The sequence below is a fragment of the Silurus meridionalis genome, chromosome 12 (assembly GCF_014805685.1).
Source record: "Silurus meridionalis isolate SWU-2019-XX chromosome 12, ASM1480568v1, whole genome shotgun sequence".
Lineage (NCBI taxonomy): Eukaryota > Metazoa > Chordata > Actinopteri > Siluriformes > Siluridae > Silurus > Silurus meridionalis.
In genome coordinates this window covers 16,808,026-16,946,104 of record NC_060895.1, presented here as the reverse complement: position 1 = coordinate 16,946,104, position 138,079 = coordinate 16,808,026, and the positions used below count along the sequence as shown (strand labels likewise).

General features: G+C 37.4%; 5 protein-coding genes and 1 long non-coding RNA gene across 8 annotated transcripts; 2 read left to right on the top strand and 4 right to left on the bottom strand.

The window, feature by feature from the left end:
- Positions 1–22,266: 22,266 nt before the first annotated feature.
- Positions 22,267–54,769, bottom strand: crppa (CDP-L-ribitol pyrophosphorylase A). Its single transcript, XM_046862969.1, has 10 exons — positions 53,688–54,769; positions 50,602–50,878; positions 48,186–48,335; positions 43,730–43,828; positions 43,549–43,594; positions 42,544–42,641; positions 39,525–39,599; positions 39,284–39,376; positions 37,076–37,207; positions 22,267–22,756 (listed from the first exon to the last, which is right to left on the bottom strand). The coding sequence occupies exons 1-10, from the start codon at positions 53,831–53,833 to the stop codon at positions 22,652–22,654; spliced, it is 1,221 nt and encodes a 406-aa protein (XP_046718925.1). The 5' UTR covers positions 53,834–54,769; the 3' UTR covers positions 22,267–22,651.
- A 252-nt stretch (positions 54,770–55,021) lies between these two features.
- sostdc1a (sclerostin domain containing 1a) lies at positions 55,022–58,463 on the bottom strand. Its single transcript, XM_046862181.1, has 2 exons — positions 57,948–58,463; positions 55,022–56,036 (listed from the first exon to the last, which is right to left on the bottom strand). Exons 1-2 carry the CDS (start codon positions 58,153–58,155, stop codon positions 55,603–55,605), a joined length of 642 nt encoding a protein of 213 aa, XP_046718137.1. The 5' UTR covers positions 58,156–58,463; the 3' UTR covers positions 55,022–55,602.
- Positions 58,464–67,256: 8,793 nt separating this feature from the next.
- Positions 67,257–74,789, bottom strand: ankmy2a (ankyrin repeat and MYND domain containing 2a). Its single transcript, XM_046863684.1, has 10 exons — positions 74,599–74,789; positions 74,105–74,169; positions 73,078–73,216; positions 72,870–72,968; positions 71,487–71,647; positions 71,090–71,304; positions 70,497–70,632; positions 70,121–70,249; positions 69,178–69,307; positions 67,257–68,998 (listed from the first exon to the last, which is right to left on the bottom strand). Exons 1-10 carry the CDS (start codon positions 74,663–74,665, stop codon positions 68,859–68,861), a joined length of 1,281 nt encoding a protein of 426 aa, XP_046719640.1. The 5' UTR covers positions 74,666–74,789; the 3' UTR covers positions 67,257–68,858.
- An 883-nt stretch (positions 74,790–75,672) lies between these two features.
- tspan13a (tetraspanin 13a) lies at positions 75,673–79,359 on the top strand. The gene is made up of 6 exons (XM_046862505.1): positions 75,673–75,806; positions 76,370–76,537; positions 76,700–76,780; positions 76,878–76,991; positions 77,817–77,927; positions 78,224–79,359. The coding sequence occupies exons 1-6, from the start codon at positions 75,744–75,746 to the stop codon at positions 78,296–78,298; spliced, it is 612 nt and encodes a 203-aa protein (XP_046718461.1). The 5' UTR covers positions 75,673–75,743; the 3' UTR covers positions 78,299–79,359.
- A 1,441-nt stretch (positions 79,360–80,800) lies between these two features.
- bag6 (BCL2 associated athanogene 6) lies at positions 80,801–92,175 on the bottom strand. The gene is given in 27 exon segments (XM_046862506.1): positions 80,801–81,302; positions 81,484–81,630; positions 81,825–81,932; positions 82,028–82,195; positions 82,309–82,356; positions 82,656–82,790; positions 82,892–83,016; positions 83,637–83,739; positions 83,844–83,897; positions 83,988–84,157; positions 84,460–84,742; positions 84,937–85,304; positions 85,402–85,486; positions 85,624–85,784; positions 85,909–86,058; positions 86,200–86,259; positions 86,387–86,500; positions 86,503–86,605; positions 86,762–86,965; positions 87,773–87,902; positions 88,176–88,357; positions 88,542–88,664; positions 88,753–88,824; positions 88,996–89,225; positions 90,097–90,214; positions 91,475–91,585; positions 91,986–92,175. Coding segments are annotated over 26 exon segments (3,621 nt in total). The 5' UTR covers positions 91,559–91,585; positions 91,986–92,175; the 3' UTR covers positions 80,801–81,206.
- A 110-nt stretch (positions 92,176–92,285) lies between these two features.
- Positions 92,286–129,881, top strand: LOC124394363. 3 transcript variants are annotated; one of them, XR_006927482.1, is made up of 3 exons: positions 92,286–92,423; positions 92,655–92,726; positions 129,759–129,881. It is a non-coding gene; the product is annotated as an uncharacterized LOC124394363 (long non-coding RNA). The 3 variants fall into 3 exon arrangements; XR_006927481.1 differs by lacking the exon at positions 129,759–129,881 and adding an exon at positions 114,871–115,395; XR_006927480.1 differs by lacking the exon at positions 129,759–129,881 and adding an exon at positions 94,385–94,566.
- The last annotated feature ends 8,198 nt before the right edge of the window (positions 129,882–138,079 follow it).

The following is a 138,079-nucleotide window of genomic DNA, read 5'->3' as shown; positions in this document are numbered from 1 at the left end:
GTGTTAAAACAGATTCAGAAATGGATTTACACACTACATTGTACACCACGTGTCAACACTAAACACTAAAATTAAGCAGAACACATTGGATTAAAGACGTTTTTGTTATATTGCTGAACTGGTTATTAATATCTGCTGCATATATAAAATAAATCTACTTATAGTCAGTATCATAAGCATCAGTAAAAGTAAACAAATTAAAATAAAATAAATAAAAGTCGAAATTTTAAGATGTAAAATTTCACATAGATTCCGACAATTCAAACATTTTAATACCATTGGTTAAAAAGGTTTATTTGGAGGTGTTTATTATCAATAAAAAATCAGTTTTATGGGACTGTATGAGATACACAGTGGCATTTTTTCCCATGCATGGCATTCTTTGATTGACTAGAAATTATACATTTTTTAATTAAAATTCACAACTAAGCTAGCTAGTTACAACAACAAACAAATAAAAGATCGGTTTCCTCACAATTCATCCAGAGAACTTTTTTTCCCAGGATAAATTCATGTGTAATAAGAAAGGCATTCTGTGGGTGTTTAGAAACTCTGACTCAGCTGCAAAAACATATTTTAGTGCTGAATATTATTCAATATGTCTTTCAGAGTCAGGGTCACGGGGTGGGAATACACACTGGATGAGACGGCAGGCCATCACAGGACAATCAGTACACACACACACACACACACACACACACACACACACACACACACGCACACACACACACACTTAACAATCTAAACACTTAACAATTAACAGCTTAGTTCATTCACATCCTGCAAGTTTTATTGGGAGGAAAGAGTACCTGAAAGTAGCCCAGGCACACAGAGTACATGCATAGGGCATCTACACAGACAGAAACCCAAGCTTTGGTTTAAACAGGGAGCTTAGGGGCTACGTAACAGCAGCGCTACTGTACCCGCTGTACCCCAGAGCTCCGAATCCCCTAACCTTCCCCCATTTTATTTCTGAAAGCGCTAAACCCTTAATTAGTAAAATGTGACCATACCCAGCCTCGCTTCATTACCCTTACATAAGTCACATGTGAATAATCGCGTGAAATTTACACGTGGTTGTTTTTACACACTTCACATGTTAGCCCCCCACACCCCCCGCATAGTTAAGTTCTTAATGTGTTTTTTTGCGTTTCACATTTTCTAATTATTTTCACACATGATTTATTTCATTTCAGGAATCATGGATTGAATTAAATGAATCGTGTGTAAAAATCAATGAAGCATCTGTTTTCAGTTTAAAGGTTTTTACTGATTTAAGACAATAAATTACATCTTACTTGCAATTTTTTTTACATGCGCTTTAATTGTTTATGTGATCCTCTTATTTTTTTGGTTATAAAATGATTTTTCTTCTTGTGCAAATTCAGGGCCTGCTGTTCAAACACACAAAATGCGCAAAAATTTCATATGTGAATAATGTTTTAGACACTTGTACCTGTAGTTTTCCACATTTTTACCCATGCGTAGTGCATGTGTGTTGATTTTAACGCAAGGGATTTTCTTCACATTAATCATCTGTTTCAACCAGTTAGATTAACTGTATGTGTTTTCAATTGACCTTTCTCATACTTTACAATACATTTTACATTTTAATTTTTTAAACACAAATTGTGTGAATGTATTTTCCACAAAGTGTTTATTAATTTGTTTGTTCGTTGTTTGTTTATTTATTTATTGATGCCTTCATGTAATTGTTTATTTATCTATTATAATTGATCTATTTTTGTGTTATTACATTAGGTGTGTCCTTTTATATTTTATGTATTATGAATATATATATTATATATTGTAGAATATGATATACTGTATTACAAAAAACATGTTTTCTTCTTCTTCTTCTTCTTCTTCTTATTATTATTATTATTATTATTATTATTATTATTATTATTATTATTGTGTGTGTAATGTACTTTCCATCTATTTTAAAATCTTATCACAATGTTAATATAAGTACATGTGAAAAACGTTTTGAAATGAAAAGCACATGCGAACAATCAAACATCAAACATGACATAATCCATGTGAATGTGATTTTATTCAAGTGGTGTTGATCTGCTTTGGACCAGAAGTGCTGATGATGCGCACACGTATCTATTTATTTATTGATTATTGATGGTAAATATTTTACGCTTCTAAATCAAATGCTGTAATTGGTTATGAGAATATCCTCACATAAATAATAAACACCGTCTGTTCTGATAGCACACACAGTGATGATCGTATTCCTATCCATAGTAATCCTGGTGAGTGGGCTACTACAGCACAGAGACTGAGCCTCTTTTCTGTTCATGAGAACGAGGAAATAAAATGCTGTATTTGGGGAAATGGTTTTAGCAGACGTTAAAGGAGAGAGAAACAGTCCCAGGCTTCAGGAGGGGAGAGAAAAGAAAGGACAAAGATTATCATTCACGTTGCACCCTCACTACAATGCGGCAATGAAAACACAAGCTTGAGGTAAGAACACACGGAATTCTGCTTCATTTCTTTATTAATTATTGTGATTAGGTAGAATAGTGGACACTTCGCGCACACACACACTTTGGTTTATTGTAGTATTGCTCCCTTATGGTATGGCCTTTGTGTTAAATGAATACAGTGTGTGGGCCTGTTCTCATTCAGCATTCAACCTTAATGTTCCCAGCATGCAATGGGATGTGCAACTTGCAGTTTAGGGCACAAAAACGGTGAAAGGAGATCAACACACTTATACGCTGATATCCAATAATCCTGATGTAGTCTGATTTTAATTATAGCCAACTGCTGTTAAGGAGTAAAACAGCGAACTGTAGATTAAACATCAAGGTGTTTAGCAAAATGAGTATCATAGAAATTACATTTTTGCTTTTCTGGAATATTTTGTACTAAAATGACTACGCTTTTATGTGGATCACTGAAACTGTCACACCTAAGTCTGCTGAACTACAGTGAAATGTTAAAAGAAATTGCGTAAAGTTGTGAGAGGGTTTTCTCACATTGTATTAAATTAAATGTATAAAAAAAGCCACTCAGAAAAGCCACCGTATCTTTATATCGATAATAAAAATTCTAATAATTTCACTGCTCAATGTCAAACTCTGTACTATTTATAGCTTACTATTTAGAATATGAAATTATATATATCGCATTTATAATGTAGTATTCTTATGTAAATGATCATTTACAAAAATATACCTCTGAATTCATGCAGTGTGTATATATGTATTTGTTAGCTTTTTTAATTGAGTACATGAGTATGTTGAGAAAATAATCTATATAAGTGATTCTGAAATTTTTTTAATAACGACTGCTGAAAGGGAATTTTTTTGTGATCCTATTTTTTCTGTTTTAATTGTATTTTTTTTATTAAATATGAACATGTCATATATTGTACATTTACTGTATGTGTTAGGTTCTTGCCGAAGTCCGAATGTGTTACAGATGTTGGGATTCGTAGCAGGAGAGAAATCTGCAAAGCGTGTTTTTTCTCATCTATCTCAATGTAGTTGTATATATCTGACATTCTAAGAAGCTGTAATCGTTATATAAAGCTCAGCCGAACTTAGACACAGGACCTGATATTCTCTTTTTTTATCGCTTGATAAAGTTGCATGAAATCTCAATATTTCGTACATTTTACTTTTTTAAATCACTATTAGGGCTTTGTAATTGATTTTGTAATCACATTTACCCCCAACAATGTACTACATATACAATTTAGGTATCTTTGGAAAGAAGACACTTTGGGTTATTCATCACCCAGAGTGGATGTTGCTCAAGAAGATAATAAGCTATAGACACTGAAGTGCTTTGAATAAAAATTTCCTATATTGAACGTTTTTTTTTTCTATTGATTTCTCAGCTGTTCTTCAGCTGTGCTGTCTGAAACTTCGTCCTATAACTATATGTTCGCACTTAACGGAAAGTTGCTAATATTTACGAAGCTGTTGAGGATTTGTGTATGTACATTTGTCATTTCTGTTTGAAGATCAAATGCAACTGCAATCAACTAAAGAATTTATACCAATAAATTAATAATAAAAGATAAATTATATTTATATTTAATAATCAGTTTTTTTCTGTTTCTGTGAAAGTCCATATAACAATAATAAATGAGGAATAGGCATGTGAGATTCAAATATTAAATTCAGTATAAACATATTTGATCAGACTATTTCTATATAAAGAAATGTTGTCTATCTAAATATTTATTTCAGTATGAATCTACATAAATTAAAATTTATACAGATTATACAAATGATATATATATAAGAGTATGTTAAAGTATAATAAAACACCAAATGAAATAAAGTTATTCAGTTTTTGAAGTAATAATATTGTTAGTATACGTTACAGTCTGCAATGGTTAAGTTAAAATATCAAGCACATGTACAGCGAGTGTAAACGTTTTGCAGAATGTGTTGAATTGCTACAACTAGTTTTAAGGAGTCTAAATACAATAATAATAATAATAATAATAATAATAATACCACAGGGAAATTACCTTCTTTATTGAACATATATTTAGAATAAAAATATAACATTACAAATTTATAAAGAATGATCATTGGTAGAAAGTTGAGATTCACTAATTGATGATTAATGAAAGTTAAACTGTAATGAGCATGAGGTTGAGGAAATATTTTAAGCCCAGAATCATCAATAACCATTTGAATGTACCATTATAAAGCCCAACAGTACCAGGCTCAGATATCGGCCCCTGCTGGCATTCAGAAGCTTCATAGTCTAGTTTTATGCTGTCTGTCAAACAGTACAGTTGACTCCAGTGCCCACAGGCAGCCATTACTCATGATACAGTGATACATAATTGCATCACCAGAACCTTTTTTTTTGTTCTCTACCATACTGCTTTAATAAGGCCAATCAATTTGAAAAGTGGAGTCAACATTTTTTATGATTTAATGGCTTCCTTCTCTCTTTTGGTGCCTATAGTCCCTTAGTGTAAGTCCCCTGGATGTCGAGCAAGGGACATTCCTTCCAATAGCAGACTAATGGATTCTCAATGTGGAGGTAGAACTTCATCAGAAAATCCAATCTCAGAACGTCTGTCTTTCTGTAGACACCCTTTTAAACATGTGCTTTATTCATGTGTCTGCCAGATTTGAGCAAAAATAAAATGAAACAGATTCGATATGATATTATTGTGCCTAAAAACTATTAAATTTTCCCTGATAGTTTTATATTTAAAGAGACTGAAATTCATTAAATTACTTTTAAGTAATTATTAGCATCTTCATCTGTCTCTGGAAATGAAGGAAAAGAAGAAACTACCACATAAAATAATTTTTGATAATGCACGAAAGGGCTCGGCTCACGTGCCATTGTTATAATTAGGCAGTATGCACAGACTCCTACTCGTGTGTGTACCATTTCAGGTGTTTAATAAGCAGTTTAATAAATCATGAATAATGAAATAGCAAACAAATCACATTACTTCTTTTTTTTAACACTGCAGGGAAATATGAGAGTCTGGGGATCCAACAATCTTTTTAATGAATCACAGTGGAGAATCAATTAATCAATACTTTGCAACCTTCTACAAGTTTAGAAAATGTAATATCTGCATTTTTTTCAATACAAACACAAAATATTCACATTTCTGGTCATATGCACCACTTATAATATATATAAAACATAATAGAACCTAAAACAGAATGTACATACACCAGAATTTTCTTCTGTACATTTTATAATAAATGTATTTGTTATTAACTAATTAACTAATTAATTATTTCATTTTGGAACCTAAATTTAAGCTACATCAACACTGACCAGGCATTTACAAACGATGAATGAATAAACAATCTTAATGCTTTGCTATTAGTGTATTGTAGGTACACTGACCTCTTGCTTGTGAGAAAATAAAAACCTCCTGTGCATGTGATTATTTTGTTGCATGTCTCCGAGGATCCCATTCCCAATGCACATCCCAATTCCAAGCCAAATTTCATGTGAACCCTTTTGGCATGAGTTCTGAAAAAAAAAAAAATGAAAATGTCCAATTTGCCTATTATATTTTCTTAGAACGCTTTTGTTTCGTTTGCATCCCAGTGTTACTTGTCTTTATAAAACTATAGTCGTAATCTGCAAGTATTATAAGTGTTTGCTTGCATGCCAAATAATTATACAGTCATCATCAGCGCTGCGGTGATGTTAGATTTGGTCAATGTGGAAGAGAACGGATCGGATTACTCTGCATTTAGCTGAGTGAGTGTGCAGATTAGAGCTTGTTTTAAGACTACGCAAGAACCATCTTCAAGAAAGAGCCACATTTGTATATTTTAATATAGTTGCAATTAAATTAGTTCCAGTCACTTGTAATCTGGAATGAACAGTAAAATGCATGTTACTGTGTCTAAATCTGTTTTTACAAAGGTAATATTTGGATGATAGCATCTATAAGATGTAATATACATGTCAACTGATTATAGTGTAATACAGTAGCACTATGTGTGCATCTGGGATGTGAAATACAAATAAGCTCCATCGAATGAAAGTGTAATGGCTTGTGAGCAATGAGCCAAGCTAAAATGGTTAGTTTCACCCTGCGCTATGTCAGTCAAATTTAGATGCAACCCAACAGAACTCGGTGACCCCCACGTTTTTACAGGCTGGGGTCACATAGGCACACACACACACACACACACACACACACACACACACACATTGCTCAAGGGAGTGTTTTACACTGGCTTTTTCCTTCTCTTACAGTGGGAAGCAACACTCTGGAGCATTTCCCTACATGGCTTCACAACAATCCCATCAGGCCCTAATCACGTCTGGACCAGTACAGCAGCTCCATCCTTAGCATTCCTCCATCCACATGCTCAGGGTATGACGCAGCCACAGGACAATAGGAGGATATTGAAATGCGTTGGTGTCTCCACGAAAGTCCCCACAATTGTCTGCCAGCTTTGGTAGAGGGGTGAATACGGAATGCTGGAAAGGTGGAGTGTGCTGGCTTCAGTTGTTCATACAGTGCCTTGCATAAGTATTTACCCCACCCCAGAACTTTTTATATTTTTGTAGTGTTACAACCAGAACATGAAATGGTTTTTAAATAGGATTTAATGTGTCATGAACCTTCACAAATGTTTTGAGGAAAAACTTTTTTAAATGTCCTGCATCAGTCTTCATTCTATGGATTGAACAGCTCAGAAGGGTCACAGTAAAAGGGTGACATGATCCCAATCAACAGGAATCTGCACTAATTATAGCTCTTTATGAACAGTTACACACACTGGTCATTTTGATCATGTATTTGCATAAAAGGAACTCAGTGATTCCCTTGTGTTTTATTCCTTCAGTTGTGCACGAGTTCAGACACACATTACAAACATTTCTGAACGTCTTAGTATTCAGGATCATCACTTACTGGTATCTTGCTAACAACGTGTACTCGAGTTGGCATGGAAGCTATAAATTTCCTGATCAAATCAAATCCATCGGTGTGATGATCCTGAATACTAAGACGTTCAGAAATGTTTGTAAATAGTTATGAGATACCACATTTCACTCAGGTTTTTGTTGATGTTTAATTTGTAATTAAAACATTTGTCTTAAATATAAAGCACAGTATCATTTTTACAGTATGTTAAATTGCAGAAGTGTGTGTGTGAGAGAGAGAGAGAGAGAGAGAGAGAGAGAGAGAGAGAGAGAGAGAGAGAGAGAGAGAGAGAGAGAGAGAGAGAGAGAGAGAGAGTTTGTGTATGAGAGGGAAACTGTCCCAATTCAAATCATTCTACTATACAAAATAATGTACCAGATTTTCATCTTGATTTCCCAAAAGTATCAGTGCGCAGCAGTTATCAGTGATAGTGTAGTGATAAACATACTGTACATTAACAGTCTAATAGCAGAGATAATGTTAACATTATGCTGTACGGACCCTGACCGGTTCAACTGGTGAAAACAAATCACCTTCAATTCCCTTCTGTGCCACTTTTAGATTATTTCCAGGCTCTGTTATAATGCCTATAATTGAGACTAATTGAATCTATTTAACTTTGCTTTTACAATCAAACAGTATCTAAACTGATAGAAACCAGGCTTATTTAAGACTCTGTAATTATTCTCCTGTTATTACAGTTTGAAACAGACTCCTCTGCTTAATAGCTACTCCTTGTAGACTTCTCTAAATGTAATGAGTCATGTTGGTTATATCAATAATCTTTTTGTATTATTATTCAGATTGTCCCTTTAAGAATGTGGTATATAGAGTTAAAAAAAATATTAATGATTCCATGAAAAAGGAGGAAACTGCAACCTTCTATTTTAAGATATTCATAAAATATGTTCAAAATTTAAATTAAAATAAAATGCAACAGTACAGTATAATTTTACAGTATGATAGAATACAGTGTAATTTAAAATATATAGTTCAAAAATGTATATACGAAAGCATTAAAAAAAAACTAAGGGAAAATCTTTAAATAACTAATAGTTCAACAGATGATGTCTAGTGGTTTAATGGTTTTTGGAACAGAAGCAATGGACATATGTCTGCTAACACTGATTGAAAAAGAAAGAAAGAAAGAAAGAAAGAAAGAAAGAAAGAAAGAAAGAAAGAAAGAAAGAAAGAAAGAAAGAAAGAAAGAAAGAAAGAAAGAAAGAAAGAAAGAAAAAAGAATATTTAAAAACAGTGTGGACAAATCCTGCAAAAGGACAACAATCCAAAACATAGAAAACATAATGCAGCATTACAATCATTAAAGATTATATAAAATGCTGCTTGAAACATAAAACAGAACAAATTGGGTTCAGTCAAGTTATAAAAAAATAGTCAAGACTGGATCTCTGATGTTTAATAGGTGGAATTGAATTGAGATTTTAATGAGCTTTGCCAATCCTGAGTCTGCTTTCATGCCTACTAATATATACAAATCTCTGCCATCAGAACTTATGGTGGTTAGAATTAGCATGTTAAATACAGTTGGCATTAGCACTGTTTATTCTGGCTTCAATTTGTTTTCTTGCCAAGTTTTAAGCACAGTGTAATCTTTTGCTGAGGGGAGAATTGTTCACCTGTACCTGAGCAACTACAAATTTATAGGCTAGAAAAGGGATAAAATAAAGGGCAAGTTTTTATGAATGACAAAAGGTGCATGCAAACAACAACTACAGACCATGATGCATTTTTAATGCAATCAGAGACATAAAAAAGACCTCAAGTCCATTCCCACAAATCAAAACAGAGATTTAATGTTTAAAAGTGGTTTAAAATAGCAATAATTTATTAATAGTTAAACAATCAGATAGAGTCTGGTTTCTTTTAACATTTTTTCCTCATACCATCTCAGAGATTTTTTCACTGCAAATATCACCAGTGGCTTGCTCAATTATATAATAAAAAATAAAAATGTTATTGTGCAACAAAAGACTAATTAAAAATATATAGTAAAGAAAGTATAACAAAAATAAAAATAAAGTCAAGATTCAAAAGGACTCTAATGGTATAACTGATGGTGTCCAGTGGTTTGATGGTTTTCTCTGGATTTCTTTTATTGGGATAAATGTATAAAGGATACACTTATGTGGACTGATTTATAGGTTAGATTTGTAATCTATTTAATTGCGTAAAATACATTGGGACAATGTCCATTGGAAAATGTGTTATACAAAAAAAATGTAATTTGAGATCTTTATAAAAGCATCCAAAAGCTTTTATAAAGGAGGTTGTAATCAGGTATAAAGGCAACATCTGACCCTACAAATACTTGCAGAGTAGTTCAATCACAGTCAGAAAGAGAAATGTAATCATTTATATCATCTCAATTAATCATTTGACACTTTTTTGTAACTTGTTGTAATAAACATGTGTGAATTATGCAATACAATACTGCTGTAAAGTGCATTCTTTTGTCTCTTTTTTCCCAGTGCCAAGATTACGCAACCTTTAACACTGAGCTGTTTACAAAATGAAGCACATTTACTAGACAGTTTTTTCATATTCAATTTTATGCACTTTCAAGGTGTTTGCGGACTGTCACATGTTTCCAGGCGTGGATTCATTTACGAATTCTTTCATAATTCCACTTTCGTGACACTAAAGACAGAAAAATGGTGTCAGGTCTGTTACTGTGTAATCAGAGCATTGCTGTGTTTCCTTCCACAATAAATAAACACTTTAAAAGTGAGAATGCGGGATGCTGAGCGTGTGTTTGACTACATATGTATGTGTGTGTTTAAGGTCTGCCAGCACATGAAAGCCTGGAAAACTCCCGATGCCACACTTGTGGTGAGTCGTATAAATAACATTGATCAAACAGCCTTGATGTGTTAGTTTCCTGCTAAATGGGCTGTATCCTTCCTATCCACCATGTTTACCTAAAGACTGATGGACCTTCTCCCTGATTACTACAGCTGAAAAGACCTCGTCGTTCAAATGCAGCACTAATATTCAACAGCTCAGCATCATTCTGATACACAATTCTGCACTGCACAGGCTTACAATGAGGAAAAAAGCAACCAGATCCTTTAATGAAGAATGATGGCAAGTAGGTCCATTTTCAATAAGCTTTCCTTTACTTTTATTGTAGTTCTGATAAAGCTCTGCAGAGCTCCCCAAATCTGTAATTATTCACTCTGTACCATAGTTGAGATAAAGATGAAAAAATGCCCTCCTCACTATCATAAAAGCCTCTGTGACAAAAGCCAAAATGATTGACTTTGACATCATGGAGAGGGATTGCAGTCATTTGAGGTTGAGCGAGAGAAAATGCCTAAGTGTGTACTTTGTTTTATGGCCTGTGCTTTCCTCTCCAAGGGGCCTAAATTTATTTTTGTGTCTCAATCACAGGGCATAAATCACAGCTGTCTCGCACTGTTTTGCCCTCAGTCCTTTCTCTTTCTCCGTCTGTCATTTTTGCTCCATCTCACACAATTATCACTATTCCCGCTCTCGTTTTTCTCTCTCTCTCTCTCTCTCTCTCTCTCTCTCTCTCTCTCTCTCTGCGCATTATCATAGAGCGTAAAAGGGGCCGTCTTCTCCAACCTCACGAGGGTCCTGTTTTCTGTCCTGCGGAAGAATTAGCCCCTCAGACGTTACCACATCCCAGGCTGCGGTGCATACTTTCAAAGCCTATATTTCCCCACTTCACCCAGGCCTTAGGCCTCATGGCCTTCCATACTCAGTCTCTAATTAGATTACCCAGATTCTCTGCTCCACTCTGGGCTCCACTCTGGGCAAGCCTGACCTTCTCAGAGCTGTAATATGGAGCCTTAAAAAAAGAAAATGACTTAAATGGCGGTCAGAAAGGAGTCTGTTACACCCAATAGTGTGCTGACACAACCACTTCTGTAAAGTCTCCAATCCTCACTAGGATTTATGGAGCATGGTGGTTGGTAATGGTAGAGAGAGACAGAGCTTTTATGGCCAGGTCAAGGCCGATTAGGATGCTCAGTTGCTGACAAATGGTAGACAGTAGAATCAAACACTGTGCCAATCGTACAGTTACATTAATGTACTCTAAGAAACAGCACTAGCTCTTTGAACCCAAAGAGACATTATCTTGTCATGACACACAGCAGAATTAACCTCTGGAGTTGATCACATGATATATCAATTCTCCAGTAACAGTGAGCCTGTGCTGACTGCTGATTTAAATTCTTGTTTTTGACTGACTAGAATGGAACCTTTTCCTGTCTCAAAGTTCACCATGCTATGCATTCTAAAATTTCTGCTCACCACGGTTGTGAAGAGTGGTTATTTGAGTTACCGTATCCTTCTGTATCCCATCAACCCCATCATGTTATTAAATGTTTGAATAGACAGTAAAGGTTATGTCATGTACAGTATTTTAATGTTTACCCTATTGCCTTTATCGTGTAGTTGAACCTGTAAGGGGTAAATGATTTTAAACGTCTGAGGTTTTTAATGGAATTTAAAGAGATTTCACAAATGACAAAAAAAACTTATAATGTGCATGTCTTTTAGGTTATTAACTCTGAGGTATGTCATTAGATTTAAAGGTTAAGATTTAGAGGTCGCTAATTCATAAATGTTAAATCGGTCAGAGGGAATTCCTATTTATTTTCTAGAATATCAGCCATTACAAAAGCTCAGGCTACAAGACACAGGATTATATGTATGTGCTTGTATAATTACTTTATCATTTCCAGAGTCATTCACAGGGACCTGTAAGGTGGATGCTGTACACTGTCACATAGCAGAAGGACATGGGTGAATGTGCAACTCCAAATTATTATTTTTTTTTAATCTAAATGTTATTCAAAACATCCAAGGATCATATCGAGCAACACACAGTAAAGACAAAACAAAGAGGGAGACAAAAAATTGAAACAAATTCAACACAAACACTGCACCAAAACCTCACAATGATTTGAGTATTTAGACTGTGCCCTTGAGCAAGGCCCTTACCCCTCTGTGCTCCGGGGGGTGCTGTTTAATGACTGACCCTGTGCTCTGACTCACATATCTGGTATATCCCAGCTTCCTATTATCACTGGGATATGCAAAGAAAGAATTTTACGATGCTGTAATGTACATGTGATGAGTATCAAGTGGCTTACAAATAAAAACTTGTAATTGTTGGGAATTGCAGTGGTATAAGAGGATTAAAACACTTTACAGTTAAAGTTAAATTATCAAATTTATGAACAAATCTTTTCAAACTTACCCCATGATAAACGTTATTTATATATAGAGTGAGACAAACAACTGAGTAGCTGAAACTAAATTTTATTTAATTTCAGCATAATTTATCATTTTGGATTTTTAAATAAAAACAACTTCTTTTTTTCTCATCTTTCTTAAAAAATATACATCTCATCCAGAATGAACCATACTGCTATCTCGCCTGTTCGTGAGTTTAAGATACACAGTGGGCAAAGAGCTGAGCAGCCAGTAATCGATTACTTATGGACACCCTGATGTGAGGCAATGTATATGGAACGAAGCCATAATCCAAATCCTGCATGCTTCACCTAATACAGACGTATATACCCTCAAATTAAAGTTGACAATCTGCACTTTCACATAGACATTTTCAAATCTAGTGGGCTGAAATACCGGCCAAAACAACAAAAAAGGTTATGTGTGCGTTTGTGTGCATGTGTATATGCGTGTGTGTATGCAGATAATATGGCATACCGTGAGTGATGTCTCTGCAGATTCTGCTCGGAGGAAGTGGTGAGTGTGAGTGATTCTCAGTCATAAATCATTCTAGCAGGATAGTGGGAGGCTGCCAAGCACGGAGAAACGGTCATGTTCTGCACAGAGACTATCTCTCATACATGCGGCCTCTCGTTCCACACGCTCCACATTTCAGACAAAAAAAAGAGTGCCACAAAGATTCATTTATGACAATGGATATATGGCAGGATGGAGAGCATGAGGCTGTATTTCCATGCCTATATTTTACACTATGGTATGTCGTTGTTATTAAATAGCTCAATAGGTAGATATAATAAGTGATTTCTTGTACATGCTTTAGATACTGGAGTTTACTTTCAAATGCTGCCACAATGTAAGAAGTAATTCACTACTAATAACAGCTAATAGGAAAACATGTAGCATTTAGAATTAACCACAGCAACTTAATGCTATGTCTATACAGAAGCAACATACTCTACTATAATCATTGATACTTCTAAACCTAAATTCAGGGGAACACATGTTCAATAATACTAGACTACCTGATCATTATTCACACACACATTCACACCTAGGGCAATTTAGTGCAAATTTAGCGTTGTGAATCCCAGGCATGCTGTTATGTGAGAAAGAAAACCACAGAACATGGAAGAAACCCCACACAGACACACAAGTGAACCTCCACACAACAGTGACCTTAAGTTTAAGATAAAAGCCGGGACCCTGAATCTGTAAGCCCTCACTTAAAAGTTAATGATAATATTGTGCATTTAAATAACTTGTGGTGTCAAAGACCGCTTTATTTTTCACTTTAGTTACAATGTGCTTATAAATTCGTTTTTTTACAGGTAGTCCTGCAAAATGCAAATGAATTTAAACAGCTGAAGGTGAAACGCACTGGTGCACATGGAGTAAAAACCTCAGCTGAAGTTCATCTATGGCCTCCTATGCATTTTCCATGGCACAGCATGAACGTCAGAAAATGACCGACATGCAGCTCATGAATAACTATCATGAGCGGTTCAGCGACCGCTTTAGAGCTGTTCTCAATTAGCAGCTATCATACTGAATTTCACCCAAAAAAAAAATAAAAAAATCCTACACAGCTGCGGAATGTGAGAACACAGGACTCAGATTGACTTAACAGGAGTTTGACACATTTCTACTCAGCAGGTGACTGCACTAATATTCAGGATGATTTATGTAAATGTAGCAAGGCTTTGTTTTAAATGTATGTATTTCAAAAGTGCAAGCCATCCCTTTTACACTTGCAGTCAGTTGTTTGAATGCTGGTGTTATTCTATTTAAGTATTGAAACCAATATTGGCAGAAATCATGAACCTTTAGCAGCTCATGAGGCAGGGCTTCTTGGAACTGGCTAATCAATCTCAATCGTGAGCTGTGGCTTCACACCGAGATCCTTTCTCTTCTTTCACCAAGCCTCATCGGTTCCCAGTACCACAGCAAGAAAAGTCTTACTTCACACATGCATGTCACATGGAAATGTGGAACAAATTAAACCCGTGCACACAGAACAACTGACCATTCTGACATCTGAGTCAGTGAGGGACCACAGGCTGCCCGAGAGCATAAGAACGTTCTGGCATTAACATTGAGCAATGAAGATTCTGCTTTTTCCCCCAAGTAAACGCTGGTTAGAGGCTCTGATATAAAACAGAAGGCATTTAAGTGACTTCTGAGACCACATTATAGCCATTAAAATGCTCTCAGTACACCAAACGGTGCGTGGTCTGGGTCTTAAAGCCTGTCTGCTTCTAGTCTCTTTCTATTCTCATGGCTATTCCCACTGGGTAGTCTAAAGGATAAGGGTGTACAAGGGATAAGAGGTGGGGAAGGATAAGAGCTCCTGGCCTCACGCCATCCATAATTACCTCACACTCTGGCTCAGCCGACGGGAAACCCAAAGCCTTAATCAATTAGCAATCAGCAGTTGGCTCAGAAGGACCGAGAGTCCCTGCATGGCCCCAATGTGCAGACACGAGTTTAGGGGCTAGTCCAGAACCCTGCTGTCTTTAGAGCAGTCTAAGTTTAGAAGAAAAAAAAATAGACAACTGTGTGAAGTATCACAGGCTCATGAGGCAATGCACAATTTCTGACACTAAAATTTTAGCCGGGAATAAAAGCACTGCATTTAAAATAAAATTATTAAAAATAATTTATAACAAAATATTTAATGAAAACACAAGAATTCATGATTGTCAAATCAAATCTATGCTCAGACATTAAGATTCAAGGTATTTAACCCAAACTCTAGCTATATATAAATATAAAATATAATACAGCTTTATTGTTTTGGAGTGAGGACAAGTAGTGTCTTTGAACCAAGGTTTGTTCAAACATGATTAAAAATATATGTTGTGTTTATATGCTTCAGCAGCTGAAATATAGAAATTTGTTTTACTATTATGTTAATTTATTGCTAAACCAAAAACTCGGTACTACATTTCTAGGAAGCTAAAAAAAAATGTGTGATGTAGCTCTATGAGAATTTCCCACAGGTTTTATGCCTGTAGCTGTCATTATAATAGCTCTTTTCATCAGAATTGCTTCTGATTTCATAAGAGGATTGGATTAAATTGGACATGTGCACCAGGCGATGAATACCATGTGTATCAGCTGCCGAAAACATTTTTCAATATCAAAAGAGGAAGCATCTGTCTGCAAAATCGCAGGTGTCTGTCAGGATGGGATTAAAATAATCAAGAGCAAAAAAGGATGTAATCTTGACTGTAATTGTCTATAATTGAGGAGGGAGAAAAATAAACACCGTGGTCAATCTGGACCGAAATAAAACCATTGAGCAACACCTGCAAATAATGGAATAAGGCCAGCCTGTCCAAAATTTGCCTTTTTTTCACTATTTCTTTCTTGTATTGGACAGCAAAAAACAATCTGATGCTAAATATGTAAATGCAACAGGTTGCTCACATCAAAAGCACACACAATATTGAGCATTTAAGTTTAATAATCCAGTGGAGGACACTGTGTTAACTTTCTCTCAAAAAGTTGCCTTCATAAGGTTTCTTTTAAAAAAAATGACCATACTGCCCCTAGTGGTGGTAATACTGTAAATCATTTTAAAAAGAATAACTAATGCTCTTCCACAAGAGGTCAGTATTTCATTACTTTCTCATCCTTCCCCTAACGCAGCTTTGAAAGTTTTGAACATATTAGGACACTTGACGTTTCCAGCCGTATCTGGTTCTCTCCAAACTGTTACCACAAAGTTGGAGGTACAGAATTGTATAAGATGTTTTTGCATATGGTAACATTAAATTTTCCCTTTATTTGAACCAGGACACCCAAACCTGTTACAGCATGACAATGCCCCTCTGCACAAATTACAAGATAATGTTGTGCTCATGAATTCTTTTCAACCTCCCCAGGTTTTCTCACACCACCCTACTGTCTCCACTGGCCCCTCCACTGGCTTCCTGTAGTTGCCTGCATTAGATTTAAAACGCTGATGCTCGCCTGCAAAGCCAAAAATGGACAAGCACTCACCCTACCTCTCAGCACTTATTTTACTCCGCACTGCAAAACACTGCCTCCGATCCTCAACCACTGAAAGTCTGCTCCCACCATCTGTCAGGTACAAGGAAAACATGCCTCCAGACTTGTTTCTGTTCTTGCACAGAAAAAAGGTAGAAAGAACCTAAAGAGGCAGTGTAACAAACTTCTACTTGATGCTCAAACAGTTAGTAGGAGTCACTAGCTTTGTCACTGGTCTTCAAACAACATCTAAAGACCTACCTCTTCTTGAAACATGGTTTACATGGGTTAAAGTGGAAGATCTTGTGTGGAAGATCCTCAACTCTACTGAACACCTTTGGGATGAAATGAAACACTGACTGCACCCAAGGCCTCCTGACTGCACCCTACATCAGTACCTGACTTTACAAACAACTTCATGGCTGAATGACCACAAATCCCCACAACCACACTCCAAGAATCTAGTGGAACATCTTGCCGGAAGAGTGGAAGTTAATATTATAATATTCTAATATTTAGAGTCCCGAAAGCCGTTATTCAGCTGGACAGGCTAGCTGCATTTTGTGGCAACAGAAATGCAGCTCTGTACAGTAAGACTCACGGAGGTGAAATGTGTGTTTAAATCAACATAGAATACTGTAAGAACTCTGTCCTCATTTCCACCTATTGCTCACCGCTGGTTAAACTTATGGTTGTGAGATGTATACCTTAAAATCTCAGGACTGTGCTCCATAAATTTCATCAGAATGTGGACTTTGCAACCAGAGGGGAGAACATGCTGTAGGTTGTTTACACAAGCATCCGGGGCCCCACTTTAGCTACTTAGACCACATCTCTGTTATGCTAATTCCAGCACACAGGCGTTCAAGACCAGTTTGGAAGCAGATGAGAACCTGGCCAGCAGGAGCCATCTCTGCTCTTCAGGACTTCTTTGAATGCACTGACTGGGACATGTTTAGAGGGCTGCAACCAGCAACGACTTGGAGTAGTACACATCGTCAGTGACCAGCTACATCAGCAAGTGCACATGATAACGTAAGCATCTCCAACAACATCACCAGAGACTCCAACTAGAAGCCGTGGATGACCGCAAAGGTGTGTGCACTAATAAAGGCTAGAGGCTCCTCCTTCAGAACAGTGAACAAGATGTGGCAGGGCATCTATGTGATCACAAAATACTTTAACTTCAAGACAACTTCACCTGCCTGTTATCGTAGCGCTTAACTCCCCGATGCCCTGAACGATTTCTACACCCGGTTTAAGGTACAGAACAATGTTGTGGCAAGGAAGACCACCCCCTCCTTCCAAATTACCAGGTTCTTTGTCTAACTACAGCTGAAGTGAGGAACCCATCTTGATGAAGTGCTTCGAGAGGCACATTATAAGACACATCAAGACCCAGCTACCACCCTTACTGGACCCCATGCAGTTTCCGTATCACCCTTACCCACCTAGACAGCAAGGACACATACATACAAATTCTGTTCATAGACTTTAGTTCAGCATTCAACATAGTCATCCCTCAGCACCTGATTCAGAAGTTAAGCCTACTGGGCCTGAACATCTCCCTCTGCACCTTGATCCGGACCTCCTGATTGGGAGACCTCAGTTGTGGAGAACTTCACCAGACATGACCAGGTTCTACAGAGGGACTATCGAGAGCATCCTAAACAGCTGCCTTACTGCCTGGTTTGGAAACTACAGCGTCTCGGATCACAAGGCCCTACAGAGGATAGTGAGGACAGCCAAGAAGATCAATGGAGTCACTCTCCTCTATCACGGACATTTACACCACACGTTGCATCCGCAAAGTCAATTGCATCGTGGACGACCCCACACACCCCTCACACACACTTCACCCCCTGCCATCGAGGACGAGGTTACGAAGCATTCGAGCCCTCCAACCAAGCTGTGCAACGTTTTTTTCCCCGCAAGCCATCAGACTCCTTTACACACAGAACTGAACTGGAACTGAAACTCTAACGCACACATTCACTCAACTGTGTGTACACTCACTCGACTGTGTATTACCAAGCTGCTACAAATCTGAACTCAAACATACACTCATAAATCATTTTGATTCACACACATACATGTCTTCAGCACCACCCATTTTATATTATTATTTTATTAGAACTACATAAATGGTCACATGCTGTTTTGCACATCTTCTTGACTGCTACTGTTGCTATTTTGCACAACCTTTTGTGTTTATTATTTTGTATTTATTTATAAGTACACTGTTGTATATAGTTCTCTTTTGCACATTTTACTGTATAACACATTTACTGGCTACTATTCTGTTTTGTATTTGTCCTACACTGTTTTGTCTTGCACTGTTTGCATGGGCATACATTTTATTTAACAGTAAGGGGGGACAATAAATACAAAAATTTCTCATCAGCAATTTTTGAAGGGGACACAAATAATACGGTCAAATTGTACTTATAAAGATATGGTTTAGGTGCAATAAAAAGATCTTATGTCCATTTTCCTTTTCTCTGTCATTTTACGACGAACAGTAAAACGACGACGACATGTCCCCTCCGTCCCCCCGCGATTTACGCCCATGACTGTTTGCACTCAGTTGCACACTTTATCTGGCGAGGACAACTTACTTAAGTTCTTCGCTATGTGTCCTGTTATGTAGCTCTATGTTATTTATGTAGCACCAGGCTTCTGGAGAAATGTTGTCTCATTTCACTGTGTACTCCGTCAACTATACATGGTTAAAAGGACAATAAAAGCTTCTTAACTTCTTGACTTGATAATAAATAAATGGGGACTAAATGTGGAAAGGTGTGTCCACAATCTATTGTCCAGTGTAATTCCAGATCATTGATGAGAAATTATTTTTATAAATATAGCTTATACAAATATTCACTCATTTCCATTTCCATGATAAGTCTTATGTTTGTCTTTTACCTGACAAAGTACACACATTGGGGCCTGAGGTGTGTAATACCAGGCTCCATTTATTCTGTTACATTTGTTAAAGTATAGCAACTCGGAGTAAATTGTACTCGTAATTGTAAGAGTTTTAATGAAGATACTTTTCCCTTTGATTTAACATATTAGTAGATATAATTCTTGGTGGTTAAATCCCAAATGGTGTCATTTTGTTATACCACACCTTTAAAAAGGGTCACATCAATTACATTTAAAATGTTTTTGGCTTCCGCTCTTACATTTTTCTAGATGACCATAAAAATACTGCTGTCTCAACATAAGGATTATGAATGAAGAATCAGAGTCCCTATAAGAGATGATTTATGTATGTATGTATGTGTAAGGAAAACTTGGGCAGATCTTTTTGTAAAAATAAGTTAGATACACTCGATTCTTACTGACATGCATGTGCAAAGGACATACTCGAGACCAAGGCATTATTAAGGACAAAACATTATGAACCAAGAAAACAGAAATGTGTACATATGTGAACAAAATATTAAAAAAAAACCCACAGCAGACAAAAAACTAAACAAAAAAAATATTTCAAAGGGAGTTTTTCTAATAGCAAATGTAGACAAAATATCTAGTGATATCTAATTATTTGTTCCACAAGATTCACACAAGGAGTGTGGTTGTGGAGATTTAATTCAGCCACAAGGGCAATAGTAAAGGTGAACATTCCAAAGGTGTGTAATAGGTTTGAGGACAGAGCTCTATATTATAGTAGGCAGTGATGGACAAAGTACACAAACCATGTTGTTGAGTTAAAGTAGAGATACACTCTGTAAAATATTACTCCAGTAAAAGTGCTCTCTTTAAACCTTAAGCTAAAGTACAAGTGTTTGCCTTCAAATGTACGTACTACGTGAGCCCAAAACCTTCTTTACAACTACTTTCAAAAAATCACATTAATAAAGCTATGGGTGTTGTGGCAAGTAAGAGTCAGAAGTTTCTTCTATCATTTATTCCTCTTAAAATGTTCTGCTTGCTGATGAACTGACGCTGAATTTTATGTTTGTGTTAAGTAGATATTTGACTTTGACATGTAGTGAAGAAATACTTCGGGAAAGTACAGATACGCGAAGAAGCTACTTAAGTACAGTAACACGTTGTTTACTTCCTTACTGTTCACCACTGATTACAGGCCACTCAAAATCTCCCATTCCAACCCCCTGTAAAGCATATCTTCATGGAACTGACTTTGTGCACAGAGGCATTGTCATGCTGGAACACATTTGAGTCTTTAAGTTCAACTGAATGAATTTTAGCACATCTAAAGATATTGTATACAATTGTGTGCTTCCAGCTTTGTGGTAACAGTTTGGGGTAGGACCATTCATAGCTAGAAGAGGCAGGTGTAGCAATACTTTAGTCTATTTAGTGCACATATTTCATTTTTCCCACTAGTATCTAGTGTGAAAATGTTTTGCAGCCAGGCATGAACAGTAAAATATTTTTTAATAACATTGTAGTCTATTTATTATAAATTATCTATTTTAACACAATGCACATCTTGCATGGGACAAGAATACAAAACAAAACTAGATAAAAAAATACCATTTAAAAACATTTTTTTACAAACAATAAATAGTGATTTTTGCATCCAAAATTTTTGCATCCATCTTCATCTCTGCTGCTTGTGCTATATTTATAAATGCATCAAAATAATTCCAGGCTTTTTTAATTATTATTCCTGCAGCATTAAATATAATGTGCCGAACAAGAACACAGGATTTTTCTCTCAATTGTACAATGCATTTGCTTTGATCACACTGTTTTAACAGTTACATTTGATCATGTTCCCCAGACATGTGTTTAATCAAAATGTTGACCAGTACACCTTTAATATTAATAAATAATATAACCCGTTGTTTTACACAGTGAGAGAGAAAGAACCATCACCTCAGTTTACATGATGCTCAATGTTCACAAGTTATCGTTTGTAATGCAAAAATTTCATAAGTAAAGAGTAAAGAAAGGATGTCATGACTAAATGTCACAGGTATTAATTTCTTCTTTTTTTAGGGAATTATGAATATTTTAAATAAAAATGATCAAACAGAAATGTGTACTGCATTATTTGCACATTAATAAATGTAGTGCCATCAAAATGAATTTGCGTTAATTGGTTGATTTTGACAGCCTTAATAGATATTTTATATATATATATATATATATATATATATATAATTACTAATTATACTATTAATCTATAAATGATATTAAATGGCAGATCTGTACTTGGTGACTACTACTCCTGTAAGTGCTAGTGGATTCCTGATGCTACTTTATATTTCCTTTGCACTGAAGTGACACGATCAGTAAACGCATCTGCTAATCATGAGATCATATTAAACTACCTGGTGCAGACCAAAATGCACCTGGAGATGTTTTGGACTTGTGTGAACACAAATGCTTGGGGCAAACTTTGTAATCCCTCTTACTTTACTTCCACTGTTGTTGGGTTTGTTTGGGTTGCCTGGAGAAACATTTCCAGTTGTAACGTGATCCAACATCCACACACATTTCTGTCACAAATATTACACAAAAGTGAAATTTTATCTACATGCAGTACACATAAAGCTGTAAACAATGCATTAATGTAATTCATTTGTAGACTTAAGCTTAAACATCATGAACTGTCCAAAAAAAGACAGTCAAGACACCAGTTTAAACAAACATTTCTTTAATGAAATTTTTTTTTTAATAAAACAGTTTAAACACTGGGTTTTATAATGTATCATGTCTTCACGGTACAGTGGATTTTGTCCTAAAGTAATGCTGTATATTTTTTTTTACTGGGACCAAACACATATGTGGCGAAACAAGTTTGCTCTGGTAGGGACATTTGGATCGTCCCCATGAGATTATATATATTTTTTTATCAAAATGTGCCGAGGTTTCCTTTGGGTCACTGAGGTTAAGGTGGAGGTCGTGTGTAGGTGGCAGCAGGTGGGTGGTAGTATTGTTTCATTGTTTAGATAAAATAACATGTATGTCACTGGAAAATAACACAAATTACAAATAAGTGTGTTTGTGTTTGACCCCAGTGCCTCAGGCTCGTAGTATCTGTCCAGTAAGGACCGGGTTTCTGTCTCTAATAAGGTATTCTGTGATCTCTGTCAGTCTTGCTACAGACCTCTCCCACAGCTCAGGGACCTGAAAAACACACACAAACACACACACACACACACACACACACACACACACACACACACACACACTTATTACAAAAGGTTACACAGGTGTCACAGAAGCCCTTCAGCAAAGGATGAACAGGGTGTAAACAGAGACCACATTTTGCACTTCCATTCAGGAAAAGAAACTCACGAACATAAAAGACACACAAAAAAAAAAACAGCAACAACACACATAACCATAGAGCCACACAAAGCCTGAATGAGTCAGTGGACCCACCCCCATCACTGTGAGAAAACAGTTGAAATGACAGAGAATGTATTTTACTACATAATCTGGACAGGTTCATTGCTGTAACACACATGTTTAGTATTTAGTTTCACTGGCGCCTTTGTCCAAGAGATGTCCGATGCGATATCGGCTCAGAATTCCTGCTGTGATATTACACAGCAACAAATCAGCCATACATCAAAGACACCAAAAATGCTTTATTCTTTCAATCAAGTTCAATGCTTAATCCTTCTCTTATGCTTTCTTCGTGTTTGTGTTTGTCTTTTGCCTTGGTCTTATTTCATGTGACATATGCGTTTTTAATGAGACCTCGTTTCCCTCTTCACATGCTCTGCACCGGCTGCTAATTGGCGACGAATAACGCCAAGCCAGCTCCCAATTTGTCACCTGAATTGCTTTACTGTGTGGAAATGAAATCAAAAACGAAAATGCAGAAATCAAATGGAAATGCCATTTGGATACAACGCTGGGTTTTCCACGTCTCTGTTCGGCTGAACTCAAAGGGAACGTGTACTTTTAAGTCGCTCTCGCTCAGGAATAAAGTAGATCACCCTGCCGTAGTTTATTTTAATGAATTCCACTTGTGTGACGTTGCGTGTGTCTCATGCTGCAAATCCCGCATCTGACACTAATATTTTGATTTCAAAGAACGGCGATGTATTGATTGCAAACAGCACGTAGTAAATCTAATGTTTGAAATATAACAAATAGTTACATTTCCACCATTTATAGTTTGAAAGCATGACATATTCTTAGACAGTCTTCTAGAGCAAAGGATCTACAATCTCAGCCATAGAGCATAGAACAGATGATAAATGTATTAATTATACTACTAGCCAAGTGAAGGCTCTAATGTGTTTCCCAGTCTTATGTTATGTTTTCCTAAATCCTGATTGACTAACTGTAATTAATCACAGGCAACTGCTTTCAAATTTCATTCAAATGCAGCAAGTCTACCAAAGTGTCAATAATATATATACGCTAAATTAAACAAATTAAATATCTCCCTGTAATATTTTGCTGTTCAATCGTTTCATTCAAACTCTTTTCAGAGGACAGCGCTGCCCTGGTTTTTCCTTGATACATAGATCGAAGCCACACTGAAGCTTTAAAAGTAGAAAACCTGTAATCTCCCCATCCCTTTGCAAGTAATTTGCAGACATTGTGCCACATGGCTGCTACCCATACACTGTGGTGCTGAAGTTGTTTAGTCACTCAGTTAACCACATCAGGTTCTCGGATTTGATCTCCACTGTGTCTCAAACTAACAATGGGAACTAAATGAGTAGCAAATGCACCTACAGCAGATTCTCTCCATGACCTAAACGCCATGCCTTGTGACACAGACTTTCCACAGGAGGGTCTGTTTGTGGAGCTTGTACATCATACAGTTCTTCGCATATTGATTAAAGTATTGCTTTCTTTAAGCACGTCAAATTATGAGCCAAAATCGTAAATCTAATCCCAGCATGTCTCATGCAATGCAACACTGTTTAAATTTTATTTTTGGCACTGATATCATAAAAATGTCCAAAAGGTTTCCTGTTTTCTCTTACAATGTAACAGTCACTATATTCTTTTACTTAATTATTTTTAAAAGCATTGGCTTAGAAGCCACCACATCTGTGTGCAGTCAACAGAAAAAAAAAACCCCTTAATACACTGCAAGCCATCTTACCTCCACACAGTCTATATCTGAGAACTGTTTGAAATGTTCAACTCAAGACATTTCCTTACATCAAATATGTATAGAGGAAAATCTGATTTACAGACCATTTTTTTTTTTTAAGAAGGGCATTGCTAATTTCTGTCATATCTGCACAGGGCAATGTTTCCCACCCACCCGCAACTGTTTTTCAGTCCTTTCTATAATATTGCAAAAATTAACCACAGCTAAACACAAAACTGTTCATGTGGTTGGTTTTGTTATTGGGCTGACATCAACACTGACAAAATGAAAATTTTAAAGGAAAAAAAAAGTAAAGAAGTAAATTCATGAAAGCCAGAGTAAGATCACCAAGGGGGATCAAAGATTCAACGCCTGCATAAAGTCCTATATTGAACAGTTTCCACTGAGGAATATTGATGGTGGAATATGAATTATGTATCAAGAGAAAAGGTCAGAGTTAAATACCAATTTCCTGGTTCTGATTCAATGTTGACTTTTTGAATAACGTCACTATATTGCCTTAGTTTCTGTAGTGAATTTGTCAATTATAGGTTCAATAGTAGGGCCAAGGCAATTTGTTAATTAAATGGAAACAAAAAAGTAATATTTTGACTTTTAAAATGACCTGCATTAATATAATTCTGCTCTAAACTTACCAAGCCATCATAGTCAAGTAAAAAGGTACATATTAAAATATAAAAATGCTACTGAGTGAGCCAAAAAATTTCTGTCCTGCCAATATTTTATGTTTAACAACTGCCAAATTAAAGGTGCATGTTTCACATTGATCAAATGATCCAATTTCTGTTATTTACCAGAGAATGACATGGGATCATTAAATCCTTGTCAATGTTATTCTCTGGTAAATAACAAAAATGGGATTTGTACGCTAGGTCTCTCATAAAGCCTTAGTGCATTAGAAAACAAAACTTAAACCCCACAGGAGTGCTAGTGGCGAAAAACACTCCGACCCAGTACTGAGAATTCATTGGCCAATAAATCAGTCAGAGTTGGAAAAGAAGTGATGTGTGAAGCACCCAATACTCTCACGCTTCACTACGTTTCCACTGTGAACTGACAGCAGGCCAGGGGAAGCGGTAAAAACCCAGTTAAACGAGCTCTACTCTGTCTATTGTTATGGCTCACACTTCAAGAAAAAAAGGGAATGCAATATGCATGATCTTAATTCCCCTTAAAATCTCCATATAGCAGAAATAACCTGTCATTTGTAATGAGGGAACTTTTCCACTGATGCCTGGTGTCTTTTCCAGCTTTATATAAAATGAATAAAACATTCCCTCGTGCTCCGAGCAGCTCTTAGCTTGGGCACATGTCCTCATATAGTGCAGGTTGAATCAACTGGGAGTTCAGACTCATAACTTTAGTAAGTGAGCAGAACAAAGTCTTGCAGGAACCAAAATCAAAGCTATAAAAGGTTTAATATCATTTATATTAGTCAGGCTTTAAGGTCAACATTTTGATTCCACTTAAACATGTGATCAAATCTAAATGCTAAAACAGGTGTTCAAAGCAAATGCTTTAAAAAAATGCTTTGGAAAATACCCGTGTTCTTGTTCATGTACATTACATTTACTGCTGGAGGAATAAAATAAAAAAAAGCCTGGAAGATGTTTTTCCAAGTTGTAAAAGCCTGCTGTTAATAAACAGGGTCATTCTAATAAGTTTTCTACCACAGATTCTGGGAGGTGAGGCTTCATGTAAACAATGTATTTACATGTGAGAACTGAAAACACTATTTATAAAGATTATTTCCTTCATTAAATCATTGATCTTCAGTAACCACTTTATCCTAATAAGGGTCACATTGTTTTAAAGTACAGGAATGTATTGACCTCTAATGGGATGGTCAATCTGGCAGAGGCAATTTGCAGAACTCCTGAAAACAATGCACATGACCTGCCCCATTACAAATCTCTGATGTTTACAAGGTCTCGCTGGTGTTTGCAAGATTTTTGCAAACACCAAAAATTGTTGGCCAGTGCCAAAGATCTCCAAAAAAAAAATAAAAAATGGTGGTCACTATTATTATAATTTTTTTAATAAACATGGACCAGAGTTTTTGTTTAAAGTCACAGCTCTACAGTGGAATCAGCGTATGAATTCAATGTACTTCAGTGAAGGCAGCTTCCTTAAAGCGACCTTGCCACAAACATAGGAGTCTAATTCTATCAAGGATCTGTTTAATGTGTGACTGCAAAAGCACTAACAAGATTTACCAGTGAATTTAGTCAGTGGTTACAGTGTTACAGTTGGTGGAACAGCAAAAGCTCAGTTTGCAGATTGAGCTCAGACTAAGTTTGCTAGTCAACCTACGTCCACATCCTCACCCCTATGCTCACGAGCCATGGGTACTGACCAAAATAATCAGGTCATGAAAACAGGTGTGCAGAAAAACATTTCCTCTCTGGGGTTGTTGGGATTAATCTTTGTGGCATGGTGTGGAGTTTGACAGTGAAGGAGAACCATCAGAGCCGAGACCCTGCTCATCCTATTTTAACAGACTTAAAGGTGGGGCACCTTATAAGGATACACACAGATCATTCAAACAGTGTCGGAAATTGTAGTTATTGGCTGACAAAGCCCCCTGCGTAGAATCAGAACCAGATTTCTTAGAAATGCCTGGAGATATCTCAGGGTGGGCTGGAATTTGGTGATAGACAGGGAGGTCCGGACTGAATGAATTAAATATTTAATGCCTGTTCATTTGATCCAGTACCACAGAAATGTGTTATATTTTATTATCACATATTATCATACATATTACAACAGCTGAAACCGTATTCCTTCGCCAATAAACTTGATTCTGATTACATCTCTTTCATGTAAATGTGATTTCTGCAACTGTGTCTGTCAGTCATTGGATTTATATTTGGTAGTTTGATAGAATCTTCGCATTCAACCTTTTTCCCTAATGTCGCTATTTTAATAAACATAACTTCTAAGTTAGAGAACTGATCTACTCTATCTGCTCATGTTTAAAAGGAAGCACTACTCTGATTCTGTGCCACACCTGTAATTCCGAATATATTGTCTCTAAATGCAGTTGAAAAAAAAGTAAGAAAAACTCACACTGGCATTGTTTCAATCAATAATGAAAACACATTGGTGCACATTAGACTAGGTTTTGCTTGAGAAAGGAAAATTTGCTGAAGAAAAACGGATGGTCCTTATGCCAGCCAGACCACACAGTTAGAAGTCATTGCCTCAACTGTCCTTGGAAATTCCAGAGCTGCAATCAACCTTTCCATCAGCAGCAAGCGACCCACCACTGCCTCACACCAGCGCACACTTTGAAGATGGAGCCGTAGCAATTAGGAACCGAACACTGACAATTTGCACCACTCCTCGGCCAGATTCATCATCTTTGTAAGGTCTTAAACTTCACCTTTACTGGAAAAATGGAAAAGAAATATAATAGCAATTGCAGATGGCAGTTCTATGGATGAGCAAAAAAGACACACTGCCTAATAACTTGAGCCCTGGCTGATTCAAATGGCCAAATCACTCATGACTGGATTACAAATGTGTTTAAGCAAAGTTTCCGAAGTACCACAAGAGGGCACCACCTCAAAGGAAGTACAAAAACCGATGACTTGCAAGCAAATTATTATTTAGATGATTACATCCTTTATGCATGTTGAAATCTTTTGTATGCTGTATTTCGGAAACTCAATACTTAAGAACATTTGAGAATGATCAGAAGATGATTCATGATTTCCAAACAAATGTCTTGGGAAATTCCAAGATTGCAAAATTGAATCTGAACTTCACAGGAGTCAGATAATGTTAGTGAATGAAAACACTAGTAAACTGGAGCTCATGAAAGAAAAAAAACGTGTGCCAACTTGAAAGAGACAAGGAAACAGTTGAAAGTCATTCCTTTGCGTGGAAATGCTTGGAATTGGCATTAGCATAATCTTATTTATTGTGAAAATACTAATTAAGCTGTACAGATGATTACAAATGTGCAAGCTTGATCATTCCGAATAGTAAGAGATCTGCAAAAAAAAAAACTCATCGTAAAGCCATATTCCGATTCATACTCCTGAGCTATGTCATGAGAAGGAAAGGGAACACAAAAGACTTAAAAGCAGTCCTGTCGTTGCCTGAGCAGTATTGCGTTTCTTGCTCTGACAGTGCATTTCTTTTCGGGTATTATGATAGCTCTGGGTTCAGACTGACCCCTCTCCATCTCCAGCCTCCATTCAGTGGACAGTAGCTGGAGGGGAAGACCATCACAGAAATCTCCAGCTCTAGAGATTTGATACGGGCCCAAATCCCTGCGTCGTCCTCGGTAAAGTGTGCTCTCATGTGAAGGTGGCTGTTTTCATTATGGATGAGCTCAAATCAGGCGCACAGCAGGGTCACGCACGGTTGCAGGTCATATCTGATGTGTAGGTGAATAGTAAATGGCAATGAATCTTAAATCAAGTTGTTTTGTCAAAAATGTGTTTGATCGATTCCAGCCGCTAGGGAATATATTTTTTGTCATAAAACTGAAACTAGAGCCTTTTGCCATGGAACAAAAAAAAAGCTGCGTTGTCATAGTGATTTTGATTAATCTAACTTCATAAATTATATATTTTTCTATTTTATTTTTAACACCACCTTCCAAGTTAGAATCTAGCCTCGGGACACTGCTTAGAAAACAAAGATTGAATAACTTGTCTCACTCGACACTTTACTCACTTCAATTTGCACATATTTAATTTCCTCCTGCAAAACCTTTTTTCTGCCTTTCTGTAAAAAGGGAAATGTATGGACCTACGCCAAATAACTTATGGGGACCCTGTCATGCCTAATCCCACTCACCTCATAGAGAGGGATCCTGTTTTGTTTGACTGCACATTTCTTCCTTTTGAGTGCTTCTCCTCAATCTTGCCAGCATTTCTATTGAAGCACTGAGCTGCACAATGTTGATTTAAGAGTAGCTCAGATAAACTAAGGTTCAAGATAAAAAACAACAACGATAAAGCAAGTTTCCGCTTTGAGTTTGAAAAGAACTTGGTTATCTATAGAGTTTTTCCCGTCTAACTAAACACGATTCCACAAAGCTCTGTCTGTGCTGTCTGGGTCTATATCCTCTTCTTTCTTCTAAAGAGCACCATATTCATAATCGGACACACGCACTGCACCGAAGCAAAGAAAATACAGGAAGCGTTGGTTGCATTACGAGTGAATGCATTTCTATTTGAACAAGTGAGTGATTACTGTGTTTGTACGTGGCTTGGCGACAGACACACCTGCAAACAATAATGACTACAATGCTCTCTTACATTCGCAGGTCTGAAGGAACGGAGGAAATATGTGTTATGACATCCCCAAGCCCACATAGAAACACAAAACTTCCGCAGCTCAGAATCTCAATGGGCCACGGGCTATAAATATCACATTAGGGGTCAAAAGGGTCACCTATATCATTTCCATAAGTGCCGAAAAGACCATTTCGTACGGTATGGCATGTAACAACAAAACAGGAGCACCCACACCTCTGAAAAGTATACAGTTCATGCTTTTACATGGATGTCAAAACAAGCCTGCAATGCAGACTCAACAACTGGGATGAACAGACAAGCAGAGGTCAGAGGGTAAAAAAGAGGATGTCCGATGGGAATTACTTTCTGTAATGTGCGAGAGTCAAAAACAGAGAGATTTGTTACACGTGGCCAATGTAATTCTTCATACAGGGTGAACTAATAGGCTAAGAACTCATTATGTTAAGAAGCTGTTCAGTAATCGACCACAAAATTAAAAGCAGTATAGTAAAGTCCTCTTTTGGCAAATTAAACTACTAGATATATGGACTACATAAAATACACAAAATCTACAACACAACAGCGCATATTATTATGTGGAAAATAAAATCGACAACTGATTGATGCAAAGTGAAGTTTCTATTGCTACCCTGAAGATTATTGTTCAATTAACAATTATGGTTAATTTTTCTAATATAAAACAGAAATTTGCCAACAATTACAATTTTTTTTGGCAATTGGCAGACAGCCTTAACCAGAGCAACTTACAAATATCTCATCTCAACTGAGTAGTTAAAAGATAAGGGCCTTGTTTAAGGGCCCAGCATGGTGTTGCTGGGATTTGAACTCACAACTTCAGAAGTCCAACATCCAAAACAATATACTTTTTATTTACTTATAGTTGGAGTTACATTTAATTGTATGTAACGTCTGAAAATCATGTTCGTTACAATTATCACTTACATTATAGCAGCTACAGTCATGTGCTCACCATGTTAGTCTTCAGAAGCAGAAGAGTAGTTCAGAAGCAAAGCACCTTGTCGTATTATTGACACTTTGCTGGTAAAGCTTTACTGACTGACTGTTAAAGACTGTTTAACGGTGCCAACACTGTAGACTCCTTCCAAAGATGGTAAATAAACATTTACCAAAGATTCTGTCCATGAAATAACTCCCTATGTAGGTTTTTACTAGAGAACAACTATTTAAACTGCTGTTATAAAAAACTGAGCCATCAAGTGGCATGCACTTGACTTTTTCAATGAGTTTTTTCTGAATGTTTTACTATTCGTTTTTTATCATTAACTTTAATTCAGGGGTCACCAACGTGGTGCCCGCAGGCACCAGGTAGCCCGCAAGGACCACATGAGTAGCCCGCGGGACTTTTCTAAAAAAATAGCTGTTTCCTACTTTGTTAAATCATTGTTGATAATTATTATGAAAAATCATTAACATGATCAGTGTCTTCACATAGATGAATATCATTAATTATTAATAATAACATATAATAAAAGGTAAATTGAGCAAATTTGTTATTTCAGATCAAACTGAAAACTGTGTATCAAACTGGTAGCCCTTCACATTAATCGGTACCCAAGAAGTAGCTCTCAGTTTCCAAAAGGTTGGTGACCCCTGCTTTAATTCATGTATTGCTGTAAAGTTTAATTCACAGTGACTGCAAAAAAGATACCTAATATATGGAGGGTTGTGAATGGTGTGATATGAAGTTTTCTGCAAGAAGTGTCCCATTTCTCTATAACCTGACAAAACTGGAGAGAAAAATGATTATTTTAAACTGTTACATAGCAAGTGATCATAGATAATAACTAACAACTAACTATTACCTGAAAATGAATCTATCATTCTTTAATAAATAAAAAATATATCATATTTGATAAGAGAAATAACATATTTTGGGAGATTATTATATCTCTCTCTTTTTGACTTTATGTGAATCCTGGTGGATTTGCAGACTCTCTCTGCTCTCTCCTGACCTTTTGTCATTTAAGTGTCAGGCAAAAATCCCTTCAGAAGATCTAAATGTACGTGTCACATTGAAATGCTGAAACTCTTAATTCAATGCTGACCAAGTAGTGGACACGCAACCCATCAGACTGGGTGGTCCCTACAAATTCAAACCAAGTGTTCCCTGAATACAGGCTTATGGACCAAACACATCACAATCAGTTCTTTTTACCGATTTACTGTTTACAAATCAATTGGGAGGACCCGGACCTGTCTTCCATAATAACACACCATTTGTTTATCAGAATCTTGTCTCATGTTGAGTCTCAGCACAAGTATTCATGAAAGTTGCTTGATGAGCATCAATGGTTTTTGTGTAATCTGTCAAATCAAAGCTGGGTAAACAGCAGCTCAGTGAGTAACGTTTTTCCCCACAGACTCACATTTGCACATGCCAGTGCACATCTGGAGCTCTGCAGGCATTAAAAAAAAAAAAAAAAAGATCACGCGCAACATGCAGCATGAGTTGCCACGGATTTCTGTGACCTCCTGTGGCTTTTTTTCCTTTAACACCAGGTTAACACATCAGGGAACGGGAGGCTGATTTTGGGACTGTCAGCATGGATATATCAACCTCAAACAGGGCAAACAAGGAGGTTTATCTAGCTTTTCCAACTGATGGAAAACAAATGTTCAACAAGTAGGCACGAATACAAAAGTAGGAATATGCTGGGGAATAAAGGATATCCACTGGGACTTAAACCAAATATTACAGCAAATTTGAAAGTTAGAGGCAATGCTTCATCTGAAACTATAAAGAGAAAAACACAAATTAGCCTGTTGTATGCTTTTGCTTGTTTTCTAAATGAGCCGTTCTTTATTCTTTTAGGTATTTTGTTTCTCTTTTTAAAAGAAAATACAGATTTATATTTAAACCCAAAGCTCACTGGTGGGTCTGGAATACTACACAACACCCCCACTCTTAATTTCATTGTAGTTACTAAATAATTTTTTGTTCAAAACAATAAAATAAAAAAAAAAAAGGAACTTTTAAAAACATGAAAAGTTTTTGATTAAACTGTTTTGGAGAATGGTCACTGTTGGCCAATAACCTGAATTTAGCTTTTTGCTTAGACCTTATTTTTCTCATTTTTCATTTGTTCTGGAAACTTGTTCAATGTAATTTTATTTTATTTGTGTTTATACAGTAGATATCATAGAGCATTTTAGAAATATGTGGATCCAACAGAAGTTATTCTCTTAATTACTGTTTTGATGATGGAGGAAAGCGCTGTGTAAGATTTCTCTCCAAAATCTCCTACGGATATTTACTTCCACTAAGATTTAGATTAAAAAGAACAAAACAAAAAAACAATATGATTTATACCATTTACATTAAATAATTCAGTGATCCATTTAAAAGTTATAATCAGGTATGATTTAATAGGATTGATCAGACAAAAGGAATGAAGGTTAGGTTTAGATCTCAGCTCCTAAAATGCTAAAGAGTTTTGTTTCACTCTCCCATTTCTAGCGATGTTTAATGTGATAAAAAAACCTCTAAATCCAACTCTAATATAGCAGAAACAGTAAATGTTGAACTCAAGGTTCCAGAATGCAATGCTGCTATGTGATACATCTCCAGACTTAGAGCAGAGATTGGGTTTGTCTAGTTAGTGATCTACAAGTTGACATTAGTGACTAGAATGACTAGAACATTGAAGGTTTGGAACCATATATGTTTGAACAGGAAGTTAAATGGAATTGTGGGTAATGTAGGAAAGGGGTTATAAAAGGGAAATATAACAGCATTTTAATTAAATAAAAATCTTTTCTTAATCCATGTTATGATGATAATTATGCACAATGTTCAAGGTGGATTTTCCTTCAATTTGTCACGGTTTTGTAAATATAAAAAAACTTTTTTTTTTATATGTACTGTATGTTGTACTGTAGTTAATATATCTGAAGCATTTGTAAAATGGCCCATAGACTGACATTACAGATGGTGTCTACTTCGGATGTCTTAGAGATGTACATATGTATACAGTAGACTGTGTAAGCATACCCGTGAGAATACACTGGCAAACACAAAATACATCACATTCCTGAGAAAACACCCCACTTTCCAAGTGTCCAATTTCACAACCTGCCACTTACCGGTGAATCAGAAACTCTAAAAGAACGGCATTTTCAAGTCACCCATCCCCCTCTTACCCCCCTTATTCACTCTCTCATTTTTTTTAAAGGACTGGTGGCTAATCTGCTCTCAGGTTCAGGATTCCTCCACTGTGCCCTTTGAGGAGAAGGAGGCAGAGTAAACACCAGAGCTCTCAGTAAGGGGATTAGAGTGCCCATATATCATCGTGACAACCCTTTTCAGCGAGTAAAGAGTCACCAGGACCCTGAGCTATAAGAGCTATAAGGATCTGGTGACGTTTTCTGTCACCACTGGAATCATTGATCAGGTGGAAAAAAAAAAAAGGAATCATCAAACTCTCTGATCAGGTGCTGTGAATTTGTAGCACTGGATGTGCTATCGTGCATTTGTTGGCAGCTCTTTCTTTTTCAGTTGCACGCATGAATGGCTATAGCTTGTGGTCAGTAGATTTTATAGATCTTAAATACATTTACAGAAGGCACTGGCATATCGAGGGTAAATGATTGAAGATAAAGACCAAAAAAAAAAAAGAACAGAAGCCAAAGTATTGAGGGTTAGTATTCTCATTCAAAGCTTTTTTTCTAGTTCCATGACAGTCCTGCGATTTGCTAAACACTACACGCATATTAGTGTAGGCATGAAGTTCTAAAAATATACAGGAATCAAACTTCTGACATAGAAGTTGCCAGCAAACTAAGTCACAGACAAGATTTGTAAATAATTTCTCATGAAACTCAAGCACTTTTATGGTAGACATTCAGCAGTTTTTTTTCCAATATAATTTAGATAAATGCCGAAGCTTAACAGACTCCCAAGTCATGAGAAAATTTCAAGAAAGCAAAAACAGCTAAGTTACCATATTTTCTTTTCAATACTCAGACATGAAATAACACATTTTTAAGCTGTAAATGTCAAGATGCCTTCCAATGTGCTTCTGGAAATCTTTTTGTGCTCTTGCTCTGAACATGACCTGTACTTTTCTTTTTCTTTCTTTTCTTTTTTTGTTTTTTTTCAGGAGCCAGTTTAATTGCCAGCCAGATGTAATAGCATAATTGTAGCTAATATCTGAGGACATGCTTCATATCCACTGCTAAGTCAATATAAAATATTTAAAGGTTGAAACACTGAGGCCAACATACACCATCAATAAATGAAATCATCAAAAAATATCAAACTATTAATGATTTTTCTTCTTTTACCAAACATCAAGTCCAATTATAAAGCGACGATCTATTTATTTATCAATAATCCAGCATGTTTTAAAGCATTTTTACTTGTGGACTTTCAAGCATCTGTATGAACCTTGCTGAGGAAATCATGTTAATGAAGCATGGAAATAATTAAACACTCCATCATTTAGAAAATACAACAAATACCTACCTAGGAAAAATGATAGATGACTAAAGCTTTGAATATATTATACAGAACTAAGAAAATAAAACAAGGAAGCAAGAAAACAATGAGAAAGCTGTCACTAATAAAACGTAAAGATTGCTCAAATATTTCTGGTAAATACTTTTATTAAATGCATATATATGGAACACAGAGGGGCATCTAGCAAACTGGCGAGCATCCTACGTAAACATTCTGGGGGGGGAAAACACTGTAGATTCTTTTGTAGCAGTTCTCAAGAAATATTACTCGACTGTTTCCCTGCATGCCATGTTATACTCCTCATCCTTCTAGTGATCGCTTCGGAGCACGGTTTATAAAACGCAGACACCAGTTTGCAAATAAAAAGTGGCACAAAAAAATACAAACAGGATAGAGAGGCACGAAACTATGATTGAGAAACATCTGGGAATCATCACGCTCATTATTACAGGCCCTGCATGAAGGATTTACACTTCCACGGTTAGCATGCGATGATGAGTGTTCCATCGGGCCGAGCGCACGTCATCTCTGTCCACTCCCTTATTCGAGATCGCAGCTGGATGCAGGAAAATGCGATAGTGCTCCAAAGGAGAGGAACTCGCATTGGGAAGAACATCGCTCAAGACTCCCTTAGACAAATGGAGGGTGGAGGTTTTTTTTTTAAATTACGCCACACCATGACGTCACATGTAGTGAGCGCTCCGTCTTCCACGGCCTTACATCCTGGTCAGCTCGCTTTCCTAACACCTAACTAATCATGAACAGCTCCTTACTGCTTCCAGAGCCAGGGCGAAGTGATACAGCCTTCCCCATACGCAACAGGGCAATCGAATCATACCCAACAAGCATCCTGATAGCATTAGAGCTCATTCTTAAAATGATTTCATGTGCAGGGACTATAAATGTGACACAGAAAGCAGTTCATAGAAGTATTTAACTATGAAGGGGAGTTATGCAGCCTGAAATGAAGCATTCCAGCTGTAAAACTTCAGCTGCCTGAGTTACAGTTATCCAAAAATGATTGCTTTCAAAAAAGCTAATTTCTCTTATACCACAGCAATTTTCCAACTTTATTGTGCATTAAAGAACAACAATATATCACAGAATGCCCACAAAACAATTTGTTCTGGTCATCACTTGTATTACAGCAGCTATAAAAAGTAGTTCCCTCAACAGCCTCTCTAATTTTCTTTTCCCTGGAAATACATGCTACAAAATATGCATCTTGTCGTGTCATCAAAATGTTTGTCATAAAATGTAATGTTACAGCTGTTACAAAGCACTGACAGTGAAGACTTCCTCTGAAAAATTCTCCTCAGAAACTTCAGCAAATCGACGTTTTAACATGTTTTAGTGGACCACACCAAGCATGTGTCTTTGTTCTGTATGTAATACGGAATCTATAATGTGGTAGAATCAATACATTAACATAACCTGAGGTTTACCTTTCAGCCAGCACAAACGCCTTTAAATTCAAGAATCCAAAGCACTGTTTAAATGTCCAACATGAATTATTATTCATGTTTATAATCCAGGGACTATTTTCCTTGTGAATAACTTGAGCACATTTTTAAACAACAAGCAATTCATAAAATTCGGCCTACCTTGGAGTAAATAATCTGCACACAGTAGAGTAAAATATTCCTCTCTTTGGCCTTCATCGAGAGATCCATGATGGGCACTGGTTCATCATTTTTTTGGATATCCCATGCCTCATTTGACAAACATAAATTAACCTACAAACACAGAGCAGATAAGCCTTAAAAGCAGGGTTACGATGCCATGCATATTTAATTTTTCTAGAATAACAAGCACCAAAACCAACATTATTTAAACACACTCAGTATCTCGTGATTGAACAATGCGAAATGGAAAACAACCATGTGTTAATGCGCATTGCCACCAACGCAGAACACAAATACGTGGTTGCTGTGTCTAGACCATAATCCATCTTCCAAGAGAAGCCATTTCAGCATGTACAGCAGTATCCTCCTCCTTTTCAGAAACCCGGGTGCTCGTGTAAACAGCAGAACCACTTCAAAGACGGCAATTAAAATGCTCAGTAAAGTTTCCACTGCACCCATTTGCGAACTAAAAGTGCGCCGTTGACACGGGACTCTGCATACTGGGACTAAACTTCTGTTGTATTTTCCATGGTCTCGCTTCATTGTTCGCCGTGTCTCTTAAAAAATCTGGATTCTCTTCGTAAAACGTCAGATTTTATGAAGGACTAGAAATCATCTGCATTCAATCTTATGAGCAATGAGTAACCGAGAAACCCCGAATGACACTACAGGCAAAGAAATATGGTTGTTTACTAGAGTAGCTTTTTATAACTACCATGAAAATATTTCACATTCATGCCCTTTGGCTTTGCAAAAAAAAAAGTAATCATGTCTAACAGCAATCACTATGCAACAATCCACAAACAATGTTGGATCACCACCCTGACTAAAGCTATTTATCTTCTAGGTGGATTACAGACGAACTAGGATTGCAATTCAAATTAAATATTGAGAAAACAGGATATTACAATCCCACAAGTCACAGTAAAGGGTACAGAAACTTTCCCAGTGTCCTGTCATACATTTCCTCCAGTCAGGGTGTCAAAGGTCAATTGGCTGGTCAAATTGCCAACAGTCATATGACCTATGTCTGAAATGAAACCTTTTAAAAAGCTCTACTCGTGACAAGCAGGTGCGATCCCTGTGCAAATAGACTAAAGAGTTGTTGTACACACACACACACACACACACACACACACACACACACACACACACACACACACACATTCCCTAAACCTTAGATCTACTGGCATTGTGCCTCACAGTCACATTCAAATGGTTGGTGTGTTTTCAAGACACGTTTAACTGGCCTTTCACAAATCACAGCGGGGATTTAATTACGTTTCAAGGAGATGACGTTTCCAAAGATTGAGACAGATTTGTTTTGAGGTAGACGTGCTGGAAAAGGACCAGGCTGCAAACTGGCCAGGGTTTTTTTCCAGCTCCTGTTTCTGCCATCTGGCTACAAAGGTGACAAAAAAATAACTCGAGAAGAAGTTACCCTGACCTCCTGTTCTTCTACATTATGCTTCTGGCAAAAAATCCAACAAACGATCTGGAACATGATTTAAAGCATTGAGAATTCAATTGATGCCATTTGACTTCATTTAATACAATGACACACCATAACTTTAGTACATACACTATGTTGGAAAACATTTTGGGACACCTGACATTTCCAGCCATATGTGGTTCTATTATAACCACAAACTTGGAGACACACCATTGTATAGGATCTCTCTGTAGGTGGTAGCTTTAAATTTTCCTTCAAACCAATGACACTGCCCCTGTGCACAAAGCTAGTTCTAGGAAAATATTGTTTACATGGGTTATAGTGGAAGATCTTGACTGGCCTGTTATAAAACTCTGACCTCAACCCTAATGAACAACTAATGAACCTTACCTTTCATCAGTATCTGACTGTACGAACACCCTTGTGGTTGAATGAGCAAAATCTCCACAAGCACACTTCAAAATCTAGTGGAACATCTTCTCAGACGAGTGAAGGTCATCATAACAGCAAATGGAAAATACATTTTTGAAAGCAGACAATTCTTATGGTCAGGTGTCCACATACTTTTTTCCATATGGTTTAGTTATAAGGAGTTAAATCCAATAATCAAAATACTACACGTCATAATTCTGCATGTATTCATTCTACATTAATAAAATATATAAGGTCTAAATAAATACCTCAAAAAATTCAGCATCTATAAAATACCATCGACTGAGTTTATAGATACTTACACATACAATAACAACAGGATACAAAAGGGCATGTTGTGTCTCCTCAAAAACCGTCACCATCTCCTCAATTTTAGATAAACTTGCACTGCTGGTCTGCAAAAAAATAAAAAATAAATCGATGTATTTATATTAAAATAAGCCCCATTATGATTAATTTACTTAAACAGCAGGTTTAGTTGCTGTATATTAAATATATAATGAAAGTTTGTCTTCCGAACAATACAGTGCAATAATTCAGTACAGCTATCTGGATGAAGTTCCTGGTCTTTCGCAGCAGTTCATTATTTTTCTTTGTGCATGGAATAACATCCACTGCCTGCAAAACACAAAAGGATAAGCATTCCATTAGCATTAACCCTTACCTGGATGTCACAAACACGTGAACACAACACATTTCTTACATTGTATCTCAATAGAAACACACAGAGATTAAATAAATAACTCTAAGTTGTAACGGTGACAAGGAGAAAAAATGTTAGATATGAAATGCTTATGAAAAACACATGTGGACACTTATACACACTTGAAATATAACTAATTACAGTTTGAAGCAGAAAAGCATCTCGATCTGCCCCGTGTGTTTCGATGTTCTGACTTGATCTAAACCATGTTAGACATGCAATCCTCCTTAATTATGGATTGGTCACGGGCTGTTACACCATAGCACTTACACCACAAACATGTGAAGAATGTATGGTAGGAATGCTATTTAACCTTCCCTAGATAATGCATGCATTGAATGTATTGAAGACTTATAAGGATACATTTCTGACTGATTGGTTTCTGACTGAAGGCTGATTACAATAGCATGTTAGGGAAAATATCTGCTAGCTCTGATAAAAAAAAATAAAAAAAATCTTGGATTGTAAATGAATTTAAAAGAATATGCCACTGTTTTATCACTCAATCTCTACCATCTACCACATCTGTACCATATCACAGATGTTCATTGACTATTATTTTGACATACTACACTGTATTTGGAAAAGAAAAGAAGACCCACTGACAGAGAAGCTCACTTAAAATAAAAGTCTAAGAGCAGATGGTAACATTTAAAATAATAATTCTATATAATGTTCATCCAAAAGCAATTTAGCATGCGATGATCTATAAATGGTTTATTAGTAAGAAGTGTCACTGATAAATAATAGAAAGTTGACATCATTGGCAAATTGCTGTAGAATAAAATAAATCAAAAAATTGTTTATATATATAATTAATCGAATACAGTGTGCTAAGAGTTACGTGGCTTTTTCTATCGTGCCACAACAGTCCGTTGTTGATTGTTCTCCTATACTGTACTGGCATATCCTGTCCTGTGTAATTCCTTACATAGCTTGCTAATATGATACTATGACCGCATCTCTTTCCTGTCCTTTATTGCAAAACTCATATTGGCAGAGCAAATTAATCCCAGAGCCAAGCTGCACCACCTGCCCTTGGAGAACCGGATCCTTTCACGGACATCTTGTTCTAAAGAAACACTATCACGTAATGTGGATTAAAATTGCGGCTGGCTTTTAAGAGAAATCCACTTCCTTTTCCACCATTTCCTCCACTGCTTTTATCTGCTTGGAGTCCTGTGGACCACATCAAGGAACCCGGGGACACAGAGGACACGAAACTCCAAACCACCACCTGAGGAGTGACCCGGTTCTGCTGCCAAGCCGTTATTAGACACCAAGATCTGTGCTGTATGCACTGTCACGAAAAGGAGGATGTGCACTTGGTTCTAATGATTTCGAACTTGGGATGATTCCAAAGGAGGATTGACTTTCATATAACTTGAAGGTATGGAGCCATGATGATGATGCCCAGATTTTTCCCTGCCTTGTAAGCATCTGCTGTTAAAGGCAAAGTTAAACAAATCATAACACACTCTTTGCCCAGACCGTGAAACAGGAGAATTGTTTATACTCAGGATGTGAAAATAACCTTGAATTATTTGGTTAATATTATTTGTGTGGCAGCCTGAGAGCACCTCTCCATGAAGATCTGAAAATTACAAGCTTTCCTGAAGTAAAAAATAATCCTCTATCATATCTTATTTGCAAAGCAGTGTTCTAGAATGAATGTATAATCCATTAAGGCAACATTTAGTACATTTGCATCTAATTTCATTATTTACATAATTCTTTCCTGGGCAAACAGTAACCCAAAATAATTACCCTGTCTGAAGAACAAATCATTGGTCAGGAAATGAACAAAAATGAAACAAATGCTCAAATCTTTATAATGAATTAAATGATTGATGAAAAATTCATCTCAATATTTGTTGAACACATGCCCAATGTTCCTATAATTCTTCCCAAAATTGTTGCAACAGTTCATCGACTTTCTGAAACTCAACATTAAAAGCAACAACGTCGACTCTGCTTTCTGTATAAAAAGCTGTCTGCAAGTTTACTCGCGAAAGTTAACAGTTTAAAGAAAATTAAAAAGGGATCCCACCAAAAATTCTCTCATACTTTACCATTTTGGGTTTGGCCCATTTCTTCTGCCCAGGCATGTAGAATACAATAATAATAATAATAATAATAATAAGTACAACCATGCAAACTATGCCCTTTATCTTTATAGCCTCCAGCCACCTTTAAATAAAATCATCTGCTTATCTACATAATGATCTTTGCTGAAAGACTAGTGAAGTTAATAAGCACATTTTTGTTGGATATTGAAGTCCAACTGTCAGAATGACACATGATTTTTCACCACATAACCACGCACTACGGTGGAAAAAAATGCTCAGATTCAATTGCAGGTGAATAGAAGATTACGGAAATACAATCGCTTTGAATGACTGGTGTACATTATGAACAAACAGGGTGGGAAAAAAATGTTTTAATTTCAGGTCGCCTAGAGCAGATGGATTTCGCAGGAAGTCTGTGAAAAGCACAGCTTGTAGTACAATGTTGAGCACCTCGGATGGCTCCAGGATTAAAGCCCAACAAATAGGAGGGGGTGTTGATTGACTAACATGTCAGTGTATCCGTTTCAGGTGATGCAATTACGGCTTTGTGTATACCGGTGTGGATTTGTAGCGAGACTGTGGGAATGAGACCGGAGTTCTGAGCGTGTGTTTTGGGTGTGTGGGTGTTTTGGGGAGGGGGATTCCATGCATTATACATTAGCCTTGGAACATCTGACACACCGAGGCCACCCAGGCAGATGCTACTTTTGCTGAGCAGGGAGATGAGGTCATATAGACATTATGATCAAAATCACTGTACCCTGACGTATTACAAAATCATTCTCATTACCATATGGTGCAATTCCAGGTTTTTCTGGAGCCTGCTGGAAAGCTCGACAGCTTCTGCCATGACTCCTGAGATGAGGCATGCTGACAGCGAGAGAGTCTCTGGAAATGGGGAAATGGCACAAATGTTAAGCTGGAATAATACAAAACAGAAAAGTGCTTCACTCAGAATTGATGCACCTGTGAAAAAGCGAAATTCTACCGAAATATCTATTTCTGTTTTGTTAACCCATTGAACCTTTGCTAATGTTAAATACTTTAATCATTTTATTCAAAAATACCAGTGAATTAACTGCATTGATTGAACTGTATAAAGCAAGCAATCAAGGATTATGCCGCAAATAAACGTTTAGAGGGTCAAGTAATAAAAGCCAGCAAGCATTACTTGTGGTCGAAATACCGCCCACATATCAAAGGGTCAGAGTTTAGTCTGTAGATAATCAGACACAGGATTCGGAAGGACTTAAGCGCCACCGACTATTTCAATCTTTCACTTCAACGCAAACGTAATGTAATCGCATGCAGATTTTATATGCCGTAACGTAATCGTTTTCAATCTTGAAAAAATTCAAATGCAGTCTCAGATCCAACATCATGAAGGCTGACCTGAGAAAGCAGTTAAACTGAGAGCTGAAAGTGAAGCTCTCTGGGGAAGGGTCTTAAAGCATTTTTCTGTTATTTTTCCACTCTAAACCAATTTTGGCATTAAGTTACAAGGCTGCCCTCCAAGCGCAGAGTAATGCCTGGGCAGAAGAGCCAGAGGGGCAGGCTGACAGCATGGAAATTTCCCTTTAAGCATTGATCCAACGCCATCACGTAAATATGCACACAAATCAAACTATCACAGAAAAGTGATAAAACACAGCACCTTCTAAACCTGAGGTCAAACGTGTTACTGACATTTTCCAGAGACATGATTCTGGCTTGCTGAGAAATAAACTACAGTAGTCTAAACACACTGATTTTGGTCATGGCTTGATTGTTGAAGCGATCACAAAAAAACAAATACCTTTAATAATTGACTCTGCTGCAGCCAAATCTCTTTTGTACGTCACCTGAAAAGGAGCAAAACCAATTTACAAAAAAAATAAATAAAAATGAAAAGAATGCGCAAAATCCACTAAACGTTGACCGGCTGAATAAATGTGATGTGCATTAAATTCCAGTAAACTGAAGGCCTCGTCTCTTACTTTCCACAGTGTCGGTGGTCCCTCAATAAGCTTGGCACTGGTGCCGCTGTACTGCAGGGCCAAATGCAGACACTCGGTGCCAAACTCAAAGTCAGACCGCTGCACTGAGAAGAGAGACAAAGCAAGAACAGCTCCATGTGTTTGTGTTTAGGAAATAGTGAAATTATTTACTTATTTACCACGGATGACCGAGAAAGACCCAGAAGAGAAAGAAGGTAAACATGCATTCGGATTAAGAATCTGTTCAAAACAAAATGGAAAACATGGAAGGATAAACTCAAGACCAGAGTTACCACAAACATGTAGCATGCTAAACCATTCTGTGTCAATCACAGAGTTTTGTTTTGCTGCCTTTTGACCACATGTAATGAGATTTTTATTAAAATCAACTCACCCAAAGCCTTTTTCTTTTTCTTTTTTTTTTTAAGGCCAACTGGGACACCAGACAAACTCCTACAAATTTTGTTCACAGCTCTAAGATCACAGATATATCAGGGCTACCTGAGATCTTAAAAAGGCAATATGCAAAGCCATATTTTATCCTTGTCCATGTGTGTGTGTGTGTGTGTGTGTGTGTGTGTGTGTGTGTGTGTGTGTGTGTGTATAGAGAGAAAGAGATCAGTGATCTCACAAAACAGCCACCAGGTCCTGCAGTCATTTAACCCATAGCATTTTGGGCTTCTATAAGTATAACATACTGAGGGTTGGGTGTCTCTTTTGGCTCTATAATGGCTCCATCATTCTCAAAGGATGTCACACAGTGAATACATCATTCAAGCAGAAAGGAGCACTGTAAGGGCTTTGACACATGGCCCTTGGCCACATTTTAAAAATCTGTCACTGACTTTTTTCATTTCAAAGACAAACTGCAGTAACCTTGAGTAGCAAAAGATACAGAAAACTAAGTTTAAAAAAAAGCAAGCCTGGACTACTTCATGTCATGAGCATGAAGATATATAACCTTCAGTTTTAAAAGAAAAAAGCTATACATTCACCTTTCACTGTTGGGGATTAATGTGCAAAAAAAAAACGTCCCAGCAGTGATCATATGTCAGCATTATATCAGCCATGTACATACCTCAATAGCCTGACTATACCTCTTCACTATGTAAGGCATCTTGGGACTTTCATTCTCATTTATGAAGCAATATGACAATCAGTACTCAAGAAAAACCCACTTTCTCCATGCTTCTTATGAACACTATAAAACACATGTATAAAAAAAATCAAATATGTTTCAATTGAAAACCTGGTGACATGACTTGCTCTTTGATGCTGTTTATTCTACAACCTTTGAGAATTTTCTGTACTCTACAGTGCAGATATCTTATTTTTCACACTGTACAGAATTCACAGCAGATTCTTAGCATAGTCATCCAGTGTATAATGTTCCCGACTTACTGTATGCTTACTGTATGCCAGCAGTTGTACTGTACTGACATTATAAGGTACTGAAGAATTATAAAGATTTTATTAACAGTATTTGTTTTTTTCAGTAATGTTTTTTGTGCATTACATTAGTGTATATTAGTGTCAAAGGCGTATAAACCTCACTTTGTTGGACCTACGAACAAAACGGACTTGTTTAACAACTCGTTCATAAGTCTTAGTTCGTAATAATTAAGCAAACACTCCGGTTTCTACAACAATCATCTTACAATACAATGTATTGCAGTGGTTTTACACTAAAAAGCATTGGACACCTACTCCCGCTGGACCCCGGACGCACGGAACAAGATTTAATGGGATTTAAAATACTCATGTGTGTGCGGGTTGCAGGAGAATAAAATAATTCGCGGAACAAACGCAAAATGGTCTAAAAATTTTTTATAAATTACTAAAAACACAAACTTGTGTATCTACTGCAGAATAGTATGGAAGCGCATTGCATTCACAGAGGGAAAAAAAAAAAAATCACAGAAAGGATCTCATAATTATAACAATCTCATAAGTCGACATATCTCATAATTATGAGATCCTGTTCTCATAGTTATGACTCACTATCTCAATTATTAAATATTAAGTTATAATTATGAGATACTAAGTCATAATTATGAGATACTAAGTCATAATTATGAGATAGTAAGTCATAATTATGAGATAGTAAGTCATAATTATGAAATATAAAGTTATAATTATGAAATACTAAGTTATAATTATGAGATACTAAGTCATAATTATGAGATACTAAGTCATAATTATGAAAACAGGATCTCAATTATGAGATACTAAGTCATAATTATGAGATACTGAGTCATAATTATGAGATACTAAGTCATAATTATGAAAACAGGATCTCATAATTATGAGATACTAAGTCATAATTATGAGATACTAAGTCATAATTATGAGATACTAAGTCAGAATTATGATATATTGAGTCATAATTATGAAAAAAAGGATCTCATAATTATGAGATACTAAGTCAGAATTATGATATATTGAGTCATAATTATGAAAAAAAGGATCTCATAATTATGAGATACTAAGTCAGAATTATGAGATACTAAGTCATAATTATGAAAACAGGATCTCATAATTATGAGATACTAAGTCAGAATTATGAGATACTAAGTCATAATTATGAAAACAGGATCTCATAATTATGAGATACTAAGTCAGAATTATGAGATACTAAGTCAGAATTATGAGATACTAAGTCAGAATTATGAGATATTAAGTCATAATTATGAGATCCTTTCTGTGATTTTTTTTTCTCTTTGTGAATGCAATGCACTTGCGTAGAAAATCAACAATAGCAACTAAAATAAAATAAAACGATGTACAGGCACATGGTCGGAAGCGAAATCTCACGTGGTTCATGCGCGGTAACTACGAGTGCTACAGATATTATTTCATTATTTAAGAAACAAACAACACAACAAAACTGAGGCCTTTTTTATATAAAATATCGTTTCAGCTGATGAAAAGTTCCTTGTTCATGTCCATGTTCGTCGTTTGACACAAAAAATCCAACTCAAATAAAACAAAACATTTGTTAATTTTCCATTTCTTTTTCATTCATGTTTAAAAGTGAAGCGAGTGAAACTAAAAAGCAGAAGCGAGAAGAAGCAGTGAGTGCGGGAGCAGGACTGAAAAATCCGCCCCGTGCAGGTTTTTACTTGGAGGCACACAATTGTATAGGATGCATTTAGGTGCAGTAGCATAACATTTTTTTTTCATTTGCACGTAAACCTCTTCCTGCATAACAAAGCTCCTATGCACAAAGCGAGCTCCATGAACAGTTTACATGGGTTGGAGTGGAAGATCTTGAGTCACCTCCTATAGAGATTTGACTTCACCCCTATTAAACACATTTGGGATGAGTTGGAATGCTGACTGCTCTTCAGGCCTCCTCACCCTACACCAGTACCTGATTATTCTAGTGCTGAATTAGCACAAATCTCCACAACTACACTCCAAAGTCTAGTGAAACATCTTCCCAGAAGAATGGTGGTTATTATAACAACAAATGGGAATGTGGAATGGAATGTTTAAAAAAAAAAAAAAAAAAACAACAACAAAAAAAACACATGTGAAACTCATGCTCAGGAGTCCACAAATTTTTGTCCATATAGTGTATTATTTGTCATTACAATAGAAATTTGTTTAAATTGTATATTTTTCTTCTCAATAACATCTCATGTCAATATATTTTTGAGACATAGATGATTGTGGCTTTCACGTATCTCCTGCTTACTGTATATTTTTGTATTTCAGAAGGAAAAAATAATCATGAGAGGAAAATGACCAAACATGGCATCTCAAGACTTTCCTGAAAAATGTGTTATATAAGTAAAATGGCATTGATCTTGTAAACTATAATACAAGCCCTGCATTAAATCAGTAGCTGTGTTATGATGAAATGCTGCAAATGTGCACACTAGAGAAAAAGTAAGGCACCAACAACAGCGTCGTAATTTACATTGTCAATAGGCTGTTCTCCAAAGTGGCCAACTTGACGTCATGTCCAAGCTGAACACAACTCTGACACTCCCATGCTCCAGGATGACGACAGTACAGTGCGTAAAGCCAAATATATGAGCGAATATTTCAACAGGAATGATGAAACACCAGAACACTGACTTTACTGCAAGAAATACTGGACCTAAATCGTAAAGAATACTTGCAAAATTATTTGAAACAGATGGTAAAATATCAGAATGGAGACAGCAAATCGTATCTAAACGTCTGTTGGGTGAAAAAGTGGACTACAATTGCCCTAATCACAGGTTGACACTGAGTAGTCTAGTCTATGATGCCATGTGGACTTTTCATTGGTTTATCCTAGATTTTCTATACAAATATATTTATCAGTAAAATCTATAAATCACACAACAAATGTTTTGTGCCTTATATAATGATAATACGGGTCCCCGTGGTACTTGTGCATTATGGGACAGCTAAAATATCAACAAAAGTTCTAAAATGTGATTTGAGAGAGACGTTTTCTTACCCGCTGGTAGGCCTGATAGATGATATCATACAGAAATCCTTGGGGCATTTCACTGGCCTTGTACTTGGTTCGCTCCAGTGAGTGGTCCAGGAAGCCTTTAGAAGTGGTGGCGATCACCGTGGACACCAAAGGACGGATAGCTCCAGAAGCCTGTTGGAAAAGCAGCACTTCTTTATATTCATTATACAAATACTAACCCATTAAATAAACTCACTAGAAATCGCGATGGCTTCTAAAATATGAAACTGCACTTGAATTACTATTTGCTCCTTTTTACAGGAGATTCTCTTAGGAAGCAGCTTTTGAGGGGCAATTTAGAAATGTACAATTAAAAGTTTAAGCACAAGCACATCGCCTGTCTGTAAATAATGGCACCCCTAAGCCAAAAAGGAAGCACGCTGAGCTCCTTACAGTTCGCCCCATTGTACATGATCACCATTAAGTAGTGGGTAAGTAGTATGTTTTGTGTAATGTAATGCTGTTTAAGCTGGCACAGGCTTTCATGGATGTACTCATTCTGACATTCCTTTATAATCAGGACTAATGAAGAGATAATGAAGGCCATCTGGCAACAGCCTATGGAAAAAAAAAACAGACAACTTAAATCAGACAAGTGACAGCCTTACCAGCACTTCATGCTATAAAGCACACACTCAGCACCTCAGATAGCGTTGTGACCTGCAGTAATTACTCTTCTTTCTGAGATCGTTCTGGTCCGTTCTCGCTCACCTCATAAAAATGACACAACACCGATGGGGCCATGGTTTGTTTCAGAAAGTCAGCCGAAACATTAATCTCAATGTGCGTGTTCATGTATTACTGTTTTGGATTTGAGAGAAACCAGGACCAAAAAGGCCAGCATGCTTTTACCATTTTCGAAATGTTATGCTGTAAACAGGGGTCCATAATATGGCAAAAATAGTTGATCATATTACTTCCAGTTCTCTTCAATCGTTTTGAAGATGTCATCCGAAGTCCAGACATCCATTCCTTACTCAAATACGACAAACTTTTTTTCTTCTTTTACTTCACGTGTGGTCTCTGAATGATTTAGCATAAGACGCAAAAGAACTGAAAAAAAAATCTGAAAAGAAACACTCCATTGCTTTATGACCTAATGACCATCAGCCACATCTGAAGTGTATACGCGATTACCATGGACAATTATTTCGACACACTTCTCTAATCTGAGAAAAAGAACATTAAACAGTTCATAAAACCTGTTTATAATGGAAGCCTGGGGGCAGCTGTTGGGGCAGCCAAAAAACAGTTATGTGAAACGCAGATCGGATGCTTTCATAATTGAATTTTTTTTCATTGGTAAAATAAGTGCAACATAAACACAGTTTTCAGCCTAAAACCACAGGAAAGCTACTCCAGTGTTTGACATTATTTGGGGGTTTGATCCTGATTTTTCTCATTTTAAAAGCCGAATTGTTGATTTTCAATATGTTGTACGGTTATATTGTTAAAAACTGATGAACGATTAGACAAAATTCAAAAACAATTCGTCTCGGGTATAATACTGTTTGACTTTAATACTGATTTTTCTGGATAGCGCTTTTAACTATAATCATCGTCGCAAACCAGCTTTACAGAAATAGAATAAGGATATAAATTTTACATGAATAAATGAGCTCCTATATGTTTTATCCCTTTGATAAGATTCAATGTTAAAATTGCAATTGACTGTGATGTGTAACCATTAGTACAGTGAAGCATTAATGTGATTAGTGTACTGATAAACAGGTGAGTAAGAGAATAGTATATTTGGAGAGTTTAACACCTTTTGAAAGGCAATTTCTGTATATAATTCCATTTATGTATTTATTTATTTATATAAATGTTTTTTTAACATTAACTGACACAACTCAACAAATGCCCCAAGCCTTGTATGTATTGGGGTAATTGCGTATCAACTATAGAGTCATTAGATGGAGATTAAGGTTAATAATGCTGAAGTGAGCACTTCCATTCATAAGAATGAACACTGGTATGAGCTGGTTATATTAAATCTGATTTGCTGTCTACATTCAGTGACCTTATTTAATAGGACACCTGTAAATATGCTCATTTGAGAAATGCTTTTCTGTTCAACATGGCTGATATTCTCTTCTGCCCTTTTATATCAGATATGTACTTCTGCCCACAGAACTGCTGGCAGTCTACGTCTTCTTCTGTTTAATAACTAGGAAAATCCCCATGCACTTTTTATACCAACCATCTCATCCCAACAACCATGCCTGAGATGACTAATGTATAACGTGACCTGATTCTGCATAATCATATGCAAATGATTGGCAGATTGAAAGAGTGCCTGAATACACAGTTGTACAAATGTTCCTATAAAAGTAGCTGAGTAACAGTAGATGAGGTGCCACCTAGTTGAACATTTGTGCATGCTGAATGCTCTGACCCCTTGCTCTTTGGCTGCCAGGGTGATCTTGAGTAGAAAGTCTTCCTCTACGAACGGACGTACGGCATCGTGGATGATGACCACCTTTGGTCTTGGAATCACGGGACCCTCTGCACTTTTGCTGAACAGCTGAAGACCATTGAAGATGGATCTATGTCTCGTGGTTCCCCCTTCAACCACTTTTACCTTTGTATGATGAAACTGTTGTACGATGTGCAGCATCAGGTCATGGCTCTCCTTAGCAACTACAACAACAATGTAGTTGATCCATTGGATTCTGGTAGAAGAGAAGAAGGAAAAATGTCATGTTTAATGCGATTTAAAAACAAAACGCAGTTTCTTCGTGAAACTACTGTACAATGTATAAAAGGCAGCGATAAAGACCAAAAGACAATAGCAAGTACAAACTATATATGCAGACAATAATACCATAAAGTACACAGAAACGAAACATTTTACGATTCAGATAAATAGAAAATATATAGAAGGTTTAGTAGCAGTGCAGAGATGATGATGATATTCACTGTAAAAGGGGGAGGGTTTTAGAGGTATGCATCACCCCCTCCATGTGCTTTTGTTAAGTGCTAAAGATAGATAGATAGATTTTTGTATTCATCCCAATAGGAATTTTTTTAATTACAAAAGAGAGACATGGTACTCAAGTCAGTCACCTGACTTATCTGCCTGTGAGTCTAGAGATTAAGGAGAATCATAAGTACATGTATGTATTGTCATATGTACAGAAATCTGTCATATACATCATACAACAAAATAATCTAAATTATAAAGTGAAAAAAAAAATATGAATCTACAATCTGTGCTAGAAAGAGATCAGCCTCAGCTTTGCGTATTCATACCATTCTATTTTTCTAATAAACATTACTGTGCTGCTGGGCTTTCTTTCAATTCTACCATAAAACATTTGAAAATCAATCAATCAATCTATTTATCTTCTTCTTCTTTCCGCTTCTCCCTTTAGGGGTCGCCACAGCGGATCATCCGTCTCCATACCCCCCTGTCCTCTACATCTGCCTCTTTCAAACCAACGACATGCATGTCTTCCCTCACCACATTCATAAACCTCCTCTTTTGCCTTCCTCTTCTCCTCCTTCCTGGCGGCTCCATCCTCAGCATTCTCCTACTGATATACCCCATGTCCCTCCTCTGCACATGTCCAACCCATCTCAATCTCGCCTCCCTCACCTTGTCTCCGAAATGTCCTACATGCGCTGTCCCTCTAATAAACTAATTTCTTATCCTGTCCATCCCCAACAAAAACCTCAACATCTTCAGCTCTGCTACCTCCAGCTCCACCTTCTGTCTTTTACTCAATGCCACTGTCTCTAATCCATACAACATCTCAGGTCTCACCACAGTCCTATAAACTTTTCCTTTTTCTCTTGCAGATACCCTTCTATCACAAATCACTCCTGCTATCACTCTTCTCCACCCACTCCACCCTGCCTGCACTCTTTTCTTCACTTCTCTAACACACTTCCATTACTTTGCACTGTTGACCCCAGGTACCTGAACTCCTCCACCTTCTCCACCTCTTCTCTCTGCAACCGAACCACTCCACTGCCCTCCCTCTCATTCACACACATGTACTCTGTCTTAATCCTACTGACTTTTATTCCCCTTCCCTCCAGTGCGTACCTCCACTTCTCTAGGTTTTTCTCAACCTGCTCCCTACTCTCACCACAAATCACAATATTATCCGCAAACATCATAGTCCATAGAGACTCCTGTATGACCTCGTCCATCAACCTGTCCATTAACACTGCAAACAGGAAAGGGCTCAGAGCCGAATCTTGATGCAGTTCAACCTCCACCTTGAACCAGTCTGTTGTTCCAACTGCACACTTCACTGCTGTCACACTGTCCTCATACATGTCCTGTACCACCCTCACATACTTCTCTGACACACCAGACTTTCTCATACAATACCACAACTCCTCTCTTGGCACCCTGTCGTATGCTTTTTCTAAATCCACAATATATTTATCTAGCAATCAATAATCAACTCATCTATCTGTCAATCAATCTTTTTGTATCTATTTATGTACAGTACAGACCAAAAGTTTGGACACACCTTCTCATTCAAAGAGTTTTCTTTATTTTCATGACTATGAAAATTGTAGATTCACACTGAAGGCATCAAAACTATGAATTAACACATGTGGAATTATATATGAAATTATATACATAACAAAAAAGTGTGAAACAACTGAAAAATGTCATATTCTAGGTTCTTCAAAGTAGCCACCTTTTGCTTTGATTACTGCTTTGCACACTCTTGGCATTCTCTTGATGAGCTTCAAAAGGTAGTCACCTGAAATGGTCTTCCAACAGTCTTGAAGGAGTTCCCCGAGAGATGCTTGGCACTTGTTGGCCCTTTTGCCTTCACTCTGCGGTCCAGCTCACCCCTAAACCATCTCGATTGGGTTCAGGTCCGGTGACTGTGGAGGCCAGGTCATCTGGCGCAGCACCCCATCACTCTCCTTCTTGGTCAAATAGCCCTTGATGCCTTCAGTGTGACTCTACAATTTTCATAGTCATGAAAATGAAGAAAACTCTTTGAATGAGAAGGTGTGTCCAAACTTTTGGTCTGTACCGTACATATACATCACATTTCTGGCATTCGGCAGATGCCAAAAAGGTGATCTGCTGTAGGATTAAGAGCCTCACTCAGAGGGATGGGATTTGAACTCATGACCTCTCAATCTAAAGTCTAGTGACTTAACAAACAAACAAATAAACAAACAAACAAGCGACCTAACTAAATCATCCACCCACCTATTTATCCATCCATTCATCATCGGGTTGCTAACCCAGATAGTGATTCCTTCTTATGGACCTCTAGACTTTAAAAACTGCATGACCCACAATGCAGCGCGCTTATATCGACTTATAAACACACGCCGGAGCCTTGCGATTTGTAGACACACGCGTTTAGGCTGATTGGATACAACAGCGGTAGTAATTCATCATCATAAATCACCGGTTTCACATTAGGAACGTTCACTGGAGATGTGCAGGTCTTCAGCTTTCTCTGAGAGAGTCTGATCGCGGTGCAGATACTGTACCTTTCAAAGGTTTCGATGGTGAAGCTGATGAGTGGTCTGGTGAGGAAGGTGCAGAACTGCTTGGGGGTCTGAAGTCCTGTCCTCTCCCCGGTGCCAGCAGCCGGGAGAACCACAGCTACCGGGAAATCAACGTCGTCGCGCCCCATACTGCCTTCGCCGTGGTCGGGTTAAAATTTCAGGAAAAGCCCCGGGTCGCCAGGCCGGTGCTCTTTCCTTGCTGCGAGGCTAGTCCGCTAGCTAACAAATACCGCCTGCAATCACGACTCTAAACCCGAAATGATGGTTCAGAAACTAACTTCCAAATACTAAATCCCTTCCTATACTTGTTCACTTTAGAGGGGGTGGAAATAGTGGCTTCTTCAGCCTACATAGTGCACTATAAAGATTATAGGAAGCTATTTGGGATTCAGCCTGCGGTACTTTCGCTTTAGCAGAGTATCTGCACTTACACACATCGGGGAGCAAAACTCCTCAGCATGCCATCTCAGTGAAATATATTATTTGTAAGAATTTCCTGTATTCTTGCTCAAATCCTTGTGTTATATAGAAGAATTTGAGTCAAGTCAAGAAGTCGATCCTGTTTAGACTATATAGGGGCGTGGCTACGTGGGTGGCACAGATTGGCATCTTGCCACCCCAGAAATCCAGGACTCCTGTTAAATTATATAAATAAATGATATTGTAGTGATGAGAATCTTAAAAGCTATGAGGAAGGATCTCAATTTTCATGAACAGCACTACAGTACACCTCAGACATGATGAAACTCTAATGAATGGACATTTGGTGCCACCCAGATGAGAATGGGTTTTGTTCTGAGTCTTGGATCTTCTCAAAGTTTCTTCCTCATACCAGGGAGTTTTTCTTTGCCACATTTTCCACAGGCTCAATTATTAGAGATAAACTTATATGGGATCAATTTATAGGCACTGATTTAGAAATTCATATCTTTTATACTATTTATCTTTGTAAAGAAACTATGTCCATTGCTAAAAGCACTACACAAATAAAATGAATTTGAACTGAAATCTTGTGAAGTATCAGGAATTATTGAGCAACTACGAAGCCAGCATATGAGAAGGATAATGATCAGATGGTGCCCCCCACCCCCTGTTGCCCCTTTCCATAAAGCTGGAAAATAAAATGTGATTTGCCATATTGTGGTCCAGTTTTGTATCAGAGCTGATGAGTCGTGGTGTACACCATACCAATGTCCAACAAGCAAAGTGTGTATAATCATGATATAGGCTATGTACTGTGACATCGTTAATGCATAAATGCTCCTTAAGACATTTGAAGGAAAAGAGAGCAAAAAAACACAGCAAAATGAGACGTATAAAATTTGACCATTTAATACTTTTTATGCCGAAACAGCGAAATCGCCATCGTATGAAATAGTGCAATATAATGCCTGCATAAAATTACAACACGTATATGAAAGATTAGATGAACCACATGAATATATTACATCAACGTATACTTGCTAACAAGAAGTAAATATCTTGCAGTTACATATGAAAATGCTTTGTATTTACACACATTACACACAGGGACTGTATTTATTTACACAGCTGTTCTCAAACATGAGATATTCAGGGTTTTCTGACTTTCAATGCATATTACAGCCAGTGGTACGATATGATTTCTCGCAGAGAGACAGGGTCATGGTCAGGTGATCATTTTAATATAGTGAAATGCCAAACTGACAGTCATTATGGAGTGTATAGGAAGCATGAGCAGTGGTTGTGTGGCACTTTGCTGGAGGCAGAGCTTGAAGCCACTTCATCTGAAATAGGCATCAAACTTTTTTATCCTTATATTCAATGCACACTGCCTCTGAGCTCTTTAGCTCTGTAGTCCTTCTTTCACAGGTAGTCCAAAGTCTTTTTTTTTTTTTTTTACATTACTTTCGGTGCCTCAGGACTCCGACTCGTGCCAGTTCCCTTTCACCTTGCTATTCCGGTGCTTCCTCTTGCTTTTGGGCTTGTGGACCTGCTGGCGTTGCGTGATGCTCTCAGACTTGTTCGCTGATTCGTTGTGCTGTTTCAGGTAACGCTTACACTTGCAGCCAGTCACCACTGTGATCTTGTAGGTCCTGGTGCTGCCATCCTGGCACTGCAGCTGAATACGTTCGGTTCGGGTCTTGTCATTGACACAGCGCCAGTCCTGGCTGCCTCGGCGGCTCCTCGGCTTTTTACCATATCCCGCTATCCAGTTAGGGAGCATCTGGGCAGCGAGGCACTCTCCAGCACACACCAGTTCTTTAATGGGGTTAATGCTGGTGCACTGGCCATCCGAGATGTACTTCGTGGAGCGCAGTTCTCGGCAGCCCATCGGACCTGGATCTGGAACTAAAGAAGGAATTGTTTTAGAGGAAGATTTTGTATGATAAATAAAGTGTCCATTGTAATGCAATACTATGTATCCATATATATGACAACAAGCAGGTCCAAACATATGCTTTTTTATTTAATGTATAGTTAATGACCAACCAGTGATGAGACACAATTCAAAATTGCAAAGGAATCATGCATCATTTTTTTTTAAAGTCTGTACTATACAATTACCCTTTTCACCACATTCCACCTATAGCAGAAGAGGAAATGGTTTAACACAGAGAAGTATGTTGTCTAAAAGTCGAATCCATTGTTGGATCAGCGTTGCTGTCTGATTCTATGAACATTCCTCTACCCTCAAGCTACACAACCTGACAGTGAAACCCAAGCCAAGCTGCTTTCACCACACACACACCTCAGCAACAATGAGCCCCCTTCTCTATGACAGCGTTTGATGAATGGAGACCGGAGAGGCCTTTCTTTCGCTCTGCTTCAGGTAGCAGGGATTCAAGACGCACATGGTGCTGACCGGAGACCGTGTGAGCAACTGAGATGTGGCGCCATTCACACTGCCTGACAGGATTCAGTCAGCAGGTATTGTGCTCTGATTTCTCTCATCTTTGCCAGTCAACACTGTTGCGTGCCAAATGATTGCGTCATCCTTAAACACCTATTCGCTCTGAGAACCTCACTGAGACACTTTATACCTGGCAACATGGACAAACTAAACACTTTAGGACAAATAGATTTTTGTGGTTGGATGTGTGAAGCGTTTTAGCTGGAGATTTATATTTAAGCTTATAATAACTGGTATTATTAACTGATATGGAGCAAATATGTATTACATTTAATTTTTTGAAAGAAACTCCTTCTTTTACTTTACTGTCTGAGAGGGACCTCTATAAACATGTTTTCCTGATTAGATTAATCGATTTTTTTTCTCATTCTATCCTTTTTCTTCCATTTTTTTCCTTCCAACGTTCTTCCCACCTGTATCCATATTTCACAACTGTGCACTCTACAGCAGAGCTTTACAAACTCTGTAACCATCGATGCCTTCCAAAAAATATAATAGAAAACAGTCTTTGGATCCGTTTTGATTTATTAAAATCTCTGCAGAGATTTATTTTATTACCATTATGTAACTGTTCAGACCCACAAACAAATATGGATGATTATATGTATTTATTGGAGCCCTCATAACCCAGTTACACTGCATCACCAATGTGGTTTCCAAAATCATATCATATATAAATGAATCTTGTTTACGTTTTTCTTTCATTGTTGCACTTGTTGAAGTATAAATTGTCACTGTAAAGGTCAAGTTGTACATCATACATTATAGATCTTTTTTTTTTTTTTACTGAGTACCACATGATTGTAAACAGTTTTTCCTAATCAGGGAACCATTTAAATGTAAAATACTTCTAGTGACTTATTCAGTATGGATTTGTTTCTTGAATATTATAGAATCAGCTTTCTATAACTGAAATGCATCTGATAGAAGATATCAGGTCTGAGACTTTGGTGGTAGAAGATATCAGGTCTGAGCTGACTTTGGTGGTAGAAGATATCAGGTCTGAACTGACTTTGGTGCTAAAAGATATCAGGTCTGAACTGACTTTGGTGCTAGAAGATATCAGGTCTGAACTGACTTTGGTGCTAGAAGATATCAGGTCTGAGCTGACTTTGGTGCTAGAAGATATCAGGTCTGAACTGACTTTGGTGCTAGAAGATATCAGGTCTGAGCTGACTTTGGAGCTTAAACCCCTAAATATAAGAACTTTATGTAAGATAGGATTTCTATATACAATAAAACAATACTATATAAAAATTCCAGCCTGAGCATGTTTTACACACTCCGTCCCCAACCACCGTCCTGAAGGGCGCGTAAAGAGCGCACCGACGACACGCGCGCGCACTCACCGGCTCGATCCCGCGCCGCGCTCTCGGACCAGGTGCCTCCGCCACGCGCACGATTCAGGTCCGACTCATCCGCCGGTTCTTCAGCGGGATCCTCCGCCATGCGCGGGTACACAATCTCCGTGGCGTCGTTCTTTATAGCAGCGCTTGTCTTCATCAGAAAGCACACCAAAAACACCAGGCTGCGCGATTCCTCCTTGTGCACGCGCATGGCTCTGGGAGAAGGACTCGGACCAGATGATGATGATGATGATGATGATAAGGACGATGAGGAAGTTGATTAAGGATGACGATGATGATGATGATGATGAGGCTGCAGTCTCGACTCGATTTTAGCGTTTCCTCTTGAGGTCTTGGACTTTATATACGCGGCGGCTCAGGTGAATAACGCTGCGACGTATTGCGCACGTGGCCACGCCCACTTCTCCATGCTTTGAGTTGAATCCAGGCCACGCCCTAAAATCCGAAATACCCGAGAGCGTCTAAACAAAACACCACCACTGGATACCGTGTGCGGTTTGGGACGCGGCTCTAACATCTGGCCTGCTGTGACTTGAGTTATTTGATGTCATTGTTTAAAAAAAAAGAAAAAGAAAAGACAGGTCATTTTTGGAAGCAGAAAATAGTGAAGCAGAATTAAATCACTTCGCATGAACATGATATGCAGCATATCCAGGGGTAATTCTAACTCACTTCCCAAATGGTACTGTATTATTATACCTACTGGGCTAATAAACTACTGAACCCTACTGCTTGTCTCCTGGGTGGCACCCTGAAGGCCTCTTTTGTGTTTTATTGTCATTTTCTTCCCAGGGAAAGTGGATGTAGTGAACAAGTACCTTGTAATTATCAGGATCCAGATGTGCACAGCTAATAGAGTCGTATCCCAGTAGACTTTCAAATGAACTGCAGCTGAAGAATAGGTAAAACCACGACACAAGATGCCGGTAGTGGTAGTTCAGTGGTTAAGGCTCTGGGTTACTGATCAGAAGGTCAGGGGTTCATGCCCTGGTATCGCCAAGGTGCCCCTCTTAGGCCCTTAACCCTCTTTGATCCAGGGGTGCTGCACTATAGCTAAACCTGCACTCTGACCACATCTATCTAACATTGCTGGGATATGAAAAGAAATAATTTCTCTGTTCGGTAATGTAAATGTAAAAAGCCCCTTTTCTGTATATCCTTATACAATCAATTAGTTTGGTTACTTCTTGGAAAAGACAAGGTGCTGAAAAGGGCAGGACACACAGGTGTGTATATATATATATTTACATGCATGCCCTTATCTGGAGCTTAGCATTTGTACTATACTAAGCTATTGACAGTTAAGTGTGCTGCTCAACGGGCGAGCAGTAAAATCCCAACCTTCTGATCAGAAGTTAGCATCTTACTAATCAACCTGTTACTTTTCCTAAACCTCTAATATGTAATCATTATGTCAGAATGGAAATATTTTGCATTCTCAACTGTTCTTAAAATCAAAGGCAAAAAAAGTCAATTAAGTCCATTTTAATTCCAGGTTCCAGAAATATATGTATAATGTGGAAAGGTTTGTGAAAGATTTGTGGGTGGGGTGCAAAACATTGCTTTCAAAAGATGGGTAATTACTAAAAAAAAAAAAAGTATCCCTAGTGACAAGCAAGCACTTTTGTCTAAACATGTAGATCAGTGTGCAGGTTGATTGCATTTAATTTGTATAACATTGAGTTTATTTATTCAGTGCATTTTCCTTTCCCATTTTTGAAAACAGCAATTATTATTATTATATGTGTAAAGCTTCACTCATTCATTCAGCCATTATCAGTAAGTACTTTATCCTGGTCAGGGTTGAGGTGTATCCGGAGCCCATCCGGAAACATTGGGCCTGAGGCAGGAATACAACCAGCATGGGCTGTCAGTACATCACAATTCTATATTAATACTAAGAGAAGCATTTTTTTTTTCTTTTTTTTAATAAGTGGGTATGCAGGAAAAAAAGGCTGTAGATCGTGGAACTGCGCCAACTTCTTTAAATAGACTTTGAACAAATTGTACACCTTATTGAAACGTTCAGAAGCTCCCCTCAGTGTGAACTTTGCCTTTTCAAGTGAAAGAGAATGCAGAAGCTCACCCACCCACTGCCGGTATGACTTCCAGTGCAAAAAAACAAGCCTCCTGGCTAAATGTGACCTGAGAGCAAATACATCTCTGTGGATTACTTAAAGAATGTCAGCTTATGATGCACCAGGAAGCACTATTATGGGATTAGGGGAAATATGTACATTATACAGTTCAGGAAAACTGTTAAAAACTGGGCAGCACAGCACGGTTACCTGTATCCAGGACAATTTACAGTCGTCCTCTAGATGCTTTTAAAGGAGTCTGTAGTTCTACAAGTGCTGCAGGATTAGCAGGGTTCTCAGAATATAAAGCAGGAAAGCTTCATTGCTCAGTGCACTAGTGTGGAAATCCTTTGTATTTAATAAACATAAAAAATCTCTGTGTTTTTATGATGTGATCTGAATCTTGGATTGAGTTTGTATGGTGAATTGAGAGAGGCACAAGATTAGATAGCCATCAAAAACAACACAAATCTACATGTGATACATTGGGGAGCGATATAATATTCAATACTAAAAATATTTTGATACTAATATGATGATTTTCTTGAAATAAAAAAGGCTCCTGTAAAATGCTGTCTGATAAAATCGGAGTAGTAGATTAATGAATCTACCATTCCTTTAATGGAGCACATATTTGGAGTCTTGTTAGGATCCTAGAGAAGTTATTATGTCCTGAAAGCACAAAGATTTAAGTTTTGTTGAATATTTTTTGCCCTATGCGACCATAGTAATACAAGCGATGCCTTGAAGAGTGAAGCAATAATCGCCAATTTCGTTGAAAATTTAATTCTAGCATTTACGTTTAAAACAATCCACGGCAACATCTAAACTTCTGTATCAGAGAAGCAAAGTAACAGCTGCAAGTGAACAAAGACAATGGCGTGCAATGTCTACACATTCACACAATATCCCAAATGTAAAAAAATTGAAGTATTCATTTATTACTCATTCCATTAGAAACCATCTCCAGGTGTTTAGAAACCACTGGCCTATCTGCAACGTACATTGGAGATAAATCGGATAACATTTGAACTCCTAATTTGATTCATACCCAACCTTATAACAGAGTCCAATACATTCTCTTGTAATGCCATATTCAGAGAATTTTCCCAGAGTGACTGTAAAGGCTCAGAAGAAAACGTGGTTTTTAATAAAGCTTGTAATTGCTTCGTTTAACAAGACACATCAAGAGCAAGAAGAGGAATTCAGACCTACTCTTCAGGTCTGAGCAATATAAAAGTCTAATAGTCTAATATAAAAGTAACACAAGATAGAGGGAAGCTGAAAACTTTCCTGGAGCTCCTCAAAAGTGGCGAATGTTCCACTGATAAATGTCTGACATCTTAGACAGGCCGAGGCCTTTTCCAGTGTCCGAAGCCACTTTAACTTAAAGAAGGAGAAAATACAAAATCCATGGCTAAAACAGAAAGATGTGTGAGATTAAGAGGTAAACTTCCTTGAGACCAGATTTTCAACGAATGACTAACATCTGGGCTGTCAGAGACATTCTGCAGGGGAAAAAGGGACAAGTGAATAGAAACAGGCTTAATAGATGCCCTCTCAGTTTGTGTGTTCCTCTGTACACGCAGCATGACCAATCTAATAATCCTATAGTATTAGCAGCCCAATCATTGGTTTATAAAATCAGCAAGGAGTGTACATTCAGTGCAGTGTGGCTTGGTTGGCGTCTCGTGAAGAACACACTGTGACTGCTTTGCATTTGTTTTGATTTTCCCAAAGGACAAAATGAGTGAAAAAAAAACCACAATGTGTGCGGTCCAGCATGGATTTATTTCCTTGGAGAACATTTTACAGGGCGAACTTCTCACAAGAACATGTTAAACCCATTTGACAGTAAGGGTGCATCTGAGTCAAATTTAGCTGAAACTTTTATTTTAATATATGATGTATGATTGTGTGCATTTTCTTTTTTTTTTTTTTTTTTGTAATAGTGATTCACTATATAATCAGGGAAATGCAGACAATAGCACATTTATATTAGAATAGTTGGCTATTAGAGTATAATAGGATGGAAGGAATGAATACAGAAACATTGCTGCATCTGTATTTATCAAAATACCAGCACACATTGTATATCATCGTTTAAAGTCTGGGGACCATTAATTGATATTTGAGGGAAATGTGCGCCATCTGGTGGCAATAAGACTTCATTGGGAATGAACAACAGCGCATGTAGGACGTTTTGGAGACAAAGTGAGAGAGGCCTGATTGAGATGGTTTGGACAAGAGGAGGGAAATGGGGTATATCAGTAGCAGAATATTCAGGAAGGAGAAAAAGAGAAAGACCAAGGAGGAGGTTTATGGATGTGGTGACGGAAGACATGCAGGTAGTTGGTTTGAAAAACGCAGATTTAGAGGACACGGGGGGTTTGGAGACGGATGATCCGCTGTGGCGACCCCAATGAGAGAAGCTGAAAGAAGAAGAAGAAGAAGAAGAAGAAGAAGAAGAAGAAGAAGAAGAAGAAGAGAATGAACCCCTGAGTACTACCAAAACAAACTGCAGTAGTTTTCTGTGAACTGAATAGGAATGCATTATTCATATTAAACAAATAATATGTTCTAAACAAGTATACCAATAGGAGATGCACTTTATTTAGAAAGCTTACCAAAAAGGTTCAGCAAACAACACGAACTTTGTGCACAGGAGGTTTTTACTCTGATGCGGATGCCAGTGAGTAAATAACCATGAACATTGAGCTTTCATTTATTGTTCTTTCTGGTAATGGATTACTGTGGCTTGTTCATACCTGAGGCAGGTATGAACAATAATGCAATCTGGGAAAATAGGATGGAAAAAAAGATGAGTTTTGTACACAGTTTTACTTGAGAGCAATTATGGATTTAAGTAATGCAGCTGAGGCTTAGGACCTGTGGCTTAGAACCAGAATTCACACACCAAGTTGATGCTTCTGTTTTCTTTTTCTCAGTGTTTTCCTTGGAGGATATAACACTCCTCTTTCTCTCTCTCTCTCTCTCTCTCTCTCTCTCTCTCTCTCTCCTCCCTCTCTTGACTACACTACACTCACTTTATGTTAAAATCAATTAATTAATTTTAAAATAGATCAATAAAAAAGAGGTGGACTAATAATCCAATCTAGTACTTATCTATGAGAACTTTATTGTAATAATTGAAGCTATATAATGTTCTATTTTTAATTTTTCTGCCTTTTTTACCTTTTAATTTTCCATTACTACATGCACCCACTGAGAGAACCGGCATTCAGTCAAACTCTTCACAAGAACCGCAGGGGTACAGTTGTGGTCTTACAACAGGTTACAACCCTTTTATGTGTTCAGAATGGAAAGGATACACATTAAAAGTTAAAAGTCAAATTTTCTTAATATTATACTTGAACACTGCTGTTTACCACTGACCAATACAGATACAGTCTGGGAATCTCAAGCAGATACAGAGACACTTACAGATTGAAAAATTTGGCATAATACAGTACCTTTGTTCTTATTTAGGTCCCACTCTGATTTGAATCATCAAAAATCTGGTCTCAACCTAATACTCAAGTTCCTCCCTCCAGAAAGTCTTAATGTGAACACACTCAACTTTATTACCAGGCACATGGTGTGTGTCTGGGCAACAGGTTAGTGTTGTGAGACATAAAGTCATGCAGCACAGTAGTTCTCGATTCTTTAAAAACCTTTTCTTATTTGGTTAAAGTGTTTTCAATTTCATTTTCATTTCGCATTTTGTCAATATTCTGCAGTAAAACCGTGATCTTTTGCACATCTTAAAACGTGTCCGTGTCAGGATTTTTATTTTGCAAGAAAGTGATACTTTTGTGTTTTGCGAAAACCTTGACAATACACACTGTTTTTAAATGGTTTTGCAGTCTAGCATGTGGTGAATATTACAATTATACAGTATGTATAAATGATTTTAAACAGAAATGTCAGCCAGGGAGAAACACATATTTCTAAAGTCATGAGCAGGTTTTACATTGAACACCAGTGAAATAATAGGATAAACTTAGTAATATTATTGTATTCCTCTTAAAACTGCTCACAGATGTTCCGGATTTGTCCAGATTCACGCAACTGAGATGCATCTGGCATAATAATAACAGGGTGGGGTTCATGATATTCCTAGTAATATCAATAATTCAGTTAAACTAATAGAATTAGATTCCACACAACACACTCTTTGGCATAATGTTTTTTTTTTTTCCTGCATGGATTTTAGATGTTATTTTTGTCCTCCCAGATTAGGTGTATTGATGATTTCTGTATTTCACTGCTGATTAGCAGAACTGTTATTGATTATTCCCTCACCAAAACCTGTGGTATCTAATCTGTTCATTTCTGAACACTAGCACACTTCTGCTAGCCAGATATTTGTGTTTCCTCACATTTTGCCATGTCTGGGTTACTGATGTTATGAGAATGAATCACCACCCATATATACAGTATAATCTGGTCAGTGGTGGTTCAATGGGACTCATTTATCTACTTAAGGAATGAGTAAAGAGGGACTGACACTGGCTAGATTCTATAAATTTTGGCTAGAGTCACTGAGCATGATTATTGAGTATATAAAATGTACCCGAAGAACTAGCAGCTAGCATAAATGTAGAAAATTCAATCAATCAATCAGGAGCTCTAAATTACCTGAGGTATCTCCAAGTGCTGCTGCTTCACAATAACCACTTACTGAGCCTGGATGAAACCGTAGCTGAGCTGAGAAACGTGTAGAACCTCCAAACACTCAGTGAGTTCCCTTGAACTCCCCAAAAAACTGATCCAAGTAGCGACTTGTCAGAAAGTTAACATGTCACTTGTTTATATACTTGTCAGAAAGGTAATATTGTAGGCTAAAGCCTTGAGGCAGCACAGTGGTGTAGCAGGTAAATTACTTCCTTACACCTCCAGGGTCCCTGGTTCAATCCTGAACTCATAATATTCTCAGTGTGGGTTTAGTCTGGGGGTCTTTGCTTTCCTCTTGAGAACATGGCAGTATGTGAATTGCATAGGCTAAATTGCCCCAAGTTGTAAATGAGTGTGAGAATGTGTGTGTTGTGGATGGATTCATATTTGACATATAAATAATGTATGCAACCACTTGAGATATATGTTTACATAGGAATACGTTGTCCATCACTTATTATCTGCTCAATTATTAGACAGAAAAGGTGAATGAGCATTGACTTTTGAACAGTCGTGAATATAGAGCTATCTATATGACCAAAATATATGGACACCTGCCCCTCACATGCATTTGTGCTTCTTCTCTAAGTGTTGCAACCAGTGGCAGGCCGTGCATTTGGTACCTGGGCCTTCAGTGAGGACTTGCCCGACTTAATCCACCTCTTAATACCACCATTATCACGTCGTAATTATAGAAACCATCAATACTATACAAAATATACATAAATACTATATAACAACGTGTGCATTACAGAGAGAGAGAGAGAGAGAGAGAGAGAGAGAGGCATTTCACATATGGAGGGTGAAAACCATTTTACTAAAGCAAGAAACCCAGTTAAAAAAACTCCAAACCCCTACACTACCACCACAACTGTGCCACATACATCATATAGAGCAGTCCAGAATCAATATTTGTCTATTAACATGACAAAAACATTACAAATGTAAATAAAATCCAACCTACTCACCAGCCTCCTCAGAGCCTGTAATCCAGTGGTACCGCTCGTATTCACTGGTCTGGAAGTGGCGAACAAACCCTTTCCTAGCTAGCTTCAGGGTTGGTCGATCTCTCTCCTCACAATGTCTAGCTTTTCTGTGTTTTGCCAGTCGAACTTGGCTGTACCAGTTTCCCTCTGACCAACCAATCAGAAGGCGTAAAATTGCTGCCGGTATTCTGGGCTAGCTAGCTTCCCTGTGAGGCAAATATGATATCTGATTGGTTAAAGAAACAGACCAGTTGGTAATATTCTCAATTGTAAAAGGGCCAGCAGTATTGACTTTGAAGGCTCTGGGCAGATTAGATTGACATGGCAACACATAGAGGCTGAAATCTGATTGGACAAAAAATCTAACATCCACATACATGTGCTGGAAGCAGTGCAGCCAAGAGAAACACTACAAAATAAAGTGAATAAACTGTTGGGAATAAATTAATACAATTTCATGAAACAAATATTAGAATTTAGGTTGTAAATGTAGGTCAGTGCTTCTGATAGTGTTTAGGCCAGCAGAGAACGCTCTGCTGGCCCTGACAGCCTACCACTGGTTGCAACAAAGCATAGAATTGTATAGAATTATACTATATCAGTATGGCAGGGAACAGTTTCAGTGTTCCCTGATGTAAAGTACGGTTCTGAATTTCTTCTGTATTGCATTTATGAATTTCAACAGCACAATTTTTTTTTTTTATTTGATTGCATATTTGATTGATTATTGATTGCCAGAGACCAGATAGGATTCACACTTTTACTGTACTGTTCATTTCCTGGTGGTTCTTCCATTTTCAGAAATTGTAATTCTGTGTTTTGCTCTGTCTGTCGCCAAGTGAAGGTTCACGCGATTCTAGACACATTTACAAAGAAAAGTTTAATCGAAATTTAAGCTTGACAGATGATGACAACTGGTTTAACCATTTTGCATTCCGTGACTTTTGCAATGAACTGATGCCCAGGTGTTTTGGGGGTTAAGACTATTCAGGTGAAACCAGTATAATATATTTTGATCAACATGACAAACAACTGATACTGTAGGAAACAGCAGACACTTGTACACAATAAATCAAATAATGTACAAAAGCATTTGCAATTTGATCAAAGCAACGAAAAATGTTTTAATGATGTGCACAAGTGACTAAATGATGTGGAGGCTGAACAAGTAGTTTTGAGAATTTTATTTCTGATCCGGGAATTGCTCCAAAGCATCTGAGAAAAACTGTAATAAAGCACTTACAATATTTATACAAAGTGTGACTATGACTTTTGCATGTCTGTAGTCAAGTTCAGATTTTATTAATCTTATAATTTTATTTAATTTAGTTTTAATTAAAATAAAATGAAGTTATTTATAAAATATGGACATATATTGATGTGAAAGATGATAGGAATCACCACCTGTGTTAAGAAATACCTAAGATTTACTCAAATGCACAAGTGTTATATCAGTGGGAAAGACATCTTAGTTGCTGAAACACTGCCATAAACTCGCACTAGTCCCATAATTCAACATGTTCCTGAGATTATAAACAAGACTGTAAATGTGTTTTTGTTGAAATGTTTATTATAGTAAAAAAGTACAGATTGTGTCTGCCTCATATAGGAATATCATGGAGAAAATTCTAATTCTACAGATATGAAACATTTATTTTATATACTGTATGATTGTCTGTGACAGAGGGAAATGTTTATGTATCTTTTCCTGATGTACATAACCCTTTCATCATTTTTTCCAGGTCAAACAAAGTTCTCAAAGTAAATAAGTCTATAGAAAAGAGATACAAGTTGAAATACTGGTGTTTATTTGTTGGTTGGTGCTGTATTTTTATTATTCCTGGTAAAAGTTCATAGCACTGCTCTGATGTCACAAGAGAACATTGTTGATTTTTTTTTTTCTTACTGTTCTCAGGCATAGGGGATAAAAGTTAGATTTTGTTGTTGGCTTCTAAATAGAGAAGCAGTAGAGCTTACTATATTTTAGTAGCATTATTAATGACTATATTGTAATTATTTATACTATTAAAATATTAATGAAAAATCCAATGGAAATGTAGTGAGGTAACGAAAGTTGAAGAATTCAATCGAGGTAAGTTGCAGCAGAGGCTAATCTTGGCTATTTAATGATCTACAAAATGGTGAGAATGAATTATTAGAAAATGTTCTGTTTGAGTAGAGTTGACAAATGAGGGCACAATAGAGCTGAACAAAATAAAGTACTAAAGCGCTGCTACATCGCTTTCTTTATGTACAGATGCAGCATATATATCACATGCTAATAAGGGTGGGTTTTTGAATAAGTGATGAAAAACATAGTGTATTGTGTGGCATTTTCAGATGCCCATTTGATAAAACTGAGAACCTCATTGATCTCAGGGCCATCTGAGATCCATCATAGAGTTCTCTACAATAGAATGGAACAGCATGGGAGGAGCTCAAGAGCACCCTCTGGAGGAGCAGGGTTCAACTGCAGGCAAAATCATTACTGTCAGACACCGACTTCAAATGGAGTTTTCTTTAACATCAAACGGCAAAAAAAAAAAATAAATAAAAATAAAAAAATTCTCCTACTTATGAGATCCTGTCACCTTAACTATAATATTCGAATATGCAACTCCATTCCAAAAAAAATAATTTATGAGATCCTCAAAAAATCAGCTTGCATCAGCTCAACCTGTAAAATATTCTTGCCTAACGTGGTGTTTTTAAGTCTTCTGTAGAACGTATAATAATTTTTTTCCCCAGTCACCACTGCAGACTTGCCAACATGGTTTAAGGCATATGCTTCAACGTCTTTATCCTCTGTACCAGTATTACAGCGACAAGAGTTTTAACTTAAGACCTACGGTCATAAATATATCTTCTATACTAAATCTATTTCTGATATTCCTGATCACATACATAACGCTAGCTATAAGAGAACAAACAGTGCAGTAAAATGTGTCTCGTGTTGATGGGAAGCCTGTGTTGAAAGCTTTTCTAGGTTTTCCTTCAGATTTCATTTTCCAAAAACTCTCCTCTGACAGCAACCTTCAGAAGGTCTCCAGATTTTGGACGACATGGATATCAGTGTTCTGGCTGAGGCAGGGCTTGACAGCGATTATGGGAAATGACTCAGGCTAACGTCGTCTCTGTTTAACCCACATGACTCAGTCTGAAGTTATCTGAATGGGGACGGTGCTCTCGGTTTCTATTTGAACATCTGACGTGCTGGTAACTTCACTCTGCTCAACAGAAAGATTTTCCATGCTGCTGCTCGCCTCTTCCAGCGCTTTCTTCTCCTCGGATTCTGGAGAGAATCGAAGCTCGGGTCAACATCATAATAATTGCTGGCGCTTTTAATGAAGTCATGTGCTTTTCATATATTTTTTTTTTTGTAACCTGACAGCACAAGAAAGCACTGGCAGAGCTCTGTTGTGAAGTGGTTCAAATCAAAGGAACATATTAAAAGCCACAGGCGGAGAATACCTTTGGCCTGTTTCTCTTGTCGCTTGGCTGATTCAGCCTCATGCTTCTTCCTCTGCTCCTGGAGTTTCTTGCACATCTTCTTGTGGGTGAACCAGTGCAGCTTCTGGCAGTCTTGGTTACAGTAAATTACCTGAAGAGAATATGATAAAATGAGAATGTTACTACCACAGCTTGTTTACTTCATGTCGTTTGGTCATTATTTAGGCTACCAAGATCCTTTATTTATTTATTTATTTATTTACAAATGTAATTACTCAATTATTTTTTTAAAACCCAACAAATACTAACATGCTTTGTGAATGTCCATCTTATTGATAGACTAGTATAACAGTAATATTCACTGATCAGGCACAACATTATGACCACCTGCCTAATATTATGTTGGTCCCCCTTTTGCTGCCAAACCAGTCCTGACCCATTGAGCATTTACAGCATTTACTTCTTCAGCAGTTTGAGCTACAGGAGCTCGTCTGTTGGATCGGACCACACAGACCACCCTTTGCTCCCCACGTGCATCCATAATCCTCAGCCGCCCGTCACCCTGTCGCCGGTTCACCACTGTTCCTTCCTTGGAGCACTTTTGATAGATACTGACCACTGCAGACCAGCAACATCCAACAAGAGCTGCAGTTTTGGAGATGCTCCAACCTGGTCTTCTAGACATCACAACTTGGCTCTTGTCCAACTCACTCAAATCTTACGCTCGCCCATTTTTCCTGCTTTTAACACGTCAACTTTGAGAACAAAATGTTCACTTGCTGCCTAATATATCCCTCCCACCCACTAACAGGTGCCGTGATGCAGAGATCCGGTCGCCATGTTATAATATCAATGTCATGCCTGATCGGTGTATTTCTTGGAGAATTTAATTTGTTTTACATTAATGGCTTATGGCACAAATACCAGATATGGAATGATCATAAAAAGGAGCAATAAACGTTACCATTTTGCAGATAGAGCACCTCTTCTCTGCACCCTTCTCCCCACAGGTGGTGCAGAACTCAGCATCCATGAAGCCTACTTGCCCTGTGATGGCTTGGGTGAGCACTGACAAAGCTGTGGGGTCATTACCCTGGTCGGAATACACACACAAAATTATTTTTTTAAACAAATGTAGTGTTGCATACACTTTTAACTGTCTGGCCTTTGAAGGAAGGACTTTATTTCACAGGAAGATATTTCATACACACAAACATTGTCATAGTTCTGCCTGCTTTATAAAGGAACATACAAAATGCTAAACAGGAATAACAGACTGCATTAAAAATATACAGTTAAAATCAAATTGATATTTAGAAGCAGGCTCGAGGATTACTCACTATTTCCACAGGAGCAATACTTCTAACAAGCTGCTGGAGTAGCGTCGCATCGCAGTAAGGAAATTTCCGGATGCACTCTCGAATAAATTTTTCCTGGAACACTGGGAAACAGTCACTGTCTCGTCCTTTTAGTAGACTGAAACGAAAAGGATTTGTTTAAAAGGGGGGTTTATGAAAGCTTTTCCATTGGCAAGGTGCAGTTCGGTTCTGGTGAGCATCAAGTTTGTCACCGAGGCAACTCGAGCAACACAAGACCCGCATTAGAGAATCAGAGGTTTAAACATTGCTGTGTGTTTTAATAATTATTGTAAAAAAAAAAAACAATAATAAAAAAAAGTATAGCAGCCATATTTAAAATGTGAATTGATCCTGAAAGATGTAAATGTTGATAATGTAACGGTTGGGCTGCAAAACCGGTAGAAACATGCACCAGCAAAACATCTGCAACCTGCACCGAATGTAGAATGAGTATCAAATCATTGTTGAGCTAAAATAACTGCTACAGATCTGAACTCTGAACATGAAACTGAGTTTTCCAGGAAATGATCAGAGATCAAATATTTATTTTCAAAGCTAAAGCAACTAAAATGTACCTCTTGATGAGGCCGTCTAGTTTATCCTCCCGGTCTTTGAGGAAGGAACAACATTTCTGCAGAACACAACTGATGTAGTGCATCTTCATGGCCAGCACCTCGTTCATGTCCTGCTGCTTTACACACTTCTCGCTGATCAGCTCCATCACTTTACGGCACTTCTCAAGAGCTTCTGCGTCCATGAGTAGAGGATTTTCCTTCACCAGCATCACCATCTGAAGCAGGAGAGCATGGTTTAGTCCGAGTCAGTCACTCCGAACAAATAAGCGATAAAAAAGCTGCATTTTCGATCAATAATAGTTGATCAGTATTAAAAATAAAATGTTCTAAATAGGATCAAATAGAGATATAGAATTTACTGCATGCAAATCAGAGTGTAGATTTTATAATCCGATACCTTCACAGGGTTAAGATTTGTGCTCATGATGATTTTGTGTAAAGGTCCAGCCAGTTTAAGAGGTAGTTTTGGTTCCTTTTCTAAGCCTTGGGGTTTTGTATAGTAATCAAGTCTCTTCCGGGAGAAGAAGTTATTGATAACAGTCACACAGTCATGCTGCCCTGGAGAGAGAGAGAGAGAGCGAGAGCGAGAGAGAGAGAGAGAGAGAGAGAGAGATATATAGAGAGAGAGCACACAGCAAAAGAGCATTCCTTCATTATCCTTATAACTCAACAGTATATACATTTGTTATATAGGTTTATGTACACAAGCAGTTTAATACGGATTCTTGCAGATAAGATGCCAGAGCAGACATCAGACATCGAATTACGTCTTACTTAAAGAAAAGAGGGAGAGAAACAGAAACACACTGAGAAAGTTGTTGAAAATATCCAAAAACTTCATTGGAGTAGAAAGGAACAAATGTGTCCTAAATGAAGGTGAAACATCACATACTTATTATAAAATGAATTAAAAAAGAACAACCCAGTATGAATTTAATGAATGGGTCTACACTGGTCTATAAGGAGAAAGCCTTAGAAATGAAAGTAGCCACATTTTTACCAGAAAATTGGGTTAGGAATAATGGAAAATTAAGTCCTGAGTTTTAATTGGCACCAGTTTCCAAGATACAGCTTCTGGTCAAAATTACATCAAAATTATTCAAAACTAGAAGGGGAGGGGTGCGATGATGCTCCATAACTTGATATATAGCAATAAGAATGATGCCACACCAATCATGATAAATTTATTTTATTTATGATAATAAAAAATTTCCATTCATTTATGGTTTTTTGTTTTCATGTAAATATTCATGTGGTTTTTTTTTCCATGAAAAACTGACCGAATTGTGTCAGGGTTGGTCCCATTACTGTGTAGCTTTCCAGAGATACTACCTTAAAATTATATGGTTTAAAAGCTTACAAAATATAATATAAATATCAGATCATTACAGAATACAAGCGCTAACATCAGACAAGGTTTCAATTAAGGACCAATCAGACAAGGTTCCAATTAAACACCAATAAATTACAGTTATGTAATAATGATTAGTCTCAAAGTGAAGATAAATTTATAAACAGTAAAGTCTCAGAAAATGTCTCTGTGCTTGTATAGATACTGTAAGATTTAGCTAAAGGCTTATGTGCTTAAGGATTTGCTAAATGTGTGTGAAGAGTGTTTTTTGTTTTAGTTTTTTTGCTGCAAATTAAGAAAATTATTTGAATCTAAAGTCGGCCGAATTTGAAACTTTTAGTACCTTCCGAGGCAGCACCAGTTTTCCAGCTGTGTCTCTGAGTACTGAGCTATGAGCTGTTAGCAGTGTTATGGCTTTGTGTTCCTCACCTACAAAAGCAGCCATTTGTGCTGCTGTCCTGCCTACCGAGTTCACCACATCAGTCTCTGCTCCAGCATCTAACATCATCCAGGTGATATCTGTCTTCCCTGAAACACAATAAAGCAGAAAATGACTGACTTCATTATATAATCTTGATTTAGGGATTAACATTCTGTTCACAAATTACTGAATATCTCAAGGTTTCCTGAAACATACCTGAGAGTCCTGCAAACATGAGAGCAGTGTAGCCGTGCTCGTGCTCGTTGCAGTTGACATCTGCACCATGTTGCAATAGCAGCTTACACATGTCTGCCTTGCCCTTATATGCAGCATGCATGAGAGGAGTCATGCCATACTGAGGACAAATTACAAAAAAAAAGGAAAAAGAGCAAGTTTGATATAAATGATTTCAAAAGATATGGACTCATCAAAGAAAAAAATGCAAGAGATGTATTGGAGTATCTCTGGTCCCGCTAACTAGACAGGTACTACTTATGGTGCCACTTAGTGCAAACCAGATGGGATGGAAGGTCACTGCAAAATGCTGTGGTTGCCATGCTAGACAAGAGTGCCCTCGATTTTGACTAAATCGCATTTACATTTAAGGCATTTAGCAGACGCCCTTTTAAAGAGCGACTCACATTTATCTCATTCATACAACTGAGCTGATATGGGCTTAAGGACCTTGTCCATTGGCCCAGGAGTGGCAGCTTTGTGTGGCTGGGATTTGTACTTATGATGTAATTATGTCCTCCCCTATGCTTTACAGTGGGAACCACAGATTCAGGAGCCTTCTGTATACTATCGTCTAAAAAAAAAAAAAAAAAAAAAAGACAGCGCTTGTAACCAAAATTATTGAATTTGGACTCATCAGACCAAAGGACGGTTTTCTACTGATCTAGCAAGTTTTCTGCATGTTTTCTTCTGAAGTAATGGTTCCTTTGCTTGAATTTGACCATGAAGAGATGCAAAAAATGTATTGATAGGATGATTAAAGATGTGAAATTAAAGTAAAATCGTGTAATGCCTAAAAACCATTTAAACAAGGAACTGCCACAAACAAAAACAAAGCAATTCATGCAATTATTTAGAAGCACAGCCGGTAAGTAAAAAGTGTGTGGCATCTGATTTTGGCAGATCACCAGTGGACAATGCAGTGATCTCGCAGTAGTTTTATCTGGATCTTAATTGTTATTATTACACCACAAAAACACGTGTAAAAGAGTTTACTCAGTGCACTCACCTCATCCAGGCAGTTCACTCGGACATCTTTTGATCCAAGCAGCCTTGAAGCTTCCTGTACATTTCCTACACACAGTTCAGACAGATTGTTAGTTCACATGAGAGTGCTCTCTCTCTCTCTCTATCATTTAACAATAATTTACATCCAATATCGCCACAACTGACAAGTTAAACATGGCATTATTTCAATAATGGGGTTCATTATAATTCATTAAACTAATAATAGATCACGGATTTTATCTGAACGTGTGAACAACAGGTTGCCACCAAACTGGCTAATTTTCTCAGACTTTGTTATTTGGCTAAATATTGAAGCATTTAATATAAAACAGCAATACTTTCATAAACCGTAGCACGTTTTAATACAATTCGCCTCAAATAAAGCAAACTAGCATCATATATATGTGTAATATATCTGGCCTACAATGTTACTAGCATCCAATCAATTAAAACTAAGTTAGCTGGCTAGCATGCTAACCGTTAGCTAGCTAATACCTGCAGCAATAACCAGAAGGAGATCCTTTTCAGAGTCGGTTAAATCTCCCTTCTTTATGACTGACATAATGAAGCTAAATAGGACCTTTTAATATTAAAAAAAATCTAAAATAATAAGTGTGCTGCAGTGGCGTTAGCAGTCTACAGTGAGACACAGACAGTGGATATGAAGTGCAGCTGCAACGTGCAGTTTCTCCCCCAAGCTGTCAAGTAGACTGTACCATGTGTACACTTAATGGGGGTGTACCATCAAACGTTATACTATAAATTACTAAATGTGGTGTCAGATTTTGCTTACAAGTTCATTAACATAAAATGGTTACTTGTAATATAATGCGGTTGCTCCATATAAATTATAGAAAGTGAAATTATAAATAGTTTGAAATAGGTGTGTTGTAGTGGTTTAGGCCACAGAAGTCTAGAAGATTCATCCCAGACTCCAGATTTACCACCAGACAAGCTTTTAACTTTATAAACATATTATTTGATTATTGGGAGAATTAGGGCACTGCTTTAATGAATTGCATGTGGAAAATTTACAGAGAAATTAGAAAAAAAAAGGTTTAGTAAATCCTCTTATAAAAACTAGGCAAATCAAGCTGCCTGCTTTAATAACAGATATTAAATACTACACACATCATAAACTGTAAAAATTACAATTTATTATTATTATTTTTTTTACTGCCTAAACAATACAATTATGTCTATCACAATTTGTGTGACACAACCTGGCAACCTTGGTTGAATTTTTTTTTCTAACTAAACTAACTTTTTTAGTAAAAAAAATAATTTTCAATTAAATATGTAATGATTAGGGTTAATAATTAAAGCTGATTGTAACCCACTTATATACGTCTTTTCTACGTTAAATAATCTACGTATATCAGCATTATTTTATTATCTAAATCTAATACTGTATATAAACAATGAACCTGTTTTATGAATGACGTCATTAAGACTGATTGACAGGAGGCCCCGCCTTTTGTACTTTGATCCTTCATTTGCATAACGTTAAAGATCTGACCAATCATAGCGAGGCTCCTGCGCAGGTACGCCACTGGGAAAAGGCGGGGAACTCACCTTTCACTTTAGTCCTCAGTCTTTTACCTGTTGGAAAAGCGCGAGCTCGGAAATAAACTATTAAAATGGCGTGTGGAGGATTTGTTTGTTCGAGATATACTCTCTGCGCCTTAAACATTCTTTATATGGTAAATATAAAAAAAAGATTTAAAAAGTGTTGTTTGTTTATAAAGTGTGTTTCTGTATTGAATTTGGAAGCTGTCTAGTTGTAAATGACGTGCCTGAAAATGGACTTCATACGTTTGTGATTGATCTTTAACCTTCCAGTATTTGTTTATTGTATGCATTAATAATATTATCTATACTAGCACATGTATTCGTGTAAATTTATGGCATTGATGTTAAATATCTTATAAATAGTAATGTTATTGCTTGTGAAAAGAACGTTTGAGAAGGTTAAAGTAGGTTTCTGTCATACCTCAATACAGGACAACACTTCACCTTATTTCCTATTTTCCAATTGGTTAATTTATACTTTTAAAATCTAATTTCCTTTTATTTTTAATTAAATAGTATGCCATATACTGTAACGTTATTAACTTGAGTCTCACTAGAAGCATTTCTATGTATATTTGTTTTGACCTTATGTACAAATGATAAATAAACCTTGACCTGACTTAATAACAGTAATGATAATATTAATAATAATATGATGATGGAGAAAAGTTTGTGTCTCTGTAACCCTGTACAGTTGGTGAGTTTGCTGTTAATAGCAGGGGCAGCCTGGGGCAAATGGGTGGATCTGGTCTCCAGCTTTCGTGTGGTCGCTGCCATCATCATCGTGGGCATCTTTCTCTTCTTCGTGGCGATGTTGGGTCTGTGTGCAGCAATGAAGCATCACCAAGTCCTCTTGTTCTTTGTATCCTTCAGAGTTTGTTAATTTCCTACTCAACCGTATTCTATATTTTTCTATATACACCTTTCGATAAACTCGATATCGAATCGTTCGCTGCTTTCATGTCTGGTATTTCCTTCATTAGTCTGGCTTTCCTACGTGTGAATAACTTTAACCTTCTGACAGTACATGCTCATCCTTCTCGTGGTGTTCATTGTGCAGTTCTCTGTGTCCTGCGCAAGCCTGGTGATCAATAAGGAACAGCAGGTAATCAGATGGCACTACTGGAAGCAGTCTTGTAACTATACGTTTCTTTTTCGGCTAGTGGAATAGCGATCTACCGTCTATACTTCTTCTCCTGCAGAAATTGCTCCTGGAGATCGGTTGGAATAAGTCTGAGGTCCTGCAGTCCGATTTGGAGAGATCACTGAACTGCTGTTATTTCTCAGAGGTCAACTACAACGGAACATGCAAGGCTGTAAGTGTTTTATTTACAGAGTTAGCCTGAACAATTCGCTGCATTAATGAACATCGAGTTGCTTTTACAGTTTGTAACTATTTACATTTTTGGATATTTGTACCTAACATTAGTTTAAATTAACTACATCTGCTTATAGTAGACCATTCTCTCATTACAATCTCTATTTTTCTCACTCTAAGAGAAAAGAGAAAAAGTAACATAAGTAATAAAAAAAAAACTTTACTGAAAGACCATGAGGACCTCCAGTGCAACTGAAAGTCCTATGCATCACTTGCAATTTATCAGCTCGCTCATTAGGGATAAACTTGCAGACTGCTTCATAAATTAAAAATGTGTATTTGTAATCTATTTGTTTTTGTAAAGCTGCTTTGGGACAATGTCCAAAATGTGTTTAAAGCACTATATAAATACAATTGGATTGATTTCAATCAGTAAGTGTACCAAAGTGCTGATACTGGAAGCTGTCCTAAAATTTGACACATAAACCTGATTATATCAGCGATCACACAAAAATCTATTGCCCATCTGGCATACATGTCTGTTACAAAGGAAATGATACTGTATTAGACTCTGCAGCTGGAACTACTGTTGGAGAAAATTAATCAACCTTCTTACCAATCATTATTGAAGATTCAGCTGCACTGTGGTGTAATACCTTTTATTTGCTTTTTATATATAACGCAAATAAATTATTAATAATTTTTTGTATGCTGCTCAATTAGAAAACAATCACACACACACAGACACACACAGACACACACACACGTTAAATGCTTTTCTTATTATAGTGCCTTAGTATTATTTGCCTTCCTTTGCCTACAGTCATGTGTGGGAACACAAAGTTGTCAACCTTGTTCAGATAAAATGCTGGAGTACGCTGATGATGTGCTGCACTTTGTGGGAGGAACGAGTTTGTTTTTCAGTTTCACTGAGGTGAGTCACTGCATTTCTCAGCTATTCTTTGTTGTGGCTTTACAAGTAATAGGGTTTAGTTTACATGCTTATTAATACTAAACAGCCTTTTTTGATCAATCATGTGTGAATTTAATGGAGAGATATATTAAAATAGAGAGAAACTTTGAAATAAATTTTATTGAATTGTTGTACTGTAAGTGGAAATCATTTGCACAAAAAAAAAACCACATATATTGCCTCTTTGTTCATGAAAATCTTCTAACCTATTTATATTTTGTGCTTTATTTCTACCGTGTCAAATTTTCTCATTTCAGATTCTGGGTGTTTGGCTAACATACAGATATAGGAATCTAAAAGGCTCTCGTTTAAATCCTCGAGCGTTCCTTTGAGAAACTTTTCAGATTGTGTTTTAGTTTAGATGCTGCTCAATACTTATGATCACAGAGCAAATCATTTAATAGAGAATGACTCCTATGGTTGTATTTTTATTGTAAATCCCTTTATTAATTGTATAACTATGGTTTCATTATTGTGTTGGAAATGTTAGCCCATTTGTTTAGTTTAAATTTTGTTTTAAATAGTTGTTAGGCATTTTAGAAAATTTGAGCTGAAAACAATGCAAAATACAAAGCTGGAACTGTCAGCGCTAATACAACTTAAACAGTGTTGTGAAGAGAACATGAAATGTAAAGGGAGGTGTTGATGTGAATTTAAGTGACTTGATAAACCAGTGAAACATATAACTAATAATAAATGTATATTAATAAATGAATACCTGGGCTTTGCAAAGTCTAAAGTTTAACACTTTGTTTTGTAAATTCAACCCTAATGGAAAGTTCTTGTGCAGGGAATTTCTTCTTTTGTATTAACTGAAAGTAGAAACTGCTCATTAACTTCTCACCTTCAAGCTTCACGTTTTCATTGGCCACATTAGCACACAGGTATTTGACTTTACCCTAGAGGTATACAATCACTGGCCACGTGGTTGCACTCTGAACAGGACATAAGCAGGAACTGCTGCATCATTTATTTGGATATGGATGAGCCACAGCACAGAGATCTTACCCAACCATGAACACATGATTAAGGAACCTGTCTACAGTGCTTCATATGAAGTAATGTTTATTACCATGATGAAGGAGGGACTTGGGTAGGTAGAACTATATGCTTAATAGGCTGTTGGGAGAGAAAGAAAAATCCCTCAGTTTATAATGAGCTGTAATACTGGAATCTGGTCACCACTGCTGTTTAAAATACATTAACTTACTGTAATAAATCACAGGTTTCACACATTGCTGCAGTGTTACTCTGTACAGTAATGTTTTTAAAAGACTTTGTATTCTACTGAATGTAGTGGCCACTCTGTACAGAAAGCCTAACAAGTTATAAAAATGTATTCTATTGCATTGTGTATATCTGTCACTTGTGAATTACACTTATTCTAAACAGACTTTTCTGACTAATTATTTGTATATATCCTCAATTAAATTTTAGTGACAAGTTTCTTCTCTCCAGATATCATTCATGAAATAATTAATTGCTTGAATTACTGTATATGATTTAACAATGTTTAGCCAAAAATATTTGGACACCCATACCTCGTTCTTGTGCAAACAGTTGCCTAAAACCTACACCGTTGTGTTGAACATATCTGTATGCTGTAGAATTGAAGATTTTTACTTTTAATGCAACTAAGAAGCACAAAGTAAGGTTTATACAGACATCATTTGAGAAGTTTAATGTAGAAGAATGTGTCCTACACAGAGCCCTGATCTCAAACCCAGGGCCTTCTAATGCAAAATCAGAGCCCAACCCCCCTCGCTGAATGATCCGAAATTCCCACAACCACAATCCAAGTTTTACTGAAAAGTCTTCCCAGAAGAGTGGAGGTTATTGTAACAGCAACAGAGGGACCAAATCTGGTGATTTTCAACAGGAATATATGGTTGTGCTAACCGAGTGTCCTACACAAATTTTCTTGTAATTAGTTTTAGAAACCACAAATTAAACAGAACAGCTTTACTTTTAACTTAAAAATGTAAAGCTGATTAGGTTTTCTTCATTCATAAAATTAAAATTAATTTTTCCGAATGAATCCCTTTTATTTTCTCTGAATTACACAGCAGGCAAGCCAACAACTAAAATAGAGGGGACAATTTCAGGACATTTTCAGCATTACATATTTGACTGATACTGAACTGCTATTGACCATATCAGTGAAAATGTACATGTTGTGAACAGTGAATGCAAATCCTACTTCTGAATATTGGTCTTAAAGCTATAAAGCAGTTTTCAAGGCGAGTTTTGTTGATGCTATACATTTAACAAACACAGAATATTAAAGACTCCTGCAGGAAAACTGCTCTTATATTAAAAAGACTTAATAATTATAAGGCTATAATTATTGTGTTTGTGTTAATCTGATATATACTGTACATGTGACTAAAGTAAAGTATGTGCTATAAACGGGACAGGCCTCCTTCAGCCTTTCACAGTTGACAGATCTGATGATGGATGCAGATTAACGGAATCAAACAAAAGAATATGAAATATAAATAATATAAATATTGTTCAGCCTGAACTGAACCTCAGCCTTATTTGGGATATTAATTAGACAAAATAAGTTAAATATTGAATAGGATTTCTATTTTTCATTCTTTAATGGACATATTCCTTTAAACAGAACTGGTAATTTTAGACCTTACTGCTGAATATAATTTGTGTGCTTAACTCCAAGGTGATCATTTGCATGGAATTATCTTTGTACCAATGTCATTTTTAACACTTTAATTAAAGAATGGTGCGTTTAAATATCCGCAAAATGTATACTTAGTATATTAAGTGATGGTGATCATGATCTTGGCGGAAGCAGACGGTAAGGACTTGTTCAGTTAATGTGTGGACAAAGAAGTAGTCATTTTAATGATCTTTGCCATGACAGGATAATATGAAATGCACTGATCATGACAGCTGTGACTCGTGAGGCAAGGCAGGATATACATGATGCTTTTTTTTACACATTTGACATTTTTTTTCCTTGTTTCCTTTTCAACTTCCAGCTTTCATGAACAGGAGCAAAGCGGTCATAGACCTGCTCATGGACAATCCACAATGCAGTCTTGTCTAATAATTTAGTACTAGAGTCATAAGCAATAAGACGGCATAAAATCTAGTTTCAAAATGAAGGATCTTGTTTAAACTCAGTTAAAGAAAAACAAGAAAGAGCATACACATGCAGCAGATGAAAGAGGACCATGGAGCAGACAGGAAAAAAAAAAAAAAAAACAACCACGCAGGTTATGAGTCTGGGGAGAAGACCGTGTGCGTGTTGGGAAACCTTCTACAGCTGAAATTTGGGTCCTCTCTTACTCGTTGTTTGATGTCATTTTTCATCTAAGAATGTAAAGAATAAGTGATTAAACAGTTAATTCCCTTTCAGTCAAAATGCTACAGAATTGGTCTAATAACACTAAAAACAAAACAGTTATTAGGGGAAATTCTTTTTTATCAAAATGGTTTTGTGATGTAAGTTGAGAAGGAAGACCCTGCTACTCCGCCTTACTGTGCACTGTACCTGTTGTGCGTATGCCTCCTGTAGTTCTGGTCTCTCCAGGTCTTCCTGTAAGGCACTGGGCGATGTGACTGGTGTGACACCGACTGTTCTCGCTGCTTGGCTCACTGCCTCAGAGAGTGTGAGTCGGGGACTGTCACTCTGTGCTGTCTGCTGAAAACAGAAAAACGCACATGTTTGGGAGAATCACTGAAAACCTTTGATTATAATTTTTTAAAGCAAGGACATTAAAAAATAATGTGCTTGTGTGGTGTGAACATGAGATCATCAGGACCTTGTTTATTTAAACATCAGTAAGCTTTTCTTGGTCTGGTTGTGAAATCAGAGTGGGAGAAACAGTTTACCTTCCTGCGCTTTGCAGGCATGCCTTGTAGATATGCATCAGATAGAGAAGGCTGTGTTTTAATCTTCCTCTGGCTGTTTATATCCTGCCTGATGATAGGCACCCAGTCCTACAAGAGAACGAGGATGTGTTTGTTAAGCAATTTACCACAAAATCACTTTGGATTCTTTACATTATGAATAAGGAGGAAAACAGAGGTCTTACAGGAGGTAAAGCAGCTGCCCAAGCCTCAGCCTCTTCTCCAGGCTCCTCTCCTCCTGCTGCTGCTTCCCCCGTCTCTCCACCTGAACCTCCAACTGCACCTTCTTCCTGGGAGCTTACCATGGCCTCCTCAGCTGTGGTAGCTGGAGTAGGAGACAGAGTGTCATCCATCTGATGAGGACACAGAGGTTACAGCTTAGATTTTGAACAAGTACAGTATTGTGCATAGACACATCTAAGTAATTCTAGACAACCATTTTATCCATCTGTATGATTATACTTACGTCCATTGGATGACTTTCGGACTCCTGTGCCTCTCTCGCTTCTTCACCCTAATGTGAAATTTCAAAATAAAACATCAATTGTAGATTTATTATTAAATCTTTAACATGATATTGTACAATCTAACACTAATGCTGACCATTTCAAAACAATAAATATTATTTTATTAGAATTACATTTAACTATATGTAATATCTGGCAAAAGCTTAAAAAAAAATGTAACTAGCATGTGGTATTTGGTACACCATTTAGGGAATCGCCTTTACACAAAAACCCTTTAGAAGATCAAGATTGTTTGCATGTACAAGTAAAAATGTTTGAGTGTATTGGTGTAATAAGACACTCTTACCTGAGTGTAGACAACATAGTGCAAGATTTGTTCCTCTGTGACTGGGATGTGCTCCAGAATGACTTGGAGTCTCATAGTCATCATACTGGTCAACCAGTTTACCACACTGGGGTTTACCTCTGCTGACATGGTCCTCTGGAGGGGAATAAAGTTAGATAAAGTTTAATACAAATGTGCTTGTAATAAAACTGAGGGAAATATACTGTTCGTGAAAGACTTATAGGGAGAGTACTGACGATACGGTTGTTTATGACTGCAGTAAGGGCAGCCTGCTCTCCTCTCAGGCAGAACAGATTGAGAGCCAAACACTCAAATAGAGCACGGTTACACAACTGCAGCAAATGTGGTCCAAACGTATTATCTGAAAAGAAAGTAAATATACAATCACAGCAAAGGATATGCATTTCAAATGTAAAATATTTAAAATATGTTTCTGATTTTTAACCGTTATTGTTGAATCTAGAACTTTATGCTGGTGTATTTTTTCTTTATACTTAATAATCAAAATCGATTATTTGTTAGGCTCAAGCGAAAGCTTAACCCTTTTCCAGTTAGATTATATTCTGCTTTACAGATTAATTTGTACGAAAGAAGAATCGTAGTGTAGTGGTAGTGTACGCAGGCTTTAGTGATATCAAGCAGCAGCATTTCCTGATTTTTCTGTATAAATGGAAATAGGAGTTTTAAAAGTCCATTCTCGGTGTTCGAGTCTCTCTGCATTCTCACTTATCCTAAAGCATATCTTAGGCTTTTATTAAAAAAAAATTCCTATGTAAAACAAATGCTCATTTTCAATGCAGAAGTTCTGGGATGACTCGGGTAGAAGGAAAGCAGATCTCTAAACTCTTCAACTTGATCCTTGACAGCTAAAGATTTTTTTCCCCTGCAGTTTTAAGACTTTTATTTGAACTGTCATGTTCCAGACATCCAAGCATCCAGAAGTGGAGTATAAACAATGTACATGAGTGTTTGTGGACATACCTGTGCATTGAAGAATGTGTGTGGCAATGTCAGTAAGCTGCTGTCTTAGAAATGACCGGTTTGTCTGAGTGATGTCCACACCATCCCGTACTGTGACTGATGACTGAGAGATCGAGTGAGATAGATAAGAACAAAAGGCATGCACAATAAATAATATAATTTTCCATATACATTCAGTAAAATTCAAAACTGGTTTGATTCACTCACAAAACTCTCTGTGATATATTCATCTAGTTCACCAATTAGATTATCAGCAGCTGCCTTTGGTTGAGAAAAAGACAAGAAATAAGGGTACAGGCAGAAATTATTATGATAGGTGTAAATGAAAGGTGTACAGAGGAAATGACATACTGCTATGTTGGCCTCAGTGGGCTCTCTGCCCTGCAGATAGTGTTCTTGGAAGAACTGGGCTAGCTGGGGCTGGATACGACTTAGTGGCTGAGACTGACCATGGAGCAGCAGCACCATGTCCACCATGGAGAAATTCTGGCACACAAGAGTCAACAGGTCGCCAAAAAACCCTACACACAAGGTAGATAAATGAGGTGAACTGTGTGAATGTAAAACATATTGACCTAAAATATATTTAACTGTTAGGAAGCCAGTAAAAGTTTTTATAAAAATACTTTTTTATAGCATGCTTTATAGTTTTTTTGTCATTAATAAGCTTGAAATCTGTAGATCCATCTGCTTAAAGATAGAGGGAAGCATTTTGTGCTCATGTGGAAATGATGTAGCTGTACATATCTTGGCATAACAGCAACTACATTAACACCTGCGCACTGTGAGAGGGAGACTGTTTGCTTCACACACACACTCTTACCCATGGCTTCTCCTGTGCTGGGGGTGAAAATGTTGCTGGTCTGGGAGAGTCTCTGAATAAACTGAGCAATACTCTCAGTGTTGTTGTGTGGAGCCCCTAGGGAGCCCATCATAGTGGATAGGACCCCCTGCACTATCCCAGTGAAGAGCTCTGTATTTAGGACTTCTTCACCAGCGGCACCTCCTACCGGTTCAGATTGTGGTTCAGCAGTTGGAGGAGTAGGTGTAGGTGTGGGGCCTGACTGTTGATCTGAGGGGGGCTGAGCATTGCTCTGTTGTGAGGCCTAACAAACAGGTACACAAATTATACAGAAGCCTGAATACACATTTTAATTCACATTCACCATTTGGTCCATAATAAAAAATATGGCATAAAGTTTCACATAAACTGTGGGAGCTCGATAGCTAGGTTACATCATATAGTGGTTTATTTATATATTATATTTTAACCATGTTTACTATTAAACTGATTCCTGACCTGTATGAAGTCAGTGACTCCCTGAAGAAAGGCAGGTATTCCTGGCATTGTCACAGTAACAGAAGGATTTGCTCCTGGAGCTTGGCCAGCAGCAGCCCCCTCTCCAAAGACAGAGCCTAGAAGCTGGTCCAAGTTGCCCATTATGGGAGGCCCCTGAGCAGGTGCAGGGGGTGGTCCTGGCTGGGGAGCAGTGTTTGCAGTGGTGCTTGTGGAGTGTGTGGGTCCTGAGGCACTGGTGGCAGACGCTGAGGGGAAAGCTGAGGATGAAGAAGAGGATGAGGAGGAAGATGAGTTGGAAGATGAGGTGGAAAATGAGAATGTGTGAGAGGATGAGGAGGAAGAAGAGGAGGAGGAAGTTGCTTCACCGGCTGTAAAAAATAAAATAAATATATATATATATTTATTCAAGTTATCTATATTCATTTTATTTTTATAAGTTGGGAGCTGTATATGTGGTAAACATACCTGTCTGGCCTGAAACACCTGTAAAGAGCTGTCCCATCATTCCACTAATCATCTGATTAATAGCAGCTGGATTCATGGGTGTGGCCTGCAAAACAGAAATATATATGCACAAAGAAGGTAACTTAAATATAGGAAACTAGAAACATACAAGAGTAGAAACATTCTATATTTTAGAGCCTCTTTGATGATGTTCTCTACTATAAACTGAATTAAGGTGCCAACCTGGCCTGGATGCTGGCCCATCATAGGATTTCGCAGATTGAAGGTGGCTCCTCTGGTAGTGAAGGAAGGACTTGCCATGCGGTGAGTAAAGGGTGGCAAGGTAAATACAAACCTAGCTTGATGTGGGTGAGGGGGAAAGGGAGGGGGAATAGGGCCTGTACCTGTAGGGATGGGGCCTGTACTGGCAGGGGTGGGGCCTGTACTGGCAGGGGTGGGGCCTGTACCGGCAGGGGTGGGGCCTGTACCGGCAGGTGGGGCCTGTACCTGCAGGGGTGGGGCCTGTACCTGCAGGGGTGGGGCCTGTGGCAGTGCTTGCAGCTTGTTGTCCATGTTGGCCAGCAGCAGTTGCCATGGCCATAGCTTGTTGAGTAACTTGATTCACAATGGCTTGCATGAATTCTGGAGGTAAACCAGGTATCTGCATAGGAGTGGTTCCTGGGATATAAAATGCATAATTAGGACACAAACATTGTAAAGCTTTTTGAAAACAAACCCTCATCATGACTAAATGCTCATTTAAAAAAAAAAAAAAAAAAAAAAAAACGTGCAGGGGTGAGAACAATGTTCATCTCTTACCAGGCTGTGCGGTACCAGCAGCATTCTGTGGTCCAGGCCCTTGGGCATTGCTTCCATTATCTGAAACACAAAATTAGATGTATATTTTAAATTTGCACTTGCATACATGTCTTTTTTATGTCTGTGCAGGCATGTTTTGTGCATGTACATACGTAGACCTACATGCCCACTCGCACCAAAAACCCACCATCAATGTTAATCTGCATCATCACCACTGGCTCCATGGTTTGATGGCTTATGCGTATCACTCTGGGCCCTGGCTGTCCAGTCTGCTGATTGGCCATACCTGGCTGTGGCGTGGTGTTGGTCCTTGCCCTTGCTGCCCTGATTGTTCAGCAGGTTGAGGGTGACTCTCAGCTGGTGGTCTGCCATTAGTTGACATTGTCACTGTGGTCCCCAAATTAACCTAAAAGCATCAATAAAATGGCAAATTATAATCAAATATATAAGATGCAATTATGCTTTCATGTAAAACAAAGACAGGTTAATAGCCAAGGACTATTAGAATCCTCAAAAAGCTTTGGCTCTAGTTTGCAAAATATGTGCACACATTTGGCCTTACCTGTATGGGCATTTGATGCAGTCCACCTGGTGGCAGAATAGAGGACGTGTAGTGAGACATGGGCCGGATCACATGCAGGTGACGGGGAGGTGCACTGGACAAATTACAGCGCAAATCACTCAGGGCTACCAGAGCATTTCCCAAGAGCCGAAGTGCTTCTCCCACCAGGTTAAGGACATGCTGGTCCTCCTCTCTCCCTTGTGTCTGCAGAAAACAGTTTCTCTCTTCTAATAAATCACACTTATAAACAGTATTATTATATGTGTATATGTTGATAGGTACTGACAAAGAAAAAAAATATTCCTTTAGCACAATCACTAACCTGATAATAATAACCATAATTAGAAAGCGATAAAGAATGTGTATATTTTGACTCAAACTTTTAATGCTGCTGTAATACTGCTCAACCAGCATGTACTGTGGGTTTTCCTAACTATAGGTTGAAGAGCCTTAATATGAACTATCGATCTAATCATATTTGGGCTGTAACGATTCTTCAAGTCCATTTAACTACACACGGAGCACTGAGTTTCACACGGACCATTATTACTCACGCACCACACACTAAATATTGGAGAGCTTTGGACAGGGAACACAGAAGATGCTGCAGAATAACAAATAGAGGAACGGGGAGAAAACAGCGAGAAAAAGATTTATATGTAGGCCCATTTCCGCCACTTTGAATATAAAGTTTGCCTAATTCTGAATTTCTTTTCCTCGCAATTCTGACTCTTTTTTTTCTCCCCCCAATCGGGCACAATCACCCCCTGTGTAGTGCCAGAAAGCTTTACCCGTTGAAAATGAAATTGGCTACAATCAATAGAATCGCATGGTATCAAACTAAGCATCAGATCCCTGGAGAGAACTCTAACAATCAGTCTAACAATCAGCTCTGGAGGAGACTGAACAAGACAGATGAAGCAGAGGAGCCTCGTTCATAAACCAACAGCTTCAAACTTCAGGCCGACAACATGGTTGTAAATGGGATAGTCATGAGGGTCCCTTGCATACATTATTGTTGTAATCAGCAGTGGTAGCTGCCTCCAGGATGGAGTGAGCTCTTTGGATGAACGGCTGGAGCCTCTCCTCTACTCTTCTTAGCTCTCCTAACATCTCGACCATTTCTGCAGGGCTGGGGTGGCTGAAAGGAACATGAATTCACAATTCAAATAACAAAAATGCATTTCTATCATTAAATAAATGTAATAGACTTTAGGTAAATAAAGGTATTAATCATATAAACATCAAATATAAACATCAAATATCATCATATTTGTGTCATATCCTTAACTGCATATCCTTAAATTTTAAAGTTCATAAAGTCCTTTAATTCAATAGGTTTGGCAAGTTTCCAAGTAATCATTCCATTTTTCAAGTTATGAACATTTAAGTTTCAGTTTTTATGTGTCCTTACTTGGGTCCTGAAGGAGGAGGAGGGGGTGCATTATTAGTCTGAGATGAGCTAGAGGATGATGGAGGTGAGCTCGGTGGAGGAGGGGATGTGTCCATGGGCTGGACAGAAGGTGAAGGTGTTGAGGTGGAAGAGGCAGGAGGAGGTGCAGAATCCTGAGCTGAGGAACCATCCATGGGCTGTCCCTATGAACACAGAAAAGTCGAATACTGAGTGTGAAACAAGACATCAGCAATTCTCAAACTTGCAAAGCTTCAGGATTTTTTTTTTTAACAACATTAATGTATCAATAGTCCATAATACAAAATCAATAACTAGTTATTTTATCCGGAAATGTGATGCAAAATGTGCTTAAGAGATCCTCATTACCTCCAGTCTCTGAATCAGGGCAATGGTGTCTCGCAACAAATTTTCAGCCAGGAGCAGCCGCAGCCGGGGCTCACTCTGCAGGGTCTGATCCATATCAATGTTCACATTGACTGAGCCATTATTCTAGTAATGAAACATACACATACCATTATGTCTAATATATTGAACAAAGACTTAAAAAAAATGTAAATGTCTAAAATGACGCTCGTACCCCATTATTGCTGCCGACTCGTGTATTCCTAACACCCTCCCCGAGGCCCGCCATTAACTGCTGGATAGACATCTGAGGAAAGACATGCGCATTTGACATTAGTATTTCTATGGTCTACGGGAAACATGGGTATTCTTTCTCAAGTTATTTACAGGCAGTTATTCCGTGTATAACAGTGTATACTATATATAAAAGACCTGACGTCTGTATGTTTGACCAATAAAAGAAAGCCCAAGTCCCTGCCTGAATCTGCTGGGGGTCCATGACATTCACTGGAAGATTAAGGGTACCGAGCATGACGTAGCTATTAGCATTGCGGTCATGTGTGGCTCCATGAGGCATGGCCTGAGGAGTTGTGGTGCTTCCAGGCTGTGGGCCTGCCGAAGTCCCGGTTACTCCCCCTGAGCCAGATCCTGACTGAGTTGTCTGGGGTGGAGCTCGCTCAACCAGGTGAATGACTTTACCATTTACATCTGCAAACAAAGGGACAGAAACATTGCAATCTTTTCTAGATTTGCATCATTCACTCATGCATTATTTATACAGTACATGATGCAAATACAGAGAAAATTCTCAAAGTGAAAAAACTATCCAAAACAAAATCTGCATCATATAAAAGCATAATTATTAATCCTAAGATCTTTAGTGTGTATTTGACAAAAAAAAATATTACATTCATTAATTCATTTAAAAAATGTGTACACACTGTCATTATTGGTGGGCAATGTTCTGACAAAGTTGAAAGTGTTTAACTACATGTTTTTATTTTTTATTATTATTATTCTGTAGCAGTAAGCCTTCACATTCTGTCACCTGCTCCAGCATAACAATACTCCAATGCACAAAGTGAGGTTTATACAGAAACAGAGAGCTCACGAAATATCAGTGCCTGATCTCAATAATGCACTTAGGGCTGAATAAACAAAACTCGCCATGCTCCAAACTTTCCCAGACATAAAGGTGATTTTAGCAGCAAAGTGGGACTAGAATAGAATGTTTTATCGAGCAAGTACGCGTGTGATGGCAAGGTGTCCACAAATGCGTTTGAATATCATTCAATTTAGGATTGCCAAGTTGTAAATAAAATTGCAGTGTTTATTTACTTTGCATAAATGTAAATGGAACGTCAGTTGCAATAGAGTCTAACAATATTATAAAACTTCTGAGGATAACTCTGATGTCTCAAAAGTATGAAGAAATGCATCCTACTAATATCACGCTTTAATTTCAACCCGAGATATCAGGCAAATTTGGCTTTACTTTTGGGAAACCCCTTAAGGACAAACTGTACAAAACAGGCAGCTCTAAACAGGCTTGCCAAAGCAAATGGATGAAAGCCCTCACTGTATTCTGCCAGAGTTTTCTCATCCTGGAGCACTCGTCCCTGGTAGATCAGCCTCTGCTTATCGACGGGTATTCCCACTGAGGGCGATATGTGCTCCTTAAACTCTTTCACAGTGATCTAGGGAGAAAAAAGATAACGTGTCACTTAATAGGTTGTTTTAACACAATGAGATGTAAATATCCAGAAATGAAAGCAGAAATTCTGATTTCATTTATTGATCTCGAAGCTAAATGTCTAGATTGTGCAATGCACATAAAAAAGAAGCCTTTCCAAATGCTAATACTAACTTTAGTTAAACTGTCATCACTTTTAGAAGTGGAGCTTTGTGTAAACGGGTTGCTAAATCAACTAAATAATATTCAACCCCACCCAGAGACCTGTTTTTCACAAATCTTACCCTATACACCTTTAATGAGGAATAAACTCCATGTAGATTAGAGATTTTTCAATTAAATTATATAAATATTTCACAATATAAATTTTCTAAATGTATTATAGTGCATTTTACTCTTGAAGTGTTTACACGCAAATCATGTTTCATCCAGTATGATGTTATTTATGTATCTGCACATGTTTTGTGTTTGGATAAGGTTTGGATAAAACCCTGTCAAAATTAAAGGGACTGTCAAACAAGCTAATATTTAGAAAAACATGATAAATAAGATGTTTAACGGCAGTGAAGTAACTAACTTTTTTTAATCAAACACCCTGGCTATGCTTCATGGCCCCCAGAAGAGATCACTCTAGTATATTCTATTGCTTACGTATTCTTTTTTTTATTTTCGATGACAATGCAGCCTATGCGTCTTTAGAAAACAATGCGATAGTGTCGTAGCCTATTAATAATTAAGTTACATTCACTAAAATAGCAAGCAAAAGATGCAAACTAAGTTCGGGATCCAGGGTGGTGGTGTCAGAATGAGGACTTGATTCAGCATAAACAAAGTCCAGCAGTTCCATATGGAAGCAGCAATATCTCCAAATATCTCCAATATTTTAACTTTGCACATGTGGATTTATTTGAAAAACATTATCATTTGCACTGCCTTTCTTTGACATACCCTGCACTAATTGTGCAATGTCTATCTTTATTTGTTACTTTAATTTTCCTAGTTTTTATAACACCAGCACACCATGACAAATTCCTTGTACATGCAACCCTTAAAAGGTTATTCAATTTTTATTCTCCATCATGAAGACCAATTGAAGCACTAACCATCTATTCTTCTGGCACATGTATACCTTTTGACAAAATCACCTCCCTAGAAGTTTATGCTGATTCTAATCACAATCACTTGCTGTGCATGTACTGATTTGTACTACATAATAGAAACACATGCTAATGCATAAAAGGCTCAAAGCAGCATGGATACCCACCTGTGCTCTCACAGTATAGCTCCTGCTCTGAGAGTCCAGAGTTTTCACAGTGACATCTATCAGATTGTTCTCCTGCTCCTCCATTCTGCTGCCAGGCTCAAGATCAGCCAACTAAATACACACACATATGCAGATATCAATATTACATTATTAACACACAAAACAACCTAGGTGCAATTAACTTTCAGAAGTGAAAGACGAATGTCGCTTCTATCACACCATGAGCCATTTTTCTAGCGCTTTCTTGAACTTTCCACCCACTAACTCCACTCCTTAGCTGTTATTTAGCGTAGATGCTAAAAGTTAGCCATGTAGCCCAATTGCATGGCCAGCTAGAGCAACGTGAGCTTTAAAAGTTACCTAGAAGAAATGTCGTGCTATTAAATAAAGTCCAGCTCCAGGTGTACTACATTTATTTGCAGGCAGCTGAACCGATACCGAATCATTCTTACATTAATAATATTAAGCTAAAGCGCTAAGTGCTAAGCTAGCTTAGCTAGCATGGTCCTACCTTGAAAGTCGGTTATATCACTGTCTGTTCGTGGTTGTTGCGTTCACTCTGCCTTTTCCTTCCAATGTATCTAACTCACGCCGTGTCCTGTATTATAGTGTTTATTATCATGACAGTATTTTTAGAAATTTCAATTTCTGACCGCTAGCCAAGTCACCCGAGCTAGCTAGCATACAGTATACGCCTGCATCGAAAGAACTAAATGTAGGCTACACCTACTTCCGGTTAGGGCTATTTAACTGGCCAGGCTCCCAAACCCAGGCCACTATAATCACTACATAATAGAAACGAATGTCACTGGTGGCATTCACAACCAGGTCATATAAAACCATATATCCTGACAGTATAAGATAGATTGAGATCAGATCCAACATCTGGCTTGTTCCTACCAGCTAGTAAAATTATGATAGCTGGTTAATAGACCATCTTTGTAAGATGGTAAGTACTTTCAAAGCTTTCTTATTACTAAACCAGATTACTAAATGCTTGAGATTGGATCAACAAGTAGTGTTGGACTTCGTATCAGAAGGTTGTGAGCTCAAATCCAAGAACCACCAAGCTGTCACCGTTTGGCCCTCGAGCAAGGCCCTTGACTTCTCAGCTGTATAAACGAGTTACGTGCAAGTCTCTTAAATGCTATAAATCTAACTTGAATAATATATTTATTAGATTCAACTGTATCATCGCTGCGCAGAGTACAAGTACAGAGCCAATGCTAAAACATAGACCAAGCCCAAAATGGTAAGTTTTTAACCATTATAAACTAATCAACAGTCTGAAAGTTATCAGAAATTAAACCATTCTTGTGCTAATTCGAAAAATGTATGTGTAAAATCATATATCCACCTGGGTTTTGGCCTGCTCAGTGAATCCTATGAAGCATATTTGGTGTCACTTTAAACATAAACTAACCACAAAACAGTTTTTTCAACTACAAATCAACTGTTTGACGCGTTGAACAATGGATGGAATGACACTGTCTCTTCTTTTTGTAAAAAGCAAGTTTACAGACAAGGCTTAAACAGATAAAGAAATCACTGAGAAAATCCTATACCGATTACTTTAGCTATGTGTTTCAATTCTGCTCATTTGCTGACCAGTGATTTATTTTAAGATTATTAAAAGCTTTACATTTTAAATAAAAAAGTAAACATGTACAGAAGTGCATCCTAACACAATTCTTTACCATGTCCCCAGTTATGTGTTTTCTTTTAAAATTGTTTATGATTAATCTTTGATTATGTGAAGTACCTGCCATGCTCCTGAAAATGAGTGGTGTTACTATAGAAATCACAACATACTGTACTATAAGCATACTATATACAACATTATACAATAATACAATTCAATTAGAATTATTTTATGCAGGCCTGTAATACCCTGAACTTTATTTATTTATTTTGTGCTTATGCAGAAAAGCAGCATATCTAACTTCAAATATAATACAATACAACACACTGAGGTTTGGTGTACACGTGTTTGTACGTTATCGGGGAACACGTTGAAGGGTCTTTTGTTTTCCTTCAGTTTGTTTATTAAGTCTGAAATTATCAGCAGTGGCCTTATGAACACATCAGAGGACTTTGCAACATTCAAATGACTAGCCAATTTAGAAAACCTTACATTTTAATTGATAAACATTTGATTTATTTAACATTTTAATTAATTTAATTTAGTATTTCCCCCAACTGATTTTATTCAAATGATAAAGGATTTAGACTATAAAATCAGACCACAAGAGCAATTTATAATGTTGTATCCAATTCATTAAAAGCATCCATTTGTACACTTTCTGGTTCCTTCAACCAATTAAAAATTTGTTGAACAACAAAGATCTGACTTTTAAGAAGTGACAGGAACAAGAAAGATCAGAAAGCGTTAACAAAACTCTAATATCTGCATGTGTGAAGCAAAGATAAAACACCAGAAAGGAAATCGACTCCAAACTAATTTGTCGTGTTATTTTAGATGAGGATTTGAATAAAATTCAAAAAAAGAGTCCAACCAGTTTATTTAATACAAAATCTTTATAATGATGGGGACTGCATTATGTCTATTTTATTCATATAATCAAATTCAATCAGACCTCAGATGTGCTACAGACATTTATATAGTAAACACTCTTTACTGGCTGAACTTTCGTTTCCACAACACCATATGACATGACCTGGACTGTGTATAACAGCTGTTAATGGTAAAGAAAAAGGTGATTAGTACATTAAATCGAATCGATTGTACCTTTTGCATATTCACATGTGCTTGTTTTGTTTTGTTTTTTGTTTGTTGGTTTTTTTGCTCTTATAGTGCTCCTGTGTTGTATAGTGTTTTTCTTGGAAACCACTTCAGTGCTGATAATTTCTTTTCTTTCCATTTGAAAGTTTTTCTTTTTTCATTTGAAGGTTCATTGAGCAATTTTGGAGCTCTGGAGTGCTCTGGAGAGGTAAAGACTACACACGTTAAACACTAAACGGAAGTCAGTTTCTGCTATGTTAAAAAAAAGTTTGCCCAATTCAGAGTTTTTTTTCTCGCAATTCGGCCATTTCTTTTTAGCCAATCGGGCAGCGTCACCCTCTCTGTAGTGCCAAAAATCTTCAAATAAAAAACGCTGAGTTGGAAGAAATAAAGTCGGAATTGCAAGAAATATCTTTGTGATGTTCTGAACACCGAGGCCTTATGTTATGAGGAATCGTTTTCCGTATGTTTATCCATTTTTCCTTTTATTTCTTTTTTCTATTTCAAAAAGATGCCTTCGACAATGCCTTTTCATCACATGACGTGCAGTTTTGTTCGCTTTATTTGATTAAAGTTGTTTCTCTGTGCTGTGAGTGAAAAAATAAAAGTAGTCTTACCCACTTGTTACTACCTGGTTTGGTAAAACACACACAAAATTCGACTATTAGTCGACTGTAGTCAAGACAATTCTGATTCGACTGTGTAAAATCATTAGTCAGGGACACCCCTCGCTCAATTAATCAGCTGTTTTGTAATTATATATTAATGGTGCTACAGCCTATGTAACTAACCCTCATGATGATGTGCAAGAGCATCTATGCTAGATGAAGCAAGAAACCTGTTTGCATTCATATGAGCTAGGTAGCTAATGAATCTATCAAGCTACAAGCTAACTACTGTAGCAAGCAAATGTTTCCTTTCTTTATATACTGTTGATGGTGGATGTGGTGTTCACTAAAAGTAGCTGGTTAAAATTATGGTTCAGAAATCGATCTCTTTGATATAGAGCATTTTCATATTAGTTGTGTTAATTGTAAGAGGAAAAAATTTTTCAAGTAGGTCCACCAAACAGTAATTTCAAAATGTTGATGGCCAGGTTTGCTTTCTTATTACTGCTACCCAACAGGTTACCGATAGTGTTTTGTACTCGTTTCTCCACTCATAATACCGTGTGAAGAATGTGCTGGGATTAATTAGTAGCCTGGTTGAAAACCTTTTCACCCTAAGTATATGGATTATGGTATTTAGCTTGAGGCAGCACCCATATGCTTTGTAACATATGGCCTAGTAATGTCTGATGTTCTTGGAACCAACAAATCTGAGCTTGATCTCCATCCATTTTCAAAAAACACAAAGCTCTTTAATTCAGCGTCATTTCACAGCATCTCTGATGACGCTTCTCCACCTGGCCTGATAATAAATGTGACAGGATTAACCCGAAGCCGGATCTCTGGTTGTGGTGATCCTAAACACTTGGTGATGTAATTGCACCTTGAAAATGTGCCAGTAATCCCAGGATTAGCATCATTAACATGCTCAGAGTGCAGTAAACCTCATTTCCATATCACACAGTGCGCTTTCATAAGTCACATTTCTGCTGGGCCAGTCAGAAGCAGTAAAAGATTTTACACTGTGGCCTGGGAACAAGCATGATGCAGCTTTTATTGTATATTTCTTCTTAATGTTATTCCATTGTTTAATGTTTAATTCTTCATTTTCTATAACTGGAAAGGAAAATCCCATATATAGCAATGATCACGGTTTTATATACCATTATTACAATAGTGCTAGTCAACACATGAATTAAGTTTTAGATGCTTCACAGTGCCAGATTTATTTGTTTTTATTTGTTTTAGAGTTTATTTTAGCTGTTTTTGGATGCAGTCTCACTCAATTCATTCTGACTGTTTTTTTGGTTTCTTAAAAACCCTCGTAGAATCTAATTTAATGGCATCAGCAGGAATTGTATTGGTTTTAATGGAAATTGTAATGGTTCTAGTCTTTGTTACGCTACTATTGGTTGATATCTACTGGATACCATTGAGGAGCAATAATAACATCTTTGGCAACAGTTAGACCACATGTTGGTATCTAATAAACACCAATAGGAACCATTGGGAGATCAGTATCCATATTCCAAAAGGTTTCAACAATGGTTTCTTTGGTTTGATGATAATTTAATGATTTATATAGACTCAATATTTAATGTAAACTATTCGGTAATGGTTAATAGCTGATGGTTTTTAATGCTATTTGTAAAAGAATTCATTATCCTATGATTTTTCTTTTTAATTCAGCAGGTATGATAAGTTGCATTGTTTTTGAGAGCGAGAGAAATAAAGAAAGAGGGAAAGAAAGACATGAGAGACTGGTGTTGGAGCTGTAAAATAAGAGATAACGGGCACAAATCTGGTCATTTCACAACATTATATTGCTATTTAAATCAGCATGTCTCTTTTGTGTTTTATTTCTTACAGATTTAAATTTCACTCTAAAATCATTTCTATAAATGTGCATTATTTGATCACATGTAGCTTGAACCTTTATAGACCATGCTCAATATATAACTGTGTGTGTGATGGAGGAGTTGGTCTTTTGAGTGTGTGTTCTCGCTCTCTCTTAGTTAAGACACAGGGTTTGGAAGCTGATGAGGACTCAGTGGGATGCGTGTGGGACTCAGTTGGAGCTGTAGGATATCCTGAGCAGTGTGTGTGACTGACTGAAGAGCAGCCCATCAGGAGAGAGGCAGCATAAGCCTTTCTCACTCTGTTCTGCCAGTTCTCCAGCCAGCAGGTAGACGGATAACAAGACTCTACAAGCCAGGCGTTTTTCCTCCCTGTATGCCTGCTCAGGCGATGTCGTGGGATTAGTTCTGTGCGCTTGTGATAGAAAGGGGTTCAGCCGTGCCATTCTGTACTTCCTTTTTAAAGATTAATTAATGACATTTAAGGTATTCCTTGTAAACTCCAACAGGAAAGATGAGCGTGCGTGTGTGCGTAAATTAGAGATTGGAAAAAAAAACCCTGTGTATACGATCGGTGTATACGATACATCTTTTGGATTAGTGTTTTGAACTTGATGACATTCTGCCACTCATATAAGGGACTTTATTATTGAATGTATATGTTTTTAGAGCACATTTATCCACCTAAAACTTATTTCACTGTGTATCTAACACAGAAATATTACATAAATAATAATAATAATTCAAACTAAATGTTATACTCTAATATACAGTATATCAGAATATAAATTGGAAAGTTTTTTTTTTTATTTATACTAGTTAATTGTGATCTCTTTCACTCTAATGCAGTAAAAACATCATAAATACAAATCAAATTAAAAGAAAAACAATATAATGTTAATACAAAGAAGAAGAAAAAAGAAAAACACTGTTATAAACACATGCATACACTCACAGACACCCAGGCATGTGTGACAGACAGCAGGTTAATTATTTGATTGTTTAATTGTTTGTTGATTGATTTATTGATTAAGTTGTTGCTTTTTAAATTAATTTATTTCACATTTCTAATAGCTTGAATAAATTATTGTAATGGATGCCACGATGAAACAGTATTAAAATAGTAGTTACTATTTTAATAAAAATGAGAATAGTGTTGTCGATTATAATACAAAAACATTTTTACACTCAATACAGCGTGCCTGTAGATCCTACTTTGAGACCAGACTACTATAAACGCTGCCAAAAACGCAAGATGTCAGCCGTTTTACAGTTTAATTTTATTACTAAACAAAATATTTTTTGGTTATGATAGATCTTTTTGTTTATTTATTTATTTATTTATTTATTTATTTATTTATTTATTTTTGCTGAAATTGGTTCTGTGCTCATCAAGGATCTTGTTGATGATAATGCCAACCCACTTTGCTTCCTTGTCTTCCCACATGATGGCAGTATGATGCAAGCCCAGCTTCACCCCATACCTCCTTCTTTGTTCTCTTGCCAATATAAGGACTGTGCCGCTTTCCCTATAATTTCTTAGAACGGGGAAGAAATGTATCCTCTGGTCAAAATAAATAGCCTTTCACAGTTAATTTAATTGACTTTTTTTCACATTATCGTGGTAATTTTGCCTCTGCCTATCGCAAACAAAAACAACACATGTTGCCAAGCAGACATGCGCATGCCAGTTGAATCGCTCAGACTAACTTGTGGTTTATGGGCTGAAAGTCGAACAGAGTTATATCACTATAGATGTGTATATATTAAGTCAGAAATGTGGGGCGTGCTGATGCTGACGGTTTCTTAGCGCATCCTTTACTTTTGACTTGCAGGGTCTTGGAGTGGTGCAGTGTAAATTGGGGTCACAGGCTAGCTTTGTTTTGGATATTGCACAGGCTAGCTTAATCATCAACTCTTCTTGAATGTGCATCCACACACACACACACACACACACTCTCACAGAGGGGTGTCCAGGGGCAGCATGGCGGCAGTGTGAGCCATGTCCCGGCTGGCCTGGGGCAGTTACCACATGCTGACGTGTTTAATTGTGTGCGTTCCCAGGCTGCCGTGACAAGTGTGTGTTCACACTGCGCCAGTAGAGAAGGGCAGCCGGGGCCAACGTGCCCCACTACATCTCCTCACACAACCGGGTGGCCAAAAAGATCCTGCTGGTCACCATGATAATGGCAGGCAGGCCGAGCATTCTGCCTCACTCACCTTGTGTGGAAAAAAATTCTGGAAAAACACATTTCATCACAAATGGAATCAAACTTGAAATAAGCAAAAATGCGACTTGCCAGCAGTAACTTTCCTAAACTTTTTGTCAAAAATGTGAACTCCTGTAAGGTTGCTGCAACTTTTTTGCTAACAAAAGATAAGCTTTCTTTAAATTTGTAAGAACACTGTTAGGATTCAATATAGAAATATTATTATCTTCATGAATGCTACCTAGCGATTTAGCTAGCTAACACAAAAGCTGTTCAACTTGACCTTATCATGAAATCATCTTAAAAATGTATTCAAGAAAAGACCAAAATAGTATTTAGAAAATTCATTACAACCTGAACCTCCTGAGAAGAATTACTGTAATAAACAAGACTAAATTGAGGAAAATGCCACGAAGATGCAAACTCAATATAACAATATCATTTAAATCTTAAAACAATCTAATGCAAACATTTCACAGCCATTAATATACTTCTGTAATATTTTTTCACCATTAGGTAACTGTTAAGTTTCAGGTAGAAACCTAAAACAGAGTTTACCCTTCAGAAAATGTAGCACGTTATACTGTATGTTAGAAATGCCCCTTTATAAAGCTAGAATTTAACAATCCGGAAAACTCTTGATTAAAAAGACTGCCTTACAACCAATGTATCCAGAACATTGGGGTAATGTTGTTACAACAAGGTTACTAAAACACGTCCATTTTAAGGCTTTCTCATTCATTCTTTAGATAGTTAGCAGTTCTAAGCCTTCTACAGATTCTACTTGTAGTTTTCTCTGAGAGGAAAAAACCTCCTGGTGTAGTCCTTAACAATTCCGTGCAGTACCCTAAAACAGACATTTTGTTTTAGAAAAGGTTCCAAGAAGAACCCTTTGGGAAATCTTTATTGGATTATTTGGATGTTTAAGGACTGTATTACATTCCATGATTGTAAACCACCGAAGGAACATTCTCTCGGTAAAGTCTAGCCTTTAAAGAACCTGGCAGATACAAGCATGCATAAGCATGCAAGACTATAGAATTATCATAAGTTCTAAAATTATGTCCCCTCACACCTTTTAAAGACTCTACTATCATCCAATGTTTTTGACTGGTTCTAATAAGGATGAGTTAAAATGTTACCAAAACAACTTTCCTGAAATGTTTTTGACATTTGATTTGTAACACTTCAGTCAGTCATAAAACATTCCTAGCAATGTTACCAAAACAATGCAATATTGTAACAATTGTCATATATATACATACAGTAATCCCTAGTTTGTCGTGGTGGTTACGTTCCAAAACCGCCCGCGATAAACGAAAAAAAAACCTAGATAAACGGACGCACCCCAAAAATGCTATTTTATGTATACAGTACTGTACTGTATTAACATTTTCCTTCATTTTAAAATTAATTATATTTTTATTAATAAATTTCAGTATTTCAACAAAAACAATTCCCTATAAGTTTTTTTGGTCAATCGTGTTATTTACGAGAGCCCGGGAAAATCAGTAAAACAAATTAGTTATGTGGCAAATGCAAAAACCGGGGGTGCGAGATTCCAACCGCGGTAAAGCGGTATACTGTATATATAAAAAGTTTTATTGATCTATTAGTTGCTTTACTTGAAATGTATATTTTTTTTTTACAAAATTTGGAAACAACCATCCAAAGAACTTTTGAAAGTGTATTACATCAAGTATTTTTTAATAACATCGTGTTAGTAACATTTCAGTCGAGGTAACAAATCAGTCACCTGATTTTTTTCAAATAATGTTAGCAGGGATGTTTGTGTTTTGTTTAAATTAATCTAGTAGCTGACAGTGTGATCAAGTTATTAATCTTCGCAGTAGGTATGTGCAGATCCATACGGAGATTTCAAATTCTTATGTTTATATATATACTCTTACTTTTTATGAAATAACTTAATTTTCCATTTGCTGTATACTTTCAGCATGAGACCGCAGAGGCACACTTCTGTAGCTGGTTTGATTAGTGTCTCTGTAATTGAGAGGTAAAGTTGTGCAGCGCACTACTCCCTCTCCTCTCTTCTCCACCTCTGTTCTCGTCTGCTCTCTGCTCCCATGTCTGGGATGGTAAATAAGGTTGGTGTGTGAGAATCTCATTACCAGGACACAAAGCGGCCTTTCCTCTGAGGATTGAGGGTGTGTGTGTGTGTGTGTGTGTGTGTGTGTGTGTGTGTAAAAGCAGTCTCAATCATGGGCACGTTGATGGGGAGGGAGAGTGAGGCAGCTGGGCTCCTGCTCAGGCCTTCAATTTCCTCCACAGTCCAGCCACTCGAGTGTGTAATTACTATGGGGTGTCGTGAAGGTGCGATTCCTTCTCCTGGTAACACTCACCCCCTTCTTAGCCGCACCACCCGCACCCACTTCAGGTCTCAGACACCCCCTCAACACCTCCCACGATCCCGGTAAATACCCCCACCCCAGCCACACTCCAGGTGAGGGAATTGCATCCAAAACTGCCTGGTTCTGAGATACAAGACGACAAATATAGTCCCTTTTGCAATGGTGCTGCCCCTCAGCATAATAGCCCCTCTCTCATGCTTTACACTGTCTTTCTGTTTACCATGGTCATCTGTCTGAGATAAGATGAAAGAGAGTGAACAGCACGTAGTACATTTGGAAAGAAGTATTAGTCCTAAATGTATAGTATGTACTATACAGGAATCCTTTACCAAAATCTTGCTTTTTGTGGCATGAAAGAAAACCGTACCTCACAATACATGGCCATAAAGTGGCTTTTAATGTATGTCTATGATAATTTTAATACTAATTCTATTGTCATCCCTCTAGAAGGCAGTTAAAAGGATTAATTTTAAGATAAATCACCTTCTTGTATGATTTATGAATGTAGAGATGTATGGCTATATTACCTTTAACTATATTATATATTAAGGTTCCTCTAAGCCATGCTTATCTCTAAGCAGATTTGTACAATAGTCTGTCAAGAGTGTTATGCACATGAAATACTACATGGTGTCTCAAAAGTTATATATATATATATATATATATATATATATATATATATAATATACCAACATATCAACATGGTGTTGAAGAAGTCCAGGAACATCCACCAAGGAACACAACACGCTATATATGGATACTTTTGGGGACCTTGTAAAGCAAACTCAGTTCAGTTGATAAAACCAGGATATTTTCTTTAGGATATTGTGTACCAGAAGACACAATAATAATGTCGCACATGACCATCATGAGACAGTCGATGTCAGGAAGGTTTTCCCTGCCACAGTCAGCAACCGACTTGCTTGTTAGGGTCAATTTACAATTGTAAGGAACTGCTTTATCTATGTAAGTTAAGAGAATGTCTATTGTGTAAAAGCGCTATACAAATAAACACATTTATTGAATTGAATTATTATAGTAGCAGAGTAAAAGTATACTGCACTATTGTGATTTACTTTGTGTAACTCTCTAATGCTAACTTCAGGAAACTTTTTTTTTTTCTTCTTCTTAATGCTGCAATCTGTTTTGATTTTCATGGCATTGTGGACCACTTTCATAATTTAATAGGTGATCTAGCTCCTGCATAGAGGGAGATAAAAGTGGCTAAATTCAACACGTTCTCACTCCCAACTCGTCACATATGGACGTTTGGTCGGGATCCCTCGGAGTCACATTTTGAGTTGGGAGTGAGAACGTGTTGGAGCTACAGAAGTCTGTGGGAATCCTTGCACGTTGAAAAATGATGCCAAAGGAGTACCCAGTGCATCAAAATGTAAATCCAATGGATCCTGACCAAACGTCCATATGTGATGAGTTGGGGATGAGAACGTGTTGCCAAATTAAACTGGATCGTTCATTCTTTCATCTCTTTAGCCTGTGCTATTTGTTCTTGCATGCAAATTTCATATGTAAATATATATATGCCCCTTTCTACATATCTCAATGTATATATATATATATATATATATATATATATATATATATATATATATATATATATATATATATATATATATATGCCCTTTCTACATATCTCAATGTATATATATATATATATATATATATATATATATATATATATATATATATATATATTATATATATATATATATATATATATATATATATATATATATATATATATATATATATAATGTGTGTGTGTGTATGTATGTTGCAGCTTTTGCCTGTTGTTATACAATATTCCATTCCTTTTGTGTACAATACAGTTGAAAACTGATCAAATGCAAGAATGTTGGTGCAGAAGTGAGTAGTTTTTTTACTGCAGCTCCTTCAGCACAACTCTTTCACTTTTCACAAAGTACCATGTGTCAGTATGTAGTCAGTAATGTTGTGCAGTGAGAGGGAGAAACAGATAGAGAGGTAGAGGATGGAGAACAGTGTTTGAGGCTCTTTGTGCTTTGCGGCTGGCTCCGGTGCTTTGAAGATGCTCATTGACCGCACACGGACCTCTCCCAGCAGGAGTCTGCAAGCGACGCACGCCTGTCATTTGTATACAGCTGTTTCTTTCATCTGTTCTCCTCCTCATCTTCTCCACTCCACCTCTTCTTCCATGCCTCCTTCCTCTTTCTCCCTTCTTCGCAGCTGTTTACCCGTTGTTGCCGGATGTGCTGGTCATTGGCATGTAGAACAAACACACAACATCTTGTTCATGCTCCTTGCACTGATCATGCTGAGATGTTTAAGAGAAAGACAAGTGTAGCTGGGGGGCGATTTCTCACCATGTGCCCCACCAACTTTGGCCCGGCACACACTGAAAAACAAGCTGCAGGTGCTCCATGCCTGGTGTTAATTGCTGCTAATTGGTGCAGCCGTGCACAGATTGTAAATAACTGTGCCATGTTTTATTGTAGCAGGATGGAATGTTGTGATCTGAAGTAGGAATGTTTAAACACCGACTGTTTCTCATATCCCGTAGCTTGAAGATAGAAGGTTTGTCATGAACAATAGTGCTGCAATCTGACACAAATGAACACATCTCTATCCTTTCTAAGCACTTATACCCATTCTCTCTTTTTTATTATGTATTTATTAAAGAAGAAAAATCATAAAATCAAGATAAATATGAATAAGCAAGTATATCAACATACCTTATATATGGAACATTCTGCAGGGTTTCTTTCAGTGTTCTCAAGCTGTCTTTAGAGGTATAAGGCATACATTTGTAAACTTTGCCTCCTCTATCCGCCATCTTTAATTTACTTTTGCACTGCCTCATACTGCAGTATAGGAAATAGTCCATTTGTAAATGTGCATCAGATGTAAATCAGAGTGCACAGAGATTCTACACAAGTGAATTAATGCAAAGTTGCTTGCTCAAAATACAGGGACCACTACAGAATGGTAGACACCTGACATAGTGCACTATATAGGAGATAGGGATCAGTTTCAGACACAGTCCATGTCTACCAAATTGAGTTTTACATCTGCGCCTTTCAGTTTACATGCAACAAATAATTATAGTGTCCCTAAATATCTAAAGTGCAAACCTAAATTAATAGGAATGTAGTTATATGAATATAATAGAAGCTTTAATTAATTATTTTATGTGCTATATTGATACAATAGACGGTCTGCTGAAATTGGTAAAGATTTAATTGCCTGCACTGGGAGACGTTAATTGCAGCTTGCTTATGGAGATAGTGCTAGTTCCACTCTCCTGCTTGCTTTTGGAGTAGCAGCAGACCACATGACCACTTGGCCATTTCAGAAAAATCCACTGGATATAAATCTTTTTGTGTGAGAGAAAGGGGTTTTAGGTTATGCAAAGAAAAATGTCCTCCTAAACTGTAGCCATATCGAATTAGCAAGTATGAGCCAAAGGCAGAAAGGGTTCACTTTCAGTATCCATTCGTCCTAGATGATCTTGACCATCCTGAATGGGATACAAATCCACCATGCACACATTTCATGTAAACATTTAAATAAAATAAAATCTTATTTGACTACGTTCCCTGTAATTTTCTGAGGGATCATGTGACATCGCAACATTATTCATATCGCCCAACTTTTTTTTATCGTTTTGACGTGTCGCGTCTGTTTTTTTGCATATTTTGTTAGATAACACCCACATGACGTCACATCACTATGGTATTCAGTGACTTCTGAGAGACAGTGAGTGACTTCACTATATTACAAATTTAGCCACAATATTCACAATGTTGGACATCTGGTCAGAAGGTCATGAGTTTAAATCTAAGCACCACCAAGCTGCCACTGCTGGGCCCTTGAGCAAGGTCTTTATCCCTCAACTGCTCAATGTATAAATGAGAAAATTGTAAGCTGCTCTGGATAAGAGCATCTGCCAAGTGCCATAAATGTAAATTTTATTGTATTTTATATTGTTTTTACCGTAATTTCCGGACTATAAAGCGCACATATATAATATATATATATATATATATATATATATATATATATATATATATATATATATATATATATATATGCCGCACCCACTGAATTTTACAAAGATTTTTATTTTGAACATAAATAAGCCGCACCTGTCTATACTGTACATAAATAAGCCGTGTCTACACTGAAACTAATATTCTTTACACAGGCTTTAACGAAAGACAGAGTCTGTTACACGGTGTAACAGGTGAAAACCCAGGAAAAATCCATAACTTAGATGCTTCGACACAGATACCTATAGATAACTGTATTATTCTATTAAAACTTTATACAAATAAATTAAAAAGAAAAAAAAAGTGTATTTTTAAAATCCTACACTTATACATTCTAACAGAATCTCGATTTCCCTTTTTCCTCTTAGTGTTTCAGCCTCTGTCAGTCATGGTCAGTACAGTAGGTAAATGTAGGTAAAGGGCCCTGCTTGCTACGGATACAGTTAAAAAGTATATTAAATATTAGTTAATATCAATTAATTATAGCATGCTCATAAGCCTGTACATATTATGTACATGTATAATTCAGTACTGATAAATATTTTGCTGTGTAATACTGTTTAGATGTAAGTGTTTTGTGTGTTTGCACAGTCTTGCCTTATCTGTTAAACAACCAGAATGAAAACATTTAACAAGCCAGAATTTGAAACCTTTAAAGTCAAGATTGCTTTTGTAAAAAAAAAAAATCAAGAAATAAAAGAAATCCTCATTGTTTTTTTGTGCGATCAATTGATGGGTGCAGAACATTTTTAAACAGTGTTTTTATAAATGAATGATTAATTCATTTGGAATACAGATTGTACAGTGTTAATATAATTCTACTTTATTGGAAAAGAATTGAAGGAGCCAGAAAGCAGTCCTGTAATTCAGCAAATCCTGCAAAACTTGCCATCATGCACATGAAACTGAAATATTGGCAGATTCTGGCTTATCTTGTGTCTCGTGATTCACCGTTACCAAGTTACATTACTTTCAATCAAATTTTCATGTCCTTCCCCATGTATTCCCAATTGCGCTGTTCATTCTAATGAGTCTGTTAGACTTTGGCTTGAAAAAAAGGCTGACTGTACTGACTGTGTGAAAAATATGAAAAAGCTGAAGCATCAGACGATTCCCGAGACCTCTTCCAACAGTGACCGAACAATAAAGGAAGGGAGTTTGGGAAGGTGTCACTACCGCAAATCTCCATCTCCTCTTCCTTCACTCCCACACCTGGCATGGGTCACTGGCCTCTGTTATTTATGTTCTTTCACTCACTTTTCCCCTCCTTCCTCTTTTCCTTCCTCTCCACCTCTCGCTCGCTGTATTTACACTGAACATTGAGATGTGAGTGTTTGTATTGTGTGTCCAGTGTTATTGTTCCCAGACTCTAAACTGCCAGAGTGTTGAAAGCCCTCGGCCAATATGTGTGTGTATTTGTGTGTGTGTGAATGTGTGTGTGTGTGTGTGTGTGTGTGTTTGTGTGTGTGGGTAAATCTGTTTGATTATAGCGTGTGTCAGCTCCTCCATGCTCTGTGACTAGATGTGACAAAGCTCTCTCATGCGAAGACCCTCTTCCCTCCCCTAGCTCCTGCCCTGTGGTTTAGCCCATTTTGACCAAGCTGATATTGCAGTGTTTTTGGTCTACATTCACTGTTTTTGCCGACCCTGTTTGGCAGAGTGATCATTAGGATGACATGCAAAGTAACGTCCAGTTTCTTTGACAGGAACAGGCCAAGCTAGCAATTATTTATGAAGTTGAAAGTATTAGGAATCATGCTGCTACTTTAGTACAGGTTGTCAGAATACTTTTGCGTCAGGTGACAAAAGCCAGAATTCTTACCACCTTTTAGGTTAGAAGATGAATCGTAAAATCTGTGACTGCTGTCATAGGAAGTGACTTTCTGCCTGAGTTTGGAGCACCATTATAATGGTGGACAGTTGGCAGTTTTGGCACGACCACCAGGCCATATCTGAAGTGAATGAGAGCTGTAATCATGACTATACCCAGACCAGGTGACCAAGACCCTACTGAAAAGGGTTTTCCACACACTTGCAAGAACTTTTGCTATAATGGACACAACCCCATTATGTCCAAGAACATTGAGTTGCATATATAGCTTTGGATGTAATTCTTTTATAGTCCACCCATTTCCTTAGATGTAATGAACTTGAGATGTTGATAAAAACCAAATGCACACTGGAGGAAATGAAATATTTAACAATGGCAATTTTCCTCACTCAGATTTGCTAAATTATAGAGGGGGGGAAATTGGTAGGGCAATTTGACGCAGAGGGAAAGGTCTACAGCACTGTCCAATCACACAAGCTGAAATTTAGTCTTAAGCTGCCCTCTTTTTCTCTGGAGTGGAGGCAGAGGGGCATTGAAACACCATCGAGTGGGTGCGAGTGGTACAGTCTGTAAATGGGAAGTTAAATGTCTTGCCATCACATGACCAGTTTTTAAGGTCCACTTGATCATTTTCTTTACCAAGACCTTATTACAATCTTGTTTCTGTAATATTATGGAGCGACCTGGAGTCTGTTGATGAGGGTGATAATGATGGGTTAGTGATGATATACTGATGACATTTCTGTCCGGTCACCATCAGGTCATTCAGAGGAAGTAACACAACCCTGTGTTCAATTTAACAAGCAACAAGTGAAGTTTAATTTGTTGCTTGTGGAGGTGGATGTGTTGCCACCTGTATCCAGTGTTTTGAAAGGAATTGGTAGTATCAACAGTATGCAGTGTGTATAAATGGCTTCTAAAGCTGAATAGATAAATGATAGTTAAATGGAAAGTTAAATAATGTACCACTCAGTGTGTTTTTCTGATTAACATAGTATACACTAGGTTTCGTTCCAGCTTTGCTATTTGCATATTAGCAAAACAATGTATGTTTTGCTAATTAAAACTATTTGATATAGTGAATGAAAACATTTAACTATAGCAGCTACAATATCTATGTGCCAAACACCAAAAAACACTGATAGACTGTATATGGCAGGAAAAGCCATGGTTTAATTATTGTGTCCAATAGTAAATAGCAATTAATTGCAAGTATGAATGATTAAGGAACACAGAGTTTATTCAAGCCTTTTTTGGGGGGATTTAACTCTATAGCATCATTTACTTACAATTAAGAAAATCTCAGTGTTGATTGTAGCTAAACTCTCAACGCAGTTTTAAACATATATGCATAGAAAACGAATGGTTGTCATTTTTTTCCTTGAGTGAACATAGTGTAAGGGTGTGTTTATGTGTGGATGATGTGTTTATCAGTGCTGAGGCTGCTGAAGTCAGCAGCATAGAGTGGTATAATTCTGCTCACAGAGTTTGTGCACTGTCTTGCCAGGAACTGAAACCGTACATGGCAAAGGGTAGGCTCTACGCTAAGAGGATTACTAACTTGAAAAAAGGTAGCCGTCATTTAATTGAAGGCTTACCAGCTGCCGAAAAAAGGGAGCAGTCAAAATGAAGGTATAGACCAGCCCAGAAGATCCTGAAGAGACCACATTTGCCAAAGTCTGTGTGTTTCTTCTTTGCTCATCTCATACACCTCTTACTCTCTCTCTCTCTCTCCCTCACAGACGAATGTCATGCTTTATCACCGAGCACCAGCCTCTTAAAGACGTTTACACATTTCTGAATTTTAATCCCTTCTTCTGGTAAAAAAAAAAAAGGTGCCTTTAGCTGGTATTATTCAAATGCTGTGATCTCGGCTGCTTCCATAGAACACGCAACGCACAAGACCTAGAGTTTAGACGAGCAACCATCTTTGTGTACAACAGTTTCATTCTGATTATTCCCGTGTTTGTATTGTAGCGCACTCCCAAGCAGGGGAAAAAAAAGGTGTTTTTAGTCTCTCAAGCAGGTGGTATATTGTTTATTCTTGCTCCTGTGGGCAATTTGGGGTGTTATGTGATTCCCACAATGTTCTCTCTTTCTCAAAGAACTGTCACTATGAAAAGTAGGTGCGGAAGTAAAATATAATAACTGTACAGCGAATTTGCCGGATAGGTTCCTCCTGCGCTGCATGGGAGCACTGAGCAAAAAACCCATGTACAAAGACAAATGCTCTGGCAGAGGCAGCCGAGCCCATTGTGTCCCTGTGTAGATATTAGCCTCGTATCACACTGAACGACTCCCCGAGCAGGCTGCTAGCGCCGGGACACAATGGTTGCACTGCAGGTAACTGATGACCTAATCTGCCCCTCTGAACCAGAGCTCAGGCTCCTGAATCAGACACGGCTGATACACAACAAGAAAGGACAGCCAAACAGCCTCCATTATCTGCCAAGCAGAGACCAGGGAAACATTCCTGTAGCACCTGTGTGGTGTTTGTCATGTTGCCACCTTTATGTTGCCACTATATTCAGTATCTATATATAAAATCACCTATATGTGTGTGTGTGTGTGTGTGTGTGTGTGTGTGTGTGTGTGTGTGTGTGTGTGTGTATATATATATATAGTGAGGAAAATAAGTATTTGAACAACCTGCTATTTTGCTATTTTGTGTATGTATGTATATGTAATATATATGTATAGTGCTAGGCCATCATTTCCTCTGTTCTAGCTTCTTTTGCTTTTCTCATATGACATATCACATGAGATTATTAATCTGCATTTTAATCAAAGTCATATTTGAGCTTTGTCATTTACACACCAAGTTAATGAATTCATACATTCACTCGTCTTCGGTAACAGCTTTATCCTGGTCATGGGTCACAGCAGAGCTGGAGCCTATCCTGGGAACACAGGACGTGAGGCATGAGGCGGGAGTACACACTTAATGGGATGCGCACACACAAATCTGCATACTCCTTTCACACCAAGGGGCACTTTAAAATGAACAGTTTACCTACAGGCAGGTTATTGGGAGGGGAAAGGAAACTGATGAACTTGGGGAAACCGCGAGAGAGGCATAAGCAGAATTTGGGAATCTTTATGGAGAAAGTAACTCATATTTAGTATTGAACCAGGGTTCTGTGGTTCAGTGAATGTGACTAAAACAATTCAGTTATTAAAACAGAAAAAGCTAAATATTAGATTATCACTCAAATGCTTTGTTTGATGGAAATGTGAAACCAAAAGTGTATACTGTATTTAATTATTATTTAGCAAGTGCTCACAAAAACGTTTACTTGAACAGATACTGCATCCTGAAAGTACAAGTGTGGTTTTTGGATTTGATTTGTGTTCACAGAACTTTAAACTGATTTACGTCTGAATGTTACGGATGGGTTGTTTTCAGTATTGCTTGGGCCTAAGGCTATTGCATTATTAAATGTTTTGAAAGGGCAAGTGTTTCAGGAAAGTCTTCTTGGTTCTCTGTCTTTGTGTTCTGCCAGTTTGGGATTTATGACTACTGATGTATGTGTATAGATCAGTTTGGAGTTTTTTTTAATGAATTAGCTGAAAAGAGTAGGTGAGGAGATGTGGTAGCGCAGTGTTTAAGGCATTGGACTTCGCATCGGAAGGTCATGAGTTCTAATTCCAGCACCACCAAGCTACTACTGCTTGGCCCTTGAGCAAGGCCCTCAACCCTCAACTGCTTAGATGTAAGTCGCTCTGGATAAGGGCATCTGCTGAATAGCATAAATATAATAGTGGCATCAATATAAAGTATTAATAATCATGTCTAGGTAATGTGTACGTTATTAGTCCTAGTCTTAGTCTTTTGTGATTCATACTTAAGTGCTTACTTATACATTTATAAAGCATTATTCTTAGTCCTATGTAAACTTTATATAAAATATACTTATTTTATTGTTCATTTTTTTGTGTAGAATTTATTACCACACTTTTTTTTTTTTTTTTTTTTTAAGATTTTACTCCATCTTTTTTCTTGTGAAACTAATAAACGTGCTGACTTAGTAGGCCGGTAGCACCCGAATTACTTCCCAGTGTACATTCTTAGTTTTAAAAGTACATTAGAAAATTTCTTTTCCTAGTTGGGGTTTTTTGCAATAAATAATGCAAAATAAAACAAATGCATTTACTTAATTGTATAGAGATGCTTTATAACGATATATTCAGTTAAATGTCCAATGCTTTGTTCTAACCTTCTGTGGAATATTGTTAATTATATCACAACTTTTTGTAAAAAAAATAAATAAATAGATTTTGCTTGAAAAAACTTAGAGAGAAGATTTCTTATTGTCTAAAAGGGTTAAGGTGAGGGTTAGGTTAATTTAAAATTACGTCGGTGGAAGAGCTTTGCAAGGATAAAATGATGTGTGGGTTTTTTGTTTTGCTCTTCCATGTACCCTTCATGCATTCGTGTGAATCTGGATGGGTGACAGCAGTGGCTCATTTTCTCTTCTAATACTCGGATTACTGGCTTTCGGCTTCATTTGATTAGACACACCATGGCCTTGATTGTGAAAAGGCCGATTTGTTTTGTGGCCCTCGAAGGTAATCATTGGCATCATTGTGTCCCTCCTTCTGTAATTTGTGAGGTATTCCTGCCATACATGAAAAAGACTGTCTCCAACTGCCTTGCTTCTCCCTCCCCTTCACGATTTCCTCTCTCTGAATTAAATCCTATTAAATTAGCCCTTGCTTTCCCAAGCAGTTGTTTTTGTTTTGCGTATGTAAAGAAGCTGGCTGCGTGAGCGAAAAGTGGATTATGTCTTCTTCTTTTTTTCCCCATTCCCTCGCTCATTTGTTGCCAGTCAGCAGTGAGCATGTGTGCTGACAAATAGCACATGATAAATGGTTCATGGCAAACCTCACATTAGGCAGAATTGTAAAACTCTAAATTGCTAGCTGGCTAAGGTGTTAAGCTAAGGCTGGCCGGGCCTAATGAAAATTACAGTGTTGATGCTATAGCACTGTCAAAATCAAGCTAAATACTAAGCAGGCTAGGCCAAAATGCAACGGGGATCCCCACACGGTTAAGCTCAATTGCTGATTCTAGCGTTTGGCAGAGAGCGGCTTCGTTAGCATGCAGGTTTATCCTGCTTCCAATGGGAAGAAGAGGAAGGACATCCAGGATATCATCTCTGAGCCTGTCACTGTCATCATTTATCATTATAATCAGCTTTTAGTTTTCCTTCACTTCACCATGAGTTGCAATCATGACGAACATACATTCTGGTCTGTCCATATACAAATGTACACCAAAAAATAATAGCTGGATGAGAATGATGATGGTGACAGAAAAGATTCTGCCCATTGACATGCAGGTGGTTGTGGTAAAAGAGGCAGATGTAGAGGACAGGGGGGTATGGAGAATGATCTGCTGTGGCAACTCTTAATGGGATAAGCTGAAAGAAGAAGAAGAAGCAGGATTTAAAAAAGTGCAAAAAAAAAAAAAATCTAGAAGTATTTCCGAATGTTTTGCTTTGGTAGATCGCTAATTTAATAAGTTAAGCTAGTCTAATTTGCTGAAGGCATGTACATCAAAAAAGTGCCACAAATCACACCGAGGGAAAATAAACACAATCTGATTATTTAACGTAAAGTTGTACTGCTAACAAACTAGTGTTTTGGTGTAAAAAAAAAAAAAATGTTAAGGTAGAAAATCATCTGCAGTTGGTACATTATACTCTAAAATGCCTTGATGAGTGAGCATCCAAACTAGTTATCTCATTTAAAATGCCTCTAAGATGTAAGCTCTATGCTAATGTAAGCGCTAGACTTTTTCCCAGCGGCATGCTAAAGTCGAAGATCTTATACCTTCCTGAAAATAAGACTCTTCAATTTCAGTATAAATGTATAATTTTTTTTCTTATCATTAATTTTTTTCTAGTTTAAAGTCATTTGTACATAACTGCATGAGTATAATTGAGTGCTTCTATAAAAAAAAATTCGCAAAGGAGCTTGTTCCAGTTTTCTTGTTACGCCTAATGAATGAAAAGTGTCACATTACACAAAATTATTTCTGCTACAATGCGAATTAGGCCAAATAAGACAATGGGTTTTTCGAGGCTCTTTTGGGGGTCTTTGTTATACCACCCCCCTGTATTTACAGTGGCTAATTTGAGCACCGTGTGTTTGCCAATACGGATTCCTCCTCTGTTAGGCACCCAATTTTATGCCCTGGTTGCACAGTTAGCGCTCTTATTAGGATGGGTCTCTCTGCGATCGCTTTCCAATCTCCTGGTTGGCGGGGTGCCGTATCAGGCTAATTTAAGGGAATTATTCTGATTGTTTCCATAACGCTGATCAGATTATCACCCAGCGGGACCCACTTGCCCCAGCCCACTAGCTTTAGTCTTACATCCATTCTTTCTTTCTGCTTTATTTATTTATTTATTTATTTATTTATTTATTTATTTTCATTTTTGCCTCGCTCAGAGCAGACAGAACGTTTCTAGGTGAGAAGGATTAGTAATGCTTCTCATCCAAAGATTTTTTTCTTTGGTGAACCTAGCTATGATTTATATACATAAATAATTATAACTGTGCTTAATGTGCTATAAATAATTTGTTGATAACTTCTAATCATGTAATGCATGTGTCACTAATCATTGTAATGCCATATACGGTTCAAACTAATTAATAACTTGTGACTGATTATAAGGGCTCTGTAATATTTAATAAGAATTATTGTATTTAAGTATTGTAAACATTTTAATTGTCATTATGGGGTACACTGTGTGTGTTTGTTTATTTATATATATATATATATATATATATATATATATATATATATATATATATATATATATATATATATATATATATATATATATAATGTATGTGTGTGTGTGTATGTATGGACTTTATTACTAGCATTTATGTTTTAAATATATGGAAATATATAATATATACACAGAGTGGAGAGATACATTATTAACATTTATAAGCATGCTTATTACATGGAATCATATTATATTCATAAAAAGAATTCAATATTATTAACTATTATTAAAAACTGTTCAAATCATGAGGTGATCCTGAAGTGCTCCACATTCAACTCTAATATAGTTTGCTTGTCATTTATTTATCAAGCACTCATCCTATATATTTTGTGTAATGTGCTCTAATTATTTCATCATTAATTAAAAAACTTCAGTAATGTCTTTTATATCTGTATAAATTGTGATTTTGTAATTAAATTTGAAATAGTGTTTCCAGATTACATTACATTACAAAAATAAAGTTAATAGTGTCTTACAACTTATAATGAGGAATAATTTAACACATCATTCACTTTATTGAAGCACTAAGTGATGTTTCTGCAACTGTTAATAAATACAAGAAATGTTTTATGATCTGTCTGCCTTTGTGGCCAGAAAGTAAGAGTGCACTATTACAAAAACTGGAGACTGAAGTTAGTAAGGTGTAGTTTAATATCATGTGTATTTTGAGATGTTTTACTGTACACAGTGCGCATGGATAAGCAGTGTACCAGTATTCTGAATAAAGTGGTCAGTGAGTACAAGTTAATCAATGAATTATTTAAAGGCCAGTATTAGAGCTTTATGAAGCATTATTTCAGTTTATAATTCTTACAAGCTTTTATTACCGACTTGCAAAAGATCTTTTTCACCTCTTCCTGAATATCACATTAAACTCTTATCTTTTTCATTTTCATTATCGCTCCTCTTTATTTTCTTTCAAACCAGGATGCAAAGCAGTCATCAGCAGGCAGCAGAGGGGAGGGAGTCATTCATATTGATTTGATGTCGATCACCAGCCTCAATGCTGTCTATAACCGTCATAACAGCTTCTCTGTGTGTTTGTTCAGGGAGTCTTGTGTCCCTGCCAGACCTACAGCACAGTCCAAGAATCATTTCAGAGATCAATTGCACAAACTAAAGGGATGCTGCCTAACTACCTGATGGTCACACACCTCCATTCCAACACAAATCCGCTTGATATGTTGAATATGTTGAACATCTTGTTTACCTGGAGATAAATGAAAGGAATTTTTTTCAATGAGCTTAACATTTGATGTATTTCCTTCCGCACAATTGCTTGCATTTCGGCAGCAATACTGGATATGATCCTGTATCTACCAAGCATCGGTGACTTCTAGGTATCAGTGTCTAGTATCTAGCTAATCAGAATTTTGCCCACCAGGTACAGACTTAATTAAGAAGAAAGAAAAAAATATCAAGTTGAAGGTTTCTGGAGCTTTATTTATTTATTTATTTATTTATTTTTACCTAGGTTTCGTGTATTTTCCTTTTCCAAACTTGGCCATAGTGTTGATGGGTGTCATGTAAAGACTACGCTTGGCTCGATTAAACAGAAAATGCTAAATGACGTCATGTTTTCGCTCTCCTTATTCTCAAAACTGTGCTGCCCGAGGCGTTCTGGCGGCTTTCTGCGAGTTTGACTGATCTGACAGTTTGATCAATGGTAGCTTTTCTCTCCTCCATGGCCTCGGCTTGTTCCTTCAGAATGGCCTAACTCATTACAGTAATGAACTTTATAATTACTTTGCCTCGCTGAGAGGAACGAGTCTCATTTAATAAGATGTGATTGCCCTTTATTTCATTTACTTAGCCTCGATGCTTAACTTGTGGCCATTTTCCATCTCGATAAACTCCTTATCCTTCTAGCAGTCAATATCTCTCCATTATCACGCAGAGCAGGTAGACGGAGGCCTCATCTTGCACCTGAAGTTTAACATGTGTGTTTTAAAATCTAAATCATGCTTGCCGCTAGCTTAAACTTTTACCTGAACTTTGCTAGGTCGTGTCGGTGTCGAGTCAGGGGAAATCTTTTGGCGATTTTTTGCCTGTTTTTTTTACCACAGAACTTTGGCTGCTTGTGGATTTACCCTGAACTGTTCAAATCCTTGTGTCTCCATACACACACCGACAACATTACATGCACAGCAATGATGTGAATAAAAGAATTTGATGTGACTTAATTTTTTTTTAATTCATCCTTACTCAAGCATATCACTTTTTTTAACTGATGTTTAAATTATGAATGTAGTGGCATTAAACCGTCATTTATAATAGAAAAAAGCCATCACTTCCAGGCTTGAATGATAAGCAACATATCAATAACAGTAAAACCATTATTTAGGTTCGTATAATCAGTAATATAGAAAAGCTTTTGTTTTGTTAAAAAATTTACATTAATGAAAGGAGTCTAACATTTCAGCATTTTATAACAATGAGAAAGCAGTTTTTCACAATGAGAATTTGCAAGGATGAAGCTTAGTGCATTGTGAACAACAGGCTGTAGCTATATTGTCAAGGAAAACAAGTTGTTGGAGTGTTTTACTCTTTAGACATAAACATGGTGATGTAAACCTAATTTCACTGTACTTGTATAATGACTATAAAAAATTTACTAGACTCTGTTTGGTATAATAACTTACTAGTTATGTATAAAGTAATTTAAATTAATCCAATAAATTCTCTGTTTTGAGTGTGTATGGGCCATAGGTATGTTTTTCCAGATGCATATAAATGATTTATTTGGCACTTAATGTAACCAGGCTTCAAATTACATGCCAGAACTACCCTTTACACCACTTATATGTATTTTTTGTGCTTGATTTGGTAGTATTGCATTTCATTAGTGCTAACAGACAAATTTAAACCGTAGATGTCTCCATATGATTTTGTTTACTGCTTATGGAGATATCCCATCTGTTCCAAAACAATCATTGCATACAGTATGCAGAATAATACATTTACAGCTGGAAACAGAAATGTCATTTTTTTTGTGTAATTGGGGCTCCGTAAACAGGAAAGTGGTCGTAGCGAGGAGTTGGAGGTTGAGAGAGAGAGAGAGAATTTCATTTTCTCCCTATTTAGAGTTGCCAGGCGGCATTAAATAAGGATCCAGTTGCACTGCATTGTATTCAGCCTCCTTAATTAACACTTACCAGTATAGCTATAAGGCAACCTCATTCTTGCCTCTGAATAATAGAACCATTACAGTTGTGAATTTATGGACAATGATTCTTTTTTCAGTCAAAAAAAATATCTTTTTAGAGTCTTTCCTTGCAGCCCCATTTCCAGTAGAGGGAAAGCGAAGGTTTGATGCTGTGAGAAGAGCTGTGCAGCTTTAAGATCAGTCATGTGCCCTGGTTCAGAATGAGTTTTGGCTTATATAAAGAATTAACTGTAGCAGGGTTGCTCTTTACGTATCCCTATCTAAGTCTCTAGTGGGAAAGACAAGTTTGTTTGAATTATATAGAATGATTAATGATTTAATTGATATATTTTTAGAAGATTTTGGACTAAAAACACATGGTTTGGTGCTGTATAAGTCGTGCAACAAGTAAAATTGTTTGTTCACAAAATGGTCTGATTTTCTGAATGTCTCTTCAGTAAGACAACTGTCTAACCTCGATCCTCTGTGCATGAGCACAATCCAATCCGTCTGAGACTAATAAGAAATGTCCAAATCTATATGCCAAAGGCAAATTTCTTTTACAGATTTGGTTTTGATGGCTGTGTTATCATGGTTATGGAAAACCTTTTAAATACCCATAATGACTTTTATTTAAGGATTATTTTATACTAGAATTTTCTGCCTGATGCCTGCCAGGATGGTCCACAGCTCTGACACTCTACAGCCACTGAGCAATCCTCCATCCATGCAGTTCTGAGATTTGGCCCGTGGGTGTCTCTCTTTTTCTTTCCAAACGTCGGTTTTGACTGAGTTCTCAGGCCGCGTCACATTTGCGTGCCTCGTTCTCAGTCATGCTGGTTATCAGCAAACAGTGTGCTCTTGACTACCACTGCAGCCCAAAGCATGTCCCTGTAGTCATTTTGTACATACATCTTTTAGATGACAGGATTTAGGGGTAAATAAAAACGCTAATAACAACCGCGCATGTGTATTTTGTCTACTAATGCGAAAGCTCTTCATTTTCTTTTCTGGTTGCTCCAGTGGAACGCAGGGCTGGAGTGGATCTTGCTGCTGGTGATTGTTCTTGAGCTACACAATTATCTCTAGATGCAGCCACCCTTCTGTCCAAAAGGTGGTGTAGAGTTATGACCATTCTTGGTGCTAACTCTGGAGCGCTAAATGAAAAGACACTGGGTTAATCCTGCACAATTTGAAGGGGTTCTAAGAACTGCTTTGCAGTGTGTCACAGGTAGTATTGAAATCGACTCTCACACACTTATATGAGCAAGTTTTAGGACAGAAACCAACAATATTCAAATTCAGCTCAGATCTATTTTCATTTTTATGTGTGGCAGTGGCTCATCTTCTGTTTCTGTAGGAATTCTTTTGACATACTGCAAATGTTCTTTTCCAGAATATTATTTTTCCCTGATGCATTTTTTAGAACTGCATGCATGCAGAAAAGTTTTGATATAGAGTAACATTATTGTTATATCAGTAACTCCTTTTGTTTTTGTTTTTTTTGTAAAACTCCCGAGTACACTTTGAGTACAAATAACGGCGAATAGGAAGCGATTGTAATCATAGTGTTTCTAATAAATATTCAATTTATTTTAAGAATTTATTTGGATGATGTGCCCATATTTAACTGATTTCACTTTTTAGGGTTTACCATACATATAATTTGAAAGGTGTGAAAGATATTTCCATTATGGGGTGAACCACTGTGACTAGCAAAAAGGAGAAATGCCTTTTGTGCAGAATGACAATAAATTGTTTATGACGATTACGATGGATTATGGATCACTGTAGAAAGTCGCAGATTTCTTTTCTCTCTCGTTCTGTCTCCCTCTCTTTTTCTCTCTTGCTGTGTTTTTCTCTCAGCGAGCATGAAATGAATCTGAATTCGAGCCAGCAGGTTCCTCTCCTCTCTCCTCAGTGCTGCTCTCTCCAGACCCTCTTTCATCCAGACAGGACTGTCAGCTTCAGTCCCGTAGCTTGCGGACCACATGAGCCCTGGAAGGGCACCGGACGGCCTTTAGACCCCAGCAGCAGGGCAGTAGTTTGCCAGTGGGTACACTGTGGGGGCTCGGTGTGCAAGGTCAGCCAGGCTTATCTTGGAGGAGTGGATTTATGCAGGAGGGGAGACATAGAGGGCTGCCTCAGAGTGCTTCTGAAGAGTGGCTTTAGCCAGAAGCTCCTTGCCTGTCCTATTAAATCTCTAGTTCGTTCTGTTTCTCTCAGACCGGTTCGCCTTTTTCTTTATACCTCGCTCTTTTTATAAGCAGGTCAGGATATAGTATTTCACTTGGCATGGCTGTTAGACGCAGTGTGCCTTGAGCTCACACAATTGTGGAAATAAAAAAATATTAGAAACCTCATTCTGCAGTTTACAACTATTTTCTTGCTCAAAGACCACTGGCATGACAGCTTTTTTGAATAAATTGCTCTGTCCTCTCATTTTTTCCTGCCAGCCATGCTGTAAATAAGAATTAAAATGATAATATAAGATTGAAGTGAAAGAAACAGACCAGCCGCATGTGAATAATTCAATGATAAACTTTTTTTTTTTTTATAGAATGTACTTAAATAACTAAAAGCCAATACATTTGCTGTTTTTGCTGATCTGCTCATAAAGTTGCTTGAGAAAAGTTTAAATAAATTGGAAGGAGGTAAAAACAAGTGAATTGAAACTAATATAAACTAAACTCAACAAATACACATGACCTCAGATTCTTGTTTTTTCTTTGAAAGTTCTGTTTGATAGCAAACCAGTTAAAGCAGTTGAAAAGCAAACTGCAAAAGACTCTGTATATTATCAAGGCACCAGATGGAGGTTACTGGAGATGAAATGGTGTAGTGGCTGAGATCTGTATATATTCGCTTTGTGCATTTGTTTTTGTAATTCATATTATTTTAAAAAATTTTAAACAGTCATTACTTTTAGTTATTTTTTGTGCTGGAATAGATTCTACCTAAATATCACAAAATTGTGAATGTTTTAGTCAAAATCATCAGACGCACTATCCTAACACACATGGCTTAATTATTTTTGTTAATGACTAACACCTGTTATTGTCTTAATTAGAGTTTTAATTAAATTCCTTTAGTCATTATTCATAATGACCACTATGGATTTAATTATGTGAGTGTTTTGATTTACATTAGTGATTAAATTGTGGTAATTAGATTTTTATTTGGAAAACATTCTATTCATTTTTTTAACTAGATTAAATCAAAAGTTACTGTTTAAACTTGCACATTGTTCATTTTGTCATATTTCTCCCAGATTCTGTTCTTCATAGCAGGGGTCACGGACAGAAGGCCAATTTAATAATAAATTATTTATTTACTCATCCTGAAAGAAATAATGTTTCAAAAAAGCCATTGATGATGATTAGGGTTTTCTGCTAAAGCCCCTCTGTCACCCTGTGAGATTTGTAAGTGACTTTCAGGATAAAGGGGCTGAGCTGAGAAGGATGGGAGTGGAGCTAATTCAGAATCCAAAAACTATTCACAGAATCTTCAGATTATATAATTATTACAGCACTAGAAGCAGGTTTGAAAGTTAAAAACAACACCTTTTAATATAAACTCTAACTCTAATAGGATCTCGTCTAGTACTTTTTCTCCTTTCTTTTTTCCTGGCCGCGGTGTTCGATGCTAGCCTCGTGTCACGCTGACTCTTTCCGGCTTCACCACGCCACGCCACATTGCTCTGGCACGGAAATTGAAATAATGATAATGTGTCCCTTTGACTGCATCAAAGTATTGCCACTTCAAAAAAAAGCCGGGAGGCATGAAATGCAAATGACAATGTGGAGCAGATGGATCGAGTGCCATCGCCTTGCCCCCACTGAATCTTAAAGGAGGTGCTCAGTGTGTGTGTGTGTGTGCATGCATGTGTGCAGGGTGTCAAGGGGCGTTTGCAGGTCGTCCTCGTCTCCTCAGTGCTCAATTGGATCATATCTGATGTGGTATCCTAAATTGTGTCTGGCAGTGAAAATGTACCTAGGCACAACTCTTGCTTTGCACGTTCTGTTTTTGCACATTGAGGTCATTAACCCCCTAATGGAGCCAGCAGCAATTAGCGGCTAATCAGACTTCTGTTTTGACTGCCTGCTTTACAGTTTAGATCCAGCCAAGACAACACTTTCTCTGTTGGATTACCTCCAGATTGTGTGTGTGTGTGTGTGTGTGTGTGTGTGTGTGTGTGTGTGTGCGTGTGCATATGTTTGTTTCTCAGATTGTGTTTGTGATTATAAATGCTGCTGTTTGAGCATGCATATACTGTATACAGTAAAAGGTCTACACAGAATTAGAAACATTTCAAAGGAAAATACAAAAAAGCTACAATAACCAAACTATACAATGATTAAAAATAAAAGAAAGAAGGCGCCAAAGTGTCAACAACAGAGACAGGACATCCCTCCATATTTCTCAAACTACAAGAAAACCACCTAAGAGAGGGCTTATGGGCTATTTGGTAGGGTGACAAGATGGAAGCCATATGTTACCAAAAGAAAAATTAACTAAATGAACCCAAACAGCTTTAAAATGTTTGGTGGCAAAAAATACAAATATAAATAACACCACCAAAAGAACACTGTACCCATGGTGCAGCATGGTGGTGGCAGCATCATGTGTAAGAGCTGCTTTCAGTCAGAACTGGGGCTTTTGTCAAAGTTGAAAAAATCATGAAAAGCACCAAATACCACTAATCGATTTTAGTACAAAACCTCCAGGTGTCTGCTAGTAACTTGAAAAGCATGAAAAGGATTCTCACCTTTCAGAACGACAATGACCCAAAGCATGCATCCAAATCAACAAAGGAATGGCTTAATCGAAAGAAGATCAATGGTTTTAAATGACCTAGCCCAGACCTAAATCCAACAAAATATCTTGTAGGATGACCTAAAGCGAGCACAGGAGATACTATTACAATTGGATGGATCTAGAATGTTTTTGCAAAAAAAAAAAAAGTGGAAATTAATGGCAAGTCAAGTCATGCCATTCTGAGACTCTTAATCAAAAAGTCTGAGTGGTGTAATAAAATCAAAGGTGCTTCAACAAAGTATTAGTTCAGGGGTGTGCACACTCATGACATTGGGTTATTAAAAGGGTTTTTCCCCAAAAATATTCAAAATTAATTTTTATACATAATTTCAAATTTAGAGGATTAAAAATGTTCTGATCTGACATCTTGTCTTGTTAAAGGTTTTTTTTTTAATATATCACAAAAACCTTTCCTGGAGTTTGTTTTATATCACTGTATATTCATGTATATGGTGTGATAGTTTTATTTGTGGTCCTTGCTGTTCTCGTTTAGCTAAACAAAAGCTAGCTGAAATTTTGCTTGACTTTAGCACAGTCATTGTACATGAGAAGCTATCTTCTAGTTAGCATGACATAACTTATTAACTAACTGACCAACCGACTAATATTTAATTTTTATTTAATTTAATAAAATGTAATAAACTAATGCTATGTTCAGACTGAGCACCATGTTTACAGTGACATTTCCAGATGTGCTGCACTTTTCATCGTTATAATTCTCATAGCTTTGGGGTCACTAAAATGCTGTTGTGCAAAAATTGTTGTTTTTCAGTCATGGAATTTAGCTTGCGTTTGATAAAAAGTCATTTTTGTTTTATAGCATTTTATTCTTGCTCATTTGACAACATATCAATAGTACAGCTAGATGTTTTCTATAATTTTGTCTTACTGCATTTGTCCCTATACTTTTCCCTTGTCCATATTAAAGACAGACATTTCTAAATGGCTAAATCATAACTTAGTGATTTATAGCTAGCGTCTGTGCTTGTTGTTAATTTTTCCATTTCTGAAGCAGTTTTCTCACCATGATAACTACCAGACTGTTTAAAAAATATTACCTGGTTCCCGAATAGTAAAATTGTTATATCTAGCATATACTAAATGGCAATTGGTATGTTGATACCTGACCATTACGCTCATATGTTTGTTGACAATACCATTTCAAATTTAGTTTCACTTTACTGATATAACAACCATCACTGTTTTTAAAGGATTGAGTTTATTTAGACAGAAGCACATTAGTGAGATCAGGTGCTGATGGCAGGTGAGGAGGTCTGGGATTCACTTGGTGCTAGGTTATTCCCAGCTTCGGAAAACCATATCTTCATTAAACGCAGTTTGTACACATTGTAGTGCTGAGGCAGGTTTGGGTCTCTTCGTTCCAACGAGGAGAAATCTCCTAATTCAGATTCTATGCTTCCATTTTTTGTGGAAACAGTTTGGGGAAGACCCACATATGGGTTTGGAGGTCCAGTGTGCACATGCTTTAGTCCGTAGAGTTTAATTAGTATATGGAAATATATCAGGTACATAGAAATATTTTGCAGATGATTATATACAAATAAACTAAGCCTAGTATCTGAATATATTGTGCATTCTGTTTGTAATTTGATGAAGGATTCACACCTTCATATCTGCCTTAATACACACATACATTTCTATACACATTTTCATATTCTGTTTCTTGTCCTTTTTTTTTTTTTTTTTTAGAAAACTTTTCAGTTCCATGTATTTTATGTGAAATGGAAATATCTTTTGTAACATCACAAGTAAAAAAGGATGAGAAAATAATGTATGACTGGTTTGTTCAGAAAAAGTGGGTGACAACGAAACAAGCAAGCAGACACAGTCTATATCCATATCATTACATATGACATGATTTTATTTAATGCTGTTTCTCTTGGTGCTTGAAGACAAACAACAGAAGATATTTTGCGGTAGGGGGAGTCTATATGCTGCTGTTTATGCATGTGTGTGTGTGTGTGTGTGTGTGTGTGTGTGTGTGTGTGTGTGTGGCAGAAAAAAATCATCACTGCCACCAGTAATGACAACAACCACAATGAGAATAGTTTTTATAAATAATTGTTGAACTTTATGGAATTTGATCAGGAGCACAAAAGTCCAATAAACAGCGCATAAATTCAGTGGGAGTGTGTAAGTGTTGGCTTTTCATGTATATGTGTTGTGTGTGTTTAATTATTGCTGTGGGAGAGGCATGGGGTGCTGAGGTTGGAAGTGAGAGTAGTTAACCAGCACTAGGCTCTGAACCGGCCTGTCAGGAGAGGGCTATAGTGCATTAAACGGGAGGCAGAGAGAAACAAATTATCCTGGTGTCTTTGTGTTGTTCTTGTCTTTCTCACACTCTTGGTGTTATATATTTTCACACCTCAGTGAATCCACCCTGCACACACACTCACACTCACACAGTCACACATATACACACACACACACACACTTACACATACACACACTCCCCCACTCCAGCTCTCTCATGTGCCTTATCATTCTCTCTCTCTCTCTCTCTCTCTCTCTCTCTCTCTCTATATCGCTCTCTTTCCCACTCTCTCTTCATCTATGTCTTTGGCTCACTCTCCGTTGTTCTCTTTCTCTTTCCTTGTGCAGCCTATCTCTCTTTTTTACTCTCTCGCTTTCTGTTGCTGCACTCACGCGTACACTTTCTTTTTCATTCTCATCTAGCACTCCATCTCTACCTCCCTTTCTCTCCCTCTCCCTCTTCCTTTCTCTCTCTCTCTCTCTCTCAGGTCATGTTGCAGCAGCTCCAGTAAAAATAATAGGGCGGAAGGCGTGAGGTTGTTATTTGCATAGAAATAGCATGACGCCCCAGGCAGCTTGGGAGAAGGACACAGAGATCATTTGTCTAAAATTTTAATGAAAACTTTTGCTGAGACAGAGATTTTTTTTTTCTCCCCCACACCTACCACCCCATCCCCATTTCCCTCCCCTTCCGCCTTCCCGCCTTGCTTCCCTTCAATCGTGCCTGTACAGCGTTCACCCCATCCCGTCTTCTCTTTCCCCATGGTGAATTAACGCAGCTCGATTTAAAATTAGATGACACATCGCAAATCGTTGCATGCTAGGACGCAATAACATGTAAATTTCAATTTGCAGACTGTAATAGAAGTGTGTGTTGTAGCACTGCTTGCTGAATTGGGGGTGTAGAGGGGTGAAAGAAGGTGGGGTGTTACATCATGTGCTGGTCACAAACATCCCGGTCCAGAGCTTTTTTTTTTTTTTCAGTGGACAGAATGCATTATAGATAGAGCAGAGTCATTTTTCATTTTGGTAAACACACTACAATAGCCACATATTCTCCCAGTGATGGCTGGGGATTAGTAGCTGAGTCTAGGAATCATATAGACATGCTTGTCATGACTTCTTTGGCAAATATTGAGCTTGGGCCAGGATAGGACAACGGTAGATAAGACGTTTTAGATTAAATGTATGAGATATTACACCGAATGTTTGTTTTCAGTTGTTTTACAGTATAGGCTTAAATTATTGGGTCACTTGTGGATTTAAGTAGTCGAATTTTCATATTTCTTTTCTAAGGCACACTATAACTTTTAGGATACAAACAACTGTCACTGGGTTAACTATACTACACTACACATCTGTTGTTTCTTTAGTCCAGAGGTCTTTCAATATTCATTTGGAACTTGATCAGTGCATGAAAAATTCTAGCAGTTCAGCAACTCCATTTTAACAAATAAAAACAAAACATAAAACCATGATCTCTGTAGCAGTTCCTTTGTTGAGAATTGCTGTGGCCAATCATGTGTTAATGTAATTTTTTTTTACCAGCCATCCATCAACCATCATCAAATAAAGGTTTTTCCAACAGAAAGATGTTTTTATTTACTATTTTTGATCTCTTTAGAAAAATATAGCATATATGTAAATACACTATATTGCCAAAAGGATGCGGACACCTGGTCATAAGTATGGAATGTGCTTTTTGAGCATTGCATTCCACATTTAGTTCCAGTTTGCACTTATAATTCCCTCCACTCTTCTAGGAAGATGTTTCATGTTCAATAGCATTGAGATCTATAGCAGGCCACTAAAGATGATGCTCTCCAAAATATTATTATACAACATCCAAAGATATCCTATACAATTGTCTGCCTCCAGCTTTGTGGTAACAGATTGGAGAAGAACCAATAGGCTCTTTTTTTTTTTTGGCAGGAAAGGTCAGGTGCCCCAATACCTTTGTACATATAGTGTATCCACATATCCACAAACAAACCACTAATGCTAAAGCATTGAAAGGTAAATGATTTCACCAGCCATTAGTCCATTTAATATAATCTATTTATTCTTTTGCCAAAAAAAGTGAATGTTCTTTAGACTAGAAAAATCTTTATTTTCCTTGAGAAACTTTTGGAGATTTTGGTTAATACTAGAAAGAATGATTAGAACTAGAATTATTTCCCACTATTTCTGCATTATATGAAAGATACTTTGTGGCAAGAAATGTTTATAGAGTTCAGTTCTAGTTATAGACACCCACAAAAATGATTAAAGTACCATTTTAGAGCTCCATAAATGGTTCCTTTATGGCATTACTCTAATAAACCCACCTTGAATAAGTTTGGAAATTTAAAGTAACATAACAGATGAAGTACCACTGCTGAACCGTTGAGAAAGCACTGACATTGTTTATACCTTTTGGGAACAAAAGAGTGTTGCTTGAGTTTGTTGGAAAAAAAAACTCTTTCCACACTGCCCTAGCACTAGCGCCCCTGGTGTGTGTGTCTCCTCTTTGCGCTGTCCTTGGCACGGTGTGTGTGACAGCAGAGGCTCGGCTGGCTGTCTGAGTGCCTGTGTGGCTGATATGCTTGGACAGGCTTGGGGCAGCATGCCAGGCCTGTGCTACTGGCCCCCTCTGACCTGCTGACACACAAACTGATGCCATCCACCTCACTATAACTCCACAATACACACACATACACACATAGACATGCAGCATGCAGGGTCGGTCCTGTACACAGTGTACAGAGAAGAGTTTGACTTTTGGCCCAGTCTGTGTTCGTGGCTCAAGGCTCAATGTAGAACCTTTCATGGACCACTGTGTAGTATGGAAATTAGACAACTGGATTTGTGGGACTTCATGGAGGTTAGTTAGTTAATTATCAGTAGGCTATTTCTTTATTTCATCCTTCTCTTGAATCAAGAATTGCCAACATCATCATTTTTTATGCAAAATTGGGCTAGTTTTGGAAGGTTGTAAGTATATAAAAGGCAAGTTCTTTATATAAATGTCACTACTAAGAATTAGAATTAAACATTCTACAGTATATAGTGGGAAGTAAACAAAATATTTTCTTCAGATATTCCATTGTAATGGCAAGTAAATGGTCTAAATATGATGGAGAGCAGGGAGAGTGAAAACATTGAAGTGATTATGGCCAGGTGATAATACCATGTGATGATTATAATAAGGCATACTGCAAATCATAAACGCGTGCATGCCACCGTTACCTTGACTGCCAGACAGAGTCTGAGAAACACAAAGGTGTTTCATGTTTTTTCTAGGTTCATAGACAGTGTTTGGAGCTCATTTGCTAATCTTGGGATTTAGCAAGCATTTGAGTATGTTTTGGTACTGTTAAATTCCACCAATGTTTTTCCAATGTATATCTGATAAGTAAATACATAAACAAAATACTATTTTTATTTTTTGTAATTTGAATTTGATGTTTATAAGAAAAAAACATGATAATTTTTATCTTAATATGCTTCATCCTTCTCATGCTAACTAGCAAAGGGTTTATAACAGACAAAAGCTATTATACTTTTCTTATGCTGTTTTGTTTACACACACACACACACACACACACACACACACACACACACACAGAGAAAGAAAATTATAATAGCTCTGTAGCATTTTATAAACATAAAAATACAATATAAATAATTGACCTTTTGATGATTTAATGCATATTAGCATGGCTTCTGAGGGATGTCTTGCATTAGAGCCAGTTATAATCCGCCAGACTGCTAACGTTACCTATATCAAGTGAAGTGGCACTAATGATCTCATAAAAGTACGTTTCTGCATTTTTGTATTTGTACTGAGAGTGAAAATAAATTATAAAATGTTACTCAGGGAGTCCATGTCAAATATAAATGCTAATGTCAGTCCGAGTAGACTTATTTTGCCATTCCCTAGCCAGGAAGCTAAACATACCCATTACAGAGACCAGGGATATTATCAAGATATCATTTCCACCTACTTGTTTGTGCCTTGCAGAACATTGAGTGTTCTTGTGTTTCCTGTTCACTTTTAAAGGGCAGTATGTTATTGCTGCATGAGAATATTAGGGATTGTTTCCCCTCTCTCACACCCTGTAACACTGTGATTCAGATCTGCTATTGACCACCCCTTCTTGCTTGCTCCTGAAATCTCCTGCCACACAAACACACACACACACACACACACACACACACACACATGCACAAACACAAAAGCGCTTACAAACATACTGTCCCACTGAGTAGTACGGACTGCCGGGTGCTCCAAGACACTAGCGCAGTGGTAGGCAGCACCCATGCAATGGTGCATTGGGAGTCTATAATACTCTGATGGTCTCCGCTGTGAGGTGCTCCCCATTGTCAGGAGGCTCCATTCACTTAATTAAGAGTAAGGGGTTTATCTTGATCTGGGGACATTTAACACTTCAATGAGAGATACATTGAAAGGGGAAAAAGAGTGAACAAAAGAGAGAAGAAAGTGCCTCTCCCATGGAGGATTATTAATGTGTTGCCTATGTGTGTGTGTGCTTGTGTTTGAGTACTTGTGATGGAGTGTGTCTCTCTTCTCCCTGGCTTTCTGCTGTCAAGGTGACCGTGTTGGCTGCCACAGGCCCCGGGCAGCACTGACAGCTTTAGGAGCGTGACCGAGATTTGTGGCCAAGCACATAACCAACGGAGGTAATAAAAGAATAAATGATGGTTAAAGAGGTTAAAACAAAGGGTGAAGCCGCCACCTCTGCCGCTCTTTGCTAACAAAAACCTCCACCTGGCCTCCAGCCTACCCCTCCCTGAACCCCACTCCACCTTCAACCTGCATCCCATGGCATGATGGGAAGCTAGGTTAATGAGGCCTGCAGGTCAGGGGTCAGACTAGGAGTGGAAATGAGTTCGCTGGCCCCATAGCCATCTTTCACAGGTCTCTCGGTGCTCCTCCAGCACACACACACTGTTGTTTACATGTGAACTCGGCTCCAACCCCCATATAAGCAAAGATACACATTCAGATGCAGTCATTCGGATGTTGTGCCACTTATGTAGAGAGGTGTGTGTTATGGGAAAGTTTGTTAAGCGAGAGTTGCTGCTTCTGTGTGGGAGAGCCAAGAGCCATGACATGAGGCGTGAGAGTATGTGAAGCGTTCAGCTGGTGGTCTAGCTAGACATGGTGGTTATAAAAGACCAATTCTTCCCCGGTATCTTCTGAGACACCATCTTTGATATCAGGTGTCCATCGTGTGAAATTACAATGATTTCTACCTATATGGAAAGAATAGTTATAAGGGTCTATCTGTAATTACACAATTTTTTCTAAGTAAAAGTGAACATATGTTTACTATGGGCCAGTGCCCACAGACGGTATTATTGCTGCCTCACAGCTCCAGGCTCCCTATTTTGATTCTGAGATTTGGCTACTGCCTGTATGTGAAGTTTTCCTCCCTGATACCCCTCATGTCCTCCAGGTCCTACAGTTTTCTCCCACCTCTCAAAAACATGTCGATAATTGGACTGTATACGCTAAATTACCCCTAGGTGTGACAGAGTTTTTGAAGGTATGCCCTGTTTTTGCTTTGCATAGAGCCCCGGGGTCGACTGACATCCTATTTGTGGTATATTCCCACCTCACACACAGTGTTGCCAGGATGGACTCTGGATCTACAACAGCTGTGACCATCATGAAAATTATACCACTTCACATAAATACAGCACAGGTACATTTTTGTTTCTCAAATTCAATCTTATAGCCAAAATACATTTTTAAGGTAGACTTCATCTTGGTCATATAACTAAAGTTACAAAAGGTGTCAGAACAGCCTCAGTGGGGTGTGGGGCTTATTATCTGGCTGGAACAATCTAAAAAGAAGCTTGACAAAGAAATTTGCAAGAGCCACTGCATCATAATGTTTCAAGTCACAGTATTTCGGTGGTCTGTTCAAATTTGCATTGCTATTATATATTTGAAAAAAAAATTCTCTTTTGATGCTATTTGCTGAACTGAAACCCATTTTTCCAGCACAATACAAAAGGTTTCAGATGTTTAAACATTATATTTCTAACAAAAAAATAACAGAAAAAAGTTTGCATGTCAGTAAAGAAAACAACATATTACATAACAGACTACTTTTTGTACAAAATGAAGCTGTTGGGCTTTGCATAAAAAAAAGTTAAAGCAAATGTGAACAGCAAATTCTCCAGAAGAACTTTTGCAGATTCTTTCACTCACTATGGCTTCTCAACAGCAAAGAAAAGACTCTTCCATACTGACCTGTCAATACACAGGAAAGATGGGGAGTCAAGCAAGAGACCACCCCAGTATTAATATACACTGGAGGGTACTTTGCCACCTCTGTGTGACTCGTGGCTGACGGAGTGCTCTTTAATACCCAATCGACACTATTGATGACTCTCCGGACGCAGGGTCTTCAGAGCCCCTGAGCCACCCTGCTGTGTACACTTTATTGATCCTGAGCCCTGGGCGCCGGGCCCTGCTGACATGCACAGCATTGCTGCCTCATAATGGACTGATTACGAGGCAGATTACATCACAAGGACGAGATAGCACAGCCTGGAGGGCTTTTTACTTCCTCGCTGTCTCACCAGGCAGAGGGAGGGGAGAGACATCAAGTTCCATTTATATGGTCGGGTGTTGGAAAAGGCAGCTAAGTTATCAAAAATTTGAAAATGTTTAATTGTTAGACATTTTTATGGTAAAACTATCAGACTTCTTAAAACAAGCATGCCCATCTAAACTTCCCATGAGTCTCTTATGCTCAGTTCTTCCTTCATCATACCTTACCTTGTTAAAATCATTGTTACTGTTACCTGAGCGGTCACAATGTGAGTTTACATAAAAATCTTGAACCTTGAAAATCTAAAGTCAAGTCAAGAAACTTTTATTGTCATTTCAACTCTAAAAAGCTGACACAGTACACAGTGAAATGAGAAAATGTTTCTCCAGAACCCTGGTGCTACATACAACACAGATACAACATACATAACAGAACACAGAGCTAAAGACTAAAGTAAGTTGTCATAGCCACATAAATTGTGTGCAACCTAGTGCAGACAGTGCAAACAGACAATACAAGACAGTGTAGGACAAATACACAAAAACACAACATAGCGACAACCAGTATACCTATTGTATAATATGTTATACAGTACAATGTGCAAAAAAGAGAACTATAAACAAAAGTGAACTTGTAATATATTCACAAAAGTCTGTGCAAAACAGCAAAAGTAACAATCGAGTAGATGTGCTTTGACTACAATGGTTGCAACCTTAACAAAAAGTCAGCAAGTCCATTAGCTGTGTTCTCACATTATATATAAAACACGTTATTCTCTCAAGTCTGAGCTGGTATCTTTATTTTCTCATGATGTGTTTACCTGCAAGGTTACTGCATTCTGGGCTGTTAGGTAAGTTTTGTGTTGCACTTTATTTCGATTGGCATGTATCAGATTCTCAAAAGATTGATTATCTGTCATTTATTCAAGCTAATATGGTGCATGTGTCACAAAATTGGTTCCACTTTAGTGTGTGTCGAAGTGTTTAGTGCAGCAGAAGGTGGAATTCAGTATGAGTATAGAGTGCAAGGTGCAAAGGTCCACCGTGAAGCTCTGAGTTTAAACCTACACACCAAATAAAAGCTTTTGTTTGTGTAAGTCCGTAGGGAATGGGGTTTGTTTCTCTTCTCATTGAACTTACTTGTTTGTCAGATACGTTTAACAGAATAAAAAAAATTAAAACTAATATCCTGGACATGAAATTTGCTTGTCCCAGGAAACCAGGCTACTGATTCCTATACCCCTGCATGGTTTTTAAACTTAGTCTCTCTAACGCTTACACATATCTAGGGACCCAGGATTAGCCAATCAATCGAGGGTGACTGCCGAACAAAGCAAACTATTGTAATACAAATAATTTATATGCAGATTTAATAGCGGAAAATTGGGAAAACTAAAATCTGCCTGAAAGAGAAAATATGTGCTATACATATGTTCACATTTAGTAGTTTCTTTAGCATCATCTGAATAGAATGTTAAAGGACAACATGGACACTCTTTAACCCCCGTTATGATCCAGGTGAATTTACTGATGTAACCAAAAAAACACAAGCTTTAACTTTGGTTGTTTAGTATGGAATGTAGAGTGAGTTACGAAAGGACTGGAATCCGTGCCATCTCTTATGCATCACATTTCCTTTATTCTTCCCTCAACAGTAGAAAGAGAAACAAATTAAATGTGCTTAGTGCTGAGGACATAGTGCAGGTAATTGGACAGTACAGTGTTTCAGTCTCGCAGGTCTGTCTGTAGGGACGTACAGCCCTTTCTTATAGAGTATTTGTTCAATTTCAAGCCCCAACACACCTGACTGCTCTTAACACCTAATGAGCCGTGAGTCTGATGATTTCCTGATTTGCAGCCCTTGTATCTGAAACTTTAGCTGTGTCTAAAATCTTTTAAGAGTATGTTATATGTGGCAGCTTGGGAAAACCATTATTTTTTATATTTTATACTATAGATAGAAACTTTCCTGAAATTCTGTAAATACTATATATATATATATATATATATATATATATATATATATATATATATATATATATATATATATTATTTACAGAATTTCAGGAAAGTTTCTAAATACTATATATATATATATATATATATATATATATATATATATATATATATATATATATATATATATAAAATCAATAAGTAATATAATTAGAGTATGGAAGCATAGACATGACTTTTAAGTAGGCTTAAGTAGGCTATACATTAAATTAGGGCTTTCAAGAGCTGTTTTATTATAAATTATAATCATCCAATTTTTTTTTGTGACTCGTGGATGGATGTGGTAGTACACCATCGCAATCTTTGTATGAAACATATACATTTCTATTTACATTTATGGCATTTGGCAGATACCCTTATCCAGAGCGAATTACATCTGAGCACTTGAGGGTTAAATTCCTGCTCAAGGGCCCAGGAGTGGCAGCTTGGTGGTGCTGGGATTTGAAATCACAACTTTCCAACCAGATGTCATTCAACATTCAAAGTCTTAACCATAAATAATTATTTGTAATTTTTTTTTTTTTTATGTCAGCACACTTATGTAGAGCTATATAAAATTGTGTAAATTAGCACATATTGAACCTGATAGATTTATATATATATATATATATATATATATATATATATATATATATATATATATATATATATATATATATATATACAGTGAGGAAAATAAGTATTTGAACACCCTGCTTTTTTGCAAGTTCTCCCACTCAGAAATCATTGAGGGGTCTGAAATTGTCATCGTAGGTGCACGTCCACTGTGAGAAACATAATCTAAAAAATAAATCCAGAAATCAAAATATATGATTTTTTAACTATTTATTTGTATGATACACCTGAGAAAGTCAATGTTAATATTTGGTACAGTAGCCTTTGTTTGCAATTACAGAGGTCAAACGTTTCCTGTAGTTTTTCACCAGGTTTGCACACACTGCAGGAGGGATTTTGGCTCACTCCTCCACACAGATCTTCTCTAGATCAGTCAGGTTTCTGGCCTGTCGCTGAGAAACACGAAGTTTGAGCTCCCTCCAAAGATTCTCTATTGGGTTTAGGTCTGGAGACTAGCTAGGCCACGCCAGAACCTTGATATGCTTCTTACAGAGCCGCTCCTTGGTTATCCTGGCTGTGTGCTTCGGGTCATGTTGGAAGACCCAGCCTCGACCCATCTTTAATGCTCTAACTGAGGGAAGGAGGTTGTTCCCCAAAATCTCGCAATAAGTGGCCCCGGTCATCCTCTCCTTAATACAGTGCAGTCGCCCTGTCCCATGTGCAGAAAAACACCCTCAAAGCATGATGCTACCACCCCCATGCTTCACAGTAGGGATGGTGTTCTTGGGATGGTACTCATCATTCTTCTTTCTCCAAACACGTTTAGTTGAATTATGACCCAAAAGTTCTATTTTGGTCTCATCTGACCACATGACTTTCTCCCATGACTCTTCTAGATCGTCCAAATGGTCATTGGCAAACTTAAGACGTGCCTGGACATGTGCTGGTTTAAGCAGGGGAACCTTCCGTGCCATTTATGATTTCAAACCATGACGTCTTAGTGTATTACCAACAGTAACCTTGGAAACGGTGGTCCCAGCTCTTTTCAGGTCATTGACCAGCTCCTCCCGTGTAGTTCTGGGCTGATTTCTCACCTTCCTTAGGATCATTGAGACCCCACGGTGAGATCTTGCATGGAGCCCCAGTCCGAGGAGATTGACAGTCATGTTTAGCTTCTTCCATTTCCTAATGATTGCTCCAACAGTCGACCTTTTTTCACCAAGCTGCTTGGCAATTTCCCCGTAGCCCTTTCCAGCCTTGTGGAGGTGTACAATTCTGTCTCTAGTGTCTTTGGACAGCTCTTTGGTCTTGGCCATGTTAGTAGTTGGATTCTTACTGATTGTATGGGGTGGACAGGTGTCTTTATGCAGCTAATGACCTCAAACAGGTGCATCTGATTTAGGATAATAAATGTAGTGGAGGTGAACATTTTAAAGGCAGACTAACAGGTTTTTGAGGGTCAGAATTCTAGCTGATAGACAGGTGTTCAAATACTTATTTGCAGCTGTATCATACAAATAAATAGTTTAAAAATCATATATTGTGATTTCTGGATTATTTTTTTTTTTTAGATTATGTCTCTCACAGTGGACATGCACCTACGATGACAATTTCAGACCCCTCTATGATTTCTAAGTGGGAGAACTTGCAAAACAGCAGGGTGTTCGAATACTTATTTTTCTCACTGTATATATATAAAATACACCTAGTCATGGCTGTGTGATCTGCATTTGTGAAAGAATCAGAAAGAATCAAGAAAAGATAGACTTCCGGTTTATTTCAATAGTTAAGTTGATAGACTGAGTGTATGCATTAGATGGTTTGTAGAGTGTGTCCACTGGACAATCCAAATAAAGAGTTACCAAACTTTCAAACCCATACCTATCCATCAGTATCTCCACTTGATCCCTCATCAATCAGACTGTCTTAGTTTGGGGTTCAGTGACTGTGTAAAGTCACTGGGCTGAAGTTGCAAGCATGCTGAAGTGTACAGTGCCTGGGTGATTGATGGACCGTGCTGATGCTGTGGTGCACCCCACTGCCACTGGCATATGGAGCCTGCATGTCCAAGCAGCTGTGCTCCCACAGTGCCATAGAGAGGGCACAAGGGCCATTGGGGGGGAGAGAAACAACACCCAACTAACACTGTTGTAAAAATGTCCATATCCTAGGTCAGAAGAACTATGAGAACTATTAAGAACCTTGTCTTTGAACTTTACACCAAAACAAATTAAATCTAATGCTGTGATATAATTTTAACAAAACTCTAAGGGTGATGAGTTTTGAGTTTGAGTTGATGGTGCCTGCCTGGCTGTCTTGAATTTGTTATTCAATCTAAGAATTGTGATGTGATGAAGGTCTTAAGCCAAAAATGGAAGCATATCATTTCTGGGATCAGTTTAAGTGTCATTGTGCGCCAGCACTGACAGAAATTAAATGAATTCCCAGCAACTTCTGATAGTAAATAGGCTTTTTATAGGCATTTTATATGATCTGTAAAAAGAAAATCCTCTAGGTATGTGAGGTATAAGATATAAGCAGGGTCAAAGAAACACCAATCCACCAACAACCAATACATAATCAGAATGTACAATATTTGTTCGTAACCTTGACAAAGTTTTACAGTATATTAAGGCCGAGACTAGATGTGTGCATAACTCACCTTAATGCAGGCACAAGCAGTCATAGGTGAAACCCACAGGACAAAGACCAAGATCATTGTGATCAACAAGGGACACTGTATAATGCATTCACAGCATCCTTAGTTAACCTAAAATTGGACTAGTTTGTTAATATATTGGGAAATAAAACCAACTTTATTTAGAGATTACAAAATCCAAGTGGCATGTAGGAATGAAGAAAATAACAGCAGGATTTTCAGCAACATGCCTGTCTTTATTACCTGTCATGAAATTGAGGTTATAAAACTAGAAAACCAGATTTCAAAGGAAGTGAATTAGTGCTATTTTGGCAACTGGATATTTAATAAAATAAATGACCAAAGTCAACTGTGGACTAAGCTTATTTTTATTAATATATTAATATTTTTGTCAAATATGGACATTGTAAGTGTGGATCAAGCTTCTGCAGGGGGACCAACTGCCACCTGAGAGGTACAGTATGTTTGTGGTGGTGGCCTTCTCAGTAAATATACACAATCCATGGTTGGCAACTTTGATAGGGAAATAGCAAGATTGCTTGAAACAGTTCAGGAACTCAGCATTATCTTGCAATTGTAAATTCCCAACTATTCACACGAAAGCCAACTCTAATGAAAAGTTACCAATGGCCTCTTTGGATGCCACATAACCCTTGCTGGTCAGGGTGCATCTCCACAGCTCTCAGCAGCCCCGTTTCTATTCAATAACCCCACTGCTCTGGCATTTACACCACGTTATTAAAATACTTGTCAGCTCATTCAAGGATAGAAAACCTCAGCAAACAAAAAGCTCCCGAATCTGGCTCGCTTGCACACAAAAACAAGTGCACATTGGGAGCAGTAAGGCTCCTGAAATCTGTATGCATTCCAGTAAATAAACGGATGAATTTAAAGCTCTTTTTAACTGAGGTGCAGTGTGGACCAAGGACACGGCTGTGAAAGGATATCTGCTGTACCGTAATGCACTGAAAGCAGAATGACCTTGAACAATGGTCAGTCCTACATCATGCCCTTATATTGTTTTATGATGAGAAGGGAAAAGATCTTTGGTCAAGGTTTTCCAAAAAAGAACCCACAGATTCACTTAATGCAAAGAACAATGCAGTGTAATCGTCAGTTCACACCACATACACACATACTGCTACAGTGTAATGATGTATGTCCTCAGTGTTTGAAGACGTGCTGCTCAGCTTTTCTAAAGGCTCAATGGATATATTCTTTCTTATTTATGCATCATGATATATTTATATATTTTGTACATTTTCAGCCAAATTTCATCTATATGATCCATATCTCCCATCAGACAAACGCTGTAGCAGCAACTTCCTAAATTGGCTGACTTTATGTTTTTAATTTAGTGGATGCTGTTAAAAGGACTAGGTGCAAAGAAAGTGAAAGCCCAAAAAAAAGTGATTTGTGGTGGTTAGTTCAAGCACAGCTCTACGAGGTTAAAAGTTAAAGTAATTCATTACGACAGATAGCGGCGTGATATTCTTCATCCTGACGCTCGGCACGGGCCACACAATCTCGGCTATCAGCCAAGAATCCCGATGAGGAGATAATGGCAGAATTGATGGTCATATTTTACAGTGGGTCATGGCGGAGCAGAGTGTAGAACATTGTAATTACAAGTTTGGTAGAAGGGAGAGGCATTGGAGAGGGGTGGAGGGGAAGATGAGGGCTCTTTGTCTGGCCCGAGATGTGCAGCCAGGCTTAATTGAATGGTAACCTCTGAAAGTGTTGTGCTAACACAGCTGAGACAGAGTGTGAGAGAGAGAAGGAAGTGCTGAGTATGGCACACACTCATCACTCCTGTCTGCTGCTGCCTTCATGTGTTTGATATACTCTCTCTCTCTCTCTCTCTCTCTCTCTCTCTCTCTCCTTCTTTCTCAAAATCTCACCCCCCACATACACACTTCTGTCAACACTTTACTTTCCTCATAGTGTTCACATCATTAAAAGGGTCATTAACATGCTATCTTGACATTTTAAGTAGTTAAATGAAATCATTGAATTACATTGAAGGTCTTTGAAAACGAATGCAAAATAATACACACTTCTTTTTCTCTTGTTTCAACTGCTGATTTTTCCATTTAAAGTG

Excerpts from the sequence above, each read along its gene's own strand:
- crppa (XM_046862969.1), bottom strand. The coding sequence starts at position 53,833 with ATGGGGCGCGACGACGTTGATTTCCCGGTAGCTGTGGTTCTCCCGGCT. Across the intron at positions 50,879-53,687 it reads ACCATCGAAACCTTTGAAAG|AATCCAATGGATCAACTACA; the intron begins GTACAGTATCTG and ends CTCTTCTACCAG. Across the intron at positions 22,757-37,075 it reads TGCAGATTATTTACTCCAAG|GTCCCTGAGCTGTGGGAGAG; the intron begins GTAGGCCGAATT and ends TGTGTTTTTCAG.
- sostdc1a (XM_046862181.1), bottom strand. The coding sequence starts at position 58,155 with ATGCGCGTGCACAAGGAGGAATCGCGCAGCCTGGTGTTTTTGGTGTGC. Across the intron at positions 56,037-57,947 it reads CGCGGCGCGGGATCGAGCCG|TTCCAGATCCAGGTCCGATG; the intron begins GTGAGTGCGCGC and ends TTCCTTCTTTAG.
- ankmy2a (XM_046863684.1), bottom strand. The coding sequence starts at position 74,665 with ATGTCAGTCATAAAGAAGGGAGATTTAACCGACTCTGAAAAGGATCTC. Across the intron at positions 74,170-74,598 it reads CCTTCTGGTTATTGCTGCAG|GAAATGTACAGGAAGCTTCA; the intron begins GTATTAGCTAGC and ends AACTGTGTGTAG. Across the intron at positions 72,969-73,077 it reads CATGTTTGCAGGACTCTCAG|GGAAGACAGATATCACCTGG; the intron begins GTATGTTTCAGG and ends ATTGTGTTTCAG.
- tspan13a (XM_046862505.1), top strand. The coding sequence starts at position 75,744 with ATGGCGTGTGGAGGATTTGTTTGTTCGAGATATACTCTCTGCGCCTTA. Across the intron at positions 75,807-76,369 it reads CCTTAAACATTCTTTATATG|TTGGTGAGTTTGCTGTTAAT; the intron begins GTAAATATAAAA and ends AACCCTGTACAG. Across the intron at positions 77,928-78,223 it reads TGTTTTTCAGTTTCACTGAG|ATTCTGGGTGTTTGGCTAAC; the intron begins GTGAGTCACTGC and ends TTCTCATTTCAG.